Here is a 144179-nt window from a genome sequence, read left to right on the forward strand (position 1 = left end):
ATCACGTCGTAAACACGACATGTCTACTGCAATGCACAGGAGGAAGCCACACATTGCATGGTGCTTCACTCCTTATGCCTGTTTCAAACAGGCGTAAGGATTTGATTCAGCAATGCTATAAAGCTGACTCAGTGAAATCTTCTAAATTTCACTGTGTTAGTTTTACAGGGCTTTCATGCAAATGAATGCCCACTCTGCAACAAAACACCTATATGAAACCTGACGCAGGTTTCATGTGGCACAGGACTTTACAGCATAACACATCTGCCTAGATGCAGCAAGTTGTAAATATGTCGCCACATAGCAAATCTTTTGCACCGCCGCTGCGTCACAAAAGTGACGCACCGTGACGCAAAACAGGCATACACCTATCATAAATCTGTCCCTAACATTTTAAATGATTGATTCAAGATGACGATAAAGTGTGGCCTATCCAGAGGTTTGTTTGAGGTGAGGTCTACTCAGGGTTGCAGATGAAATTTACGCTTGTTGAAGAGTACAGAGGAGATAATACATGTGAAGGCCTACCAATGAAGTAAGTCATGTCCACTTCACTCTTGAACAAAGGCCAGACCTTTTCTGTATCCGTGGACAGACCTAAACCTCATCTGCACAATGTCATTCGTAAACTTAGGAAACACAGGGGATGTAATTGAAAAATGTGGAGTTTCTTTTCCTCATTTCACAATCACATCACCTGTGTTTCCTTTGCTTAGGTATCTCATAGTGCAGATGGACTCTAGCATATCAAAGAGTACACATAAGTTGAGCAGTGTATACAACAATTTTGACATTTACAGAAGATTCAGCTTCTTATCTTGTTGGAGATGAAATGAGGCCTGTCTTGCAACATGGTGCATCTTTTGCATCACTGCTGCATCGGTTTCATGTGGCACAGGACTTTACAGCATGACACATCTGCCTAGATGCATCAAGTTGTAAATATGTCGCCACATAGCAAATCTTTTGCACCGCCGCTGCGTCACAAAAGTGACGGACAGTGACGCAAAAGAGACATACACCTATCATAAATCTGTCCCTAACATTTTAAATGATTGATTCAGGATGACGATAAGGTGTGGCCTATCCAGAGGTTTGTTTAAGGTGAGGCCTACTCAGGGTTGCAGATGAAATTTACGCTTGTTGAAGAGTACAGAGGAGATAGTACATGTGAAAGCCTACCAATGAAGTAAGTCATGTCCACTTCACTCTTGAACAAAGGCCAGACCTCTTCTGTGTCCGTGGACAGATCTAAACCTCATCTGCACAATGTCATTCGTAAACTTAGGAAACACAGGTGATGTAATTGAAAAATGTGGAGTTTCTTTTCCTCATTTCACAATCACATCACCTATCTTTCCTTTGCTTAGGTATCTCATAGTGCAGATGGACTCTAGCATATCAAAGAGTACACATAAGTTGAGCAGTGTATACAACAATTTTGACATTTACAGAAGATTCAGCTTCTTATCTTGTTGGAGATGAAATGAGGCCTGTCTTGCAACATGGTGCATGTTTTGCATCACTGCTGCATCGGTTTCATGTGGCACAGGACTTTACAGCATGACACATCTGCCTAGGTGCATCAAGTTGTAAATATGTCGCCACATAGCAAATCTTTTGCACCGCCGCTGCATCACAAAAGTCACGCACAGTGACGCAAAAGAGGCATACACCTATCATAAATCTGTCCCTAACATTTTAAATGATTGATTCAGGATGACAATAAAGTGTGGCCTATCCAGAGGTTTGTTTGAGGTGAGGCCTACTCAGGGTTGCAGATGAAATTTACGCTTTTTGAAGAGTACAGAGGAGATAATACATGTGAAGGCCTACCAATGAAGTAAGTCATGTCCACTTCACTCTTGAACAAAGGCCAGACCTTTTCTGTGCCCGTGGACAGACCTAAACCTCATCTGCACAATGTCATTCGTAAACTTAGGAAACACATGTGATGTAATTGAAAAATGTGGAGTTTCTTTTCCTCATTTCACAATCACATCACCTGGGTTTCCTTTGCTTAGGTATCTCATAGTGCAGATGGACTCTAGCATATCAAAGAGTACACATAAGTTGAGCAGTGTATACAACAATTTTGACATTTACAGAAGATTCAGCTTCTTATCTTGTTGGAGATTAAAAGAGGCCTGTCTTGCAACATGGTGCATGTTTTGCATCACTGCTGCATCGGTTTCATGTGGCACGGGACTTTACAGCATGACACATCTGCCTAGATGCATCAAGTTGTAAATATGTCGCCACATAGCAAATCTTTTGCACCGCCGCTGCGTCACAAAAGTGACGCACAGTGACGCAAAAGAGGCATACACCTATCATAAATCTGTCCCTAACATTTTAAATGATTGATTCAGGATGACAATAAGGTGTGGCCTATCCAGAGGTTTGTTTAAGGTGAGGCCTACTCAGGGTTGCAGATCAAATTTACGCTTGTTGAAGAATACAGAGGAGATAATACATGTGAGGGCCTACCAATGAAGTAAGTTATGTCCACTTCACTCTTGAACAAAGGCCAGACCTCTTCTGTGTCCGTGGACAGACCTAAACCTCATCTGCACAATGTCATTCGTAAACTTAGAAAACACAGGTGATGTAATTGAAAAATATGGAGTTTCTTTTCCTCATTTCACAATCACATCACCTGTGTTTCCTTTGCTTAGGTATCTCATAGTGCAGATGGAGTCTAGCATATCAAAGACTACGCAGAAGGTTAGAACTGTATGGAACATGGCTATGTAAGTCAAATAATCAAAATCAAAATTTGCCAAGCACACATGGGGGCGTATTTACAAGGACCTTGCACCACAGGGAAAGGTCTTAAATTAAAATGGGAAAAATAACATCAGAGAGACTCAAAGGCCTTATAAATATGCCCCAAGCAACCTATGAAGCTCTAGAATTACATATCAAGAAACCTAATTGATTTCAAAAATCGTTTTTAAACACATCATCTAAATAAATTATATACCTACATTCAAGGGGAAGTGACTTAAAATGCCCTAAGACACATGAAAGCGTTTTTTTTAAGCCCTTGCTCCATTTTTAGATCACTTTTAACATGGCTATGTAAGTCAAATAATCAAGATCTAAATTTGCCAAGCACAGATGGGGGCATATTTACAAGGACCTTGCACCACAGGGAAAGGTCTTAAATTAAAATGGGAAAAATAACATCAGAGAGACACAAAGGCCTTATAAATATGCCCCAAGCAACCTATGAAGCTCTAGCAGTACATATCAAGAAACCTAATTGTTTTCATAAATCGTTTTTAAACACATCATCTAAATCAATTATATACCTACATTCAAGGGGAAATGACTTAAATGGCCTAAGACACATGAAAGCGTTTTTTTTAAGGCCCTTGCAACATTTTTGGGTCACTTTTAACATGGCTATGTTAGTCAAAGAATTAAAATCTAAATTTGCCAAGCACAGATGGGGGCATATTTACAAGGACCTTGCACCACAGGGAAAGGTCTTAAATTAAAATGGGAAAAATTACATCAAAGGAAGTCAAAAGCCTTGAAAATATGCCCCAAGCAACCTATGAAACTCTAGCAGTACATATCAAGAAACCTAATTGATTTCAAAAATGTTTTTAAACACATCTTCTAAAACAATTATATTCATACATTCATGGGGAAGTGAGTTAAAATACCATAAGACACATGAAAGCATTTTTGTAAGACCCTTGCACTATTTTTGCGTCATTTTTAACATGGCTATGTATCACAAAGAAACAAAATCTATTTTTAAAACACTTGACACAAAGCAACATTTTAAATACACAACTTTCTTCATAATTTTCTCCCTAAACCATACTATTCTCTATCTAAATTAAATGAATCTTTTCTCACCTTAGCAAATACTTTATGAGTTTCAAAACAGTCTCAGAAACACACCAAATTGTCTTTAGCAGAGCAAAAGGTATGCACTCCAGAGTCTGCAGCCATAAAAAGCACAGAAAAGCTGTAATTCATCACACATATCTCTCATGTCACCCAATCAAAACTCTTCCCTCACTTTTTTCAAATCAACACCCTTCCCCCCTCTGCCCTTTCTGCCTTTTTTGCATAGCAACCACCTCCTGAAAGACCTCTGATGTTTGCAAGTTCACACAACAATGTTTCAATTGAAGTCTGAACTCTCAGTACACCTGCGTATCCAGTGCAATCTTTCATAAAATGATTTTTTCTTGACCATTCAAATTACATCTTTCAAAGAACTCATCCATGCACCCTAACTTTCTGTTTTCAGCAATCAAAATCCACCAATCACTGCTACTGCTTCATTGACACAGAAACTCCACAGTTTTTTTCATTTTCAACTCTTATTTTTTCAACTGCCATTTCATTGCCACACTTCATCTGACTGCAGCAGAACCTTCTCTCACCATGTTTTCTGTCTGGATTGTTGGACATAGTTACATCTACTGGGCTCAGAGGTATGCTGATAACAGAAATGTACCTAACCTCAATTTACAAGATGTGGAAATTAAGTGGTTTGGCCACAGAGGATTAAAATGTCACCAATTGATACCATTGGTGAAAACCTTTATGCATTTGCCAAAACCTGACCTGTTAATTGTGCACTGTGGAGGAAATGACTTGGGCACTTTGACTGGGGTAGGTCTGGAAAGGCTTTTAAAGGACACCTTTGAGCAATTGATGGCACTTTTTCCTCAAACTGCCTTGGTATATTCAAATATATGCCAAAGACAGAAATGGAGGTGGTCGAACCAATTTTGTCCACAAATTGAGAAATCGAGGAAGCATGTAAACAAATCTGTTTCAGCTTACATGAGAGACCATGGAATGGGCTCCATCTACAACAATAACTTACGTTACTACATGCAAGATATCTACAGAGGAGATGGAGTTCACTTCTCAGATGAAGGGAACAGAGTTTTCATTCTGAATTTAAAACTGTGCATTGGTACCTACTTATAAGTACCTAAATGTACCATAAACCCAAAATCTCTTCTCAGAGCTACCCTACATCTGATCACTCACAATTATTATTTTACTCTAACTTTTTTCACTAATTTTCAACAAAGTACGCTCCCCGGAGCGCTACCCGGTACGCGAACCGGAAGCTAACCGCGCAAAAATTTTTTAATTTTTTTTTTTTCGCACATATGGGCCTCCTCAGCCACCCTCAGAAAACCTAGGGGGTCAAGATACGTCTACCGTGCCCCCTTCTACCCATTCTGAACATTATTTGCCCTCCATCTTGTATTTTAATTCGACCGAAACACAAAATGGTGGACTCCCGTAACGCTGCCGGTTCGCGTACCGGGGCGCTCACCGGGAAGCGCTCCATTAAAAAAGGTGGGAAAGTAATTTACAGAAAAAACCCTGGAGACAATGTCACCAAATATAGATTAACTCATACTACATACCAATCCCTACCATTTTCACAAATTTGGTTGGAATTCCATTTAGCCATTTAGCCTGTAGACCTCTCTAAATACCCTGAGGTAAATTACTTCACAAAACACATCTGAAGTGTTGGAATTGACAACCAATTAAAATGTTACTTTCATTTTCTACTTTTTTTACCTGACATTTGATTGGTTATGTACCTGAATATATATAAAAAAAGAGAGAGAAACACAGCCATTTTGACTACTACTTCCTGAACTACATTGCAAGATCATTTTCACTCACAACTTAAACTTGTTTTTAAAAGGTAAGATATTATTTTATAAATTTGAAAACATTTTCAGATAGTTATATACTATCCCTCTGTAAGAGTTAGACATTGAGAAAGGCTTGTTTATTATAATTATGGATTGATTTAGGTTTCTGTGGTATAATTATGAATTTACATAGGCTTTTTCACAGGCACTTTTTAATAGTACTACTTCATGCCTCAAAAGTACCTGTCTGAACTTAAACCCAACAGTGGCCTATCTCTACTGATATATTTATTTTTTATTCAAATTTCAGCACAAAAATTCAAGGAGAACAGAACGTTTCCTTTGAAATTGTCTTAGACATGAACAATGAGGAAATCATTGAACCCATTGACTTGGAATTCATGGATGAATCACGAGACCATGAACTTCTACAATGTGTAGAATCTGTGGATTTGTTACTTCATTATGATGACGGTCAAATGTGGGAAGTTATGTTCACTCAACAAGAGGACATATCGGACAGTCAAATGTTAGACGTTCTATTAAATTTTGAAAAATAATCAGAAAAATAAAATTATATTTAATATTAAAAAATTGTTTGAGTCTTTAATCATTTTTATATGTAATTCATAAACTAGTACCAAATTGATTATAATGTAAAGTCAGACTTATAGTATACTGTGCACAATTCCAAAAATAAATTTATATTTAATAATCATTAATACTGCTACTTAAATAAAAAAAAAAACAACAAAAAGAACAATCAATAAACATGCAATATTTCAAAATATCATAGTCTATCATTCTTTTTTCCTTATAGTACGCTCCCCGGACCGCTTCCCGGTGCGCGAACCGGGCGCTACCCACGCAAAAAAAACTATTTTTTATTTTTTTTTGCCCCGTGGGGCCCTTTTAAAGCCTCCACATCAAACCTAGGGGGTCAGGGAGGATCTACTATGCCCCCTTATGGTCATTTCCCCCTTTGTTTTGGCCTCCTCTTGTCTCTCGATCCTACCGAGAGACAAGATGGCGGCCGCTCCAGACTGTTTAGAATGTTGACAGACACCGGAGAGCCAATCAGCTTCGCTTCGCGAAGTTCCGTTACGCGTCAAGTACGCGAACCGGGGCGCTGCCCAGAGCGCGCTTACAGATATATATATTTTTTTGAACGTTAATTTCTCAAAATTTACTGGAGCACATATATTGAGACCTAGCAAAGGCACATCGGGCTAACAGTCCCTACAATTTTGCCAAGTTTCGTGCAAATCCATTCAGCTGTTCGGGCTAAAAGTGAGGCCAACCGCCCTATGGAAATTAACATGGGAAAAACGCGTTTTGGGACCCCCCTTTTTTTCTCGGCCCCCCCTTCACGAAACCCCCCCAAATTTTCAAAGGCTGCTCAGAAACAAAATATTCCATATTCCTGAAAATGTCAGCCAATTCCGTCCACAAACGCCAAAGTTATTAGACATAGAATTTTCAAAAATCCCATAGAGAAAAAATCCTAACTATATATACCTACTGGCGACCGCCAGTAGGTAATATATATATATATATATATATATATGTATATATATATATATTCACTGAAAAAACCATAGGTTTCACACCAGTTATAGTTAGCTGGAAATGTTACTGGCATAAAACCAATGAAATTCCCACGTTATAGTTAGTTGGACTCACTATAACTTGCGCGTGCAATGCACTGCTGATGACGTCACATATTACATCACTCATGACATGGTCAGTGACATCACTCATGACATCACTGATGACACCATCCAGTGAATGTGTGTCTTTCTGAAAAATAAATATTAGTGAGTAATGTTTAAATATTTAAATATATGTATTAATGTTTCACTTTGTGTATAAGTGGCTGCATGGGTTGGTGAGTAGCTACATGTGTAGGTATATGGGTTATTAGATGTTTTTCTTAGTATCAGTATAAGTGTTTGTATGGTTTGGTGGGGGTATTACTTAGGACATAGATGCATGAATGACTGACTCTCTGTTTGTATGTGTTTTGAATACAGCACATGTGCAGGACTGTATGGGTGGATGAGTGTGTATATGTGTTTGTTAGTGAGTGAATGACTGTCTCACTAGTGTCTTTATCAGTAACTACATATGTTTTAATGTAGTATATGTAAATTTTGATGTATATAAGTGAGTATATGTGAGAGTAAGGGATTGTAGGAGTTCCTGTTTAAATAAGTATGTGTTTCTATAAGTGATTGTTTAAGAGAGTAAGTATGTGTAAGGTTCCTTAGAAGTAAGGTGGTAGTGTGTGTATAGCTTTATATGTAAATAAATGGATGTTCAATAGTTTTTTCGCATGTGTGAGTATGTGTGAGAGTATCTTTTGGATGACTGTCGGTGTGTAACAGGATGTATAGGTGTATCACTACATATGATGAGTGAGTATATGTATGAGTAACTACATAGAACTGTTGGTGAATGAGTGGATGTGTATATAGATGGTGGACTTACTGAATTGGTTGTTGTAACTGGTATGGGTATCTCCATTTTTTTGAAAATGTTAGTTTCTATTTTTGAATATGTGTTTCAAGGGTTACATTACAGTGAAAGGAGGTCTGTCACTCTGTCACAAGGATGGTGTCATCAGTGATGTCATGAGTGATGTCACTGACCATGTCATGAGAGATGTAATATGTGACGTCATCAGCAGTGCATTGCACGCGCAAGTTATAGTGAGTCCAACTAACTATAACGTGGGAATTTCATTGGTTTTATGCCAGTAAAATTTCCAGCTAACTATAACTGAAGTGAATTTCATAGGTTTTTTAAATGCTAATTCCTAACTGTAACTGGTGTGAAACCTATGTTTTTTTCAGTGAATTTCATAGGTTTTTTAATAGCAAATCTCTATAGGTATGAAAAGTAATATTTTTTATAATGAATTTTATATTGTATAATTATGTACATTTTTTTTTTTTTGCCCGGGGCGCTCCCGGGGCGCGTACCGGGGAGCGCCCCGGTCAGCACAATGTTGCGAACGAAAACAACATCGTGACGTTTGGCGTAGACGCGTGATGCGTCATATGACGCACAGCGTAAGCGCACCCGGAAGCACGCAAGCGCATACGATCGTGCAATGCCTTACACTACGCGCCCGCGGGCGTGCCCCGGAGCGCGACTACGGGCGCGCCCCGGGGTGCGTAGCGTAAGCGCGTCGGGTCATGTGACCTGAAAATAACACTTTCTATTGGTGCAGAACAGTTTTGGTTTCCAAATGAGTAAAGCCCGGGTCATATGACTTGAATATAACACTTCTCATTGGTTCAGGACACTTTGTTTTTTGCAAATGATGAAAGACCCCACCTTCTTTCCTTATTCTGACTTTGTCCTTTGACTGAGGAAGACCTGTTTCAGCAATAGAGAGAGAACTATTTTGTACTTTCAAATGGCTACTGTAGCTGCAACAGCTGGAGCATCTGCACCACCACCACCACCACCTCCACCAAGAGGACCACCACAATAGTACATTGGTGGTCAAGAAGAGGAGGAGGAGGAAGAGGAAGAGGAGGAGGGGAGAACATGGCTGCCAAAACAAAATACCCCATACAAGCCCAGGTCACACATTGTATGGGGTTTTTTTTCAATCCCAGCGGGCAAGAAAAAAGTGAATGCGGCCAAGGTAACTTGCCTAATCTGTGGCGAACAACTCTCAAGGGGCAACCCAAACAAAAAATATTCCTTTGGTAATAATACCATGATTCGACATATGACCCGGTAGCATCCAAACAACTATTCTCGTGCAGAGCTCAGGGCACTGGCCAGTAACCTCCCCCAGTCTTCAATGACCACCTCCAAAAGAACACAACCCACTCCATCGGGACCAGAAACAACGGAGATGATGCCTTGTATACAACCACGATTTGCAGATTTTAGAATCACATTTATTGCATGTGGCAAGCTCATCGCCTATGGTGAAAAGAGCATGAAGCTCGTCGTCCTTGCTGGTGACAATCACAAATGCCCCAAAAAACAGTAAATTATTCCGTTTTTTGTTTTTTGCTCCTGTTGAGCCATTTACAATTCCCTGTTTTTTGTTTCTCCCCATAAAAAATACAAAGAAATATAAAACGGTTTTGAAAAGCCCAAAAAAGTACAAAATGTTCGAAAAAACATTAAAGAAAATATAAAACAACAAAAAGAATAAAAAAACAGTTCTTTTTAGAACTACCTTTCATTTATAAAAATAAACCTATATTTTTAATGAATCTCTGTCAATTTTTTTTTCTTAGGGTACGCGTACCGGGGTGCACCCCGCCAAAAAAATAGAAAAAAAAATTTAATGAAGGAGTTAGCATGGGGGAAGAACACAAAGAGAGTAATGTTAAGAGAAAGAGAGCTACAGGATGAACACAGAGGGATTATTTATTACATAGTAAAAACAGAGAAGGTGTAATAGGGTGAAAGTGAGAAAAGTAAAATGACTAAAGGAGCGAAAGAAGGGAAGAGAGAGGAAGAAGACTAAAGTAGAGATAGTGGGAGAATGTGAGTGGGTGTTGAAAGAAAAAGAAAGGACAGTAAAAAATTGAGAATGAAGTGTAGTGGCGTAACCGGGATAAAAGAAGAACGGTGAGTGAGGGTAAGAAAAGACCAGTTAGTGTAAGTAAATAGGGGTGAAAGAGGGTGAAAAATTGAATTAGGATAAGACATGGGGGGTGACAAAGAGAAAGGACAAAGAGAGTAAAGAAAACAGTACCTGAATGGGTTTGAGTGAAACAGCAAAGAAAGATAAGTAATGCAGTGTGTGTGACTTATAGGGAGTCAGTGGGTGTAGGTCGGGGTGTGGGTGTGTAAGGTGTGTCTGTGGGTGTGGCTGTGTGGGGTGTTTTGGTGTGGGTGGAGGTGAGGGTGTGTGAAGTATGTGTGAGGAGTGTATGGGTGTGGGGTGTATATGTGTGCGATGTATGTGTGTGTATGGAATGTGTGTGTGTATGTGAAGAGTGTGTGTGTGGGGATTTTTTGTGTGTATGAGGTGTGTGTGTGGTGTGTGTGTGGGGTGTATGTTAGAGGTGTGTGTATGTATTGAGAGGGGGATGAGGTGTGTGTGTAGGAGTAAGGTAAATAATTAAGAAAAACAGAATGAGTGAAGAAGCAAAGGAAGGGAACAGAGGGTAAGTGAAGTAAAGAATAGGGATTGAAAGAAGTTGAATATGAGAGGGGAAATAGGGAAATTGGAGTAAACATGGAGAATAAGAATAAGTGAGGGAAGCAGAATAAAGACACAGGAGTGAGGTTGGTTGAGAAAATATTAGTGAGCTTAAAGCAAAGGGTGATGACAAAATACATTTTTATAGTCATACTTACCACATAATAAATGTAACTTTAATGAATTTTTTTTACTACACTTTGTATCTGTGAAAGAGAGAAAAAAAATTAGTTATAATTTGTAAAATGTATATTTTAAATTAAAATATACAAATGAAGAGGTTAAAAATCATAACAGTGTATTTAGAAATAAAGTAAGAGTGAAGGACACAGAAAGGGAAATAAAGTAAGGTAGAAGGATAAAAAGAGAAAAAAAGAAATAGAATGAGAGCAAATTACTAAGAGTAAGGCATATAGATTCACTGACACAGAGGAAGAGAAGAACAGAGAAATGAACTGAAGGTAAGAATGATACTAAAACAATGTGAGTTACCAAAACTAAGTCAGGAAACAGTAGTAAGTAAAAAGATAATAACAGAGACGGAAAAGAGTCTAATTAAGGATGCATTTAGAAGATTGAGAAATAGAAGATAACTGAGAGTAAGTGAAGAACAGTCAAAGTGAAGGGATGAAGGGAGAGAGGATAATATACAACGATTGAATGAAATGGAGTCAGGAAGTTAGTAGACAGACACACTAAGAGAAAAACTGAGTGAGGTGGAGTACAATGAGTGACAAAAGGAAATGAGTAAGGAGCAAAAAAAGGAAAGAGAGGAGAAGACGACTAAAAGAGTGGTACTGAGAGAAAATAATTTGGTGATGAAAGTAAAGAGAAGGACATTGAAAGAAAGGAAATGAGGGATAGTAATGGAACCAGAGTAAAAGAAATGGGATGAAGAACGATGAGAGAGGAGCAGTGAAGTTGTTGTAAAAGAAATGATAGAAGGTAGATAAACACAAGTGAACATAACACAAGGAGAGTGAGGCACTGAGGACATAGAGGTAGTGAACGAAAAATAAAGAAAAGAGGTCAAAAGAAAGGAGCAAACAAAGATAAGCGAGGGAGAGTGGGTGAGTTATAGTGATAGAGTGCGACAATACTGCTCAGTGAGTAAAGAGGAATTAGTAAAAGAGCAAAGGAGGAAAAGACGGAAAAGGGAAGTAAAGCAGAGAGACTGAAAGCTAAAAAGTGGTGCAAGGGAGAGAGGGGATGCAGACAGTTGAAATGAGAATGAGAGGTGTTAAAAGAAGTGCATTAAACGAATGGGTGTGAAACAGAGTGAGAAAAAGGAAGTGTGAGTGAGTAAAGAGAGCTGAAAGAGAGAGGAAAAAGGAAAATGAGTGTCAGAGAACGGGAATACAATTTAATTTACACAATCCAAATTATAGAATAACGTGTACAACATGTTACATAGTTTATTTTTGCTGTTTTCAGAATATATTGAATTTCACTTAAAACAGTGAGTTCAAATTACTCATCATATGACAGCGGGAAAAAAAACACAATCTAAAAGATTGTGTTTTAAAAAAAACCTTAGATACTGACAAATGACAAATGTACACTAATCTTTGATTGACTTACTTTTCCTTGAGGCCAAATAGTATATCATGGAGGTCCTTTTCTCGTTGCAAAGTACTCTGCTGTTCACTAAAAAATCAATTTCATCGACTTTCTAGAAGAAAAGCTCCAAGAACATCTGAAATATTTTCATTATTTTCATATACTCCTTTTTTTCAGTCATGACTCTTTACTCATTCCTGTACCTTTCCTTTTGGCCAAATAGTGTCAGATGTATGAGTATATTTTCAAATTAAATATAAGAAACTCTGAAATTACCTTTTTTCCGACATTCTGAAAGAAAGGCTCATACAACATTTTCACAATATTTAAGTATTTGTAAAACCATCTCTGACTCACTCATGTTCATCATTTTGTATAATACTAATATCACATACTATGAGATCCACTTACAGTACCTATATGACAAGTCAATTTTTTATATTACCTGGATCACTTTTACTCAGAATATATTTTTAAACAGCAAAATAACCTTTATTAACTGCTCCCGTCTTCAAATGCCAATTACCTTTACTTAAATTTTGGTTGTAAAAACACTAGGTATGAATTTTTTAAGCCAAAAGGCAAACGTTGTTTGAAAGTCAAATGAATGTCGTTACAGTGGGTCCAACCTTTACAACTTTTTAAATAGCATGTGTAATGCCCTGATGTTGTAGAAGGACCGTCATGAAAAATAATAGCTACAGTTGCAAAGGTTCTTCCTGATATTGATAACTGAGAACCAACGAAATTTTTAATAGAAGTTGTCAATTTAGTTCCATCAAGTCTACATTGTTGGAACATTAAAATGACATACTGACCATAATTTTGTATAAATAATGTGGACAGCATAGTAGACTTACATTGGGTACACACCATATTGTGATCCGCTGCTTTAACTAGGTTATTAAAAGGCACTGATTTGCAGTCTGGTAAAGTCAAATATATAAATCTTTCAGTGTCTATTCTAGTAGTACTTGATAAAGTACAGTTGTCGCAGTCATGCTGCCATTGATAAGAAAGGCTAAACAGATTTTTATATCTACATCTTCATCTTCCAATACATCAAACATATACATTAAAAATTCCTGACAATCCTGCTGAATATTCTGTGAAAATTGATTTTGACCAGAACATATGTCTAGAAGATTTCGAATTTCTGAAACACTTTCTATTTTTGCTCTATCACTGCTACATTTCTCAAACACGGAATTCAACAAACAACAGAATCTTTGATCCCGATTTTCAACAATCTGTTCTTGTATATTTTGAAGAAAAAAAACAACATTAACCACTACATTAGCATAGCAGTTGACACCAGAACTGTTTTCAAACTGAAATCCAACAACATCTTCAACAGAATCCTTTTTCTTTCTACTTACAATTACAGTTTCATCTACTTTTTGTCTTTTTGCTACTACCTCACTGCAATTATTCTCATTTCTTCTTTTTCGGCCTGCCACACGTTTTTCAAACAGAGGATATTGAGGCAAATGGGGAGCATACTCTCTTCTTAACCTATTGTATTCTTTAACACAATGTAGATCTGCACAAATCTTTGTTTCATCACACTCAATCAAGTACAATCCTGATAAAGTTCTGACTCGTGATAATGCCACATATGCCATACCCTCTTTAAACACAGAACTTCCAATGTTCACCAAAGCGCTATCTACACTTAAACCTTGAGATTTATGAATTGTCACCGCATATGCCAAACAAATAGGAAACTGATTTCGGCGAACATATAAGTCTTTCACAAGCAAAAATCTAGCTGAACAACGACAAATTTGTTCTATATCCTCAATGCCATCAAATTTCATTTTTAAAATTTCAATTCCATCTCTATTTTTGTAATTCACAAAACCAACAACATGACCCATTGCTCCATTTACCAGACCTCTTTCAACATTTAAATTCCTTCTCAAAATGATACGACAATTTAAACACACATTCAGAGCCTTTTCAAAAGCAGCAGTTTTAGATATAGTCTTCTCTAATGAATCCAATTTTGATTTCAAATTTTCAGACAAAATAATTGTTGCTCCCATATGTTCAATTTTATCTATAGCTTCCAGTTTCACTATCTCTTCATTTTCTAACTTTAACATTTTGTTGTTGAACATGGAACATTCTTTCAGAGTTGGCATCAAACATATGCAAGATTTCTTCTCATGAATTTTCTTAAAAATATACTCCGTACAAATTTGAAATGAATCGTCCATGTAAAGCTTCTTTCCCTTGCTGACTTACTTTTCCGATTCTTACATCTTGTAGAATATTTTTATAATCTTCATCCTTTGCCTGCCGCATATTTTGAAGCAGTTCTGCATATTTGAAGTTTAACCATATATTAACGTTTCCAATGCTTCCTAGGCACTTCCTGGTATCTTCATGCGTGAGCATTTTGAACACAGGTTGTCCTTTCACTGGAGTCAACTGCAGTAGATCTCCAAAAACAATAATATGTTTTCCTCCAAATAAGACATCATAGTCTGTTCTAAGAATTTCTTGCATTCTCAAATGCACAAAAGCAAGCATTATATTTGACACCATGCTTACTTCATCAATGATAAGAAGTTTCAATTTCTTCAGGACTCTCGAAACTTCGGAACACGCATCTCCAGATAGCTTGTGATATTGCAATTTGTTATCATGCTTCACTGGCAGCATCAGTAAACGATGTAAAGTAATCCCTTTAACCCCTTGCACGCTGATGACGAGCTGGGCTCGTCATGAGGTAGCCTCCTGCTACGCTGATGACGAGCCCAGCTCGTCACGTAACATGCGGTTTCGCAAAAGTCAGCGTACGAGCGGAATTCCGCCCGCACGCATGCGGTTAATGTTATGTGCTGCCAGCCCAGTTGGAGCAGTAACAACACAAGACAGCGGTGATTCAGTCCTTTTCTGCAGATAAGATGCAATTGCTTTAATCAGAAAACCTTTTCCAGTTCCCGCTTCTCCACTTACGTGCAGTTGGACTGGTTAAATGATGTACATGAGCACTCTTTTTTCTCATGAGTGAATTCATGTTCAATCTGATCTGTGACTTCGTCATATATCTGTTTCTGCTCAAGGTTTAGTTGTTTCACCAAATCTTCTAAGTTTACTACATCATCTTGAGCTTGTCCCATAGCTCTTTCCACCTCATCCATGGCAGTGGCAGCTTCATTTTGAATAATTGGTACTCCAAGTGGATCCTGACTCAATGAAGCAGAACTCTGACTGTCTTGAGAACTGTCTCTAGCAATCTCTGCAGCAATTGTGGCTTCTTGCTCTATTTCTTCGTTCAACATTTGCAGATAATTTGGAAAAACAGGACATTCTTTGGTATCCTTGGTTGCATTAAAAGAATCTTCGTAACAGAGAAAATCTCCAAGTACTTCCTCTTTTGTACGCCATGGCTTAAAGAGTTGCAAAAGAGCTAAATAGTAAAATTCCCTTTTGTCTGGATTTTCACAACTCAATTTTCGATGATTAATCAAATGGCCTTTTTTCTGTTTCGCTAGACATCCTTCACATCCAATGACAGCACATATTCCACTATTGATATCTTCTCTGATGTTCCTCTTATAAATATAGCTTTGAAGAACTTCATAGAGACAAGCGTTCTCAAGGTGAGGACTTCTATTTGGATAGTATGTATCCAACATGTTTGTCTTCAAAATATCTGTACTTTCTAGTTCTTTTTCCGCCAAATACTCTATCTCTTGTACAGATTTCAAAACTCGATTTCGTGTTGCAGCAAGACCTAGACTCACCCAAATGATGGTTCTAGATTTGGCATAGAGACTTGCTGATGACAATCGATCAGAACATTCATATGCTCCAATTTCTCGATGCGACAACATCTTCAGACTGTAACTGTATAATTTCTTGCTTAGACTCTTTTCATGTGAAATGTCCTCCCACATTTCCTTCAGTTCTGTCTTTTCTTTTTTTGTGATGTAAGACGTCACATATCGAGCCACAGCAATAGAGTTGTCAGCAACAAATTGAATATCCATGTTAGCATTCCACATGGACAAAATCACTGGGTTGTAGTCGTTGATGTACTTGGATTCTTCGTTTCTTTTTAAATTGTATGTATTTTTTGGTGACTTCCTCGTCACAGTATGTCGTAGAGAAGACATCAAATTATTTACTCTTCCTTTAGAAATCACTGGTCGTGGAAAGCTGAAACGACATTTTGTGTAGAACTTGTCCTTGTTTCTGAATTTTCGACGACAGTACTTTCCACAACGATGGGATTGAAAGCGTAAAACTTGTTGCCTTAAACTGTTTTCTTCGGTAGTTTTCGGAACAGCACATGCTGAATACTCTTCAATGAAGCTCATCACTGTCTCATCTGAATCTGTTCCAAATTTGGGTGCATCTTTAATCCACAACAACATATGTATGTGAGGAGCACATCTCGCTTGATACTCCTTTCTCCAAAAGAAATCCAAAACCTCTCCAAGGGGAGGATTTTTTTTTGTTGATAATGAAAGACATCATAGCTTCAAATCTATGATTGAAATATCTGCATACATTCACTGGATCCAAAGAACACAGTTCTCCAGGTGTTTTGAATTCTATATTTTGTATATTTGCATTTGCCTCGCGTAGAAATTCAAGTAAGTCGTCCCATGCATACTCTGCAAGGCTAAGAGTGAGGAACAATGTAGGAGTTCCTAAGTTTCTTAGCATACATTTCAATTCCCCATGACGACTGTACCAATACTCGTTTGTACCACGCTGACTTGCCATGAGATTGATTAAATTAGATTCCAAAATATTATCTTGCAGATTCACTTTCTCCATAAAGTCCCTCGCCGAAACATTTTGCAGATGTGCTCCACTTTTCAGTATATGGTTTACTGCATAAGAAAGCCCAGACAAGTCACTTTCATACAGTAAATGAAACAAATAGGGAATGCATTGACGAAACCTTGGATCTTCAGCATATAATCTTACAGTTCGATATTCAGATGCAGGAATTTGAAGTGGTTGATCATCATATTGTCCACCTCGACCTGTTGGAAATAGCTGTGGAAAACAACGAGCTTCCAAACTTTCTCCCCATACACTAATCGGACTTCCTTTTGCTGCTTTCATTTGAAACAATTCAATTGCATTCCCCATTACTTCTTTGGAATGCAAAGGATGAACAGTATAATGTTCATATATTTCTTCACTTCTAGACACATCAACTTTTTCAATTTGGCCGCCTGAACAATCACTGTCTTCATCTGCAGCTGTTTCCTCTGCTGCAACACATACATCTTTGTAATACTCATTGTTTTTGACTAAATACAACTTTGCCTTTTTGACTTTCCTAACACTCACTAAATCTTGCCAGATTTTCTTACTCTTTGTCGGAACCCCATTAACTAGAATAACTAAAGGTTCCTCTTCTACTTTTTCTATACCAATTGTATCAATATTTTTTTGAAATCTAGAGGCAAATAAACAACTCTTCCCTTTAATCCTCTCTGCAAATCTGTAGGAGGCAATTTCCCTATCTTAGGCTCCATGCGAACAATTGCCTGAAAAGGATGGACACATTGAATCAAAATAGACTCATATGTATTTAAACCCATCAATTCACGGAGAATGTCTACCAACTCCAGATTATTATGAACAGCTCTGGCAGGCATTCTGTTTTGATTTAATTTATCATAACAATATTTACAAATACGCTGATCACAACTCAAATCAAAACAATTCTCCACCCACAAATAAGTTGCAAAATCCTTCCACTCATAATTATTAATCTTTTCACTTTTTACGTATAAATCAACTAATCTAGTTTGATGTTTATAATGACTTCGTCGACAACACACAGTAAAATTCGGCCTTTCACTTGATTTCACCTTAAACCTGGTAATTTCCTGCTCAAACTTTTCTGTACTTGAAATCTGTACATTCTCTTCCACATTACCTTGAATTGCTGTGTCATTTTCTACACTGTCCTCTTTTTCACCAAAATAACAAATCTCAATTTCTTCACAAATCTTCTTCACATCTAATTCAGTTCCATGCAAAAGAGCACTGTTTAATTGTTTAAGCTTAAGTGCTGGACTTTTTGCATAATACAACATTCTCACTAATTTCCTCATTTTGGTATGATGCACTGCTAACATCCTAAAATGATGAAAAACACTCTGACAAACTTTTCTAGAAAGACAAGCCAGTGAATGCCCTTGCAAACCTGTGTTTTCTCTCACTCTGCAAGGATCTAAGCAACAACTTCACTTTCTGCTTTAGACTTTTCTTACTATATGTACGTAAGAAATTACAAAACAAATCAATTGATTCCTGTCGCACACTACAAATACTACTACACTTCCAAGTGTACACTGGACCCTTAGTACGTCTCCCTAAAACTTCATCAGTTAACACCTCTTCTGGTTCTCTAGGCACAAGTTTCTCTTTTTCAATCGGACAACCGTCTTTCACTTCATACGCTCGACCACTGGTGTCAACTGCATGCACTAAATCATTCTCCTGGAAGTAAGTCTCCTCATTAAAAAATGGCTCACAACTTGAACTGTGCATCCATTCCCCTGAAAAAACTTTACAAAAATTAGTCCGATTAATTACTCTTTTCCATCTACTGTTTGATTTGAAAACATCAATTGTCTTGTTAAGTGTCCTAATTCTATTGATTATTAAAATAAATAATTTTTTCTTAACTTCAAAAGCCTGATCAACAATCTTCTCTACACTTTTCTTTTTCTTATAAAAAGCAGCTCTCTGTTTACCTTTCCTAATGTTTTTTAACAAATTTAAAACCACCCTATTGCGAAACATTCATTTACGAATGTCTCTAAACTGATTCTGCCTTCTATTCCTATACATATTATTCTCTCCTGCTCCAGTTGTAGGATTCTTTGAGGTTCTCTCCTTCCTTTTCAAATTTACTCTCTCATTCTCTTTTTCTACATGCTGTCCAACATTTTTACTTGATCTACATATGTTCCGTAAGAAAGATTTAGTGGTCTTACCAGGAGGTTTGTTCCTGTTTTTTGAAGTATTTGTTGTTGAAGAGTGCTGTAATTCCGTTGCTGTGTTTGTTTGGAACCGTATTTCATTCTTCCTTCTTCTTTGCCTTGAAGGCATCTTTCCTTACTCTTGAAATCTTGATTTCAATCTGTGTTAAAAAAAAATAGCACATTATAGACCACTATTATAAAACAACAAACAATGACAAAAAGCAAACGGTCTATTCAGGGTTACAGATCAAGTGAGGATTCTCCAAGGGTGCAGAAGAGGGGAGACCTGTATTGAAGAGTGTAGTGGAAGAGAGGTATGTCCACAGGTACAAAGAAAGTGAGACCTGTGTCTAAGAGTGCAGTAGGAGATAAGCTTCATGAAGTCTAGTCCACTGCACTCTTACACACAGGCTTCACCACCTATGTTCTCCAGGAAAGGCCTCTCTCCCACTACAGTCTTGAACTCAGGCCTCACCTCGTCTGTCCCTCTGGACATGCCTCACCTCATCTACACAATCTACTTCCTAATCTAAGGTAACACACGTGACATTATTGTGAAAAGATGAAATATATGTATTTAATCATGCAGACACTATTTATTCCTTCTCAAAAAACTAAAAGTCATTTTTTTTCACCAAAATCATTTTTTAAATAACATTTTAGACACACAGTGCAGGTCCTATGTACAAGCAATCAGTGTCCATGACTACAATGGAGAGGACTAAACTCCTCTTACCCTTGGACAAGCCTTACCTCATCTCTGTCCTCTGAACAGGCCTCAATGTATTGAGTATAATTGATAGTAAGTAGGTGCATATGAGGTAACGCATGTCCAAGGGTGTAAATAAGCTGAGGCCTGTCTAAGCATGCCAATTAGTTGAAGTCTATTCAGGGTTCCAGATGAGGTAAGGATTGTCTAGGGGTGCACAAGAAGTATGGCCTCTATTGAAGAGTGTAGTAGAAGAGAGATCTGTCCACGGGTGCAAAGAACTTGAGACCTGTGTCTAAGAGTGCAGTGGGGGATAGGCTTCATGAAGCCTAGTCCACTGCACTCTTAGACACAGGTCTCACCACTTATGCTCTCCAAGAAAAGCCTCTCTCTCCCACTACAGTTTTGAACACAGGCCTCACCTCTTCTGTCCCTCTGGACATGCCTCACCTCATCTGTACAATCTACTTCCTAATCTGAGGTAACACAGGTGACATGATTGTGAAAAGGTAAAAAAAAAATCTGTAATCATGCACACACTATTTATTCTTTCTCAAAAATGTAAAACACATTATTTTGCCCCAAAAATGTTTCAGTAGTGCAATGAAAAGCTTATACATATGACCTTTTCTCTGTTTTTCAAATGTTATTCTAAAAAAAGATTATGAGGCCTAAGCAGGAGTGCAGATGTGATGAAACCTGTCCAGGGGAGCACAAAAGGTGAGGCTTGTGTCCAAGAATGCAATGGACAGGACTAAACTGGAGTAGTGTGCAAAAAAAAGATGAGCCTCATTTATAAAGCCCTGCGTCAGTTTTGCGCTACTGATGCGTCACTTTTTGTGATGCCTCGGCGGCATAAAACATGTGCCTTGTTGCGCCATATTTAAAAAGTGACGCATGTAGGTAGATGCGTCACTTTTTAAACCTCTGCGCCACATTATACCTCTTTCAGGTGTAATGTACACAGAAGGGTCATTTCTCCGCAAAAAGCCTGGTAATAGTGACACAGTGAAATCTATGAGATTTCACTGCGTCACTTTTAGGACACTTTTACATCAAAATCTTGCGCCTGCCTTACAGCAGATATAAGACTGAGGCAAACGCTTACAAATGCAGCTTTCCCCATGTGAAAGGATGCATTGCTGGAGTACAAGCATTCCATTTCAGTACTGAAAACTCACTATTTTACAAAATAAATTTCCTCTCTCTTGCAAACAATCCTACCATGCATTACCAAAAAAATAACACAAACCAACAGCAAAGAAGCTCAGTGTGCTTCCTAATCTGAGGTAACACAGGTGACATGGTTGTGAAAAGTTCAAATTTTTTTATGTAATCATGCACACACTATTTATTCTTTCTCAAGAATGTAGAATTCATTGATTTGTCCCAAACTCGATTTTTCAATAACATTTTAGAAACACAGTGCAGGTCCTACTATTTATTCTTTCTTAAAAATGTAAAACTCATTATTTGCACCAAAAATATTTTAGTAGTGTAATGAAAAGCTTATACATATGACCTTTTCTCTGTTTTTCAAATGTTATTCTAAAAAAAGATTATAAGGCCTAAGCAGGAGTGCTCATGTGATGAAGCCTGTCCAGGGGAGCACAAAACGTGAGGCTTGTGTCCAAGAGTGCAGTGGACAAGACTAAACTGGAGTAGTGTGCAAAAAAAAGATGAGCCTCATTTATAATGCCCTGCGTCAGTTTTGCGCTACTGATGCGTCACTTTTTGTGACGCATTGGCGCATAACACATGTGCCTTGTTGCGCCATATTTAAAAAGTGACGCATGTAGGTAGATGCGTCATTTTTTAAACCTCTGCGCCACATTATACCTCTGTCAGGTGTAATGTACACAGTGGGGTCATTTCTCCGCGAAAAGCCTCATAATAGTGACACAGTGAAATCTATGAGATTTCACTGCGTCACTTTTAGGACACTGTTACATCAAAATCTTGCACCTGCCTCACAGCAGGCATAAGACTGAGGCAAACGAATTCACATGGGGCTTTCCCCATGTGAAAGGATTCTGACACCTAAGCAGGAGTGCAGATGAGATGAAGCCTGTCCAGGGGAGCACAAAAGGTGATGCTTGTGTCCAAGAGTGCAGTGAACAGGACTAAACTGGAGTAGTGTGCAAAGAAAAGATGAGCCTCATTTATAAAACCCTGCGTCAGTTTTGCGCTACTGATGCGTCAGTTTTTGTGACGCATCGGAGCATAAAACATGTGCCTTGTTGCACCATATTTAAAAAGTGACGCATGTAGGTAGATGTGTCAATTTTAAACCTCTGCGCCACATTATACCTCTGTCAGGTGTAATGTACACAGAGGGGTCATTTCTCCGCAAAAAGCCTCGTAATACTGACGCAGTGAAATCTATGAGATTTCACTGCATCACTTTTAGGACACTGTTACGTCAAAATCTTGCACCTGCCTCACAGCAGGCATAAGACTGAGGCAAATGATTCTGACACCTAAGCAGGAGTGCAGATGAGATGAAGCCTGTCCAGGGGAGCACAAAAGCTGAGGCTTGTGTCCAAGAGTGCAGTGGACAAGAATAAACTGGAGTAGTGTGCAAAGAAAAGATGAGCCTCATTTATAAAACCCTGCGTCAGTTTTGCGCTACTGATGCGTCAGTTTTTGTGACGCATCGGCGCATAAAACATGTGCCTTGTTGCGCCATATTTAAAAAGTGACGCATGTAGGTAGATGCGTCACTTTTTAAACCTCTGCGCCACATTATACCTCTGTCAGGTGTAATGTACACAGAGGGGTCATTTCTCCGCAGACAACCTCGTAATAGTGACGCAGTGAAATCTATGAGATTTCACTGCGTCACTTTTAAGACACTGTTACGTCAAAATCTTGTGCCTGCCTCACAGCAGACATAAGACTGAGGCAAACGCTTTCACATGGAACTTTCCCCATGTGAAAGGATGCATTGCTGGAGTACAAGCATTCCATTTCAGTACTGAAAACTCACTATTTTACTAACTACATTTCCTATCTCTTGCAAACATTCCTACCAAGCATTACCCAAAAAATGAAACAAACCAACAGCAAAGAAACTCAGTCTGCTTCCCAATCTGATGTAAAACAGGTAACATGTTTGTAAAAGATTCAAATATTTTTATATAATTATGCACACACTATTGATTCCTTTTTAAGAATGTTAAAGCCATGGATTTGCACTAAAATCGTTTTTCAATTACAATTTTAGGAACAGAACACAGGTCCTATGTACAAGCATTCATTTTCACTACTCAAACCCATTGATTTTCACTAAAATCGTTTTTCAATTACCATTTTAGGAACAGAACACAGGTCCTATGTACAAGCATTCATTTTCACCACTGAAAGCCATTAATTTGCCCTAAAATCGTTCTTTATTTAATATTTTATGAACAGAGGACAGATCCTATTTACAAGCATTCATTTTCACTACTAAAACCCATTGTTTTGCACTAAAATCGTTTTTCAATTAACATTTTAGAAACACTGCACTGATCCTATATACAAGCATTCATTTTCACTACTCAAACCCATTGATTTGCACTAAAATCGTTTTTCAATTACCATTTTAGGAACAGAACACAGATCCTATGTACAAGCATTCATTTTCACTACTGAAAGCCATTAATTTGCCCTAAAATCATTTTTTATTTAATATTTTATGAACAGAGGACAGATCCTATTTATAAGCATTCATTTTCACTACTAAAACCCATTGTTTTGCACTAAAATCATTTTTCAATTAACATTTTAGAAACACTGCACAGATCCTATATGCAAGCATTCATTTTCACTACTCAAACCCATTGATTTGCACTAAAATCGTTTTTCAATTACCATTTTAGGAACAGAACACAGGTCCTATGTACAAGCATTCATTTTCACTACTGAAAGCCATTAATTTGCCCTAAAATCGTTTTTTATTTAATATTTTATGAACAGATTACAGATCCTATTTATAAGCATTCATTTTCACTACTAAAACCCATTGATTTGCACTAAAATTGATTTTTAAAATAACATTTTAGATACAGAGTGCAAATCCTATGTACAACCATTCAACTTCACTACTGAAACAACACTATTTCACAAAATATAAATCTTCTATTTTACAAATATAGAAACCATGCATTTTCAAAAAGCATCACCCAAACCTACAGCAAAGAAAATCAATGTGCTTCTTAATCTGAACTCTCTATCTAAATGAATCATAACTCACCTTTACAAATGCTTTGGGAGATTCAGAACAGTGTCAGATACACACACCAATATTTCTTTAGCAGAGCAACAGGTATGTTCTCCAGGCACTGCACCCATTAATGGCACAGAAAACCTCTAATTCTACACACATATTCCTCATGGTAACCAATCAAAACTCTTCCCTCTCTATTTTCAAATCAACACCCTTCCCCCCCTCAGCCCTTTCTACCTGTTACCATAGCAGCTCCCTCCTCACTGACCTCCCAGGGTTAAAAGTTTATTCTACAATGTTGCAAATGAACTCAGCAAGGATGTTTGACCTCTCAATACACCAGCTTATCCTGTGCTATGTTTCTTTATATTACTTTTTCTTAACCATTCAAATTACTTCTTTCACAGAACAGAAGCATGCACCCTAACTTTCAGTTTTCAACTATCTGAATCCACCAATCATTGCTTGTGATTCAAGAGCACTGAAACTCCACAGTTTTTTTTTGCAAACTCCTACTGTTCCAACTGCCATTTCATTCCTACACTTCATCTGACTGCACCAGAACCTCTTCTCACCATGTACTCTATCTGGATTATTGGACATAGCTACATTCACTGGGCTCAAAGGTATGCAGCTACCAGAAATTTTCACAACCTTGATTTACCAAATGTGCACATAAAATGGATTGGCCAAAGAGGATTGAGATGTCATCAATTGATACCATTGGTGAAAACCTTTTACCATCTGCCGCACCCTGACCTCATAATTTTGCACTGTGGTGGAAATGACCTAGGCACTTTGACTGGGGTAGGTCTGGAGATGGTTTTAAAGGACACCTTTGGGCAATTGATGACACTTTTTCCACAAACTGCCATGGTATATTCCAATATATGCCAAAGACAGAAATGGAACTGGTCCAACCAATGTTGTCCACAATTTGAGAAAGCACGGAAACATGTGAATAAATCTGTTTCTGCTTACATGAGAGACTATGGAATGGGTTCAATATACAACAACAACTTGCGTTACAACATGCAAGATATCTACAGAGGAGATGGTGTGCACTTTTCAGATGAGGGGAATAGAATATTCCTCCTGAATTTAAGACTGTGCATTGGTACCTACTTGTAGATACCTAAATCAGCCACAGAACCCAAAAGCCCTTTTCAGGGCTACCCTATCTCTGATCACTCCAAAAGATTATATTTTTCTAACTTTTTTCACAATTTTTCACCAAAGTACGCTCCCCGGTACGCTCCCCGGTGCGTGCACCGGGCGCTCCCCCCGACAAAAATAATTTCTTTTTTTTTCCCGCCTATATGGGCCTTCTAAGACCCCCTCAGAAAACCTAGAGGGTCAGGGAGTGCCTACGATGCCCCCTTATACCCATTCCCAACGTTGTTTGTCCTCCATGTTCTGTCTCAAATCTACCGAAACACAAAATGGAGGACTCCCGTTGCGCTGCCGGTACGCGTACCGGGGCGCGCACCGGGAAGCGCTCCCAAAAATTTTTAAAAGTTAATTTACATAAAAACCACCGGAGACACTTTCACCAAATATAGAATAGGCCATACTACATACCAGTCCCTACCATTTTCCCAAATTTGGTGGAATTCCATTGAGCCATTTGGCCTGTAGCCCTCTCTAAATATCCTGAGGTGAATTACTTGACAAAAACACATCTGAAGTGTTAGAATTTACAACCAATTAAAATGTTACTTTCATTTTCTACTATTATTCCATGACATTTGATTGGTTATGTACATTAATATATATAAAGAAAGAGAGGGAAACACAGCCATTTTGACTACTACTTCCTGAAGTACATTTCAAAAGGATTTTCACTGAGAACTTAAACTTCTTTTTCAAAGGTAAGATGTTATTTTGAAAACTGAAGTATGTTGTGCACTTTAAGTTAATTTGGAAAACATTTTCTGATAGTTATATACTATCCCTCTGTAATAGTTATAGATTGAGATAGGCTTCTCTGTTATAGATATGGATGGAGTTAGGCTTGTCTTGTATAATTATCAATTTACTTAGTCTTTATGATATACACTTTTTTATATTTCTACTTCCAGCCTGATACCATACACTGCCCAAAGATAACTTCACTGTTAAAAAATCAAAACTACCTGTCTGAACTTAAACCCAACAGTGCCCTATCTCTACTGATATATTTATTTTTTATGCAATTTACAGCAACATAATGGGAGGAGATCAAAATAAATGTAATATTTCATTCGAACTTGATCTTCAGGACAACCCAGAGGAAGAGAATAATGATTCAAATTTTGGGGATCAGTCTCTTGATGAAGAGTTTCTGAAATATGTGGAAGAAATGGAATCATGTAATCCAAATGAGGACATTCCCGACGACATAATGTTGGAAGTCTTATTAAATTTTGAAAAATCAGAGCAATAAATGTATATTTAATAATTCAAAATTGTTTCAGACATTATTCTTTTTTATATGTAATCAATGACATAATACCAAAATGAATATGATATAATGTGAGACTTATAGTATACTGTGCAATTTTTTTTGTGTTACATAGTAATTTTGCTCATAGTTACTTCCTTTCTCCCACTTTATTATCTCCAATGTGTATTTGACATCTCTTTTTCATCTCCTGCCTCCATGTTGTTTCTGCTTTCCTGACAGACTATAGTATAGATTCCATATACCACAATAACTTCTGTAACAACATGCAAATTATCTACAGATGAGACAGTCTACATTGAATTTAAGACTCTGCATTGGTACCTACATGTTGGTACTTAAATCCCCCACACAACACAACAACTCTATTCAGAGCTACCCTACCTCTAAGCACTTTAAATTATTATTTTAGTGTTTCACTGAGTTTTCCCCATGTGTGGGGGGAGGTGTGTGTGGGGGATGTGTGGGGTGTGTCTGTGAGGTGTGTGTGTGTGTGTGTCTGGGGAGGATGAGGTGTATAGGTGTGTGTAGGTGTGTGGGGTATGTGGGTGTGGGTGGGGATGTGGGTGTGTAAGGTGTGTGTGTGGGTGTGTGGGGTGTTTGGGTGTAGGTGGGGGTGTGGGTGTGTGAGGTGTGTGTGGGGTGTGTGTGGGTGTGGGGTGTATGTGTGTAGGTTGTGTGTGTATGTGTGCGATGTGTGGGTGTGTCTGTGACGTGTGTGTGTGTGGGGGGGAGGTATGTGTGTGGGATGTGTGGGGTGTGTCTGTGAGGTATCTGTGTGTGCGTGTGTGTGTGTTGGGGGTGAGGTGTGTGAGTGAGTGTGGGTGTGTGGGATGTGTGGGTGTGGGTGGGGATGTGTAAGGTGTCTGTGTGGGGGTGTGGGGTGTTTGGGTGTGGGTGGAGGTATGCGTGTGTGAGGTGTGTGTGGGGAGTGTGTGGGTGTGGGGGTGTGGGGTTGTGTGCGTGTGGGTGTGTGTGAGACGTACTTGTAGGTACCTAAAACAGCCACAGAACCCAAAAGCTCTTTTCAGAGCTACCCTACCTGTAATCACTCAAAATGATTATTTTACACTATTATTTTCACTATTTTTCACCAAAGTACGCTCCCCGGTACGCTCCCTGGTGCGCGTACCGGGCGCTCCCCCGCGAAAATCGGAAATAAAAAATTGTTTTTTTTGTACCGCGGGACCCTTTTATGGCCCCCACATCAAACCTAAGGGGTCAGGGGGGGTGTACCCCGCCCCCTTTTGGTCACTTCCCCCTTTGTTTTTTGCCACCTCTTGTGTCTCGATCCTACCGAGACACAAGATGGTGGCCACTGCGGACTGTTTGGAATGTTTACAGACACCCGAGAGCCAATCAGCTTTACGTGCGCACATCGCATGGCGCGCCCAGAGCGCTCCCTGGTGCGCGTATCGGGGCGCGGCTATAGATATATAAAAAATTTTGAACCTAAATTACTCAAAATCCACTGGAGCACATATCTTGAGACATAGCAAAGGCACATCGGGCTACCAGTCCCTACAATTTTGCCAAGTTTGGTGAAAATCCATTCAGCCGTTCGAGCTGAAAGTGAGTTCGACTGCCCTATGGAAATTAACATGGGGAAAACACGTTTTGAGACCCCCTTTTATCTCGGCCCCCGCTTCGCTTGACAAATGCCCCCCAAACTTTCAGGGAAGGAGCGGAGCACCGCGAGGCAAAGTTGAGGAAAATTTCAGGCAGATTCCTCCACCGGCGCCAAAGTTATTCTCAATAGAATGTTACGATTTCCCAATGGAAATCAATCCTAACTATAACTACCTACTGGCGACCGCCAGTAGGTAATATATATACGTACGTATGTATGAAATTATATTTATATATTCTTTGAAAAAACCATAGGTTTCACATGTTATAGTTAGCTGGACATTTCACTCATACAAAACCATTGAAATTCCCCTGCTATAGTTAGTTCAGCTAACAATATCTCGCGCACCCAAATTCCACTGCTGATGATGTCACATATTACATCACTCATGACATGGTCAGTGACATCACTCATGACATCACTGATGACATCTCAAATGACATTACTGATGACATCACTGATGACATAATCCAGTGAATGTGTGTCTTTCTGAAAAATAAATATTTTTTATATATGTATATCTAAAGGTCGATGGAAGAATTAATGGATAAATAAGTGTCTAAATGGATGTTTTTTTTTGTAAAATTGATTGTATAACCTACTTATTAAGTGTATCTTAGTGACTACATGTATTAGCGAGTAATGTTTAAATATTTAAATATCTGTATCAGTGTCTCACTTTGTGTATAAGTGGCTGCATGGGTTGGTGAGTAGCTACATGAGTGTGTATATGGGTTATTAGTTGGTTTTTTGAGTACCAGTATGAGTGTCTGTATGGTTCGATGGGGGATATTACTTAGCGCATAGATGCATGAATGAATGACTCACTGTTTGCATGTGTTTTGAAGACTTCCTGTGTGTAAGACTGTCTGGGTATATGAGTGTGTGTATGGGTGTGTTAGTGAGTGAATGACTGTCTCAATAGTATATTTATGAGTAAGTGCATATGTTTTAAACTAGTACATGTGAGTATTGATGTATATAAGTGAGTATATATGAGAGTGAGAGATTGTAAGAGTTCCTATATAAATAAGTACGTCTTTCTATAAGTGATTGTTTAAGAGAGTTAGTATGTGAACATTTCTGTAGAAGTGTAGTGGTGTGTGTATAGCTGTATATGCAAGTACATGGATGTTTGATAGTTTATTTGCATATGTAAGTATGTGTGTGAGTAACTCTATGTATAAGTGTAGGTGTGTAATAGGATGTATAGGTGTATGAGTATATATGATGATTGAGTACATATACGAGTGACTATATAGAACTGTTGGTGAATGAGTGGAAGTGTATGTAGATTTTGGAATTACTGAATAGGTTATTCTAACTGGTATTGGTATCTCCATTGTTTTGGAAATTTTAGTTTCTATTTTTCAATGTGTGTATCTAAGGTTATATTAGGGTAAGAGGAGGTCTGCCACTCTTTCACAAGGATGATGTCATCACTGATGTCATCAGTGATGTCATTTGAGATGTCATCAGTGATGTCATGAGTGATGTCACTGACCATGTCAAGAGTGATGTAATATGTGACGTCCCTTTCCAGTAAATTGCGGGTGCGCAAGTTATAGTTAGCTGAACTAACTATAACGGGGGAATTTCAATGGTTTTGTATGAGTGAAATGTCCAGCTAACTATAATAAACCTATGTTTTTTTCAGTGAATTTCCAAGGTTTTTTAAATGCTAATTCCTAACTATAACGTGGCTGAAACCTATGGTTTTTTCTGTGAATTTGCAAGGTTTTTTAATACTAATTGCTAACTGTAACGTGCCTAAAACGTATGTTTTTTCAGTGAATATCATAAGTTTTGTGAATGCCAATTTTTAAATGTATTAATTGTTATATTTATTTTTTTGATACTGATTTACTACATTTTTTTAATAATAATGTTTAGCTATTTTATTTTTTTAATTGCATTACACATTTTTAATATAAAATAATAAAAAAATGATTTTTTCTTTTTGATATATTTTTTCAATTTGTTAAAATTAATTTCTATATTTTTTTGCATTTTTTTGTGGTAAACGTAGGGTACGCGTACCGCCCTCGCACACTCCTGCGCATCTGTAATCGTACTGTATGCGTACCCGCGCATACTTCACAAATACATTTTGATGTTATGCGTCGCATTGGCGCTTCCGCGTGGGTCATATACGTTTGTGTGGAGAACGGTACGCATACCCTGTGAATTTTTTTAATGTTTAAAAAGATATATCTATGTATTTAATGTAAATATTAAGGCAAGAATTTATCTGAGGTAATCATGAAAATAGTATTCAATTAGTTTTAATAAGCGTATATTACTTTTAAAAGCAATTACGTGAATCGCGGGGTACGTCGTACGTACGCGCACCATAAGAGCATGTTACGCGTACCCCATGTGACTTCAAAACAACAGATTTGATTAGTTCATATTACTTCCTATTCTAACTGTTTAAGGACCCCACCCATTTTAATCATGCTTCTTTGACCTTTATTGAAGAATCATCTTTTTGTGAAGCTGCTATTTTTCCAGGAGATCTTCAATATGGCTGCACAGCAAGATGAAGATTTCTCAGAACACTCTTCTGAAGTCCCCAAAAGGAAAGAAGCACTTATATGGAAGTTTTCTTTGTTTCCTGACGGAGAAAAAAAAGTAAATGCAGCAAAGGTGACCTGTAAGGTGTGTTTGACAGTGCTGTCCAGAGGCAGTCCTAATAAGCACTATTCTTTTGGAATTGCCAGCATAGAGAAGCATGTCAAAACACAACATCCCCGCAATTATGCTAGAGCTGCATGCTACAGGTTTTGAGGCTTCGAGAAGTCCCTCCACCAGCTGTACCGAGCACATCTGCAGGACCATCTGTCCAGATTTTGCTGATTTAATTATTTTATGCAAATTTTGCAAGGAGACTGTTTGTTATAAGGAACAATCCATAGATATAATTTGCAGGAGCAAACAAGAGCACCGTTGCTCCTACCCTCTTTTTTTTTGGTTTATTTGTTCCAGACTATTTTGTTTGTGCAGTTTCCTTTTTTCCTATTAAAAAAACAAACAAAAAAATGTTCAGAAAATCCCCAAAAAATACAAAACAACAAAATAGACAAAAAAATGTTCTTTTAAAAACTAACTTCACTGGTCAAAAAAAGAGTTTTATTAGTATGATAGTGTGTAAAAGTTTTTTTAATGAATGTGTAGTGCATAATTGAATGAAAGAATACATTGGTAGTGTATGGTGAATTTGAAACTGCAGAACTATAAGGAGGTGCTAAAGCATAACTCTATAAGGTGTTTATTTGCAGTGTACTGTAGTACTTCGGAAGCACATGAATGTAACATATGTACATAAATATGTTACAAGCCTATGCTTCCCTCTGCACTGCTGGTGAAACTGCCTGGGTGTTTGTGTTTTAACGCAGTGAATGGATTAGTACATACTGATGAATGGGTCACTACAACAGTGCAACAGCAGAGACAGAGTGCTCGGTGAAAGTGTGAGGATACAGACTGGGGAATTGAAGGTGTGAAAGACAAGTGACCAGGTGGATACAAGACTGCATGCATAGTGCATAGGGGTTTGAAGCAGTCCATGACCTAAGGCCTACTTTGCTGCATGAGTACTTGGGTACTGATTGAATGATTACAGTTCTGCAAGGAGAGTGCCTGACTGAATTTATAACTGCTTCAGTTCTGGCAAAGTGAATGGATTAGTACATACTGCTGAATGGGTCACTACAACAGTGCAACAGCTGTGACAGAGTGTTTGGTGGGAGTGTAAGGATACAGAATGGGGAATTGAAGATGTGAAAGACAAGTGTGCAGGTGAATAGAAGACTATGCATAGGGCATAGGGGTTTGAAGCAGTCCATGTCCAAAGGCCTACTTCGCTGTATGAGTACTTGGGTACTGACTGAATCCTTACAGTTCTGCAAGGAGACTGCCTGACTGAATTTATAAGTGCTTGAGTTTTAACGCAGTGAATGGATTAGTACACAATGCTGAATGGATCACTACAACAGTGCAAGGGCAGTGATACAGTGTTTGGTGGAAGTGTAAGGATAGAGCCTGGGGAATTGAAGGTGTAAAAGACAAGTGTGTGGTTGAATAGAAGACTGTATGCATAGTGCATAGGGGTTTGAAGCAGTCCATTTCCTAAGGCCTACTTCGGTGCATGAGTACTAGCTACTGACTGAATAAATAGAATACTGTAAAGAGAGTGTCTGAGTGAATCTATAAGTGCTTGAGTTTTAGCACAGTCAGACGTACTTGTAGGTACCTAAAACAGCCACAGAACCCAAAAGCTCTTTTCAGAGCTACCCTACCTGTAATCACTCAAAATGATTATTTTACACTATTATTTTCACTATTTTTCACCAAAGTACGCTCCCCGGTACGCTCCCTGGTGCGCGTACCGGGCGCTCCCCCGCGAAAATCGGAAATAAAAAATTGTTTTTTTTGTACCGCGGGACCCTTTTATGGCCCCCACATCAAACCTAAGGGGTCAGGGGGGGTGTACCCCGCCCCCTTTTGGTCACTTCCCCCTTTGTTTTTTGCCACCTCTTGTGTCTCGATCCTACCGAGACACAAGATGGTGGCCACTGCGGACTGTTTGGAATGTTTACAGACACCCGAGAGCCAATCAGCTTTCCGTGCGCACATCGCATGGCGCGCCCAGAGCGCTCCCTGGTGCGCGTATCGGGGCGCGGCTATAGATATATAAAAAATTTTGAACCTAAATTACTCAAAATCCACTGGAGCACATATCTTGAGACATAGCAAAGGCACATCGGGCTACCAGTCCCTACAATTTTGCCAAGTTTGGTGAAAATCCATTCAGCCGTTCGAGCTGAAAGTGAGTTCGACTGCCCTATGGAAATTAACATGGGGAAAACACGTTTTGAGACCCCCTTTTATCTCGGCCCCCGCTTCGCTTGACAAATGCCCCCCAAACTTTCAGGGAAGGAGCGGAGCACCGCGAGGCAAAGTTGAGGAAAATTTCAGGCAGATTCCTCCACCGGCGCCAAAGTTATTCTCAATAGAATGTTACGATTTCCCAATGGAAATCAATCCTAACTATAACTACCTACTGGCGACCGCCAGTAGGTAATATATATACGTACGTATGTATGAAATTATATTTATATATTCTTTGAAAAAACCATAGGTTTCACACGTTATAGTTAGCTGGACATTTCACTCATACAAAACCATTGAAATTCCCCTGCTATAGTTAGTTCAGCTAACAATATCTCGCGCACCCAAATTCCACTGCTGATGATGTCACATATTACATCACTCATGACATGGTCAGTGACATCACTCATGACATCACTGATGACATCTCAAATGACATTACTGATGACATCACTGATGACATAATCCAGTGAATGTGTGTCTTTCTGAAAAATAAATATTTTTTATATATGTATATCTAAAGGTCGATGGAAGAATTAATGGATAAATAAGTGTCTAAATGGATGTTTTTTTTTGTAAAATTGATTGTATAACCTACTTATTAAGTGTATCTTAGTGACTACATGTATTAGCGAGTAATGTTTAAATATTTAAATATCTGTATCAGTGTCTCACTTTGTGTATAAGTGGCTGCATGGGTTGGTGAGTAGCTACATGAGTGTGTATATGGGTTATTAGTTGGTTTTTTGAGTACCAGTATGAGTGTCTGTATGGTTCGATGGGGGATATTACTTAGCGCATAGATGCATGAATGAATGACTCACTGTTTGCATGTGTTTTGAAGACTTCCTGTGTGTAAGACTGTCTGGGTATATGAGTGTGTGTATGGGTGTGTTAGTGAGTGAATGACTGTCTCAATAGTATATTTATGAGTAAGTGCATATGTTTTAAACTAGTACATGTGAGTATTGATGTATATAAGTGAGTATATATGAGAGTGAGAGATTGTAAGAGTTCCTATATAAATAAGTACGTCTTTCTATAAGTGATTGTTTAAGAGAGTTAGTATGTGAACATTTCTGTAGAAGTGTAGTGGTGTGTGTATAGCTGTATATGCAAGTACATGGATGTTTGATAGTTTATTTGCATATGTAAGTATGTGTGTGAGTAACTCTATGTATAAGTGTAGGTGTGTAATAGGATGTATAGGTGTATGAGTATATATGATGATTGAGTACATATACGAGTGACTATATAGAACTGTTGGTGAATGAGTGGAAGTGTATGTAGATTTTGGAATTACTGAATAGGTTATTCTAACTGGTATTGGTATCTCCATTGTTTTGGAAATTTTAGTTTCTATTTTTCAATGTGTGTATCTAAGGTTATATTAGGGTAAGAGGAGGTCTGCCACTCTTTCACAAGGATGATGTCATCACTGATGTCATCAGTGATGTCATTTGAGATGTCATCAGTGATGTCATGAGTGATGTCACTGACCATGTCAAGAGTGATGTAATATGTGACGTCCCTTTCCAGTAAATTGCGGGTGCGCAAGTTATAGTTAGCTGAACTAACTATAACGGGGGAATTTCAATGGTTTTGTATGAGTGAAATGTCCAGCTAACTATAATAAACCTATGTTTTTTTCAGTGAATTTCCAAGGTTTTTTAAATGCTAATTCCTAACTATAACGTGGCTGAACCTATGGTTTTTTCTGTGAATTTGCAAGGTTTTTTAATACTAATTGCTAACTGTAACGTGCCTAAAACGTATGTTTTTTCAGTGAATATCATAAGTTTTGTGAATGCCAATTTTTAAATGTATTAATTGTTATATTTATTTTTTTGATACTGATTTACTACATTTTTTTAATAATAATGTTTAGCTATTTTATTTTTTTAATTGCATTACACATTTTTAATATAAAATAATAAAAAAATGATTTTTTCTTTTTGATATATTTTTTCAATTTGTTAAAATTAATTTCTATATTTTTTTGCATTTTTTTGTGGTAAACGTAGGGTACGCGTACCGCCCTCGCACACTCCTGCGCATCTGTAATCGTACTGTATGCGTACCCGCGCATACTTCACAAATACATTTTGATGTTATGCGTCGCATTGGCGCTTCCGCGTGGGTCATATACGTTTGTGTGGAGAACGGTACGCATACCCTGTGAATTTTTTTAATGTTTAAAAAGATATATCTATGTATTTAATGTAAATATTAAGGCAAGAATTTATCTGAGGTAATCATGAAAATAGTATTCAATTAGTTTTAATAAGCGTATATTACTTTTAAAAGCAATTACGTGAATCGCGGGGTACGTCGTACGTACGCGCACCATAAGAGCATGTTACGCGTACCCCATGTGACTTCAAAACAACAGATTTGATTAGTTCATATTACTTCCTATTCTAACTGTTTAAGGACCCCACCCATTTTAATCATGCTTCTTTGACCTTTATTGAAGAATCATCTTTTTGTGAAGCTGCTATTTTTCCAGGAGATCTTCAATATGGCTGCACAGCAAGATGAAGATTTCTCAGAACACTCTTCTGAAGTCCCCAAAAGGAAAGAAGCACTTATATGGAAGTTTTCTTTGTTTCCTGACGGAGAAAAAAAAGTAAATGCAGCAAAGGTGACCTGTAAGGTGTGTTTGACAGTGCTGTCCAGAGGCAGTCCTAATAAGCACTATTCTTTTGGAATTGCCAGCATAGAGAAGCATGTCAAAACACAACATCCCCGCAATTATGCTAGAGCTGCATGCTACAGGTTTTGAGGCTTCGAGAAGTCCCTCCACCAGCTGTACCGAGCACATCTGCAGGACCATCTGTCCAGATTTTGCTGATTTAATTATTTTATGCAAATTTTGCAAGGAGACTGTTTGTTATAAGGAACAATCCATAGATATAATTTGCAGGAGCAAACAAGAGCACCGTTGCTCCTACCCTCTTTTTTTTTGGTTTATTTGTTCCAGACTATTTTGTTTGTGCAGTTTCCTTTTTTCCTATTAAAAAAACAAACAAAAAAATGTTCAGAAAATCCCAAAAAAATACAAAACAACAAAATAGACAAAAAAATGTTCTTTTAAAAACTAACTTCACTGGTCAAAAAAAGAGTTTTATTAGTATGATAGTGTGTAAAAGTTTTTTTAATGAATGTGTAGTGCATAATTGAATGAAAGAATACATTGGTAGTGTATGGTGAATTTGAAACTGCAGAACTATAAGGAGGTGCTAAAGCATAACTCTATAAGGTGTTTATTTGCAGTGTACTGTAGTACTTCGGAAGCACATGAATGTAACATATGTACATAAATATGTTACAAGCCTATGCTTCCCTCTGCACTGCTGGTGAAACTGCCTGGGTGTTTGTGTTTTAACGCAGTGAATGGATTAGTACATACTGATGAATGGGTCACTACAACAGTGCAACAGCAGAGACAGAGTGCTCGGTGAAAGTGTGAGGATACAGACTGGGGAATTGAAGGTGTGAAAGACAAGTGACCAGGTGGATACAAGACTGCATGCATAGTGCATAGGGGTTTGAAGCAGTCCATGACCTAAGGCCTACTTTGCTGCATGAGTACTTGGGTACTGATTGAATGATTACAGTTCTGCAAGGAGAGTGCCTGACTGAATTTATAACTGCTTCAGTTCTGGCAAAGTGAATGGATTAGTACATACTGCTGAATGGGTCACTACAACAGTGCAACAGCTGTGACAGAGTGTTTGGTGGGAGTGTAAGGATACAGAATGGGGAATTGAAGATGTGAAAGACAAGTGTGCAGGTGAATAGAAGACTATGCATAGGGCATAGGGGTTTGAAGCAGTCCATGTCCAAAGGCCTACTTCGCTGTATGAGTACTTGGGTACTGACTGAATCCTTACAGTTCTGCAAGGAGACTGCCTGACTGAATTTATAAGTGCTTGAGTTTTAACGCAGTGAATGGATTAGTACACAATGCTGAATGGATCACTACAACAGTGCAAGGGCAGTGATACAGTGTTTGGTGGAAGTGTAAGGATAGAGCCTGGGGAATTGAAGGTGTAAAAGACAAGTGTGTGGTTGAATAGAAGACTGTATGCATAGTGCATAGGGGTTTGAAGCAGTCCATTTCCTAAGGCCTACTTCGGTGCATGAGTACTAGCTACTGACTGAATAAATAGAATACTGTAAAGAGAGTGTCTGAGTGAATCTATAAGTGCTTGAGTTTTAGCACAGTCAATGGATTAGTACATACTGCTGAATGGGTGACTACAACAGTGCAAGGGCAGTGACAGAGTGTTTCATGGAAGTGTGAGGATACAGACTGGGAAATTGAAGGTGTGAAACACAAGTGTGTAGATGGTTGCAGAACTGCATACATACTGCATAGGCGTGGGAAGCAGTGCATGTACTAAAGCCTTGCTCACTCTTCTACCTTGCTACACCAACTGCAGAATGGTGCAGCATTCACACACATCTTCAGATGTATTATTTCTGATGTATCTTGTTGTATAAGTGTTTTGTGCAAACACACACAACAACACATATAGAACGCCCCTTCAATGCATAGTGGTGTGTATGATGATCTATTTACATAGAGAAGAAAACATATACAGAGTATCTTTTCCTGTCATTGCAACTATAAAACACAATCTTGTGCTATAACTCTGTTTCAAAAAGTGATATATTGTTGCCACAGCATGATTTTAAATTTACATTTTACATTTAAATTTTAATTCCACATAAAAAAGATACACAGCATCTCTTTATATAGTCCAGAATTTATTATTATTAAAAAGTGAAATTATTCTTCAGACATCTCACATTTTAGCACAGCTTCTAAAAGGAGTTCATCTGGTACTTCTTCCAGTTCATACTGCTGGTTTGCCATTTCAGAGTTTGTAGCTTCCAGTAACTCTACGTCATCCAGTGCTTCCAAAAAATCAGCATCATTGCTGTCATTTTCAAATTCACAGGTGACATCTGCAGTACTGATGTCCTCTGAATCAGTCTCGCTGTCTGTTATAGATTGATTTTGTAGTTCAATTAAACCGTTACTCATTTTTAATGTCTCTTCTGTAATATTCCCCTCTTTATCCATAACAAATCTGTTATGTTCTAGGTCCTAGCACTAAAACATAAACACATCACTTTAACAGTTTACTTAGTACATAATGCAAAAGTAGGTTTACCAACTTTTTTGGCCCCAAAAAAATATTATGCAAATACAGTTGTTTAATAACATTCCAACAGTAGAGTTTTAGTAGTTCATAAGTTTATATGAATATAATTGCTTATAAAGATATCCTGTTCTTACGTTTTGGTAGAATTTGAAACCAGTCACTCATTATGACTATGGAAAATGAATCCGGAAATTTTATCAAGTTATTTCTTGGTTTTTATGGGCGGGGCAGCGCCCAAGACAGGCCATACGATATATGACTCTGCCGAGAGACCGAGGGGGATGGTCCATCCCTAATTTTCAGATTTATCACTGGCCACCATTCTCAAGTATTCTGTTGAATTGATTAATGGGGCTATTTCAGATGATTTTGGTTGCTCGATTTTTCAACTTCTTTGTGGGGTAGAGGCCAGGGGTTTGCTATTACGACAGATTGATTTTGCTTGTTTTAACAGGGTTAAGTTTAAGGTGCTGTTAAGTGTTTAAAAAGTTTGGACAGGAGTTAGGAAAAAGACTGGAATTCAACGGGTGCATAGATATTCTCCTCTTGGCAGTAATGCCACTCTTTGTTCGGATATTTTTAATGATGGCTACTTTCGCAGGTGGCGGGAGAAAGGGATTTATTGTATTGGGGATCTTTTGTCCGGGTATTATATACTTTCTTTTGATGTTCTTAAAGAACGTTTTGGGATTGGAAACATGGATTTTTTTTAAATTTCTACAAGTTAGGGACTTTGCAGATAAGAAATGTCACAACCGGGGACAAATCCCCTTGCTAGAAGTATTTAGAAAAAATATGGCATCATAAACTGCGGCTATCCATAAAATCATTACAGAAAGAATGGGGAATGGTTTAGTTAAAAATTTTGAACAATGGCAAGTGCAGGTACAGGCCGGGCAGGGGGACTGTGAGGATTCTCTGTACTATAGTGAACTGACATGTATATCTGCCAATCTACAAGTACAGTGTTTCAAAACTTGGTGTAATTTGTATGTTACCCCGGCTCGAATACATAGGTGGGGGGTACTACTGGTATTAACTGTCCGCGTTGTGGAGAGGTGGCCGCGGATAGCACCCATATGTTCGCGACCTGCTCGAAACTTTTTCAATTACTTTCTAAAATTGAACTCAGGTGGAGGGCAATTTTGGGCTTTTTCTTAACGCTTACCCCGATGACTGTTATGCTGGGTATTTCTGATCAAGTGATGGATGAAAATCATAAAAAATGTGTATTTGTTGCTATGGCTGTCTATCGTTTATGCATAGCCACAGTATGTCTAGATGTAACCCCCCCTGACTGAATATGTTTGGCTGAACAAATTAATGTCTGTATATAATTGGGAAATGGCGGTGGTGAAGAGGAGAGAAAGGTGGGCTAGAGAGAAAGGAGAGAAGCTTTGGCTGCCTATGTCTAACTGGCTCAATCGTTAGGCAAAGCCATATTTATTTATACCTTCTTCTGTTCCATGTACATGTTTTTTGCATTATTGTGTTATTGTATCATGCTATTATCTTATTTTTTGTGGGTTTCTTTTTTTTTCTTTCTTCCTTGTTTTCTCCTCGTTTTTCTATATTCGGTTTGCTGGGGGAAGGATGGATCCGCCACGGTGTGGAGGAGAAAAATCATGAAAAATGTTTGGGGAATTAACCACAGTTTTTGATTTTTCTGTTGATTGTTATTGTAGATGTTTGTTTTCTGTGCTTGGTACCCCAATACAAACTTATTAAAAAAATAAAAATAAAGGAAAATGACTCTGGCTCTTATACTAAAATGCAGTACTAAAAAATGTAGAATATGTCTATTCACCTTACCTCTTCCAAACTAGTAAATGTGTTTTAGTTAAATGCAAGGGATACTGTTGCTTGTATAGAATAACACTGTGAATCTGTGTGTATTTAGGTACCATTCTGCCACTAGTTTTTGAATACTTCATGTGTTTTCATACACATCAATCCTTAAAGACCTATCCAGGACTCAACTTTTAACACAATTAGAAACTAGTCATTGCTTATATATGTCCAAAATACTCACAGCAACACCTATAGAACGCCTCTTCAACACAAAGTATTCTGTATGATGAGGACATATTTGCATAGAGAAGAAAAGCTACACACAGTAACTTATCCTCTCCTTGTAAATATGAAAGAGTATTTGGAAACACATTGTGACGTATTTTATGTTGAGCAATTTGGTCTCTTTTAATCCTGAAAGTCCCTGGTCTCTACTAGCCAATCATGTCTTTCTATTCAATACCATACAGGTGCATTGCAGAGAGCTGTATTGAAGCCATGTTCCATTTTATACATCTCTGTAATAAAACTCTCTGGCATTTTTTTGAATATATCTTCTGAGATAGTGGGTCCCCAGGGACACTCAGTATGCATATTAACTTTATCATACATCTTTAAAACATACAAACCATCTTTGCACGCATATGTACTCCGTCCATCTCCTGTTTCTACAGCTGTATAGAAGCTCAGCCCATTGACCATTTTTTATAGTTACTTATACTTACCTTAAAAGAAATAAATAATAAAAAAACAATATATTATGAAATTAGCATCTGTGGAAGACAAGAAAAAATACAGTTACAATATATATTTTACAGTACAGAATAATTTGTATGTGAATTCAATTTTACTCATCACATTACAGCGGGCAAAAAAAAGACGATCAATAAGATTATCTTAAAAAAAAAACATTCAACATTCTCAATAACAATCTAAAAAATAGAAATAAAACATATGTTAAATGTTTTTTTTAAGAGCAATTTCTTACCTAAATATGAAACAACTCAAACAATGATAAAATAACAAAACATTATTATAAATTTTCATACACTGTAAATAATGTTGTTTTGAAATATATGCTGACAAAATATACAACAAAAAGTTATTAATTGTTTTCGATACTTTTCCTCAAGGCCAAATAGAATTCGTGAAATCCTTTGTTTTGAAGTTGTCCAATAGTAATCCTGAAAGACAACATTTTGTTCCAAAAACTTTGGCATTAAGAATATTAGGTAAGAATTTGGTAATTCTTTAGGCAAACGTTGTTTAAAAAACAATTGACCATCATCGCAATGTGTCCAACCTTTGTCACATTTAAATAAGCAGTGTAATGTCCAGATGTTGTAGAAGGACCTTGTTGAATCTGTCAGCGCGCCACAGATTCAACGCCTGACACGAGAGGAACAAGCACCTCCGTCTCCCCAAAGAAATTGCTGAAAGTCACTTTGCGATGGACTTTATTTCTCAAAGTACTAGACCCGTATCAGAGATTTTGTTTGTTCTCATTTATTGAATGTTTCAAAAAGCAATTGGTCCGACCCAACAGAACCACTTTCTTCTAAACTGCCAACCCAGTTGGAGCAGTGACAACACAAGACAAATGCGACTCAGTTGTTTTCTGTAGATAAGTTTTAATTACTTTATTTAAAAAACTTTTTCCTTTTCCAGCTTGTCCACTCACGTACATTCGGATAGATTGAAATGACGTGCATGAGCATTCTTTCTTTTCATGAAGTAATCCATGGTCAGTCTGTTCTCTCACTTGCTCATATATTTGTTTTTGTTCAACATTTAGTTGTTCTTCCCAGTTTCTTAAGTTTGTTACATCTTATTGAGCTTGATACATTACTGTTTCCACCTTATCCATGGTAATTGCTGCTTCATTTTCAACAATTGGTTCTAGTGGATCCTGACTTAACGAAGCAGAAGTTTGACTGTCTTGAGAACTGTCTCTAGCAATCTCAGCAGCAATTGTAGCTTCTTGCTCAATTTCGTCGTTCAACATTTTCACATACTCAACAAAAACAGGACATTCTATAGTATCTTTAGTTGCATTGAACAAATCTTCGTAGCTCTGAAAATCTCCAAGTAATTCCAATTCTGAACGCCACGGCTTGAAGAGTTGCAAAAGAGCTAAATAGTAAATTTCCCTTTTGTCAGGACTATTGCAACTCAGTTTTCAGTGATTAATCAAATGTCCTTTTCTTTGTTTCACCAAACATTCTTCAGAACCAATCACAGCATATATTCCATTATTGATGTTTTCTGTAATATTCCGTTTAAAAGTATAGTTTTGCAGCACTTCATAGAGACAAATGTTCTCAAGATGATGACTTCTATTTGGATAATATGTATCCAACATATTTGTTTTCACAATATCTGTACTTTCTGTCTCTTTTTCAGCTAAATATTAAATTTCTTGTACAGATTTAAGAACTCGATTTCATGTTGCAGCAAGACCTAGACTCACCCAAATGATTCTTCTAAATTTGGAGTATAGATTTGCAGATGATAAGCGATCTGAGCATTCATAGGCTCCGATTTCTCGATGAGATAACAACTTCAAACTGTAACTGTATAATTTCTTACTTAGACTCTTCTTGTGGGAAATCTCTTCCCACATTTCCTTTAATTATGTCTTTTCTGATTTTGTTATGTAGGATGTTACATATCGAGCAACAGCAATGGAATTGTCTGCAAGGTATTGAATATCCATGTTAGCATTCCACATGGACAGAATAACTGAATTATAATCATTTATATATTTTGACTCTTCACTTCTTCTCAAATTATAGGTATTCTTTGGAGACTTTCTAGTTAAGGTATGTCGCATAGCTGACATAAAACTGTTTACTCTTCCTTTGGAAATTACAGGACATGGAAAACCAAAACAACATTTGGTATAAAACTTTTCATTTGACTTGTACTTTCGATGACAGTATTTCCCACACGATGTCTTTGGAATCGTAAGACTTGTTGTCTTAAGTTCATTTCTTCTGTGCTTTTGGGTATAGCACATGTAGCATGTTCTTCAATAAAAGACAACACAGTGTCATCCGAATCTGTTCCGAATTTGGGGGCATCTTTGATCCATATTAGCATTTGTCTGTGAGGAGCACCTCTTGCTTGATACTCCTTTCTCCAAAAGAAATCCACAACCTCTCCAAGAGGAAGATTTTTTATATTGGTGATAAAAGACATCATAGCTTCAAATCTATGATTGAAATATCTGCATACATTAACTGGATCCAAAGAGCACAATTCTCCATTCAATATTTACTATATTTGGATTTGCCTCTCGAAGAAATTGAAGTAAATCATCCCAAGCATATTCAGCACAGCTTAGAGTAAGGAACCATGTAGGAGTTCCTAAGTTCCTTAGCATACATTTAAGTTCTCCATGACGACGGTACAAGTACTCATTAGTACCACGCTGACATGCCATGAGATTAATCAGCTGAGATTCCAAAACATTATCTTTCTGGTGTACTTTATCCATAAATTCCTTTGCCAAAACATTTTGCAGATGTACACCTGTTTTCAATATATGGTTGACTGCATAAGAAAGTCCAGACAAATCACTCTCAAACAAAAGATGAAACAAATATGGAATACATTGTCGAAATCTTGCATCTTCTGCATAGAATCTAGATGTCCGGTATTCAGATTCAGGAATCTGCACAGGTCATTCATCATATCGTCCTCCTTTTCCTGTTTGAAACAACTGAGGGAAACAATGAGCTTCCAAGCTTTCTTCCCATACACTCATGGGACTTCCCTTTGCTTCTTTCATTTGGAATAACTCAATAGTATTCCCCATCACTTCTTTGGAATGAAGTGGACGAACACCGTAATGTTCATAGATATCATCAGTTCTGAACATATCCACTTTTTCAATGTGTCCAGTTGACGAGTCAGTATCTTCTTCTACAGTTATTTCTTCTTCTCTCACATACACATTTTTATAGTACGGATTATTTTTTTACCAGATACAAAGTTGCCTTTTTCACTTTCCACTAATTCTTGCCAGATTTTCTTACTCTTAGTAGGAACACCATTAACTAGAATATCTAGAGGTTCATCTTCTACATTTTCTACACCAATTGTTTCAATATTTGTCTTTAAATCTAGAGGCAAATATACAACTCTTCCCTTTAATCCTCTCTGCAAATCCGAAGGAGGCAATTTCCCTGTCTTAGGCTCCATACGAACAATAGCCTGAAATGGATGCACACATTGAATAAGAATAGACTCATAGGTATTTAAATCTATCAGTTCAGAAGGAATATTTACCAACTCAAGATTATTATGCACAGCTCTAGCAGGCATTTTGTTCTCGTCTAATTTGTTATAACAATATTTACAAATACGTTGATGAGAACCCAAATCAAAACAATTCTCTACCAACAAATAAGTTGCAAATTCCTTCCACTCATTATGATTTTCTCTTTTACCTTTTAAATACAGATCAACAGTCCTAGTCTTATTTTTATAATGAGTTCGTCAACAACAAATACAAGAATAATTTGGCCTTTCACCTGAAATCACCTTAAACTTAGTAATTTCTTGCTCAACATTTTTTGTTCTAGAATGTTGTACATTTTCATCCATATTTCCTTCTATTAATGTATCAGTTTCTGCACTGTCTTGCTCAGGACCAAAGTATCTAAACTCAATTTCTTCACAAACATTCATTACATCTGATACTCATCCACGCAAAAGAGCAGTGTTCAACTTTTTTAACATTAGTGCTGTACTTTTTGCATGATATAATGTTCTGACTAATTTCTTCATTTGAGTATGATGTACTGCTAACTCCTGAAATGGTGGAACACACTTTGACATACTTTTCTAGAAAGACAAGCCAGAGAATGACCTTGCAAACCAGTATTTTCTCTTACTCTGCAAGGGTCTAGTCCTTGCAACATCTTAATCTTTTGTTTAACACTTTTCTTAGTATGCTCACGTAAGAAATTGCGTTAAAAAACAATAGCTTCCTGTCGTACACTACAAATACTACTGCAATTCCAAGTGTACACTGGAGCTTTGGGACGTCTCCCTAAAACTTCATCAGCTAACATCTCTTCTGCATTTCGGGGAACGATTCTCTCTTTCTCAATAGGACAACCATTTCTAACCTCATAAGCTCGACCACTGGTGTCAACTGCATGCAACAAATCATTACTCAGAAGATAACTCTCTTCATTAAAAAAGGCTCAGAACTTGAACTGCATTTCCATTCACCCAAAAAAACATCAGAAAAATTTGTTCTGGTAATTAGTCTTCTCCACTTACTTTTCGCCTTCATTTAATGGATTTGTTTATCTAGTAATCATATTGTATTGATTATTAAAATAAATAATTTCTTTTTTAATTTAAAAGCCTTCTCAACAATACTTTCAATATATTTCTTCTTATAAAATGCTGATTTTCTTTTACATTTCTTCGTATCCTTTAATAAGTGTAAGACAACTCTATTTTAAAACATTCTTTTTCTATTTTCCTGAAATTGATTCCTCCTCCTTTTACTATACAGTCTATCTTTAGAAAATTATTTCCCATAATTTATGTTTTCTCTTGTGTTTGACAGGTTTTTTTAGAAAATTCTTTGTTCTCTTACCAGGAGTTTCTGTTATAAAAAAATATATATAATGTTATAAAAATAAATCTATAAAATATACTATAGTATTACTAAACAAATACAATCTACAATGACTAAGTATAAAAAATAAGCGTGTAACTGATAAAAGAAGTGCATACAGACTGCATAGGAGTTTGAAGAACAACATCTGCAAAAAGAGTACCTTAATGAATTTGTAAGTTGTTGGATTTTGCAGCAGTGTATGGATTAGTACATGGTACTGAATGCATCACTAGAGCAGTACAAGGGGTGACAGAGTATTTGCTGCAACATCAGGGATACTAACTGAGAAATTGAAGGTGTGAAAGACAAGTGTGCACGTGGATAGAAGACTGCATGCAAACAGCATACAGGTTTGAAGCAGTCCTTGTCCTTAAGCCTACTTCGCTACATGAGTACTCGGGTACTGAGTGCATGATTACAGTACTGTAAGGAGAGTGTCTGACTGAACCTATAAGTGCTTGAGTTTTACTGCTCTGAATGATTAGTACATACCGTTGAATGGGTCACTACAACAGTGCAAGGGCAATGACAGAGAGTTTGCTGGAAGTGTAAAGATACAGACTGGGGAATTGAAGATGTGAAAAGCAAGTGTGCAGGTGGATAGAAGACTGCATGCATAGTGTATAGGGTTTTTAAGCAGTCCATGTCCTAAGGCCTACTTTGCTGCATGAGTACTTGGGTACTGTCTGAATGATTAGAATACTATAAGGAGAGTGTCTAACTGAATATATAAGTGCTTGAGATTTAGTGCAGTAAATGGATTAGGACATACCACTGAAAGGGTCACTACAACAGTGCAAGGGCAATGACAGAGTATTTGGTGGAACTGTAAGGATACAAACTGTGGACTTGAAGATGTGAAAGACAAGTGTGCAGATGGATAGGAGACTGCATGCCAGGTCTATAGGGGTTTGAAGCAGTCCATGTTCTAAGGCCTACTACGCTGTATGAGTACTTGGGTACTGACTGAATGATTACAGTTCTGCAAAGACAGTGCCTCACTGAATTTAAAAGTGCTTGAGTTTTAGCACAGTGAATGGATTAGCACATACTGCTGAATGGGTCACTACAATAGTGCAAGAGCAGTGACAGAATGTTTGGTGGAAGTGGAAGGATACAGAGTGTAGTGACAAGTGTGCACGTGGATAGATGACTGCATGCATACAGCATACGGGTTTGAAGCAGTCCTTGTCCTAAGGCCTACTTCACTACATGAGTACTTGGATACTGAGTGAATGATTACAGTACTGTAAGGAGAGTGGCTGACTGAACCTATAAGTGCTTGAGTTTTAGCACACTGAATGATTAGTACATACCGCTGAATGAGGCACTACAACAGTGCAAGGGCAATGACAGGGAGTTAGGAAGAAGAATGGACGCCTTTCGCAAACTAGGTGCAACAGTGCAGATGGGCTTTCATGCATCCCTTAAGATAATGATGGATAATAAAATGCACAATATTCGCTCGGTACAGGCAGCTGATGAGCTTCTAATGTCTTTAGGTAGTAGGAAGGAGCGGTAAAGGTTTCCAGCTTGGGTCTGCGAAAGGGAAAGGAATAAAAAGGAAAATAATTCATAAATGCACATAAACTATAAGTAAGAAAAGGAAAAAGGGGAAAAAAAAAAGGGGAAAAAACAAAATATATAAATATCGTCACTTAATAATTAGACACTATAGCACCATGTAACTCATGCTTGATATATTTATAATAAGGCGAGCTACCACATTATAATAAATAGAGAGACACATGAGGTGGAGACGGGGGAGAGCTAGGAGCACTTACTTCCGGAATCCTCCGGGTAGTGGGTTCAGGGGTTTCCCATGGGAGGGGGGGTCACAGGGGGGAAGGGGGTGGTAGCAAAAAAAGAAAAATATCCATTATCGAAAGTGCTCCAGTCGGCACATTTTGTAGTTATTTTCTTCCAACCGTTCTTTTTTACCACAGGCAGGTATGCTTGATAATTAACTTTCATTCGAAGAAACATGAGCAGGCCTAGGATCTTGTCCTGGAATGTTAATGGTCTCCGCACCAAACCTCGAGCTAACAAAATCATACAGTACCTTCGGGATGTGGATGCCGAGATCATTATACTCCAGGAGACACATTTAACCGAAAGTGAGATATCTGAGTTAGTGAAGAAAAATAGGTGGATAAATTCCTCCATCTCAACATCTCAATTACTAAACATGCGGGGGGTCACAATTTTTAAAAAAAAATCTTCAAACTTAAGAGGGAGATGGGCCATCACAGCAGTAGAGATAGGAGGGGCGGCTATAACATTGGCTGGTTATTACGGGCCCAATTGTGATGATCCTTCCGCGCTAGAATCCTTATTCCAACACCTCTTGAATTTTCCCGAGCCGGTGATCATAACTGACGATTTCAACATCATCATCAACCCTCTACTGGATAAGTCTACAAATAGCAGACAACAAGTTCCCTCCAAATCTAGAAATTGTTTACTGGGTTTAATGAAACAATATGGATACGTTGATATTTGGAGGCTGAGAGAGGGCCAAAAACAGAGTTTTTCTTTTAAAAATCTAAAATACAGGCACAGCTCAAGAATAGACTTTATCCTAACAAGTAGATCTTTGGTTCACTCCATCATTTCAGTTGATTATATTCCATCTCATCTATCGGACCACTCAGCGATGAAGCTGGAAATTGAGTGGGGTACTAAGTCTTCTTCCCCGAAACTTTGGTCATTTGACAGGTCATTTCTTACATCAATAGAAGATATAGAATTCCTCCAATCGGAGACTCGCGAATTCTTCACCTTTAACACGGATTCAGCCCCAGCAGGCATAGTATGGACGCATTCAAATGTTCACTTAGAGGAACAGTCAAGAACAGGGTAGCTCACAGAAGAAGGCAGTATAGGGAAGACATTTCTTCTATTGAGAATAGTATGTCAGCTATCCAGTCTTGTATTGATACTGACAGATCTTTAGACAATCATAACTTGTCCCTGAAACTCGCAGAGCTAAACGAGCTTAAAAACAACTTGTCCTCGATAATGGAGAAGCGAGTTTTGCAGAAATGGGAGGCAAGCAAACTCTCTCATTTCCAGTATGGGGAGGGAGCGGGAAGGCTGTTGGCCTAGAAAATTAAATCAGACCGGGTTCGTAATAATATTGCCTCAATAACATCAGATAAGGGCACCTTACCAGTGACGCTGAAATTAGAGAGACCTTCAAAACATTCTATCAGTCAATATATCAGGAAGATCTCAATATCAATACTAACGATATTGGCAACTGGTTAGAGGGCATCTCCCTTCCCTCTCTGTCACCCGAACAGAGCAAACTTTTGGAAGAGGAAAAGGGTTGCCGAGGTAGAGCAGGCCATAAGAGGTTCTAAAGGGGGTAAGGCGGCAGGAACCGACGGTTTACCGAGCAAGGTATACAAACATTTGATCTCAGAGATATCTCCAATTTTAACAGCTTTGTTTAATCAAATATTGAGGGAAGGGGTAGCACCGCCTGCCTCTTGGGATAAAGCCTCTATAACGCTTATCTTAAAGCCAGGGAAGCCCCCCTCTGACTGTGGCTCATATCGGCCTATTTCAATCTTAAATGCTGACAATAAAATTTTTGCCACCATATTAGCCAAACGGCTTGGCCAGGTAGCCCCTGATATACTTCACTCGAATCAAAAAGGGTTTATAAGAGGGAGACAATTAAATGAGCTTACTTACGAGCTAATAGGATCTATTGATGTGGCTATAAAGGAGATTCTCCCGTTGTCTGTTCTGACGTTGGACGCTACCAAGGCCTTCAACAGGGTAAATTGGTTATACCTGTCGGAGGCCTTGAGAAAGTTTAACGTTGGAGATAGATTTCGTAGGGCAATAGACCTGTTATATCGAAGCCCTTCTGTTTCAATTTTGATTAACGGGGGCCTTACAGCGTCATTTAATGTAACCAGAGGAACCCGGCAGGGTTGTCCCTTATCTCCTCTCCTCTTCGATTTGTACATAGAACCCTTTGCACAAATGTTAAGAGATAGCGCACTTATTAAACCCTTTATTTTTGGTGATTGGGAAAAAAAGATGGCACTTTATGCCGACGATATAATGATTTTCATGTCAGACATCAATGCGGCTTATCCAGAAGCGATAGATCTTGCTCTTAAATTTGGAAAAGTTTCTGGATACGAAGTAAATGCTTCCAAAACAGAGTCAATGACCTGGAACACAGTCTTAACTACTTTTAACGAGTCATCTAGACCTCAACTACGATACTTGGGGGTAAACATAGTTAAAGACATTGACCGGATCGCTTCCTTAAACTTCTCTATAATAGCCGCACAGTGTCGTAAAAATATGAGGGATTGGGCACATCTCCCACTCATTATCCTAGGCAGGGTTAATTTGGTAAAAATGTGTATTCTGCCTAAGATTTCCTTTTTATTTAATTCAATCCCACTCTTTTTTGATCCCAAATTAATTTCTAAACTACAAAGCGCGATTTCAACTTTCATTTGGAATAGTAAAAATCCAAGAATTTCTTGGAAGAAAATACGACGCCGCAGAGAGAAGGGAGGGTTAGCGGGACCGGATCTTCAGATTTATGCATGGGCTTTTCAGCTCTCACACACTCGCATGTTGCTAAAAATACCAGCAGCAACAGGGGTAGGTCAAATGTTCTCTATGTTATTGAACTGCGAGGGAGTCGGACAGAGCAGTTTTTTGTTCAAATTCGGAGACCCAAAATTTAAAAAAAAAATAAAACTAAAGACTTTAAAGGGGATAGCTTCCACATGGTATAGAATGAGGCAGGCAATTAAATTAGGATATTATCCAGAGAGAGCTCCAATATGAGACCTACCATCTCCCCCAGCTTGGGCAGAAGATACATTAACCCAACCATTAAGAGCGGCTGGCATCAACACCTGGGGTGATTTGTTTATGGACGGTACACCACTCCCTTGGGACTACTTAATAAACAAGGTGGGGCCAAGTTTGTCTAGATTCAAATTTATACAAATTTCAAGCTGGTCCCATGTATACAACACACAGACATCCCGAAGTAGCAGTTTACCTATAGGAGCCATTAGCGATTTAGTAACGTGTCTGCTAGATTACCCCCCTGCAAAAAAGAAAATATCTTTGTGGTACAAGAAGATCATGGAGGAAATAGACGGCAAATTTTGCCTCCCAGCAACATTATGGGCCGACGCATTGCCAGACATAGATTTGGAGGAGCTTTGGTTAGCTTCATGTGAGGTACTATGGGATCTGGTGAAGCCCGCTTGGCTACAGCGGAATCATATCTTCACAATTCACAGGGCCTATTACTCCCCTTTGAGACTGTCAAAATTTTCATCGACAGGTCCGGTCTCGTGCCCAAGATGCCGAATGGTTGCCACATCTGATATCCATATGTTTTATGAATGCCCAGAAATATCAACATATTGGGAGTCAATAGGAAATGACTTATCTTTGGCATTGGGCTCTCACCTTTCCATAGATCTGCCTCTTGTCATTTTTGGCCTAAAGAACAAAGTACGTAATGCAGCTTCCAACCTCGTATTTTATTCCATTCTGGCAGCTCGCAGAGAGATCTGTAGACATTGGAAGGACGCCCAGCCTCCCACAATTCATGAATGGCGAACCTCGGTACTCCAGATCTCCAAACTTGACCTAGCTAGAGGTGGAAATCCAAGTAGGAGAGCTTTTTGGACACAGCTGGCACAATCACACTGAGCCTGGGTTTTTTTTATTTTTTTTTATTTTTCCCAGGTGTCCTATGATTAATGCGAGCATTGCCAACCATTGTTTTTTAACATGGAACAAATGGGGCTACGGTGTAACGGGCACTATCCTCCAACGAGCCCTAAGTGGGAACTTCCAGGCCTGTGTGAATGTACTGATGGGATTTGGCTTCCACTCCCTCTAACTAAGATCTCCCTCCCAGCTAACGCTGAGATGGTACTGAAGCACAGCCGGTTTTCCTATCTCTGTGGCACATTCCGGATTGGATAGATTGGAGCTATGCACGCAAATGAGGATATAAAAAAAAACAAAAAAGAAAAAAAACAGTGCAAGGGCAATGACAGAGTGTTTGCTGGTAGTGTAAGGATACAGACTGGGGAATTGAAGATGTGAAAGACAAGTGTGCAGGTGGATAGAAGACTTTATGTATAGTGCATAGGGGTTTGAAGCAGTCCATGTCTTAATGCCTACTTCGCTGCATGAGTACTTGGATACTGACTGAATGATTAGAACACTGTAAGGAGAGTCTCTAAGTGAATATATAGGTGCTAGAGTTTTACTGCAGTAAATGGATTAGTACATATCGCTGAAGGGGTCACTACAACAGTACAAGGGCAATAACAGTGCATTTGGTGGAACTGTAAGGATACAGACTGCGGAAATTAAGATGTAAAAGACAATTGTGCAGGTGGATAGAACACTATATGCATAGTGTATAGGGGTTTGAAGCAGTCCATGTTCTAAGGCCTACTTTGTTGTATGAGTACTTGGGTACTGACTGAATGATTACAGTTCTGCATGGACACTGCCTGACTGAATTTATAAGTGCTTGAGTTTTAGCGCAGTGAATGGATTAGCACATACTGCTGAATGGGTCACAACAATAGTGCAACATCAGTAACAGAGTGTTGGTGGAAGTATAAGGATACAGAGTGGTAAACTGAAGATGTGAAAGACAAGTGTGCAGGTGGATAGAAGACTGCATGCATAGTATACAGGGGTTTAAAGCAGTCCATGTTCTAAGGCCTAATTCGCTCTATGAGTACTTGGGTACTGACTGAATGATTACAGTTCTGCAAGAACAGTGCCGGACTTAATTTATAAGTGCTTGAGTTTAATAGCAGTGAATGGATTAGCACACGCTGCTGAATGGGTCACTACTATAGTGCAACAGCAGTGACAGAGTGTTTGGTGGAAGTGGAAGCATACAGACTGGGGAATTGAAAATGTGAAACACAAGTGTACAGGTGGATAGAACACTGCATGCATAGTGCATAGGGGTTTGAAGCAGTCCATGCCCTAAGGCCTACTTTACTGCATGAGTACTTGGGTATTGACTGAATGATTACAGTTCTGCACAGAGAGTGCCTGACTGAATTTATAAGTGCTTCAGTTTTACCACAATGAATGGATTAGTACATACTGCTGAATGGGTCACCACAACAGTGCAAATGTGACACAATAGAACCACAAAGAGGCGCAAGGGGCTTATAAATCTTCCCCAGAGTGTTTGCAGCAGTCTATGTATACTGACTGGGAATTGACAATTTGAAGCACAAGTCTGATTCTACAGAAGCAACACTATTAAGTACTGTGGAAGGGCTGAAATGACTGCACACATTCCAGAAATGTAAATACTGCATTTTAGTGTACAACCGTAACTCATTTTCCAAATACAAAAGCAATAACTGATTTCTAATTCTATCAAAACTTTAATAAATGATACATTTTTAAGCAGTTATGTGTCTGAAAAACAAAACGTATAAAAATGTTTCTCTCAGAATGATTCCTAAATGCACAGACTCACAGTATGATTGTAGACAAAAAATATTAAACCTTTCATTTTGTAAAAACACATTTACTAGTCTAGAAATGGTAAGGTGACTAAACACATTCTATACATATGACTGCTGCATTTTACTATACAATCCTGACTCATTTTGCAAATACATAAGCAATTTGCTGCATTATTGGCTCCAACATTACATCAAAAATATGACGCAATAGAACAACAAAGAGGCACAAGGGGCTTGTAAATCTGCCGCAAATTGTTTGCAGCAGAGTATGTATACTGACTGGGGAATTGTAGATTTGAAACACAAGTCTGATTCTAGACAATCAACACTATTAATTGAAGGGCTAAAATGACTGCACACATTCCAGAAACGTGCATACTGCATTTTAGTGCACAACCATGACTCATTTTGCATATACAAAACAAATAACTGGTTTCTAATTCAATCAAAACTTTAAAAAAGGATAGGTTTTTAAGCAGTTATGTGTCTGCAAACACAAAACATACAAAAATACTTCTCTCAGAATGATTCCTAAATGCACACAGACTCACAGTGTGATTCTAGACAAAAAATATTAGACCTTGCATTTTACCAAAACACATTTACTAGTATAGACACAGTAAAGTGACTGCACATATTCCATGTATATAACTACTACATTTCAGTGCACAACCCTGACTAATTTTGCAAATACATAAGCAATTTGCTGCATTATTTACACCAACATTGCGTCAAAAAAAGTGACGCAATGGCAGCACAAAGAGGCGCAAGGGGGCTGTAAATCTGCCCCAGAAAGTTTGCAGTAGTGTATGTATACTGAGTGGAAAATTGTAGGTTTGAAACACAAGTCTAATTCTAAACAAGCAACAGTATTAACTACTCTAGAACTGGAAAAGTGATTGCACACATTCCACATTTTTAGTACTGCACTTTACTGTACAAAGCTGACTCATCAAAATTACTTTATTCGGTTTTCTTGTAATTACAAAAACAATAAAAGTACATATTTAAAACATTTGATTAAAAAGAGGAGTTCTTACAAAATTTAGTTAAAAACTATTTAAGAAATTTACAAAGGCAATATCAGAAATAGGCAAAATCAGAAATACATGAGTACGTGCAAAAATACAATGGTAGGGGTAAGAAGCAATGAAAAAAAACTAGTTATACTTCGGATGGAATAAAGATGGATAAAGACAGGGATGAGCACATCCAATGTGATACAACAGCGCTACTCTATATTTTTTCTGTGGCTGATACAGAGCTTCAAAAAATGTGCACTATTTTTAGTAAAACACTATGCATCTAGAAATTGTAAGGCAAGAAACGCCGGTCGACATTTTCTCATGCCTAAAATCTTTAGAATGGGTATTAACCAGCTCCTCCTAAATTCCTTGTAAAATTTACAAAACAACACTGCACGCAATGATGACTGCGCAGATACATCATCGCAGGGGCAGAATGACAGATTTCTAGACCAATCGTTAATTTTTGGGAAGGATATCAAATGATGGAAAATGTTCAGTCTAAACCGAGTCAAGACAAACCTATTGTAATTACTTATGTTATACGTCAAGTAAGGTTGAATGGTTAGGGTTGTCTGAATCGTTAAGATATGTTGTACAGAGCATTTATTAACTTCCATCAGGAGCCTAAGGCCTTCCAGGTGGCTTAAACACTGTTTTTTAAACAATCTCCTTGGAATTTGTGATATCAAAGTTGGATTATGATAGGTCTTTATAAGTCCCAAGTCACAAACGTAAGCTACTCGATCTTATGAGCATTATCTAGGCTAAGACAGTCTTTCAGTAACTCTTGATTGAGTAATGTTTTGGGGGAAGACCAAATGCGGTGCCATAACAGAACCGGTTGTAGTTTTATTAGATCGGTGATGTACGATATACCCAGTTCTGCGTGGCAATTGTATGTTGAAATAGCACGTGGAACTGCCAACAGGTACCTTAAAAAGGCATTTTCCACTTTTTTTAAAGCGTCAACCCCTCTGTGGCCCCAGATACCCGCCCCGTATATTTCTATACTGATACATTTGGCTTTGTATATCTGTAGCATCTCAACTGGTGACCTCTTTCCTAGCCTCTGCGAAAAGTTAACCAATGATGTTTTGGACCTCATGAAGAGAATTTTTCTAGCATTTATTGCTTGTCTCCATGATCCTTTATCGTCAATTACAATCCCTAAATACGGGTACGTGTTGGTGGAATCCAGCTTTACTTTATCTATAAACATGGCCTTTAGTTTCTTTGGCCCAGAACCAGAGCTCATTATAAATGTCTTTTTGATATTAATTTTTAGATCTAAGTTGGCCATGAAAATGTGGTATCTATTGGGAGCTTGTTGTAATTCAAGGGAGGTTCAGGCTAAAATCACGGAAGCGTCTGCATAAAGTAGGGCAGGTATGGAATGCTTCTGCAATAGCGGACGGTCCTGGCTGCCCTCCAACATGGCATGTTCTAGGCCATTGGTATAGAGCATAAAAAGGAAGGGGGCCAGGACACAACCCTGCCTGACTCCCCTCTCCACTTTAAAAGGTGCCGTAAGCTCCCCTGCCGACCCGTACATGACCCTTGCCGTGGCATTCACATACAGTTCACGTAAAAAATTTAGGATGGGAATTTCGACGCCTATCTTTTCCAGAATGCCCCATAAGTTTAGCGTGGTTTACGCAGTCGAAGGCAGCAGTTAAATTGACGTATGCCATAAATAACTTCCCTCCCTTAGCTTAAATATATTTCCCCATTAAGAGTGCTAGGTTGAAGCCTTGTTCCACGGTGCCCAGTCCCTCCCTGAACCCGAATTGGAGATCAGACAGGACTTTAGTGTCATCCGCCCACTGCTGTAACCGGTTTAGGATGATGCGGCCTGCCACTTTCCCCAAAGAGTCTAACAGAGAAATGGGGCGGTAGCAGGTTGGGTTCTGTCGATCTCCTTTTTAAAAAATCGGGACGAGGATTGATTCCGACCATGTTTAAATAGGTCCGACTATGCACGGGGCTGCCAGAACTCTCGTCACTAAAGGGGTTCATAGGTCCATTTTATGTTTGAAGAGGTCTACAGGGACACCATCAGGGCCTGGGGCCTTACCCCCTTTGCTCGCCTTTAAGGCCTGCTCAACATCATTTAATGTAATCTCAAGGGGGATGGGAGAGTTTTGGGGATTTAAATAGTCTGTTATCATAATATTGATAAAGCTGACTCACCAAACACATTAACTTACAAAATGCTTTTATCACAATGGTTATCCAAATGCAGACAAACTCAGATGTGATTCTACACAACTAAACTACTCCTTGCACTTTAGCAGGATAAACACATTACTCTTATTGAAAACAGAATGCACCACATACATCCCCTTACATATGAACAACTCACCTTTCAAATTAATTTGTAGATTAAGAAAAATGTCAGTCACACACCAGATTTTCTTAAACAGAATCTCTGTACTTCCCTGTTCTTAGCAAAACCAAAAATGGCAAACTTTCCCTCTCATTCTACACATATATACATGTAAATAACAAATCAAATTGCTTCCCACATTAATTCAAAAACAAACACACATTTCTATTGGTTGAACATTTGAACCCTTTCCAACTGACATAAATTTGAACCCTACCCCAATTTGCTTTCTGCTGTTACCATAGTAAAAGATCATGCAAAACTCAACTGACCACAGAGGTCAAAAGTTCAGCACACTGTAAAACACTCCTCCTCAAGAACTTTAGACTCTGCATAGGTACTTACTTATAGGTACCAATAAACACAAAGCCTCTTTTTACAACCAACCAACATCTAAACACATAAGCTTGATAGATATCTGAAAAATATATATATATTTTAAAAAAAATTCTTGCTTGGATACGCGTACCGGACGCCTTAGAAAATTGGCAGCATACGTGGTATGATACGCGTACCCAATGCGTGCACACCAGAGGTCGCGCTGAGCGCCGCGCTGGGTTCGCGCACCCTAATTTTACCGTAAAAAAAGCCCCGGGTAGGTGGTGATCACCGGGTCTGGGGGGCCGTCACACACCCCCCAATTTAAAAATTTAGTGCCCCGGGGAGGTGGTGGTCCCTGGAGCATGTGGCCGAGGCTCACAACCCCTCACACAGGTTTTTTATTTTATAAAAAAAAGAAGCCCCGGGTGGTGGAGGTCCCCCAGGGCTGGGGGCCCTCTGGCCCCCCACTACAATAAACACTTGGCCCCCAGGACTTGGCCCCACCCAGGAGCTAATTACAACTAAAGCGAGCAAACTTTTCCTCTCAAACTACACACTCAATCTACACACATATACATGTAAATAACAAATCACATTTCTTCCCACATTAATTCAAAAGAAAACATACATCAATCAATCAATCAATCATGACATTTGTATAGCGCACTACTCACCGGGAGGGTCTCAAGGCGCTTGGGGGAGGGGTATGCTACTGCTCGAACAGCCAGGTCTTGAGTTGTTTCCTGAAGGCGAGATGGTCCTGGGTCAGCCGAAGGTGGATGGGGAGGGAGTTCCAAGTCTAGGCAGCCAGGTAAGAGAAGGATCTTCCTCCGGCGGTGGCTCTTCGGATGCGTGGTATGGCTGCGAGGGCGAGGCTGGTGGACCGTAGCTGGCGGGTGGGCGTGTAGAAGGTCAGGCGGTCGTTGAGGTACTTGGGGCCCAGGTCGTGGAGAGACTTGTGTGCGTGGGTGAGGAGCCGGAACGTGATCCTCTTGTCGACGGGGAGCCAGTGCAGGTTCCTCAGGTGGCTGGAGATGTGGCTGCGTCGGGGGACATCCAGGATGAGTCGGGCGGAGGCGTTCTGATGCGCTGAAGTCTTTTCTGTAGCTTGGCTGTGGTTCCGGCGTAGAGGGCGTTTCTGTAGTCCAGTCGGCTGGTGACGAGTGCCTGGGTGACAGTCTTCCTGGTCTCGGTCGGGATCCAGCGGAAGATCTTGCGAAGCATACGCAGGGTGTTGAAGCACGATGAGGAGACGGCGTTGACTTGTCTGGTCATCGAGAGGGAGGGGTCCAGGATGAAGCCCAGGTTGCGTGCGTGGTCGGTTGGCTTGGGAGCGGTGCCCAGGGCTGGGGGCCACCAGGAGCCGTCCCAGGCAGAGGGCGAAGATCCCAGGATGAGGACTTCCGTCTTGTCCGAGTTCAGTTTCAGGCGGCTGTCCTTCATCCACTCGGCGACGTCTTTCATCCCTTCGTGTAGTCAGGTTCTGGCGGTGTCGGGGTCTCTGGTGAGGGAGAGGATCAGCTGGGTATCGTTGGCGTAAGAGATGATGTTGAGGTTGTGCTGGCGTGCGATGGCTGCGAGAGGTTTCATGTAGATGTTGAAGAGGGTGGGGCTGAGTGAAGATCCTTGCGGGACGCCACAGATGACTTCGGTGGCCTCGGAGCGAAACGGGGGGAGGCGGACTCTTTGTGTTCTTCTGGCGAGGAACGAGATGATCCACTCCAGTGCCTTCTCTTGGATACCGATGTTGCTGAGGCGCTGGACTAGGGTGCGGTGGCAGACCGTGTCGAACGCAGCGGAGAGGTCCAGGAGGATGAGGGCCACTGTTTCCCCCTTGTCGAGCAGGGTCCGGATGTCGTCGGTGGCTGCGATGAGGGCGGTCTCGGTGCTGTGGTTGGCTCTGAAGCCGGACTGCGAGGGGTCGAGGGATCCGTTCGTCTCAAGGAAGGCGGTCAGCTGTCTGTTGACGATCTTCTCGATGACTTTAGCAGGAAAAGGGAGGAGCGAGATGGGGCGGAAGTTTTTGAGATCGGTGGGGTCCGCTGTAGGTTTCTTCAGGAGGGCGCTGATCTCGGCGTGCTTCCAGCTCTCCGGGAAGGTGGCGGTGTTGAAGGAGGCGTTGATGGTGTTCCGGAGTTGGGGTGCGATGGTGGAGTCGGCCTTGTTAAAGACGTGGTGTGGGCAGGTGTCGGTCGGTGATCTGGAGTGGATGATGTTCATCGTGCGGGCTGTGTCTTCGGTGGTCACCGTGGTCCAGGTGCGAAGGGTGGCAGTGGGGGGCGTTGGTTCGACGGTTGGGTGCGTGGGTGGGGCGCCGAAGCTGTTGTGGATGTCAGCGATCTTGCGGTGGAAGAACGAGGCGAGGGAGTCGCAGAGGTCTTGTGACGGAGTGATGTCGTTGGTGCCGGTGCTGGTGTTGGAGAACTCTTTGGCGATAGTGAAGAGCTCTTTGCTGTCGTGGGCGTTGTTGTCCAGTCGTTCCTTCAGGGATTTCTTCTTGGTGGTGCGGATGAGCTGGTGGTGCTTGCGGGTAGCGTGTTTGAGGGCGGTCATGTTGTCGGTGGTCCGGTCGAGGAGCCAGGCTTTCTCGAGGGTGCGGCAGGTCTTCTTGGAGTCCTTGAGGTCATCGGTGAACCAGGATGCCTTCTTGCTTCTGGGTCTGCTGAGAGGGTTCTTTAGTGGCGCGAGGTCGTCGGCGCAGGCGGTCAGCCACTGTGTGAAGTTGCGGGCTGCTTCATTGGGGTCCGTTGTGTTGGCAGGTGGGACCTGGCTGAGGGAGGTGGTGAGCTGGTCTGCGGTGGTCTTGCTCCAATTCCTGTGAGGTACCTGTTGCGGGTGGTGGTGGGTCGTGGATCTTTTGAAGCTGAAGTGGACGCAGCTGTGGTCGGTCCAGTGGAGTCCGGTGGCGTGGCTGAAGGTGATGTACTTGCTGGAAGAGAAGATGGGATCAAGCGTGTGGCCGGCGTAGTGGGTGGGGGTGTTGACTAGTTGCTTGAGTCCGAGGTTGGCGAGGTTTTCCAGCAGGGCGGTGGTGTTGCGGTCCTTGTTGTTCTCCAGGTGGAAGTTGAGGTCCCCGAGGAGGATGTAGTCAGTGGAGGGGAGGGCGTGCGGGCTGATGAAGTCTGTGATGTCTTCGCTGAATTGTGTGCGTGGTCCCGGGGGTCTGTAGACAAGGGTGCCTCTGAGGGTGGTCTTAGGGTCGGTGTGAATCTGGAAGTGGAGATGTTCGGCTGCGGCGAAGGAGTCGTTGGCGTCGGTCGTGATGCGGATGGTGTTCCTGTGGACGATGGCGATGCCACCTCCGGTCTGGTTGATGCGGTCCCTCCTGATGATCTTGTACCCGTCCGGGATGGCGATGGCGATGTCGGGTGCAGAGGAGGCGTTCATCCAGGTTTCCGTGAGGAAGGCGACGTCCGGTGATGTAGCGTCGAGGAGGTTCCAGAGTTCCACGGTGTGTCTGTGGACGGAGCGGGTGTTGATCAGGATGCACTTGAGGTGGTTGCTGCTGGTGTTTGTCTTGGCGGGTGCGGGGCAGGTTCGGAGGCAGGTGAACTTGCAGGTGCAGCAGGTGAAGGGTCCGTGGGTGCGTCTCGGGGTGGCTCGGCAGCAGGCGTGGGTCCGGCCGGCATTGAGTGCGTTGAGAGTGGCGGCGTCGTAGGTCAGTCGGGTCGTCTTGCCTCGGCGGGGAGGGCAAGGGGTCCTGGAGCTGGGCGCGGGCCAGGCGCGGACGGGCGCAGACGGGCTTACCTTTGGTGCACCTTCGGCGCTCAATCGGCGCTCCCGCTGCGCGCGTCCGCTGCGCGGTCGCTCTGGGGGCATCATAAGTAAGGAGCCGGGAGGGAGGAGCAGCTGGGTGGCAGGAGCGGGGCGGCGAATGGAATCACAGGGGGGCGGGGCCACAGGGAGGCAGCGGCGGGAATTTCCAAGAAGCAGCGGGCAGCGGGAAATTCCCAGGAGCAGCGGGAAATTCCCAGGAGCAGCGGGCAGCGAGCGAAGGAATCTGCAGGCAGGAGGCGGCAAAGGCAGGCAGGAGCGGCAGCAGTGAGTGGGGCGACCAAGCCCTGTGGAGGGCTGAGCGGTCACCTCACCTCTATTGCTTGAACATTTGAAACCTTTCCAACTGAATTTGAACCCTACACCCAATCTGCCTTCTGCCTGTTACCATAGAAACAGTTCATGGAACACTTAATTGAGCACAAAAGTCAAAAGTTCATCACACAATGTTTCTAATCAAAACAGCAAGTGTGCTTGACTTTTCAACGTATCAGCTTATCGTATGGAACGTTCCTTTCTATCAGTTTTTTCTTAACCAATAAGAATCATGCTTTTAAAAAACAGATACATACACCCTAGTTTTCAGTGTAGAATGTTGTCAAACAACCAATCATTCCTTTTCTTTTTTCAAAACTGCATCTTATCCACCATTTAAAAAAAATCTTAGTTCTCAAACTGCCATTTAATTTACAGAGACCATCTGAGTGTATCCAGACCTTTCTTCAAGATGCTTAGAGTGTGGATTGTGGGACACAGCTATATTTTCTGGAGTCAAAGTTACGCAGAACAGAAAGGAATAAACAAAGACCTAGGTCTACCAAATGTAGACATTAAATGGATTGGACAGAGAGGGTTAAAGTTGCACCAATTGATGCCATTGGTTTAATCCTGTTTACATCTCCAACATCCTGATGTCATAATTGTGCACTGTGGGAGCAACGACCTAGGCACTTTAACTGGGGTAGGTCTGGAAATACTTATGAAGGACACCTTTGGAGAATTGATGGCACTTTTCCCCCAAACTGCCTTTGTCTATTCTAACATATGCCAAAGGCAGAAATGGAACTGGTCCAACCAATATTGTCCACAGATTGAGAAAGCTAGGAAACATGTGAATAAATCTGTTTCTGCTTTTCTCCGAGACTATAGAATAGGGTCCATTTACCACAACAATCTGCGTTTCAATATGCATGGCATCTATAGGAAAGATGGTGTACATTTTACAAATGAGGGGAACAGAGTCTTCCTCTTGAACTTTAGACTCTGCATCGGTACTTACTTGTAGTTACTAAAATCTCTCAATAAACACAAGGGCTCTTTTTAGAGCCACCCAACATCTAAACACATAAACTTGATAAATATCTGAAAAAAAAATTCTTGCTTGGAGACGCGTACCCGGACGCCTTAGAAATTGGGCAGCATGCGTGGTACGATACGCGTACCCAAAGCTTGCACACCAGAGGTCGCACTGAGCACCTCGCTGGGTACGCATATCCTAATTTTACCGTAAAAAAAACAAATCTGCCCTTAATTTAAATATTTAGTGCCCCGGGGAGGTGGCGGACCCCGGGGCTTGGGGGGATGTTTCACCCCTCCTGCGGGAGCCAGCATTGCTTTTCTACATGGGGAGCAGCTAACATGCTGCTCCCCATGTAGAAAAGCAATAGTTTTTGGTTTTTGGAAAAGAGAGCATGTTTCCTGAACTTGCTTCCAAAAACCAAAGCAGTTTGCTCTGGCCCTACCATAGCAAACTACAGTGTCCCGGGGTAGGCACCCTGGTACACTGCAGGAGCCGGCCCTGGGGGGGGTGGTCCCCAGGACTGCCACAACACTCCAGGAGGGGGGCCGCATATCCCCCCTTTCACATTTAAAAGCCCCCGGGGGTGGTGATCCCCGGGTCTGGTGTGTCCGTCAATGACCCCAAATTAAAAAATGTAGAGCCCCGGGGAGGTGGTGGTCCCCGGGGCCGCGGGGGGCAGTGAGCCACCTGCATACACAATGTTAAATCCCCGGGGGTGGCGGTCCCCAGGGCTCCGGAGCCCCTCTGGGCCCCCATAATTATAAAAAGAAAGAAGCCTCGGGGGTGGCAGTCCCCAGGGCTGTGGGGGGCCATGAGCCCCCCGCATACATAATGGTGAATCCCCGGGGGTGGCAGTCCCCGGGGCTGGGGAGCTGCGGAGGGGCCGTGAGCCACCCCACATACATAACATTAAAGCCCCGGGGGTGGCGGTCCCCAGGGCTGGGGCTGGGCCCCCATTATAATTAAATAACTTCAAATAACTAAAATAAAACAGGCTTCGTTTTTTTGTTTTCACGGAATACGCGTATCCTACATGCATCCTGCGATTTAAAAATAATTGGGGCCTTGGGGGTCCTTGTGGCACCCCCTGAGCAGGCCTAGGGGGTCAGGGTGTTTCTACCCTGCCCCCTTTGCGTCTTTTGAGCACTTGTTTTTCAGTTTTCTTGTACCTCCGTTCTACCGAGACACAAGATGGCTGCCAACACTTCCTGGTTTGGAGTGTTGACAGACAGTTGACAGCCAATTAGCATGCAGCTCGTGCTTGTAAGGCTACGGGCATGATCCTCGGAGGGCACGTGTACCCTACTTTACTTTTGATTTTCTCAGGAACTACTGCACGGATTTACACCATTTCATGAAAAGCGTGATCTGTGAACCAAACTCTACCTTTTTGCCAAATTAGGTGTAATTCGGTTCAGCAGTTCGGGCTGTAGCTGCGCCTAAAGGTCCCTATGGAAAATTGCATGGGGAAAACAGGTTTTGGGACTCCCCTTTTTTCTTGGCCCCCGCTTCACGAATCACCCTAAAACTTTCAGGATAGGAGTAGACCAAAGTGCCCCATCTTCTTTGAGAATTTTGCGAACATTTGTCAACCGGTGCCAAAGTTATTCCAATAGAATGTTGCGGATTTCCTATGGAAACTAGGTCCTAACTATAACTACCTAATGGCGACCGCCAGTAGGTAATAATTGCATAATTGTAATATATATATGTATATATTCAATGAAAAAAAACAAAGGTTATGGGGACATTGTATTTAGGAAATAGCATAAAAAAGGGACGCTATAGTTAGCCTCAGATTTCACTCATAGACAACCATAGAAATTCAGCAATTATAATTAGCTAAGCTAACTATAACTTACGCTCCCGCAATGCACTGCTTATGACCACACATACTACATCACTCATGACATGGTCAGTGTCATGACTGCTGACGTCTCACATGACATCACTCATGACATCATCCCATGACTGTAAGTGTTTTGTAAACATTTCTGAGACATATACTAAGCTACAGCATAAGTTAAGCTAGTTTTCCTTCTGTACTAGTAAATAGCCATACTATTTCTAACATACCTCATCTGTGTGGCTGTCTTACTGGCTATTAGAGTGTGAGTGGATGTCTGAGTGTCTTTATGGGTGTCAGAGTGAGTATGTGAGTGGCTGTATTGACATGTTAGGGGGTATGTGAGTAGATGTATGGGCAAGTGAGTGGCCGTGTGAGTATCTGTATGGACGTGAAAGTGATTGCCACTTCCAGATAAGAAAAGTTCAAACCGGTGACACCATGTTAGCATTTTTATGGTGGTGCGGCCATCTTGGCTAGACTGCCTGAGTCTATTCACCCTTTAATTGCCCTCAAAATGCATATGCACTCACTTGCATGTCTGCTTAACAAAATCTCTTTAATATTGGTAGCAGGAAACCAGCATTAACACAAGGATTCTTGACATGCCTGATACATTTCAGACCCCCCTGCTCCTTGTTCACCAGCTCCAGTCAAACTTACACTGACACTTAAAGAACCTTCCTTTTATTGCATTCTCAATTAACCCCCTGCAATAGGTCTCTCAGGTGAGTACTTTTAAACTGCATGCTGGTAATTGTAGTGCCTCAATTTATCCTCCCTATAGATGTGCATAGTTTTGCTGAATATGTATTCAATTTTGGTTTGAGATACACACACATTTACACACACACACACACACACACACACACACACACACACACACACAGGTTTGCATCGATAAAGAGGGTAGGTACACTATGGTTGTGGGGCAACTCATGGGGTGCCAGATGGCGTTAGTTTGCCTTTACTCGCTCAATGTTGATGACCCACATTTTTTCCACTCACTACATTCTCAAATCCTACAACTAGATACAGATTATATTTGAAAGGGGGGCGATTTCACCCTTCTTTTAAATCCCTCACGTGATAGCACTTCAGAATTTTAAGATATGAAGCCCCGTGCCCATCGCGCCTTATTTGAATTGTGCGAGATGTTTGGTCTTGTTGATGTGTGGCGTAGCTGTAGACCCAGGCAATCGGCGTACACAAATTCTTCCACCCCACATGATACCTGGACGAGGTTAGACTATTGGTTGGTGACCCCCAATCTGGCTGCATGGCACAATGAATACCTCCACTTACCCACAACCTTCTCTGATGACTCTCCTGTGTCACACCCACTTAAAGTACCCAGACCGGAAGGCTGCGAAAGGCAATGGAGATTCCGCAGTCAGGCATTACAAGAAAAACTATTTCACTCTGAACTCCATAAATATTTTGACATACATAATGGTTCGGTACTGTCCTGGGCTACCCTCTGGGAGGCTTTTAAAGCATACATGCTGGGGATTTGTATCTCCAAACACGCTGGGGTTCCGCGTGACTTAAGGCGTACACTGTCAAGAATCGAGAAGAAAATTACTGATTTGGATCGGAAACAGCAGGCACGACCTAAGCTGGCCCTTCAAGGTCGCCGATTGGAGCTATTGTGTGAATTCAAGGAAGCAGCGGAGCGCGAGGCACGCTTCCTCAGCAAATATGCCATGGCACGCAGATACGGGGAGGGAGATAGAATGGGCCGGACATTGGCATGGCTATTGAGACCCCCTGTGGGTAATTTGTGCATAGTAAATCTTAGATCTTCGCAAGGGTGAATTCTGACCGGCACTCCCGATATACAGAAAGAGCTTCTTGAATTTTACACTCAATTATATGAAACGTGTATTAACCATAGTGACGCTGATCACGATACTTACCTGGCTGATGTGGAGCTTGTCTGGTTGGAAAAAGCCATACAGCAATTCTTGGTGGTACCAATTGTTTTCAGAAGAGATCATTAGCATTATAGAAGCGGTGAATAACTCAACCGCTCTGGGTATAGACAGGTTTACGGGCTGCTTCTAAAAGGCCTATAAAGATATATTAGCTCTGTAATTACTAGTGGTGCATAATGAGGCCCTCGAGAGGCGAGAGGTACCCCCCACACTGCAAGAGGCGTTGATCGTTCTACTCCTGAAGCCAGGCAAGGACCCTCTCGTAAGTGGGTCATTTAGTCCACTGATGTTGTTAAACCTGGATAATAAAATCCTTGCAAAAATTATAGCTATGCGACTTGCACTGTTGCCAGACAGCATTATTTCATCTGAGCAGTCGGGGGTTGTAACTCATAGATCTACAGCCCTCAATCCCTGAACTCTCTTTAAATTATTTTGTGGCACCAGACAAGGTTGTAAGCTCTTGCTGCTGCTGTTTATTATCACTATGGACCCCTTGTTTCGCACATTTTAGGAACGGCACTTGCACTGAGGACTTCAGTTTACGACTGGACCTCTGTTCATTTCCCTATATGCGGATGATAAAATATTATATGTTCGTAGTCCCCAAGAGAACTTGGAACCATTAGTTTGTGAGTTCATCCCATTAGGTAGATACTCGGGCCTAGGCATAAATTGGGGTAAATCTGAAATCTTCCTCCTCACAACCAACACGTCCAGGTAGGAATGTGAATACCCGCTGAAGTGTTGGGGATTCAAATTCATATTGAAGCTGTGCAGGTGGTATTGCTTAGTTATGGCCTGGCTATACACACCTTGGAACAGCAGGTGGAACGCTGGACAAGCTCCCCCTTTCCTTAGCGGGGAGGGTGGCCATTCTAAAAATGGTGGTTCTCCCTAAGAGCCAGGGTCAGTTAGGCTACCTTGACACTACCATACGATAGGGGTGGATTTTGGGTTCCAAATTTTCAAATCTATTATTTGGGGTTACAATGCAGCTGTGCACTCTCATGGTATAATCCAGATGCATGTATACCATATTTTAAGTTGGAAGCAGACCTGGTGTCCGCCGGCTTAACTTAAAATAAACCACCCAAAGGGGTTCCCAAGAGATCCCACAGACATCCAAACAGTATTTACCACTAATTGGGCTTGTAGGAAAATAGCACGAATCACTGGCAGTCACAAGTTATATTCTTTGGCGCTTCCATTACTCAACAACCCTTGGTTACCTATCACCATAGAGACGTTAGTACAACACACCTTGGTTAAGTACTCCCTAGACACTTGTGGTAAGTTATTTCCAAACTGACATATTTCCCACAGCTACGAGGACATCAGATTAAGCGAAACATCTTTTATGGGCACTTTCATTCTCAGCAGGCTTCGCAGTTCACTGAGGTTGTTGATATCTGAATTCCCACTGTAACCGGTATCATATGCACCTCTGACTTTGTCAATCACAGACACTTGGGGGGGAACATTTAATCTCCAAGTTCTATAATGCCTGCATGTTACTAGTTTCCACTGGAGAGATGCTAAATCCGCAATACCTTGGAACAAGATCTTGGTCACCCTATAGAAGATTCCCACTAGTCCTTCTGCTGCACTCAAATGAAGGAAGTCTCCCTGAACAATCACCATAAACTACTTCATTTTAAGTTTCTATGGAGAACCTTCATGTCCCCCTCCAAACTTTACTCGATTGACCCCTCGAGATCACACAATTGCCCCAAATGCGGGACGCATCATGCTGATTTTGTCCACATGACTTAGAACTGTGAGAAAATTGGGGGCTTCTGGAGAGCAGTCTACAGAATGCTTTCTCAGATGATGTACCTGTACCTTCTACATACTCCAGAAGTAGCCCTGCTGGCCTACTTTCACAACATCCCCAAACAACTATGCCGCTACACCTCTATTGCACTCCTTCTCACAAAACGAGAGATAGCTCTACATTGGGGCGATACATGTGTTCCCAATACCAAATCATGATTACACAGCCTCATCTATTCTAATACTAATGGGGAATTGTTTGCAACAACACTCCCCCTAACATCGAGGCCGAGGGATATTTGGAGCCCCTTAAAAACCTACTAGCGTGAAATTGGGTCTGATACACCACCTCAACCACCACCAGGGGTTGTCCCGACCGGGGTGGGCTCATCACACCTCGGGTTTACCTACACTCCATTTGTGTACTCGCCTGTTGCCGTAATTCTCAAATATTGGTGTGATTTGAATAATCCTTTGTGCCCAAAGTTATTGTTGCTTAGCTCCCAAAAGCCATCACTAGGGAACCGGGACTGCCTACAGTAGTTTTAAAGCACAACATATAATATGTATCCTTCCTAGAACCCACCCATCATTATAAATCATCTCCCTCCAAATCCCTACCCATGGCATTTTCCCAGTGACAGGCCTGGGTGACCTATCGGCTGCATGGTTACATTGACGACACTGCATTGTTGGCTGTGCAATGTGCACTTACATTTAAAGAGACAAAGGTCCTAAGCATATCTAGGATAATAAAACGATGTAATATAGACCACAATAGGCTCTATATATTTCTTTTCCTTGTCCAGCCGGACAGGTAATTTTAATAGTTAGATAAATAGGAATCTTATTTTCAATACAGACACACAACATCAAATCATTACAGTAAAGCACACTCCTGTGCCGTACCGTGGAAAACAAGAAAGAAGAATAAGATGATAGAAAAGGGTGTATCAGGCAAAGGGAAGAGCAAACAGGACACTGTTTTGAGTCAAGGAATTTAACAGTATATCCTGAAGTGGTACATACAAATACAGGTACACATTGAATACACTGTATGCGCACTCAGAGGAGTCGACATTTCGATCCCGTGCTCTAATTATCAAGGGATCATCATCAGGACTTAATTAAATGTTTGCCTGGTTTAATCATTATAGTTAGCTTTTAGAATTAAAGGCACCGAGGGATGGGAGGTACCGCAGGGCGAGGGACAGTCAGCGAGTTTCAGTGCACGCGAGTTTCAGTGTACGTGGTACTCTGTGAGTTTGACTTGGGCTCAGCTATGGAGCATTCAAGGCGCATCAATTGGGGTTGGAATGGCCCTTCCCTCCGTCGTTGTAAACACGGTTAGTGGCTCCATAGCTGAGCCCAAGTCAAACTCACTGAGTACCACGTACACTGAAACTCGCGTGCACTGAAAGATCTCCCGCCCATTCTGGATAATCTGAACCTTTGTACACAGAAATTGGCTGCAGTTTGGGATCTAAGATGACGGGTTGGTACATAGGGATGCACTAGTGCTTGCAGATATTTGGGAGCGGTACCAGCTTTTATCTTGAACATGTAGTTTAGGGCTTTGAATCTAATACGATTCTCTACCCTGAGCCAATGCAGGTCTCGTAGATGGCCAGAAATGCTAGATGATTTGGGTACCTTACAAAGAAGTCTGGCTGCAGAATTTTGTATCAACTGCAGTCTACGTACCACGGCCTTGTTTGACCCAAGATATAGAATGTTTCCGTAGTCAAGTCTAACGCATTGACTACGGTCTTTTGGGTATCAGCCGGTAGCATCCACTGGATTTTTTTCAGGCATTTCAGTATAGTAAAACACAAGGATGCTACTTTACTGGATTGTTGACTCATGGATAAAGTGTTATCCACAATCACACCCAGGTTACGGACATGGCTAACTGGAACTGAAAAAAGTACCCATTTGAGTGGGCCAATGTGAAGAGTTCCAAAGATCATTTTGCTGCCCTGAAACAAGCACCTCCGTCTTGTCTCCATTCAATTTCAACTGGTTTTCAGTCATCCAGTCAAAAATATCCGTGAGACCCAATTTAGGATTTGAAGAGAAAGTGAACTGAAATCCGAGAGGGGGAAGATGATTTGAGAATCACCTGCATAGGTCATAAGTGTAAGGCCTGCTATGTCCACTATGTCTGCTAAGGGTTTAACATAAAGATTAAAAAGCAAAGGACTAAGGAACGAGCCCTGTGGTACTCCCATGTGGTGAGAAAATCTTTTGGGAAACGACCGATCCTGACATGATTTGAAAAGTGCTACTTTCCAAAAAGGAACTTATCCATTTTAGAGCTGCGCCACCTACACCCGTATTTTTCAAGGAGTTCATCAGCCTTTTGTGCGAGATGGTATCAAAGGCCGCACTTAGGTCCAAAAGAGTAAGGGCGACTGTTTGGCCATCGTCCAGGAGCATACGGATCTTTTCTGTAACTCCTAGGAGTGCTATTTTGGTGGAATATCCAGCTCTAAAACCGGATTGGGAAGAGTGTAAGTAATTATTAGTTTCTACAAATTTAGAAAGAAGGGAATGAACATGTCTTTCTAATATCTCAGGGTCGGCTGTAGGTTTTTTTAATAGGGGATTCACCATTGTGTGCTTCCATGAAGCGAGTACCAAAGATTGCAGAAGGAAAGAGTTAAGGATATTAAGGATCACTTCTAAATGGGAAGAATCCAATTTCTTTAAAATATTAATTGCCACTGGATCCAAAGGTGAACCTGATTTTATACCATTTAGAGAAATCTTAAACTCTTCCATATTGATGGGAGGCCAATGATCTATAGTATTAATAATACCAGGGACACTTTCCGTTTCATCTATGTCACAAATTTCGGGATCTGGGATATTCAATTCCTTAACTAACCTGTCAATCTTACCAGTAAAAAATTGTGCCAGATTATTGCACTGTTGTTCGGTAAGCAATTGGGGAGTAGCGACTGATTGTGAGCCTGCTAATTCCTTAACCATATTGAATAGTGTCTTAGGTTTATTTGTTGCTTCTTGTATGGTTTTGGAAACATACAGAGCTTTAGTTTTTATACAGGACGTTTGGTACAAATTTCGTGCTTTTGTGTATGTGATCTTTTTATCTGGTGCATAGTTTTTTCGCCATTGTCTTTCCAATGCTTTACATTTGGATTTTTCAGTTTTTAATACATAATTGTACCATGGAGCAGGGGGAAGATGGTTCTTTGATTTTATATGCGGTGTAGGCAGACATACATTAGCAGCGTCAGATAACCAAGTATGCCTGGTCTTAGCTGCCCTTTCCACATTTAACCCATTTAAGGGAGGGTTAACACAAAGTGCTTTATTTAGATCTGAGAGATCCAGCTTTTTCCAGTTTTTTCTTGGTATAGTTTGTGCAATGAGAAATGGCGTTAATGGGGCAGGCAGTTCAAGAGTAAACGGACATAAAAAATGATCTGACCAGCATAGAGGAATTTTTGGATGACATATTAGTCCTGTAAGGCTGGAAAAAATAGGGTCTAATAGGTGTCCTGCTGTATGAGTAGGACCAGAATTTAGTATCTTGATATTCATAACAGACAAATCCTCAATCAAATTTCTGCAAGTAGTATTTAGTGAATCATCTAAATGTAGATTAAAATCTCCTATAAGAGAGAAGTTTCTGGAGCCCATGTAAAGTGGGTGTAAACATCTACCTATCTGGCCTGTTCCCTCCAATGTACCTGTATTTAAATAAGTTAATAAATATTTTCCTTACTACCAAGCAAATCCCTTTTGTAATGTCAAATGTGGTGAAGGAGGGTAAGGCCAGAGAGAAATGTTGGACTAAAGAGTAGGTAACTTTGTATTTTGTGGATGGGATAGTCCGCGATGAACATGTCAAATTCAAGTTCATGTACCTTAATCCTTTCCCTGTACGGTAGTGCATTGTTTTTCCCATGGTCAGACAGGAGGATGTCTGTCTGCATAATTGTCTTCTTTATAATTAGTTAGTAGTACCTCACGTGACATTTATCATTCATTGTAAATATTCATTTGCCTTGTTGTGGACAGGGTGAAAATGAGGTATTTAACAGAGCATGGCCATAATAGGGAAATAGATAATTGTCTTGTACAGCGGCCCCACCTGCAGATAAGTAGCAAAGTAATGTGACACAAGTATGTCTGTCTAGGACGTAAGCTGAGCTGACATGTCTACATTAATTTAGCTCAATAAGAAAGAGAAGAATACTTATATACTCCATAGTGCATAAAGCCCGAAACTCTAATCACATCAAAATCAAATGTCCAGAGGATACCAGCAAATGCACTGCTAGTGCTGCCGGGAAACTATATATTTTATGTGTTTTGCTAAGAGTATTGGTTACAATTGGTCATTTTTCTTTCTTGACATAGTTACTCTTGCCAATCCAACACAACCCTATAAGGCAGGAGGTATTAGCCAGGACCCAGTAAAAGAAGCTGGAAGCCGAGAAGGTGGAGTTGGCAGAGTTGTAGCTGCAAACGCCATGGGCCCCAACCAGGCCCCAGTGCCTCTGGAAGTCCAACACTGCACTCACAAGGCATGCGCTCAGCACCATTCCAACACTGCTGCTCTCCACTATATAAGAGCCTTTCAGCATAGCATTCTGCAGAGGCTGGCATGCATTGAAACCAGGCATGAGGAGCACCAGGACAATTGGGAAAGGAAGCTCCTATCCCACTGCCAGGACTCGTTTACCCCTTTTTTCATCATTTTTTGAAGGGTAGAACTTGATGAGAGAGGGTGGTAGTTGGGCCATATAGGGTTTTCTTATTTATTCTATATGGACAGTTTCGTTTTTGGACTTTTACTTTTAACATTGGTTGGGGTTTGAGAGAGGGATGGGCCAGTTGTTGTGGGTTTACTATTTTATTTATATTTGTTAGGGAAATACATTCTTTATAGGGGGTTCCTGTTTTACTGCATTCTGCTGCCTTTTCTGCAGGCCCACTTCTGGTTTTTAAAATCTGCTGATAGTGTGTCAACAACAAAATAAATATGTGTTATCCTCACTTGCCTACTACTCCGTCCTCCTAGTCTCTGCAGTCTGCAACTACATAAAACCCCAAGGAATCGAAGGGTGTGGGTGTATGAATTTCCATTGAATAAAGATTATTGTAGTACAACAATAAATCTCCCAGATTTTTTCTCTTACCTGATTCGATGAAACAATGGCTGCATGGTTTCTTAATGTGCCATGGTGTTGGTAGTAGTAGCAGCATGCTAGCACACTAGTCAAAATATGAAAGCACCAAATCCAGAAGCGAGGTTCCACTCCCTCCTTGCAGAACTCAAACTGTAGGATAAGGAATATTCATTGCAGGGAACTAATTGAAATAAAAATTTAGTTAAATCTGTAATTATATGCAAGCTTTACAAAAACATGAGACAGTTTCCAGAGACTAGACTACTAATACACAAGAATAAGAGAAACAATAGAGAAAATATAAGAAATGCTAAACTAAATCAATCAGAATGGTGAGCTAGTGAAAGTTACAAAATGAAGTTGACTCAGCTACGAAGTGGACACGCATAACCTTTGACACAATACAGTGCCTGAAGGATGATGCTGGCAAATATTTTCCTCCCCAAAAAATGTAAATATTGAATATTGTGCATGGGTGGCTAAAGTAAATATAATATTGCCGTTGTGGGCTATACTTAGAGCTCATGAAGATTCTCGCCCTGCAATGAGTTGTTGTTGCTTTCACCACATCGGCCCCACCAAGTGTGGGATCAAAAAATGGTGTCAATTTAATTTAGTCACACCTCAATAAATCACACAGCCCGGGGAAAGAGGGTTAGAGGTTTGATGAATGGATGAGAAGGCGGATTTGAGGGAAAGGTTTGACAAAGACAAACACTGTCCAAGGACAATATTCATCTTGGCAGCCGACCATCATAAATCTGTTATGGGAGGAAAAGGAAATAGGGGAATGATGATTAGTATTACAGGTAAACCAAATTAAGTTGTCCATCTGACCCCAGAGAGACCTAAGTTATCGAGCTTTAAAAGATAGCAGATAAAATTAAATATCTGTAGGAGTCAAGTAAACATAAACAACACACACAGTTCTGATGATTAAAGAGGCAAAATGATACTGTATTGCCAAATTGGGAGTTGCATCTGCACCCCTCTTGGACTGTCCATCAATCCAGGGTGCCTTGTGGATGCGGTTTGGTAAGGTAAGTGTGTGTATGGTATATTGTTTATCCAGTATGGCGCAGAGTAAGAGGGCCTGTGGAATGAAAAACAAAATAGATATTGGAGAATCAACGAGAAAACATTTAAACTGAATAAGGAGCATGTCACTCCAGCAGCCTTACCGGGACGAGAGGGGGCCAGGATTCAGTGCCCCAGGGTGCCGCGCGCATCCTCACCAGCGCCAGCATCAGCACCTGCACCAGGAGGTGCCATCTTAAATTCCATAGTGGTCTCCCACAGCGCGGGATGCCCGTCACTGCAGCAGCCTTACCGGGACTAGAGGGGGCCAGGACTCAGTGCCCCAGGGTGCTTTGTGCGTCTTCTCCAGCACCAGCGTCAGCACCTGTGCCAGGAGGGGCCACCTTAAATTCCAGAGTGGGCTCTGCCAACGTGGGACGCCCGTCACTGCAGCAGCCTTACTCTGGATGGGAGGGGGCCAGGACTCAGTGCCCCAGAGTGCCTTGTGCATCTTCACCAGCGCCAGCGTCAGCACCTGTGCGAGGAGGCGCCACCTTAAATTCCAGAGCGGGCTCCCATAGAGCGGGACGCCCGTCACTGCAGCAGCCTTACCGGGACGAGAGGGGGCCTGGACTCAGTGCCCCAGAGTGCCTCGTACATCTTCACAAGCGCCAGCGTCAGCACCTGCACCAGGAGGCGCCACATTAAATTCCAGAGCAGGCTCCCGCAGCACAGGACTCCCGTCACTGCAGCAGCCTTACCGGGACGAGAGGGGGCCAGGACTCAGTGCCCCAGGGTGCCTTGCGCGTCTTCACCAGTGCCAGCGTCAGCACCTGCGTCAGGAGGAGCCACCTGGAATTCCAGAGCGGGCTCCTGTCCTGCAGCGAGGGACGCCCGTCACTGCAGCAGCCTTACCGGGACGAAAGGGGGCCAGGACTCAGTGCCCCCGGGTGCCTTGCGCGTCTTCACCAGCGCCAGCGTCAGCACCTGCGCCAGGAGGCGCCACCTTAAATTCCAGTGCGGGCTCCCACAGCGCGGGACGCCCTTCACTGCAGCAGTCTTACCGGGATGAGAGGGGGCCAGGACTCAGTGCCCGAGGGTGCCTTGTGCGTCTTCACCAACGCCAGCTTCAGCACCTGCGTCAGGAGGAGCCACTTTAAAATCCAGAGTGGGCTCCTGCAGCGTGGGACGCCCGTCACTGCAGCTGCCTTACCGGAACGAAAGGGGGCCAGGACTCAGTGCCCCCGGATGCCTCACGCGTCTTCACCAGCGCCAGCATCAGCACCTGCGCTAGGAGGCGTCACCTTAAATTCCAGATCGGGCTCCCGCAGCGCGAGACGCATGCGGGCTGCGCTCAGGTGAAGCCCAGGCCAAGGGCGGGCCCATCCTTGCCCGTCAAAGCCCGAAGAAGGCTGGGCTGAGCCATCCCCCTTTCATTCACTAGAGGACTGTGTTGTTTCCACTGGATGAACTAAAGATACTGTGCAGTGTGACTTTGACTCCCTCCTGTGCTCATTGTGTTCTTCTTTGTGGGAAATTTGAGACAAACAACCACTTAACCCTCCATCTGGCTGGCTGTACAACCTAGGAGCATATTGCAATATTTTGCCTTAGTGACCCGCAGTAATTCCAACTTGGCTATAGCATGGGCAAAAGGAAGTCAATGGAGGGGCTGGGTGTAAATAGTGGCTGGCAGTTGTGGGTAGGGACTGGGAATAAAGCTAAAAGTTTAAACAAACGTGCTGCAAACAATTGTGTGATGGACAGGATAGATACCCTCATTCATGAGTGTGAAAACATCCTAGGTACTGAAACATCTGCACCAAATAGAAATGTCCAATCACCATCCCATAGTCCCAGCCTACCTGCTACACCCACCATTCCCTCGATGGTTGGTAAACAGCCTATGAGCAAAACAATGAAGCACAATAATGAAATACCACATGAACCCACGGGGCACAAATAATAGAATTTCAGACTGAAGATACATCTTCCCTTCACATAAAATCACCACCTAGAATCGGTCCAACAGAACCTTTAATTCACTGCAAAAACAGGTTTGCAATCTTGGCAGACATTTCTGATACCCCGGAGCCCAGGATCACTGCAACACCGTCCGGACCTCAAATAGCAAGTAGCGAGGAGGCGAACACTTCACCTCAGGGGTTATGCCAGCTCGTCGCCTTGCTTAGACAAGACATAGGGGCTTTGAGAGCTAAGAACTAGTCGATACAATTTAAACCTTGACCCCCAGTAACATTTCCTTCAAGCAGCCTCCATGCTCTACGATAGAAGAGTGTTCACGCCTACAGCGACCTCTTCTTTCTGCTCAGGCTGATAGAAACCAAACAGGTGGCCAACCAATTGCATCTCTATCTACAAAGAATGACATAGCTCCTTCTCCTCCATGTAGCAGACAGTATAGGCCCTTAAATCCGTGCTTCCGGAAACCAGTTCCACAGCAAACCTTTGCTTCTCGCACTGTAACTAAAAACATACCAGCATTAACGCATCTAAAGGTCACCAACACACCAAAAGGGAATCATCCACCGCCAACTTCCATTTAGAAGGGAACAAAGTTTACATGGTTAATGTCCCCAAACTAGATATTGCGGCTGGTCATGAAAGTGACAAGGCATTAATAAATATGTTAATACACTGGATTTGTTATGTCAGGGGATGTCGTTCATTCATTCAGGAGGATATTGTCAGGGCACGGAGATACACGGCATGCACACAAACACAAGACCACATTGAGCTCACTCTGACAAGTACCATCTTGTTTCGCTTGCGTTTCGCACTTGCTCCCCTGATTCATCATCAATACAGCTTAGGTGATTCCCACTAGCCTCATCTTTAGAAAGATCTAGCGACAAACATCATACAGGGATGATAACAGGATCCGGGCAGTGCAGCAACCACAGGCCCTCCCATTACTTTCAGACCTAGTTCATCCAAATGAACCAACCCCTCAGCAGATACCAATCACAGCTTTAACCCATGACTTGTCTAATAATCGTCAGCTAAAAATCATATCATGGAATGTTGCTGGCCTTAGTAACAAGTTATCACTAACCCATTGGAATGACTTGGTAGAGGGCTACGATATCTGTGTTTTCCAAGAAACATGGAGAGTGGCTCCTCTATACAAACTGGGCTACAGCTGTTATTATACCCCTGCTACTACCAAAGGGAGGGGTCATCCTTCGGGAGGGCAGATTATATGGGTCAACATTGCCCTCAACTGTAGTGCTTTCATCTGTCAATCCTTGAGCCCAGAAATCATGAGGCTCACCATCAAGAGCCCGGGGGGGATTATGCTGGACCTATTTATTGTTTACATAAGGGGGACAAGAGGGGGTAATACCTCACCTGTTCTCATGATACTCGAGCAAGGTCTATCAGATTGTTTTTCCCACTCTAGAGTTATAGTCGCTAGTGATTTTAACAGCACCTTTGACCCCTTCAGTGCAGAAGATATAGTGGGGATGGAGAAGGAAGACAATAATTGGGGCATCCCCCCATTAACCATACCCCCAGTAAAACAATGGACACAGGTGGCAATCCAACTACATGCACTCCCCCTGGAATACGGTTGAAGGGCAGTGAATGGCAGGACTAGATCTGATGCTCAAGGTCATTCACCTATAACAGAGTAACTAGTCCATCCCGCATCGACTACATCTTAGTGGACGTCAGATTATGTTGCTTTGTTTTAGATATGGAGGTGAGCAACACGACTGACAGCGATCATAACCCCCTTTGCATGTCACTGAGGTTCCCTTGGACACTACCTTGTTCTACACCACCCAATTACATCTACTCTGTGACCAAAGAGGTGACACCCTGAAACTCTAGAAGAGCCTTGAAATGGCATAAGGTTGCTATAGATGAAACAAAAATGGAGGCCATTAGGCAAGTTCTTTATAAAATTATAAATGAGTTAAGATAAGGAATATCAGTAGGGCCAACTCACGCTCTCAGCATACATTTACGTACCATCGACCAAATCTGTATTCATTTTCAAGCACCAAAAAGGCCCATTAAATTTGTTGCAAACAACTAGAAGCTGCCAAACATGGTACACAAAAGAGTAAAGACTTAAACTGAAGGCATTGGTAATTGCGAGTAGAGCCAAGAATAGTCCAGCTATTAAAGTTGCAAGACAGGAATATAGAGAGGCGCAGCACCAAGAAAAGTTAGACTAGGACGAAAGCCGATGGGATGACTCTAAAAACGCCAGCCTACCAAGGGACACTAATCTTTACTGGTCATTGGTCAGACAGGCGAACAAATCCCTAATCACATAACATCCCAGGTCTGGCATGACCATTTTCGTAACTTATATTCTGAGACTAATAGCCCAATTGCGGAAGCTCAACCCGCTCAACTCTCATTAACTCTTGAAGAGGGCGACCACAACCTATTTACATTAAAAGAAGTCTAGTCAGCCATAAGAAAGATAGTGCGCGCCAAAGCCCCAGGTCCTGATGGCCTTCCCAGGGACCTGTTCCTCTCTGACCGTGACAATTGGGCCGAGGATGTCGAGTAATGTTCTCCTTCCTATTAATTCCATCTCTGGAGGATGCGCAGTTGCAGACTCATGGAAGGGAGCTGAGGTAGTCCCAATTTATAAAACGGGGGCTAGAGAGGACCCTTTCAACTACAGGCCAATCAGCCTTATAGATGCAATGCAGAAGTTAGTTTGCAGGGTCATATTGCGGAGGATCCAATTGTGGCATGAGGAGGACATTCTTTCTCAATACCAGGCGGGCTTCAGGATCAATACAGGAATGGTGGACCAGGTCTTTAGGCTTCTCATGATCCATTGGAAGGTGGTGGCACTTGGTAAGGGCAGTCTCTATGTCGCTTTTATCGATCTGTAGACTGCCTTCGACCTGGTCCCCAGAGATAAGCTATGGCAAACATTGAAAGGCATAGGTATCCCTCCAATGATCCTTAACCTCCTTGTAAGGCTACACTAGGACAATTACGCGCAGATAAGATTGGGTCCCAGGGACAGCTTACTGACAAGATCCCAGTAAACAGGGGAGTACGTCAGGGTTGTGTGATGGCACCCATCTTGTTTTCGTTATATGTGAACTGGGAGATTTCTGCAAGAAGTACCAGCAGATACCACAACCCTGGCAGGTAATAAGGTACCAACTCTCCTGTTTGCTGACAACACACTGCTGATCTCAAAGACCCCGGTAGGCCTCCAGAAGCTCCTGAATAAGTTCCAACTTTTCTGTAATACTTGAAGACTAGTCATAAATACATCTAAAACAAAATTCATGACTCTTAACCCTCATAAATCCTTCAAGAATAACATCACTTTAGATGGAATCTGTCTTGAGAAAGTCACGACCTTCAACTACCTTGGGATACACCTTTCAGATAAAGTGCAATGGAAATTCCACCTGGATAAAATGCTCTTGAACCACGAACGTGTGGCTGGGGCATTGAGCAAGACCTATTGCCCCAGCACTCAGTGTGTATGGAGCCAAGGCAGTCAGTTCGGCCCTCTATGGTGCCGAACTATGGGGTTTTGATAATCTCGATGAGATTGGCAAATAAGAAAACAAGTTCTTTAGGGACCTCATTATTTACCACAGGGTACACCCTTAACCCCCTTATTATACGATCTGGGTAGGCGCCACATCAAAGATCTGGCCAAACTTCACCCCCTGCTGTATTGGGCACGCCTCAGGCATACTCCCGAACTTACCAACTATGCCGAAGCCTTAACGAAGTAATGGGATTGGACACTGGCAAGAAGATAAAATGTATTTCAAATGTCAAGTCTTTGCTGATAACCCTGGGTCTCAAAGAGTTATGGGATTCCCAAAGCCTGCCCAGCAAAGTAGAGCTGAAACACCTTTACTGGCATTGGATAGACGCCTTGAGATATTAGTAACCCAAATTTAGAAAGGCTTACGGAAGAGTTCCTTCAACATAAAACATCTAGAGCCCTTGAACCATATCTGAATGTGATCCAGACCCCATGAGTAAGAGGGCCCTATACACCCAATTTAGATTTGGCTTGATTTCAGTCTCCGAATTCAGTGTGTTGTTGCGCCCCTTCAATCTGACCCCCGCAGAATGTCCATCCTGTGGGAACTCTAAAGAGAGTCTTGCACATTTCATGTTTGCTTGCCCTGCTTACGCTAGTGCTAGGTCTTGCTGGCTTGTACCAATCTGTAAGCAACTAGGCTCTCCCGACCATCGAGTTACCCTACGCATACTAAGAAGAGACCAGAGAACCTTATATGTTTGTGGTTTTGCCAAGTTTTTGGGACGAACCTGGTTAATCAGGCTTAGGGCTATACGAAGGGCTTCCCATAACTGATATAGTGTTTAAGAGTATGAACATTGCACAATTGAAGTTCGTAATGCTATACCTTGATCTAGATAATGAATATTTTTATATTTCAAATGTAATTGCTTTTTATTGTTTTAAACCGTTTTTAATCAAAATGATTTTTTAAAACAAGCTGTAATTTTTATTGAACAAGGAGAATTGTATTGTAAGTTTTTATCCATTATGAACTTTATTCTACCTTGAAACCTTTTTGTAATGCTTTTATGATATTTATATCGAAATTAAGCTTGACTAACTGAATAAGAGTGCACCTAGAGGCCTCAGAGGCAGCATGGCTAAATGTCTGCTTCCAGTTACCTTCAACTACAAGCCCCCAAACCAACCACCACTTAGCTTTGCATTTTCCCAATCAAGTAAAATCAACGCACTTCTGTCACTCACCACACACTACCACTATACAGAGTTGTGTAGGTCTGCTTTTCACCTTTCGGCCACTTCAAAGTCATCACCAAATCAGTTGGTTTCAGTGAATTCAAAAATGTCCATCTTCTCCTGGTGACAGTTCTGGGAGTAGTCATACCCATGCCCTGGGTCATTCAATCATCTCTAATCCTCCTGAGTCTGACTCCGAAAAGGGTTTCCTACTCCGTACCAACTGTGTTCCGAGTCGAAACTCAAATGCAACTGATCGGCCTGTAGTACAATGTTGTTGTTGCATAACCATTATCGATTCTTGGTACATTGCATAATGCAGATCCATTTGTTCATGAAACAGAGAGTGGCCAGTGTAAATCGAATCATAATGTCGCATATGAGGCAGTCGTTCCAGGGTAGGAAAGGGGTAGCAGGTAGGCACAGCTATTTTATTATTCTCCATTCAATGCCATTGAGGGAAATGGGTGTGGGGGGAGGGACTTCTACACTGCACACTGTTGCAACTCAAATCCAGCAATAAAATATGTCAAAGTGTAAGACGGCGGGGATGAATTAGTCAACCAGACAGAAACAAATTATGAAGTAATGAATAAATGGCGCTTACAAAGAGGCGGCACGGATGGACAGTTATAAACTCATATAGGACATCAAAGCCACAAGCCTACTTGTCTGCCCATTTCAGTACTTAATTAAAGATGTGTTTTTTAAAGTTCAGGATGGGTGTGCACGACTCCAAGGACGTATCTCCCTCATGGATGCCAGATTTTAAATCAGAAGCTTGTCGATTATGTGGATTCAAAAAAGAAACCCTGATCCATTTGTTATGTGCTTGCCCAGCCATGTTAAACCAAAGGAGACAGTACCTAAAGGCAATTTTCATCAAATTGAACATTCGATCTAGTAGACAAGCAGTGATAAGCTGGCTGGAGGGTTCATCATGCATCCTGGCTTGTAGAGGAGTCAAATATATGAATCTTGTCAATAGTTACCTATTGCAAGCAGTCACAGACTAAATATAATCTCGTGAAATACTCCTCATACCCTAAATTGGGGGTACATATTTGTTATTTTTCTTATGTAACTGGATTTTAATACTGTATGGTATAATTTCTTCTTTTCGCTCACATAATAACAAACTTATCTGTATGTATTTTATTTATATTTTTGCTAGGGGGGGGGTTTAACGATTTTAAATAATCAAGCATTAAACTTAAACTGAAACTGAAACTGAATAATAAGGTCCCCTAATGGCAATATATATTTTTTGGGGGGGCGTCAAAGAAAGAAAGAAAGCAGAGCAGTGATAGACAAGAGACTGAGAGAGAAAGTTCTATGGTTGTTGTTGGCCCAGGCCTAGTAGTCAGGAAAGTGGAGCTTGTCCTCAAACTCTGGTAGTTCACCCAGAAGTAGGTCATCCAACACATTATCTCCATGACCTTAGTCTCCTTCTTCTTCCTCCTGTGGTTCTTTCGGTATGAAGTAATCCGGTGGTATAAAGTGCTGATTTTATTTTGATAATGGTTAATCTCTCCATGTTTTAGAGCAGCAGGCTGGCCCCTCTCTCTGTGACAACAGCACCAGCGGCACTGAAAACACTCAGAGGAGACACTGGTTACCAGGCACGCCAGATAGTTTATTGCCAGACTGCTGAGCACAAGCCATTGGCACCTCTTTCCATACTAATACACCAATGAGTTTTTATGAAGGTAGACCTCTATTGAGTCATCCAGATAGGTGTGGACCATTCGTTCAATGTTTATTGCTGGTGCTTCACCTTGCTCTGCCTCTTTTGCCTTCGCCTCTGCACTGAACTTAAGCCCTGCCAGTGGAAAGCACTCAGTTGCAGATTTTGGAGCTGATGTTCCTGGTCTTGTTGTTTATGGTATTCCTGTTGTTTTTTGCTGCTGTGAGCCAAGAGCACTGCCCTCAGGCTTTGAACTTGAAGTATGCCCTGCGGGACTTGTGCCCTAGAGGAGTGGGCCTTTAATTCCCTGCTATTCTTTTTCTAGCTCACAGCCTTTCACAGTGTTAGACCTGGCATCCTTTGAGTGGTTTCCCCCTATCTTTTTGCCTCTACCTCCTGTATTTTTGATGCTGTGCTGGATTTAGTTTTTGCTGGTTAGATGCTTTGGACACTCTGCCACTGCTGATCAGTGTCAGAGTGTAAGTGCTCCTTGTGTAAATTGGTATTGTAATTGGATATACCTGATTGGCATATTTGTATCACCCAGAAGTCCCTAGTAAAGTGCACTGAGTGTGCCATGGCAGGTGATGTCAAATGCTACTAGTGGGCATGCAGCACTGATTGTGCCACCCACATGAGTATCCCTAAAATTGTGTCTCGGGCCTTACACCACAGTGCCTGTGTGCAGTCTGTGAATTGCCATGTCCTCCTGGTAAGTATCCCCACTGACCGGGCCTAACCCTTCCCTTTCTGTGCACATTGGTCACCCCTATGCAAGGCCCAAGGTACCCCCTTGGGCAGGGTGCAGTGAATGTGAAAGTTAGGGCATGAACTTGTGCAGGTGACATGCTCTGGTAGTGAATTATAGCCATTTTTGTTTTTCACTGTTGTAAGGCTATCTTGCTCCATAGGCTATCATGAGGGATGCTGGCTACAGTGGCTACCAGCATATATTCCCATAGGAACAAGATAGGACATACAAGTCTGGTATCCCTGAACCCAGAATTTAATAACACATCTGTTAGGAAAGGTTGTTTTTAAATCCTGTGTTTGAGAGCAGCACTTTTAGAAAGCAGATTTTCTCTTGTCTGACCTTTCTATGTGCCTTGGCCTGCTTGTAATTTTACTGCCTGGTTTGAGAGTGACACTGTCTGGGGAGCCCCCAGGAGGCTGACTGGGTCAGCCCTAGGCTGAATGACTGCATTTGCAACTTGAGTGGTGGGAGGAGATAGCACCTAGGCCTGAATAGGGCTGTGCCTGACTGCCACAATGCTGGCTCCACATCCTGCTGGGTGGCTGACGACCCTGCCCCTCACTCTGTAAGGAAAGGAGAAGCCAGGAAAACAAAGTGCTCTAGGAACACCCAAAACTGGTTCAGACTGGGCTCAGGGCCCACTTGAACAAAGAGAACAAAGACTTTTAGGGGTATAAGTACAGGACCCCTGACAACAGAAAATTAGATCACCCTGGAATCAAGAAGGAACATCTGCCAAGGAGAAAGCTGAAACTGAAAAAGGAAGACAGTCCTGCTGTTGCTCTGCTGAACTGACCTGCTGTTGCTTTGCTGCCAAGGAGAGGGGAAGGACTTTGCTTGGTGCTGTGTCCCCTTGCTTGAAGGAATCTCCAAGGGCCTTAGAGAGAGCTGGCTCCCTGTTATGAAGTCCCAGGAACAAAAGGACTTCATCCCCAGATTCCCTGAACTCTACTTAGAGAGTTCTGTCCTTCTTGGAGTGTGTGGCCCATGAGTGGTGCCTCTGGAAGTTGTACCTGTGTTGGGGAGCTGGAAACAAAGCTTTTAAAGACTTTGCTACAGAAAATTTATCGCAATCCCGACAGAGTGAGAATATTCCCGCCGCTACGAAGACCGAGATCGTCACAGCGCCTGTCGCCGCTGCCTGAAGGTGTCGCACCCTTTGTTAGCGGGAAGATTTCCGCCGCTGCGAACATCGTCGCAGAGACTGTCTTTGCTGGGTGAGATCACCGCATCACGTCGCTGCGAGAATCATCGCAGAGCCATCGCATCGAGGAGCTGCGCATCGTCGGCCCGGAGATCGTCGCAAGCCCTGAAAATCATCGCATCGTGCCTTTGCGGGAGAAAACTTTCTACGGAACCTACGCACCGGAATCCATACAAGTCATTGCCTTCCTCCCCATACAGATCAGATTCGTCGCTTGACGTCGCTACATCCAGCGGAATTGTCGCTAACGCCTCCCCAGGGTCTCAGGAGTAACTCATCACTTGTTTTCCACCGCTACAGCTTCTGTGCTTGGAACTTTTTGTCGCTAACAAAGGTACTGTGGCTCAAACGTGACGTAACTGTGGATTATTTTATCGCTAAACCTAAGAACTCTTTTGCAACCATATTCTTGAACTGTGTATGTTGTATTTTTGGCGTTTTGGTCTTGTGTAGTTTAAATTAAATACCTTTATTTTTCTAAACTGTTGTGGAGTCATTTTGTGGTGCTTTCACCGTGTTACTGTGAGTTTTGGTACAAATACTTTACACATTGCTTTTGATAAGCCTTGACTGCTCATGCCAAGGTACCAAGGGGGTTAGCAGGGGTTATCTCAGAGTGTTTCCTTCTTACCCTGACTAGAAGCAAAGGTCCCTATTTGGACAGTGGTACTTAGCTCTGCTAACTAGAGACCCCCAGTTCTAACACTCCGCTATCCATGTTTGTATTTTGTAACATCCCCATCGGAAAAAGGAGTAAACATGGACAGTAATGGTTTGTACAGTGAATTGAGAATTGCGGCACAGATGTAATGTTTGGAGGACACAATGTCTCTTTGCACCCTTGTATTAGCAGACAGGCGAAGGATTAAGCTATCCACCAAGCATGCGCATCTTTGTTTTCCTCCACACCTGTGTTGATTGCAGACACATCCTGTAGCTGTTCCTGTAGCATCTGCAACAGTGGGACACCTTGGCCACTGGTACTGTCCTCTTTGCATGCTTTCACAGTTGCATCCCCTCTTTGCATGACATATTCATGGATAGGTCTGTACTGTTCAAACAGGAGTTCAAGCATGTAATACGTTGAGTTCCAAAGTTTTGGCACCTCCAGTATGAGTGTTTTAACTGGTATTCTATTATCACACTGAATGACCCTCAGCTGTTTCCAAGCTTTAAATGAATGGCTGATATGAGATTAGTTTCTTCTGCAGGTGGACAGTAAGTTGCTTCATTGATCTTCTTTTTGAGAAAGTACTGTACAAAGATGTTGCATCAGCTATGGCATTAACTAGTAGTAGGAGGAGTCGTTTTATCGAGCTGTGTGGGGAGTTATGAAGAGGCAGTAGTTCAGATCAGGTGACCTACGAGAGCACGCACGAATGGGGGAGGGATTTTGAACAACAAGCACAGTTTGAATACTGAGGATTGCAATGAAGGAATATTGGGCCGTTAAACCATCCTGGCAGGTATGTGTGATAACAAGCGCTGCGCAGTGAATGTTGCTATCTGCAATTAACAAATATGTGTAAAAAGCGAAGGTAGAAAAACGGAGCACAATGGGGGCGCCGGAGGCTCAAGGTTATATTGACGAATGGATAGATTCTCTGAAGGGTAAAAGAACAGCAGGTTATTTAATGGTGCGTCAGAGGTAAAGAGGGTGACATATCCTTTGAACATTTGTCATGATTGAGTGCCCCAATCATGGTTTGCACCCTAACATTGAAAGTGGCTCAAAATTGACTTATAGGGTTCATCATCGCGATCCACACCGATGGCAGAAAGCATCAGATTCTTTGAATATGTATGGGGACAAGCGGAACACAGAATTTGCAAAAACATGTTTTCATTGAATTTGTAACATTGCACTAATGTAATTTTGTTTATCGAAGATAACACAATGTTTTAATAGGAATCGGGTTGATATTGAATGATGCACTGTGGGAGGAGTAGTTTTATCAAGCTGTGTGGAGAGTTATGAAGCGGCAGCAGTGCAGATCAGGTGACCTACGAGAGCACGCACAAAGGAGGGAGGGATTTTGACCAACAAGCACAGTTTAAATACCGAGGATTGCAATGGAGGAGGTAACTTTCTTGCTCACGAGATGTGAATATTGAGCCATTAAACCTTCCTGGCAGGTATGTGTGATGACAAGTGCTGCGCGGTGAATGTTGCTATCTGCAATTAACAAATATGTGTAAAAAGCGAAAGTAGAAAAATGGAGCACAGAGGCTCAAGGTTATATTGACGAATGGATAGATTCTCTAAGGGTAAAAGAACAGCACGTTATTTAATGGTGCATCAGAGGTAAAGAGGGCGGCATACCACAAGGAAGATTTGCAGAAGTGTTTGGGGTATGGCGAATTAGGTATGAGTAAGGCGGCTGCTTGTTTAAAATACATGAGTCACGCAGCTTTGAAAGACATAAGAGTTAGATAGTTTTGGGAGAGAACGAGGGTGATTATTGCTTACAATTAATCATTGTTTATGAGAGCACATGAGTGCTTACATTTTATTTCACTGGTGTTTTGGAGAACTTGTTAAATAACAAAAATGCACAACAATATGCATAAGCTAATACTAATGGTGAAATGTTTCACTTGTAGTTACCCCTGAGGAAGGATTCTTGCAGTCCGAAATGCATTGGGTGAAATAAAGAACATGCCATGGATGAATTATGTGTTTGTCGTGTTTTTGATAGAGGTCCGGATGGTCACATCATCAATACTTGAAACTTGGAAAATTGCATGATACTTCACGTGTGGATGAAGTGGCGTTGAGCTTCAAAAGAGGCACTTAAATATAAGCATCAATGAATGGACTGAAAAATTGATTAACCTAAAATATTGTGCATTTGCTTATCTAGCTCTGTGACTGGTTTAGTGGTGTAAATGTTGCCCCCTTCATTTTGATGTATTGACTATACCATTGCCATTGTCCGTGGCAACAAATCCAATCTTAAGCCCTCTTGGCCACAGCCATTCAAAGACCTTGTTCTTAAAGTCTTCCAAAATGTTTGCAGTTGTATGGGATTTCTCCAAGGCGAACATGGCTACTCGAGCATGCTTCTGAGCAGCATTAAAAATCACAGCTGTGTTAACACCTGCAGATATTTTTTTACGACCCCCCACAAATGAGATTCAGTGTGCAGTGGTGCACATGTAATCAGTGACTTGGCAACTGGTACATATGTCTGTTGTTAGTTGGATACTGTAAACAGTACTCTGCTAAAAAAGGTACTGTGCTCAGTACACCATTGGATTCAAGCTAGCATGCTGGATGCCACAAAACTGGTCCCAAGATACTTATTTCTGGTCCAGAGAGGACCTGGCTTTGCAGTTCGGGCTGTACTGTTCCCATCAGGAACAGGGTCAAGACTGATTTGCATATGGCTGGGTCCAAACTAAGGTGGCGTGGTGAGCAAAAGAATGATGGATTAAACCCAGATCCTTGTGACTGGGGGTGAATGTTTGCATTGTTCAGCATTCCGTTCATCAATTGTTTAGTTTGCAAATGTCAGGATATGTTGGGCGGGTATTCCCAGACATGGGTCTCGTGCTCACTGTGCCACTGAATTCAAGCTAGCCTGGCTAATGAGGTGGTGATGCAGTAAATCCAGTTCCAGGATGCTTGTTTCCGGTCTAGAGTGTCGCGTGGCCCATAGGGACATTGTCGTTTTTCACTAACTTAGCACGAGCGCTCTGCAGCTTGTCTGCTACTTTGCACATGATCCTACGCGTCTTTATTTTTTGCAAAGACTGCTTTCAACTGAGAACTCATCACTGTGTTTGCTCTCTGCATGCTCCTGGGATTTTGACTGAACATTATGTGCAAGTTCGAACAACTATGCCCCCTTGTTATTTTGTTCTGGCCAGACCTTAGTCCTTAGTCAAAACATACCAATGCAGCTGCTGTTTGGACAGCGTACTTGGGTTTTTAGTAGGGTGCATGAATATCGGACACACACTTGGAGAAGGACCTTTCCAGGGAGGTAAGCACCCATGATGTAGATCCTCCATTTATAGGCTAAGGTGTGGGGTCTGCTGACAAAGCCGAGAGTTATTCTATTATATAATAATACTTCTTCTTAGCAAGGGAAGGGAGGTTAGGCACTATAGTCCTTTCTCCATTGTCTTTCTATGATGACATCTCCCTTCATGATTTATGGACTGGCTGCTATACTGACAATATTTGTACTTTGCATTTTCATGCTTGTTGTGGCATATATGCTGCATGTTAGGGCACATAAGTTAAAATAAATATTTTAAACTGTTTAGTCTCTCCGTCAGATCTTATTGTCAAGAACAAGAGTGTGAGCAAAAGTGTGTGTCTTGTTACTGCGATTCCTAATGAGATCTGGGAGTGTTGTGTTCGGGGGTTCCTAATTATTTGTTTCTCTGTGAGTGAGTAGAAGAGCAAGTGAGGCACTATAGCTAGTCGGTACTGGGTTCGTGGGAACTAATGTGATAGGAAGACTCAGTCCCTATACACCAAGGTCCCATATTCCTGCGTATAGTTCTGTATTTGCGCAGAATCCCTGCAACATGGCGCCACCAACGATTAATCTGGTACTTATTCACGAGATCCGTGAGTAGTGCTTGTGCTTGTCCACAATCCCCTCACACCGGTTTCCAGAGACGTTTGTGGTTTGTAGGCATAGCCGCCTATATTTATGTTTTTGAGGTTTTTTAAGCTTGAAATTTAAAAGGTTAATCTTCTCCATTGACCCACTTTTGGGCTACAGTTCTATTGGTTTGCTATTTTGCATTTATTATTGCAGTTGCTATTGCAGCACCTTACTGCGCTGCCGTCACAGCCCATTTCACTCAACATGGAGTCCATAATGCAGGGGCAGATATTATCTTTGTTGTAGAAGCGGATGCAGCTTTCCACTTCAAGGTTTTCTATTTTTGCATTACATTTCCATCAATGGATGCGAATGATAATTTGTTTCATGAATATTCAGAGTTTCCTGTTCCTCTGAATTATCGCCCTTATCGATTACTTGAAGTTCCATTGACAGCCTGGGAGCATACCATATGGTTTAATGGTGCCCTTCCTCACCCTGTTTCTGTGGTAAGTTTAGGCCCCTTATCAGTCGATGGGGCCACGTTGCCCGTTTTGGCTGGTTTTACACCACATCCAAATTATCTGAAAGTTCCTCTCGCAGAGCTGCCTGATTAACATACAACGTTGATTCATATATATCGAACTGTCATAAGTTTATGTCATGTAATATTCAAGTGGCTCCAGCTGGAGCCATTCCTCAACCACCTGGACACAGTGGTGGTTTTGTTGTCTGTTGCATCATGATAAATTCAGTGATGGGCAAGCATCCTCACATTAGGGATGATTTCCCTTACTGTCTGGCAGAGAAATTTGAGCAACTCGTGGCTGTTTTCCCTCATACTACACCTGTTGAAAAACACAGGATCATTACAATGAGTTTACTGAGTGGTATTGTTCCCACATTAGCTGAATGCACCACCTGGTGGACAGTGTTTGCTGCGGTGTAAACCCTATGCTTCAGCATCCCCTGCAAGGGTGTTCTACCAAGCGTTCTGAAGAAGCTTCAAGTTGAACACGGGGCTGATTCAGCCCTGGAATTGAGGATGAGATTAGTAGGCATGTTCCCTTTTGTTTCTGATATTATTCTGGCCAATGTTAAAGGTGAAGCAGTTAGCTTACAAGTGCGTCAATGCCTCTTGGTGGTGGCGGACGTTGATTGGCAGTGGCAGTTACCGATCATTATTACAGATGTTTATACATCATTGGGTCGCAATAGTTAAGGAGTAAAACCTTATACTCAGGTACAAAGTAAACCCCTACCGGACAAGGAGGGTCATCCAGACTTTCATAAAAACACATTGAATAAAAATCAGCAGCAGCAACAGCAGAAAGAACCGTTGGATCAACAGTTCAACGTGACCCGTAGTGACAGTTTGATATAAAAGCTAAACTGGAGGGACCACCTCAATATTGTACCCCTTTTCAGAAGCAAACAATTGCTGACCTGACTGCTAAGTATGCCTCAGACAGTGAGAACCCTTCTCATCGATTGGAGATGGGCGGTAACACTCCTCGACAGCGCAGCGGAAGTTACCATAGTGTGGGAGGCACTCCACCAGTGTCTGGAGGCAAAAGCAACTGACACGTTTATTACAGTGAAAATAGCTGACACACAAGTTTCACCACAATACGCTTTACGAGATAGACCTCCAATTTAAAGGTGATATTAAACGCACAATCAAGGCAGTCTTTTGGGACAAACTTACTTCTTATGATATTTTGTTGGCAGAGGTTGATTGGCCTCCCCCATTTGTTCTGGCCTCTTCTAGAGAGGAGGATATTATTCTGCTGAATTTTTCGCGTTAAGTCTTGGAGGAGGCTGAACAGGCTTACGCGTCGGAGGGAGCACCAGCACTTGTCCCAGCTGTGTATCGTAATCAGGTGAATTGGAATCTGGAGTCCCAGGCACATGAAATTCCTTTGTGATCAATGTCACAACTCCAACCACAATATCCAATCAAAAGTCAAGCAAAAGCTTCCGTCAGTGAAATCGTGACTCAATTGGAATATCAGGGTGTAATTAAACCCTGTGTGTCAGCCATGAATAATCCTCTTTTTCCGATATTGAAACCGGAGGCTCATATCATATCCTTTGCGGTACAGAACGGCTATAGCTTTGCGTTAGTCAATACCATTGTTCGGAAAAAACATAAAACAACTCTAGATATCTCTAATGGTTTTTATAGTCACAATTTGGCTCAAGAAAGCCGTGACTTGACAGCCTGGAGCGCCCTTGGCAATCACAAAATATATACTTGCATTTGGGATATAAAAATAGTTCAGGTGCTTTTGCAGCACACATAGTGTCTGTTTTGCATGAAATTGACCCTGGTGCTTCTACTTACGTCAATATTTATTTGACGGATGACAAACTGATACTGCATCTTGTGCGTGTGGACCGCATCATAATGTCTTTTGCTGACTTGGGGTACAAATTAAACTTTGCCAAGTCACATATTGCCTGGTTGGCAGTACTTTTTCTGGGTTACGAACTCACCAATGAAGGTAGGTGATTGGCTCCCCATTTTCTGGAGAAATGTGTTTAACTGCAACCTCCTTCGGCTGTTAAAAAATTACAATCTTTGCTGGGTTTTTTGAATTTCAGGAGGATTTACATTCCTGATAAAGCCTAGAATATCAAACCACTATACTCTTTGATACTACCTTTTTCTCTGCTTCCATTTGGTCATAAGGATTGTATCAGGTGTGTTGGGTGTCACTTACGTGATGTTCAATGAGGGGGACATGGTCCCCATTTCTTATAAATAAAAAATGTACACTTTAACTGAGATGCGTTTCTCTCCTACAGAAAAAACGTTGACAGCTGTCCAGATGGCAATTCTGAAAGTACGCTCTGGGTAAATGCATTTTCACGATCTCTCCAGTACCTGCTTTAGAAGCAGTTACAAAGGCTAGTGTTCCGAATTCGAAAGCCTTACATCCGCGTTGGATACAGTAGGCTAGTTCTTTGATATTGGCTTATGTCAATGTTATCTTTGACCCGTTTATGCAGACACAGGAGTTTTTGCAGTATGAACAGGTTCATCCACTTCCTTTATTGTTATGCCGTGGGTACTAAACATGCTTATTCTGCAGCCTGCACAATTGTGGCACAGCTCAATTGGCAGAGCTACTTGCTTTTATTTTAGCTCTTGAATTTGCTGATCCTGATGTTCCTTCTCTTGTAGTGTGTGATTTGTTTTACTGCGTACAATCCTTCAATGACAACTTTTTTTGGGGGGGGGAAACAAAATGATTTCCGTGATTGTAAATGTAGTACAATTAAGCATAAGACGCTTTGGGTCCCGGTGGCTGCTCTTAAGGAGTGCTTGCCACTAACACATGTTATCCATACTTTGGGCCATCGACATGTGGGAGCACACACTTTTGGTAACACATTGACTGATGAGGCAGCCAAATCTGCAGTTGCCACTTGTTCTGTAGCAGCAGTCACAAAGTCCATGTCTAACATTGATGATGTTATTCTAGCGGCTATTGCTGCTGCAACAGAAGGAACAGAACTTCCCCAAGGTTTTACTTCACGTACTTCTTATCAAATGTCTTCTGATCAAGTCCCATTTGCAACTATTCTGTCCGTTGGGGATGGGACGATTACTAACGAGGACCGTAGACTTCCTTTAATCATTGACACTCATGAAGGCGTAGCTTCTGCACAGTGTCTCTTTTGCTGCAATGTTTTTGGTGGTGTTGTTTATATCAACGACCACGTAAATATGTTCTTTCTTGTGACATTTGTCAACAAATTAAGCCGTCTACTGTTGCACGGCCACCACATACTCAGCTTTTCATCTCTAATCAGCCATTTGGCTGAATTTATCTTGATCACTTTGGTCCTTTGACATCAGATACTGCATTTAAACACATCTTGGTTGCAGTGCACTAGATTCCTTTGGGTTTGGCCTCAATGTAGTGCTGACACTCAAACTGTCATTAAAGATTTGCGTGTCTTTATCGGGACATTTGCCTTTGGCAGCTTCCATTCTGACCAAGGTCCTGCGTTTGCCTCTAAGGCTCAGTGGGATGCGATGAAGTCTCTGGGGGTGCAGGTACAATATTCGTCTCCATGAACTGTGACCTAAATCAATCTTTGACAGCTAGCGTCTTAGGTACTGGCAGTGGTTGGCTGGGGTTGACTGACTCATTTGTATGGAGTGCAACGTGCACTGAATAATCTCCCTTGAAATCTCTGGGTGGGCAGACCCCATACAAAATGCTCTTTGGCATTGAAATGTTTGTCAGACCTAGATGGTCTAGACATTTTAGCGGCTGCTGCCACCTTTGACATAGATACTCATTGTGCTATGTTACAGGATCTACAAAAAGCTTGTGCTTCACAAGCAAGAGCCCAGTTGCCCTCTTCTACAGATCCGGTGGTGCTGATTCCTGTTTCTGGCTGGTTTACTAAAGTTGGAGATTTGGTCTGAGAAAAGGTGGGGAACAAAAAATAATTGGGTCAATCCTACTGTTCACCGGTCAGAGTCTTTGGTTTGAAAGGCACCCGCACTGTGATCCTGCCTCCTTTACCTGGTCATAAGGGAAAAAGTTACATTTCGATCAAACATATCAAACTACGCCACATGACCGATACTGAATAGTTTGCCTCCAAGCATTCCACAATGCAATCTTTTGCTGAATCCGATGGCTTCTGTTTCTTCAACAACTCCCCGGCACACCGAAGGATAGATGGAAACCTCAATTGATTTATTGCCTGTTTCTCCTTCTATATCCACATATACGGATATTGAGTATGCTTTTTCTCCAGTTGAAGTCATAATTGCCATTCCTGAGAGTACCATACTAAAACATCTGATGCAGCACATCCCCTGTTGTTTCAGTTGAGTCCAGTGGTTATTATATGGATTGTAATAGCTTTTCTTCAAACACATCTTCCTCATCATCTTCTGTGCAGGAGACCCCTTCCCGTACCAGTGTCTTCATCTCCTGGTTCAAAAAGACTTACTTGCTCCCATCCTGGTCATATATCTGGTTGGTGCTTACGTTAATGTTCCTCTTCATGTTGATCGGATTTGTAACTGTGTTTTTCCTACTCAATAATGGCCACTATTTAACTGAATACTGCTGTGAACTTTGTTGATGGAGTTTTGGCCCCTCACACATCGTCCCACATGGGCGAATTGTGCGAATTCGCGGTTCGCGAATTTGCGGATTTGCGAACTCACGATTCGCAAAATTCGCGAATTTGCTGTTTTTGCCAGTTTGCGAGGGTTTTGTACAAGTTCGGGAACGCGAACTTACTTGTGTGGTCCCAACGGTCGCGATCATGTTGTTTATACGTGTCCAGCCTGTTAGCGACCCTGTGGTTCCTCCCTGCCACCCTCCGGTTCATCACTGCCACCCTCTGGTTCTCCAATGCCACCCTCTGGATCATCACTGTCCCCCTCTGGTTTATCATAGCACCCTCTGGTTCATCACTGCCACCCTCTGGTTGATCACCGCCATCCTCTGGTTTATCCCTGCCAGCCTCTGGTTCATCACTGCCACCCTCTCGTTTGCCACGGCCACCCTCTGGATCATCACTGTCCCCCTCTGGTTTATCACAGCACCCTCTGGTTCATCCCTGCCACCCTCTGGTTCATCACTGCCACCCTCTGGTTTGCCACTGCCACCCTCTGGATCATCACTGTCCCCCTCTGGTTCAAGGCTGCCACCCTCTGGTTCATCACTGCCATCCTCTGGTTCATCCCTGCCACCCTCTGGTTCATCCCTGCCACCCTCTGGTTCATCACTGCCACCCTCTCGTTTGCCACTGCCACCCTCTGGATCATCACTGTCCCCCTCTGGTTTATCACAGCACCCTCTGGTTCATCCCTGCCACCCTCTGGTTCATCACTGCCACCCTCTGGATCATCACTGTCCTCCTCTGGTTTATCACAGCACCCTCTCGTTCATCACTGCCACCCTCTGGTTCATCACTGCCACCCTCTGGATCATCACTGTCCCCCTCTGGTTTATCACAGCACCCTCTCGTTCATCACTGCCACCCTCTGGTTGATCACTGCCACCCTCTGGTTCATCACTGCCACCCTCTGGTTTGCCACTGCCATCCTCTGGTTCATCCCTGCCACCCTCTGGTTCAAGGCTGCCACCCTCTAGTTTATCACAGTACCCTCTGGTTCATCACTGCCACCCTCTGGTTCATCACTGCCACCCTCTCATTTGCCACTGACACCCTCTGGATCATCACTGTCCCCGTCTGGTTTATCACAGCACCCTCTGGTTCATCACTGCCACCCTCTTGTTGATCACTGCCACCCTCTGGTTCATCAATGCCACCCTCTGGTTGATCGCTGCCATCCTCTGGTTCCTCCCTGCCACTCTTTGGTTCATCACTGCCACCCTTTGGTTTGCACTGCCACCCTCTGGATCATCACTGTCCCCCTCTGGTTTATCACAGCACCCTCTGGTTCACCACTACCACCCTCTTGTTCACCACTGTAGATTATGGGGGGAAAGCAAAGCACACCTTCCCAGCCTCAACTGAGATGAATTAATTTGGGGCTGGTTAATGTGTCACTGAATTTGTGCTTCAAGTCTGGCACCTGCTTCCTTAGCTGTAAGACCTTCCTGTTGCAGTTATTTTTTTTACAGGAGCAATGTGCCATACTTGTAACTATTCTCTGACCCTGCTTTGAGGGTCAGAGCAGGGTCAGAGAATAGTTGAAAGTAGGCAACTGAACTCTGGAGGGGCCCCTCAGGAAGCACTACAGGGAATGGTTACAAATTAGTTTGAACTTTTGCACCTGCTAAGTGCTTTCAGTTTTCCAAAATTTGTTTTTCTTCCATTTCGCGAGATTTGCGGGATGCGAAATCGAACTTGCAATCCGCAAATTCGTGCGAATTTGCTGATTGCTCTTTTTTTTACATGTTCGGGCGGTTTTTCTTTTTTTTTGCGAGTTTGCCCATGAGGTCATGTACAGGCGCGGCCATCTTGTTTGCGTGACGTGTTTCCGTTTCCGGCCGCTCGTTGCAAGTTCGCGTCGTATGCGGCACGCGATTACGTATTCGTGGGCGTTTTTGCGTGCTCGCGGGGGAAATATCGCGCAAACTTACCCACGCGGTCCTCTATGGGCGCGGCTATCTTGTTTTTCATTCACTGCTATGGTTTTGGGCATGCTACCTTTCTATCCACCTTACATCTTTACAATCCTATGATTTTCTGAACTTTTTTTTGGTTTTTTTTTGCTTATTATCTCTCTCTTCAATTTCCTACATCTATATTTTGTGTTTTTTTTTACTTTTTGTTACTTTATTACCTACTTTATTTCTTTTGCTCTCTCTCTTATTTTTTTTCACACCTATTCTTCTTTCCTTCTTCTTGTGCCCAGGACCATGGCTAAGGGAGGCAACAAGGGCAAGGGGAAGGGCCCAGCCCCACGTACCCGGCTCCCTTGCGGGCGTTGGAGGGGGGAGGAAGTGCAGCCCAGGGAGATCTTTTCTGCGGTGGAGGTGGCCGCCTTGCTGGTTTTTGTCCAGGTCCACTTCCCTAAGACCGTAGCAGCAGGTGGGCGGATTGCTTTCGGTTACGGCCTCCGGGAGCATCGCCAGCTGTGGGACACGGTGTGCCGGCGCATGCATAAGGAGTCTGGGGTCCGGCGCACCTACCACCAAGTGATGCACCGGTGGAGTGACATCTTGGACCGGGAGCATGACCTGGTCGACCTGCTTGGTGTGGAGATTCCTGGGCTTGGTAAGTAGCTATTTAATAACTACTTTTTTTCCTTCTGCTCTGTTATATTTCTAATCTATTTTTTTCCTGAAGAGTTCGAATGCTGCTGATTAGATTACATTGCAGGTAAATTAATGTTTAAATAGCTTCTGTTATTGCAGGTGCTCGCCTGGTTATTGGCGTTGCTACTATGCTTACTTGTTTGCAACTTTTTAGTCATTTGAGAGCATTACTACGTACTGCTAGAGACAGTAGACTCAACTCTAGTCCTTCTTTGTACTCCTGCTGCTGCCACTTTGAAGAGATAGTGGTGGATTGATACGTTGAGTATACTATTTATTACTTGTTCTAGGACATTTGTTAGTGGTCTGCAATCATGATGACGGACTGTGTCTGTCACGAGACGTCTCGTGCTGCTGAGTGATGGCAGTCGTAGTAGAACCTTTTTGTTGTTGATGTAGTTAGTGAATTACATAACTGTCCTATTAGACGGTCTGCGAATCCTGCAATACTGTACTACTATCCTCTTAGTTGACCAGATCAGATGCAATTGATGTTAATTTGTTTCCCCGACATAATTTTAGATTGAGTACAAAGAAATCAAATATTTCCCAAAAAACAATCATCCATGTTGTGTTGCTTTATTTCATGATCACCAGAAGCAGCTCCCAGGGGCAAGGCGACGGCAGCGACAGAGACTCCGGTGGCAGAAGTTGGACAGGAGCAGTCCCTTCCAGGCTCTTCTGCTGGCCCCAGTAAGTTGTCTTATTGTAATCTTAATACTTATACTTCCCTAACTTTTACAGTCCCTATTTATTATAAACTGGTTCCTAATAATTCTATGTTTTACAAAATAGTCTTGGATCTTCTTCTAATGTAGACTACTTTCTACATTCTTGTCCTGCCTCTACCATCACTCTCTGTGCTACTACTATTTACAATTATGAGTCGGTCTGTGTAGGTAGCTAAGCTTGCCCATTCGGCAAACGGTGTGAAACAAAACTCTGATACAGCAATAGCTCTAGGCACTGAGTGTAGTCCTCTGGGTTGCCCTTGCTGTCTATTCCAGTCTTCTTAATGTAAGTGCTTTGACAATTTGCAACAACAAAATGTAATTGTTTACACCAAGTAAAAGGTAGCAGTGTCCTTTTTGATTTCAGAGGAGCACATCCCATACCGCTAGTGTTTCAGGGACTATTCTGCACACAAAGAAGTATGGACAAGATGATAGGTGCAGTTCGTCTTTCGACATACCTCAGTCCGAACAGAAGTTGAACCCCCAATCCCCTGACCGACTATCTAGAATGTCTGACCAATTATTTTTACGACCCATAAGAACAGAAGAAGACTACCTCCGAGTCCCGGCCTATCTGAGTCACTGAAACATGACTGCCAAGTGCAGTAGTTCAAACCTTTCCGCTCACGCACTCGTAAACAAAAACCACACAGTGTTTGTTAGTTTTAAAGTTATATTTTCAATTAAGAAATGAAAACACAGTACTGCTGGTGATGACTTACTAGTAGTTGGAGAATTGTCTGGCAGAAGGGCAATGGAATCTTCTTTCTGTAATGAGAAAAATAGTGCCTGTTAAGCAAGCATTCATCAGTTGTCATAAGAACAAGTGTAGCATTTAATGGGATAAGCATATAAAAGGTTAACACCCTCCCCAAAACCGTTACTTTTTTTCAATCCCAGTAATAAAAAAAATGTGTTATGTAACATTTTCTTCCGTTACGAGACAAAATAGGGGGTTGTGTATGGCATCTGAAAATATGACATGTTTTTCCTAGACGTCACAACATCTGACGCGGCACAGATGACAACCAGTGCCGGGGCCAGCAGTGCGGAGGGGTCCACTCAGGATGGGGCGGCGCCAACAGGAGGAGCTGGGGGAAGACTCAGCGGCGGCGGACGGTGGTAAGTTATTATACTCCTTACTTATTGAAATTTTATTCGGTAGCCTCGTAAAGGAGTGTATGATGTACTGTACAGTAGTACACAGTACACTACTATAAGTACACTGTACTGTCAAGAACATTTACTAATTTAGAACTACTTTTTGGACTATCACGTAGAAGACAGTCAACCTTGACTTTTAATAGCATTAGCTGCGGTACTTCTCTGGTAACCAATGGCCCCCTCTATTTCACTTCAACTCAGCTGGCCAATTTTTATTGTGATTTGTGAAGCCAAGTCATATCAGATGAAGTTTAGGGATGTGAAGAACGAAAAGTTAAAGAAGGGTGAAACGAAGGACGAGCGAGTCTTAATATTTATGACTGTAAAGAATAATAATAATCCACATTTGTAAAGCGCACAATCACCCGTAAGGGTCTCTAGGCGCTGGGGGCCGTCGGGAAGATTAAGCAAGCTATTGCCCAGAGTCGCATGGTGCTGGGCTAACCTGCCGCCGGAGCCGGGGATCGAACCCTGATCCCCAGATTACAGCGGCAGTCGCCCTGGCCGCGGCGCCACACCTCTCCACAAGAATGGTTTTGTTGAATGCAATTCAACATAAGAAGACAGCGCTTTCCAAAATATAATGAAAAGGGTGTTAGTTGGTTTTTGACAAAAATAAATTTTGGTACATTTGATATATCAAGAAGAATCATAGACATACTTTCGAAGCCTGGATGTTATCTTCTTAATCCTCCTCGTCGATAGCAGAGGTGTACGATGTAGTAGAGCAGACGCTGAGTGGAAGAAGTATGGCCAGTGGCAGTGCCACCCCTATAGAAAAGTAAGACATTCAGATCCCCACTTGCATGTACTGCTTATGGTACTGCGAGTCTGCATCATCATGGCCTGTGTCTGTATTTCTTGGGTGAAAGCAGAGTGAGCTGCCATTATGGCGGCGAGCACAAGTTCACGTACCAGTGATTTCTTTTGCAACCCAAGAGAAAAAAAGTAAAAAAAGGCCTTTTTTTAGTACTCTCTGACTATGTATGTAGTAGTGAGTCCAACCATAGTGCTGCTAGTGGAAATCCTGAAACTCCCAGTAATGTAACAGGCTTACAAAGACGGCGGAAAGATAAATGCAAAATGTTATACTGTTACAACAGGTATCTGTGCACACGTCGCCTTTTACAGAGTAAATGCTGTAGGTAATCAAACAACACAACCAATAGACAAACAATGTGGAAGTAGTCTTGATAGAAGTGTTTCTTCAATTCAGATTTTATCCCCCACGCCCAGCCAACACGTGTTTCATCAGGGCTAGTAGCCCGCGACTTCATCAGGGCTCCCGCGGGCAGCGGTTCCAAAGCTTTGCCACAATGGCTAGGTGCTCTCAACCGCTTCCAATTCCGACCCGGCTACCGGGTACTGTGGAGGTTCTCGCTGATTTGTCTCAGCCGTCTCAGCTTGACAGCGTCTCCCCATGTAAACTGTAAATGACTTTCGCATTTACACGCGGAGACGCTGGAAAGCAGTACATCTTAACCTGCCGCTCACACGGATACTCCTATGGTGTGTCGCTTCTTTGGTATTAACCATCACACAGATGGCTGAGACAAATCAGCTAGAACCTCGACAGTACCCGGTAGCCGGGTCGGAATTATGGTCAAAACCCCCCTTTCCCTCCATGGATTATGTTCAAATGACTTGCAATCAAAATTAGACATTACAACAAGTTTTCCAAGACCCCACCCAGTCGTAAAAATCTTTAACCCCCGCCCAAACACATGCAATACAATACTGCTAACCCTAACGAGCCCTAAGTTAAGAATAGTGGCAAACGCTTTCTTTCACTAGGCAAAATCCACCCTTTCCCACCATGGATTTTCTTCAAACCACTAGTTGCAACCAAGATTACACATTCCCACGAGTGCTGTAAGATCCAGAACCCAGTTGCAAAAATCTAGAACACCCCAAACACATGGAATACTGCTGCTAGTGCTAACCCTAACGAACCCTAAGTTACAAACAATGCCACCTTGGATTTTCTTCAAACAACTTGCAACCAAGATTACACATTCCCACGAGTGCTGTAAGACCCCAGAACCCAGTTGAAAAAATCTAGAACACCCCAAAACACGTGGAATACTGCTGCTAGTGCTAACCCTAACGAACCCTAAGTTACAAAAAATGCCAAAAGGCTTTTCAGCATGGATTTTGTCCAAACCACTTTTATCCGGTATTAGACCTTCCCAGCAATGCCCCAAGACCCGCCAACCCACCCGCAAAAAAGCACAACACCCTCAAACAGGCAGGAAGCAAAAAAGGAAAATGTCATACTTACAATATTTTTCGGCCTTTTTTCAATTCTGTCCAAACGCGCTGTGCAGCTAGGCCATAACTCCCGTTTGCCATCATGGATTTCCTGAAAAACAAATGCAATCAAAATTAGACTGTGCCAGCAGTGCTCCCAGACCCCAAAACCCACCCACAAACACCCGGAACCCCCCCAAAGAGCACCTCAAAGACACGCAAGTCATCAAAAACGCAAAAAAGTTTTCGCCTCCGATTTGGTCCAAACCAGTTTTATCCGGTATTAGACCTTCCCAGCAATGGCCCCAGAGCCGTCAACCCAGGCGAAAACAAGTAGAAGACCCCCAAACAGCCAAAAAGCAAATGTACAAAAATGGGCACAGTCATTTTCTGGGCAATTTCCAAAATCACTCCGCGCGCACTCTGCAGCTAGGCCCTAACTCCCCTCTGCCACCATGGATTTTCTTCAAACCTCTTGCTATCAAAACTATCCATACCCAGCAGTGCTCCCAGACCCCGAAACCCACCCATAAACACCAGGAAGCCCCCCAAACCGGCCCCCGAAAATACTACATTGACCGAAATGTCAGAAAAAGCAAAAACTTTTTCCTCATGGATTTGGTCCAAACCAGTTTTATCCGGTATTAGACCTTCACAGCAATGGCCCCAGAGCCGTCAACCCAGGCGAAAACAAGTAGAAGACCCCCAAACAGCCAAAAAGCAAAAGTACAAAAATGGGCACAGTCATTTTCTGGGCAATTTCCAAAATCACTCCGCGCGCGCTCTGCAGCTAGGCCCTAACTCCCCTCTGCCACCATGGATTTTCTTCAAACCTCTTGCTATCAAAACTATCCATACCCAGCAGTGCTCCCAGACCCCGAAACCCACCCACAAACACCAGGAAGCCCCCCAAACCGGCCCCCGAAAACGCTACATTGACCGAAATGTCAGAAAAAGCAAAATCTTTTTCCTCATGGATGTGGTCCAAACCAGTTTTATCTGGTATTAGACCTTCCCAGCAATGCCCCAAGACCCGCCAACCCACCCGCAAAAAAAAAAGCACAACACCCCCAAACAGCCAAAAACCAAAAATGGAAAATCTCATACTTACAATATTTTTCGGCCTTCTGTTCAAACGCGCTGTGCAGCTAGGTCATAACTCGCATTTTCCACCATGGATTTACTGAAAAACAAATGCAATCAAAATTAGACTGTGCCAGCAGTGCTCCCAGACCACAAAACCCACCCACAAACACCCAGAACCCCCCCAAACAGCACCTCAAAGACAAGCAAGTCAGCAAAAACGCAAAGAAAATTTCGCCTCCGATTTTGTCCAAACCACTTTTATCCTGTATTAGACCTTCCCAGCAATGGCCCCAGAGCCGTCAACTCACCCGCAAAGAAGTAGCACACCCCCATAAGTGCAGAGTCTTTCTTCATTGGGCGTAATCCAGCCCTCTGCTTTGAGGGAAATAGGAGTCTGGAGGAGGAGTATAGAGGAGCATGTTCTTGTGAACTTGTGAACCTGAGGAATGCAGACTGCGGCACCTTCAAATCAATAAGCAAATAAGTGAAGACAGTTCTGCTGATGGGCTTGTTTTTGTGATTAGGTGATTATATTTTTTATTTAGATTGACTTTGCAAAACAAAGAAAGACATACACACAGGAATAAAAGTGAATAAGGACAAAAAAGAAAGTTATTGATTCATTGGCTCATTTTCAGGGCTCGGTGTCAGGGAAGCAGAGTTTGTCCTCATACTCTGCGAATTCAGGCGGGAGTAGGTCACCTAACAGAGAAGAAATTGCCTCATCTAAGTTAGTGTCCTCCTCGTCTTCTTCCGGCGTGTATTCTCGTACTTTGTAATCTGGTGGTATGAGGTGCTGATTCATCTTGATCATTGTTAACCTCTCCATATTTTTGGGCGTGAGGCGGGTCCTTTTGCAAGTTACAATGCCACCAGCAGCACTGAAAACACGTTCAGAAGACACACTTGCGAGTGGGCAAGACAAGTAATTTATAGCCAGGTTGGTGATCTCTGGCCACAATTCTCTTTTCCCATGCCAATACGCCAATGGGTCATCATGAATATAGACCTCTGTTGGGTCATTCAGATAGTCCTGCACCATCGACTCAAGGTTCTGCAGGGTTCCTCCACTTTGCTTACTTTTTGCTGGGACCTTTTCAGAAGCAAACCCAAGCTGAGTTAGCCAATCGTCTTCTTCACACAATGGTACTGTTGTGTCTGGTGCAGATGATCCGGTTGCTGGTGTCTTTAAAGGCTGAGAGGTCACTTCTGCCACAGCCACAGGTGCAGGAGTGGATTCTTTGGACTCCGGATGGCCTGCTGATGCTAATGTACTGCCTTTTCCTTCAATTTCTTGCCGTTCTCTTTCAAACCTCATGGCTGACAGAGCTAGCCAACGTTTGTACTTTGAAACTTCTGCGTCACCAAAAGCAAACAATGCTCTGCCTGCCAGTGCCTTTTTGTAGCGTGGATACAGAATAGTAGCACAATTGTAATGCTGTTCTGTGTGGATCTTTTGAAGACGTTCATCGCAAAGTAGGCGCTGTAATAATTTCTCCGCCAAATCAAAAGCTTCTTGCTTTTCTTCATCTTTTTGAAACGTAGAAGACACCGCCTTCAGTTGGTGCTCTAGCATGCGCAACAATGGGATAGCTTTTCCCAAACTACATTCCTCCCTGCTGACTGCACGCATGAAGACCTCAAAAGGACGAAGCATGTCTGCCAGGCTTTTAACTAGCTCCCATTGCTCCGCATGTAACCTCAGGTCCTTCACAGCTGTACCCAGTGTAAGGAAATACTGATCGAGTACCGTAAACTGCTCATACAGACGCTCAAGCATGTAGAAGGTTGAGTTCCAACGTTTTGCCACCTCCTGGATGAGTGCTTTCACTGGCAGTCGACATTCATGTAGCAGGCCCCTCAGATGCTTCCGGGCCTTAAAAGAATGGTTGAAATGTGTGCACATTCTTCGGCAGGTGGTCAGTAACTCGCACGCTGGACTTTCTTCACTCAAGAATTTTTTAACAACCAGGTTTATACAGTGCGCCAAACACGGTACTCTGAAATAGTTACCCTTATCCATGGCCTTAACTACATTGGCGCCATTATCCGTGGAAACATAACCAATCATGCGTTTTTTGGGGGACAGCCATTGAAAGACCTTTGTGTTAAACTCCTGCAAAATGGTGTCTGCTGTATGACTTGACTCCATGCCAAACATGGCTAGTGTTGCATGTTTCCGAGCAGCTTTAAAAACGTTGTCCGTGTCAACACCTGCCCTTAGCTTTGCTGTAACTCCTGAAAAAGAGACCCAGTGTGCAGTGATGCACATGTAATCAGTGCCTGCGCCACTGGTCCACATGTCTGTTGTCAGATGTATAGTGTGAACAGCACTCTTCTTCAAAGCTGCCCCAATCGCCTCCAGCACATCTGCATGTAGTGCTGGAACCTCAACTCTGGCAAAATAGAACCGGCAAGGAACCTTCCATTTAGGGCAGAGCGTTGCCACTAATTCAAGAAAACCAACCCTTTCCACAAAAGAAAAAGGGAGATGGTCCAGCACTAGCATTTTAGCCAGCTTAGTGTTATACAGATGCACCATTGGGTGGTTGCGTTCAAATGGCGCATCTGAAAACAACATGCTTCTAATGGTGGGCTGGACCATTTTTTTACAGGAAGATGATGACTTCTTTGACCCAGTTACGCTCGGTGATGAAGTTTTTCGCATTGGTGTCTCACTCTCTCCCACACTCTTAGTGTGGCGCACAGGTTGTGTGCTGCTGACAGGGGTACTGGGTGTAGGTGAAGAAATGTTGGACACGTCCTCCTCGTCATCATCAGATGAAACATCAACAGATACAGTTTGTTGACTTCCAATTCGGGATTCCTTGATCTCCTTTAGATGCGCAAGCCATTGGACAGTGTGCTGTCTCTTAAGATGACCTCTCTGGCCTCCGGTACCATAGTTGGTACCAAGCTTACCACGACTAACTGCAAGCTTACAAATGCTACAAATGGCTATGTTTTCCCTTTTTGGGCAAACACTAAAGAGGTCCCAAACTGCGGACTTCAAATGTCTGTGGGGGGACGGAGGAGGTGATACTGCTGGTCATGCTGCTAATGGCAGATGAAGTGGAGGATGTGTGTTGCCGAACTTTACTACGTTGTGCACTTGCATCACCACTAATTGAGGTGGAGGTGGATGGAGGTCCCTTCTGGCGAGAAAATATGGAAGCGGTAGGTGGTGGTGTACTAGTTAACTGCATTTGTGGTGGTCCCGTTGTCACGTCGCCATCATCACGCTCAGCAGCATTTCAGGATAGGGTAAAAATGTCTGTTTGCTGCATGCCCGCTGGGGCTGGAGTGACGCCTATGATGACTGCGTCGTCGTCATGAGAGTCTTCATCAGCAGGAGTATACGCCACTTCTTCTTCAGCATCATCATCACACTCCATAACTCTGAGGCTTTCGGGGACCTTCCTTTTACGCTTAGCTACCTTTGTCAGATCATGGTGTGCCTCACTCTCAGACGGCAGTGGTGGTTCCCAAGTTGGATCCATATCATCAGAAGGAAGGGGGCTTGAAGAAGATGTAGACACCATCCTTGATCTTTTCCTTGCTAGGGATGTGGAAGACAATGAATGATCAGGAGGAGTGGCTTCCTCAAATGATACCTCGGCTTGAATGTCGATTTCCTGATGTGCCCCTACTTCGGGAGGAACAACTATTGTGGGCACTTGTGCCGCTCCATGCACCTCTGCTTGCGCATCTCCTTGCGCTGCCTCTCCTTCCACATGTACTTGGGCTTGTACTACTTGCACAGGTGGTTGTTGTTGCGGCTGTGTTTGTTGAACACTCGTCAGATGAGTTACAACAACCTGTGTTGATTGAGGGACATTGCTGCTACATTCTTGCGATGAGCCAACATCACTGGTCGATGGTGATTGAACAACTATACTGGCGGCATCTAAAGCACTCAAGGGCTTGGACCTAAGTTGGCGTGGTGGTGGTGGCACTGAGCCCAATGGAGCGGGGGTGCTGCTCCCGGCAGCTTGGTCCCCAGCAGACCCCGCTGCTGCTGCAGGCGTACTTATTTTTTTCCCAAAAAATGTGGCGGTCGACACACCAGTCTCCTTGGTAAGTGGCGCCACTTGCTTCTTCTGCTCCTTACTGGCAACTTTCTTGCTAGAGGAGCTACGGGGAACTTTTTTTGGGGCCATCTTCTTCAGAGGTCAGAACAGCAGGTCGCAGTTGCATGAGTTGCAGAGTTGTCTTGTCCGTGGCCACACGTGACATCGCGTGACGTTATGCTGCACACACACCGCTGCAGGACTTCTTCCTGGCACTGGTGGTTCTCTTGTGCACCTAAAAGCAATGGAAGACAGAGGAACATCAGTTATACACCCCAAAAAGTCGAAAAACACATAAAAATCAGCACAATCCCATGCCATCCATGCCCTCAATGATGTTTAAATTCAAGACACCCCACAGAAAGACTAGGCCCATGCACCACTCACTACCCCTGGGCATAATGGATGGAAGCTAGGCAAAATGGGTGCAGGCCTGACAACACTGCCTGCATTCAAAATTGCCCCTTGCACCCCAAGCACATGGCAAGGGCCTGCCTGTACCAGCACTCAAAATGGCCCCCACCCACATGGCCAGTCCCCATCAACAGTACACCCCCAAAACACGAAAAACACACAAAAATCACCACCATCCAATGCCATCCTGCTCTCCATGATGTTTACATTAAAGAGACCCCACAGACAGACTCAGTCCATGCACCACTCACTACCCCTGGGCAAAAGGCCTCAACAGCAGCCCCACAAATCGAAAACACACAAAAATCAGCACAATCCCATGCCATCCATGCCCTCAATGATGTTTACATTCAAGAAGACACCCCACAGAAAGACTAGGCCCATGCACCACTCACTAGCCCTGGGCATAATGGATGGAAGCTAGGCAAAATGGGTGCAGGCCTGACAACACTGCCTGCATTCACAATGGCCCCTTGCACCCCAAGCACATGGCCAGGGCCTGCCTGTACCAGCACTCAAAATGGCCCCCACCCACATGGCCAGTCCCCATCAACAGTACACCCCAAAAAAACGAAAAACACACAAAAATCACCACAATCCAATGCCATCCATGCTCTCCATGATGTTTACATTAAAGAGACCCCACAGACAGACTCAGTCCATGCACCACTCACTACCCCTGGGCAAAAGGCCTCAACAGCAGCCCTAAAAATCGAAAAACACACAAAAATCAGCACAATCCCATGCCATCCATGCCCTCAATGATGTTTAAATTCAAGAAGACACCCCACAGAAAGACTAGGCCCATGCACCACTCACTAGCCCTGGGCATAATGGATGGAAGCTAGGCAAAATGGGTGCAGGCCTGACAACACTGCCTGCATTCAAAATGGCCCCTTGCACCCCAAGCACATGGCCAGGGCCTGCCTGTACCAGCACTCAAAATGGCCCCCACCCACATGGCCAGTCCCCATCAACAGTACACCCCAAAAAAACGAAAAACACACAAAAATCACCACAATCCAATGCCATCCATGCTCTCCATGATGTTTACATAAAAGAGACCCCACAGAAAGACTCAGTGCATGCACCACTCACTACCCCTGGGCAAAAGGCCTCAACAGCAGCCCTAAAAATCGAAAAACACACAAAAATCAGCACAATCCCATGCCATCCATGCCCTCAATGATGTTTAAATTCAAGAAGACACCCCACAGAAAGACTAGGCCCATGCACCACTCACTAGCCCTGGGCATAATGGATGGAAGCTAGGCAAAATGAGTGCAGGCCTGACAACACTGCCTGCATTCAAAATGGCCCCTTGCACCCCAAGCACATGGCCAGGGCCTGCCTGTACCAGCACTCAAAATGGCCCCCATCCACATGGCCAGTCCCCATCAACAGTACACCCCAAAAAATGAAAAACACACAAAAATCACCACAATCCAATGCCATCCATGCCCTCCATGTAATGTAATGTAAAAACAATTTATAAAGCGCAACATACACCGGTCGGTTTCTTGGCGCTGTTCATTAAATCAGAAGGAGACATAGAAAGAAGGGCAAGGGAGCAAGGGAGCTTATGTGTAAGCACCGCGGAAGAGGTGAGTCTTTAGGAGAGACCTGAAGTGAGGGTAAGAGGGGGAAAGTCTAAGTTCCAGGGGAAGAGAGTTCCAGAATGAGGGGGCCAGAAAAGAAAATCTGAGGCCTCCGTGCTTTTTGCGTCTGAACCTGGGCGTCTGAAGGAGAGCATGGTGGGAGGATCGAAGGAGTCTGGAAGGGACGTACGGGTGCAGAAGCGACGAGATGAAAGAGGGGCCGATGCCGGCCAGGGATTTGTGAGTCAAGCAGCCTAGTTTGAATTGACAACGCTCTGATACAGGAAGCCAGTGCAGGGCACTAAGTAAAGGACGGACGTGGTGATGTTTGGGTTGGTGGTAGATGAGGCGTGCTGCCTGATTCTGTATCATCTGAAGTCTTTTGATTTGGTATTGCGGGATACCTGCGTACAAGGCATTGGCATAGTCAACCCGAGAGATGACTAATGCCAGCAACGTCAGGGTAAGGGCTTCGGTGGTCAGAAAATGGGCAATTTTGCGAATTTTTCTGAGCTGGTGGAAGCAGGAAGACACTGTAGCACTGACCTGATGTTGCATGGAGAGATCATGAGAAATGTAGACCCCCAAGCTTTTGACCTTGTCAGCAGGGCGGGGGGAGGGGCCAAGGGCAGGGGGCCAGAAAGTGGAGTTCCAGGGGTTGGATGGGCCTCCGACAAGAACAAGTCCGTCTTGTCGGGATTAAGTTTGAGATGGTGAGTGCCCATCCAATTGCTGATATGACAGAGGGTAGACTGGAAGTCCTGAGCCGCATCCTGCGAGGAGTCAAGATTGAAGATGAGCTGAATGTCATCTGCATAGTTAAATGCAGTGACATTCCTTCCCCTGAGGGAGCGGATCAGGGGGGTAAGGTACAAATTAAAAAGAAGTGGGGACAGAGACGAACCCTGTGGCACACCGCAGGTGAGTTTCATCCTGTCAGCCGAAAAATGGGAGAGTCGGACAGATTGGTGGCGGTTCGTCAGGAATGAGCGGACCCAGTCAAGGGCCGTCCCTCCGATACCAGCCTCTTTGACACGGTCGACCAAGATGGTGTGGTCGACCGTGTCAAAGGCCGCCGACAGGTCCAGAAGAATCAGGGCTTGGTGGGTGTTAGAGTCAGCGCCTCTGCGGAGTTCCTCCATTACAGAGAGAATGACCGCCTCTGTCGAATGGGCGGGTCTGAACCCGGCCTGCTGGGGGTCCAAGAAGTTGGAGTCCTCAATAAAAGAACTGAGGATACTAGTTACGTACGTCTCGAGTGCCTTGCTTAGGTAGGGTAGAAGGGAGATGGGGCGGAAGTTGCCCATGACCGTAGGGTCGGCAGTGGGTTTCTTTAGAATGGGAACTACCTCTGCGTTCTTAAATTGGCAGGGGACCTCTCCGCGCAGGAGAGAACTGTTCAGGAGGGCCAGAGGAGAAGTGGGGCAGGCTGAGAAAGCGGCCTGGAGAATTGCGGGGGGGCAGCAGTCTGTGGGGGAGCCAGAGGAAACTTTGTTAAGCAGGGCAATGAAAACGTCTTCTGATAGGGGGGGGAACTGAGTCAGAGAGTGAGAGTTGGTGGAGGGAGAAGCCTCAGTGAGGGGTATAGTCAGAGGTATGGAAGAGATACTATTTTTGATTTTGCTAATTTTTTCTATGAAGAAGCAGTTGAGGGAATCGCAGAGTGCCTGAGATGGAAGGGGTTTGATGGTCACCCTATCTGGATGTGAGAGTTCTTCTACAATGGCGAAGATGTCTTTTGATTTTTGCGCAGAGTTGAGGATTTTGGTGGAAAAATAGGTGGTTTTGGTGGCAGAGATTGCTCGTTTATATTCTCCCAGTAATTTTAGAAAAGGTGGTTTTTCTAAGGGATCATAACTTCTACGCCAGCGACGCTCGGCTTGGCGGAGACCGAGTTTTAAAGATTTAAGGTTGTCAGAGAACCAGCGAACTTTTGATGATGTTTACATTAAAGAGACCCCACAGACAGACTCAGTCCATGCACCACTCACTACCCCTGGGCAAAAGGCCTCAACAGCAGCCCCAATAATCGAAAAACACACAAAAATCAGCACAATCCCATGCCATCCATGCCCTCAATGATGTTTAAATTCAACAAAACAGTTGTATCATGCACCCATAACTAACCCTGGTCCTACTGGATACTGTGGCTACCCACAATATATTTTATTTAATGTTCTGAAAAAGTTCAAAAATTGTAGTTGCAGCAACTGTAATGCCCCAAACAAACTTACTTGTGAAAGTTGATTTCTAATCCAAAAGTGATCCAAAGAAAGTCAAAAAGGCCTCATCCAAATATCCAGCAGCATTCACAAAAAGTAATCCTTCCAGGTCAAGATCCAAATGAAAGTGACCAGCACATGAAGAAAGCACTGGGAGGAGCCTGCTGGACAGGAACAGGAAATTGGAGACTGTGGGGCACTTGCTTCCTCCCCCCCCCAAAATGGACTCCTTGGAAAAAAAAGTGCATGCAAATGTCAACCTTAGGAGTTATTCTGATAAAAATCATCATTTTCAGAAGGTTTATGCGGCTTGCTGGTGAATTTCTTGTGCAGAATTGCAAATTTTGCAATTTCCCGAGTGCGAGATTGTTGCTGCACGCAGCATCTACGTGTTCGCAATTGTTTACTCCTGCGATGCGTGATCACGAGCCTTTATGACGTACTCGCGTTGACAAACTCTCGCTGTGCAAGGTGGTGGGCGCGATGAAGTAATCGCGGTCGACAAACTCCCGCGGGATCACCCAGCAAGATCCAAAATGGCGCAGCACACGCAAACATGGAGAAAAACAACTCTTCAAATGCTGAATGACGGCAAGTGAACGCCGCGCGCCACAATATTGTATTTGTCATGCGCGACCAAGCAAAAAAAATCCGCTGCATGCGAATTTGCTAATTTTCGGTAAATTCGCGAGAGTTTGCGGATCGCGAATTCGCCGAAAATCCGCAAATTCCGCGAGCGGAACGGATTTTACGCCCATGCTTAAAAGAGACCAAGCCTGTGTCATTATATCAGCATTCTCTGGTGCTGATGGTATTGTCTAGGATAAAGTTCGATCTGATATCCATGGCTCAACCAAACTTTTGAACATTCCATACGTATTCCCCGTTTCTTTGGGCGATGTGGTATTGCCCGACATCCATACAGATGACTGGTATGTTCAGGCCATTCATTCGTTGTACTCTGATTTAAAATATTATGCTGCATTTGACACGGAGGATTTCTATTTAAAGTTGGCAAATTACACAGATTTATTTTGTTATTAACATTATGGCCATCATTTCTTACACAAGACCCTTTTGTAATTACACCCAATGAGAGCATTGCCCAACACCCTTACAAGGAAGTTCAAAGACCCAACAAAGTAAATTTGTGTATTTCTCTGGTTACAATCTGTCTGATCCACAGTCCTATTTTTATAAATTGAAGATGCAGCTCCAAACTAAATTTATGTTAACACAGACTAAACTGGTTTATTCCATGTCCTTCAGGAATGATTTGTCATTGAAGGATTATGAGCACTGGAAGGGCACCATTGAGTTGAAGTCCATTTGGTGCAAGGCCTAGGTGCAGGGCACCTAGGCCTTGCATCATGCATGTCTGATACCGTTTCAAATCTTATTTTTAAATGTCACGGTACAACAGACTACTTGTTTTGGTTTAACCACTTGAAAAATCTAAATTTTATACATTGCAGACACACCAACTACACAATTTAAGACATGGCTGTCTTGTTTCAGAATGGCACTCTTAACTCCTCCAATATTGACCCCTTGGGATGCTTAGTGTGGCCAACAACTTCAAAGGCATTTCAATTACCATTTTTGAATAATACAAGGTACACAAATTAAACCTGATCCATGTATCCCACAATCGCATATGGTTACCACATATTCGGTGGGTAAATTGTGTCAGCAATGGTTGGATCATTCCACACTGTTGGGTATGAAACAACACCTCTTTCTTTTGTCAGGTGACATTGTGTTGGCTGTTTTTCTTTTAGGTCCAAAATCCCCTCGAACAAAAAGTTTCATTTATTTCACATATAATGAATTCTGGAAACTGTCGCAGATGGAAGCTGCAAGATGACTCCGACAAATTAACCAGGGTAATTTACAAAAATCCTTGCAGTGGTAGGTAACAGCATTAATACACTGTCTTCCTGTATACTGGTCAAAATCTGTTACGTTCTGTAATGCAGTTTTCTTGGATGTTGCAAACACTCAAAATGGAAAAAGTGCCATGGGATTATTTGAATGCTTCTTCACTGTTTTGCTGTTTAATTTGAGTGATAAACAGAAGTTGATATCAATGAAGGAGGCCACCTACTCATTGTTACACGCTGAACAATTTTCAGTAGCTGAGACTGATTCAGCTGTGTGGTTAATACATTTGGTTATTTCTTTACCTATCTCACTTTTTCAGTTCACAGCATGAATGAAACATCATGCTATTGGGAGATATGAGCCCCTCTGCAATAATTTTATTCACAAATTATGGTCATTGCCTTTTGCGCACAAATGTCAACGCTCAGACAAGGACGTTTTCCTTACAGGAGAGGACTGTGATTCCACAGTAGGACATTCCCTAGTCTGTAAACAAGTTAGGCTTCATGGATCCCTTAATGTTTTGGCCCGTAATCTAGCTTGATTTTTTTAAAGGTACCCCTGTCCCGGCTTTTATTTCCGTATTAACTTGCTTTCTAATGGTGGTTATCTTATTTTGAATGACCATGATTGCTGTGGCTTAAGGGGTTACATAGTAACAGTTTCTCAACGAGTTACATGTTGCAGCAAAGTCCTATTTCCATTCCGTGGGATTGTGGATAGTTCACTTTGGCCATCCATTCAGACTTTGAAAGCAGATTGCAATAAACTAAGCAGACCAAAGAGCTATTGTTTCAACAAAAAGTGGCTCTCACATCGGCTCGAGAGACCGCAAACGAGATACACTTGTTGCTAAAATACAAATCTCGCTCTCCATTTTGGAGAATTAATACACCAAGGGGCAGATTTATGAGGCCCTTGCGCCACGTTTACGCCGCTGTTGCGTCACGCAAGGCGGCGTAAACGTGGCGCATCCCTACGAACGATTTACAACGTGACGCATCTAGGCAGATGCGTCACGTTGTAAAGCCCTGCGCCGCTTGTGGGCGTTCCGGCGCAGGGTGGGCGTTCCGGGGCAGATGCGCCTCGCAAAAGTGGCTGAGTGAAATCTATAAGATTTCACTCAGTCACTTTCAGGCCAATGCTGCGTCAAAAGCCTGCGCCTGCTTGAAGCAGGCGTAGGTCTTGATGCAGCATTGGTCGGATAGGGCACCCCCCGAGCCTTGCTGGAGCTGCGTCGCGCTTGCGACGCAAGTCCAGCAATGCGCCGCCGCCTTTACGGCGCATCCCTGGGGATGCGCCAGTCATCATAAATCTGCCCCCAATATTTAATGCATCTGATATGGAGGGCTTTGCTCACTTTTTTAAACTTGTGGGTTCCGGCCTTGTTAGTTCCTTCTGACAATTTTTGAAGTAATTCCAGCCTTTATTCATTCTATTTTTTTCCGGCGCCTTCGGAGAGTTACCTCTGGTGCTCCTGTTGGTTTGTGGCCTGCTTGTTCTCCTATTGTTGTTTCGCAATGGATGCTCAACCTGTGGAGCTGACAGACCCAGTCCAGTTGCAGCCGTACCGTCATCAAATGCGGCAGCTTTTTGGTTCTATGGCAGTGGAGTCTTTTGCCATCAATTACTGGCTGACCTTCTGTTATGCTTACGTCACCTGTGTGTACCCTGTGTTCACTGCCTCAGGTGTGCTTTTCAATGGGCCATGGATGTCTGCTTGTCCAATATCACACACACTGCCCTGGATTAAAATCTGTTAATGAGTCCGTTAAAGGTCCATGACCGGATGTGTGCCAGGGGTCCGTTAAAGGTCCATGACCGGATGTGTGCCAGGGGTAGGCGTTTGATGTGTGATCCTCTACTCGGCCCAACGGCAGACTTGAGTACCAATGTTCTTGCACAGCGGCTCATTGACCACAGTTTACTCAAGGTTAATGTAGGTGTCCCTGAGATGCTCCTGACGGCCTCTGGATCTGAGGAGCATGTGTGATTTTTCGATCTTCTCAACTGGATGGCATTCCTTTTCACAATGGAAGGTACAGGCAACATTCTGCACTTCATGGAATTGCGCTTTTCCCAGAAAGTTTTTATCTCTGACGCCTAACCATGGATGAATAGCATTTTTTTGGAGTGCCCAATTGCCAAAATTGTTGAACTTCGTGACCTGCCGGTGCACCCCAACATTTTTGGGGGCTTCTAAATTACACGAATTGGCCTTTCTTTCAAAGATGCTTTGCCTCTGCTTACCTCTGATTTTTGTTTTTTGCATAAGGCTAACGCCCTGGCCAAGGGGAGGGCGTCGCGTGGCCCATAGGGACTTTTTCATTTTTCACTAACTTAGTATGAGCGTGCTGCAGCTTGTCTGCTTATTTGCACACGCTACTACGCGTCTTTATTTTTTACAATATTTTCAAACACTGCATTCACATGAGAACTCATCGCTGTGTTTGCTCTCTGCATGTTCCTGGGATTTCGACTGAACATTATGTGCAAGGTCAAACAACAATGCACCTTGTCATTTTGTTTTGGCCAGACTATAGCCCTTAGACAATACATACCAATGCAGCTGTTGTTTGGACAGCTTACTTGAGTTTTTAGTAAGGTGCATAAATATCAGACACACACTTGCAAAGGGACCTTTCCAGGGAGAAGAGCACCAATGATGTAGATCTACCATCTGTAGGCTAAGGTATGGGGTCTTCTGACAACATCCAGAGATATTCTATTATATAATAATACATCTTCTTAGCAAGGGGATGGAGGTTAGACACCAAAGTCCTTTCTCCATTGTCTTTCTAGGATGATATCTCCCTTCATGATTTATGGACTGACTGCTGTGCTGACAATATTTGTACTTTGCATGTTCATGCTTGTTGAGGCATGTATACTGCATGTTAGGGCACGTTAGTTAAAATAAATATTTTTAACTGTTTTGTGTCTCGGTCAGATCTTATGGTGGACAAGAACAAGAGCGTGAGAAAAATGGTGTGTCTTGTTACCGCGATTCCTGAGAGATCTGAGAGTGTTGTGTTCTGGGGTCTCTAATCATTTGTTTCTCTGTGAGTGAGTAGGAGAGCAAGTGAGGCACTATAACTAGTCCGTCCTGGGTTCATGGGTACTAAGATGGTAGGAAGACTCAGTCCCTATACACCAAGGTCCCATATTCCTGCCCACAGTTCTGCACTTGTGCAGAGTCCCTGCAACAAAAGAGGACCTGGCTTTGCAGTTTGGGCTGGACTGATCCCATAGGAACAGAGTCAAGACAGATTTGCATATTTTGGGCACATGGCTGCCACAAATACAAAAAAACACAACCCTTCAACAAAAGAAAAAGGGAATCGTCCAGCGCTAACATTTTAACCAGCTTCGCATTGTACAAATGTGCCATTGGTTGGTTGCGTTCATACTGCCCCTCCGGCCCAAACATGGCAGTAACAGTGCCACTGATGCAGGTGACTTCTTGAGAGCAGGTGGTGGTAGGCTCACTATGCTTTTCAGTGGGGCAGTCACTGTCCTCTGTTGCCTAGGTGTCTCAACCTGAGTCTTGAACCAATGTGATGTTGCTGATGTGGGTGATACTATTGCTCTACTGGGGACAGAGCTGCTTGGTGTAACGAAGATGTCTTCCTCTTCTTCACTTCCCAATGTGATCTAACTCAGTTTTCCGGCTCAGCCAGCTTTCACCTCTTTCACCAACAAAACTTGCAGTATTTGGGCGCTAAAGTGCACCTCCCAATGGATCATATGATGCTTTCTCAAATGGGATGTTTGGCCCCTGGAGCCATAGTTTGTACTGAGCTTACCCTGACTGACATTTGCTCTGCAAATGGAGCATATGGCAATGTTGACCTCCTTCTGGCTAACCGAAAACTAGGCCCAAACTGGGGAGCCCAACTTTCTGACACTGGTGCCACTGTAAATGTCGGATGAATTGGCGGTGGGTGGCTGTTTTGACTTTTTTTTTTTTTTTTTAAATTTTTTTTTTTCGTTGCTATCACATGGTACACAGTAACGAACAATCGGCCTTCAGCGCAGCGTCAACATTCAGCTGCCTATAATCAGTAGAGCAACTTTTATGTTTTACCCCCCCAACTTCAACTTGCTACTTTTAAGGGTTGAAAGCTATGATTCATAACATGAGTTTATATCAACATAGATGTGGCCAGATGCAACTAACAGTCTTTGAATCAGATACACATTTCAGAAGTTTCACCTATATGTAGGTTCCTATGGCCTCGTGACATGCACAGCCTCCGTATTCTACTCCTCCCCCCCTCCTATTACTCCAGATCTTCGTCATCCCCTGAGCTGTCCCCACCCTCCTCTTCAGGCAGAGGCTCACAAATGTCTCCTCTATAGCTGTTCCAGGGTGTCCAAATCCCATTCCATTTTCGAGGGTTGTGTCTCTGTTAATATACTGCCCGCTCAGTCACCATGAGCACATCCATATTTCTGCACCATTGCGCCAGTGTCGGTGTCTCCTGTGCCCCCCAGTTTTTCGCGATATCTCGCTTTGCCAGCATTACACCAATGACCACCCATCTTTTCGCATGTAGTGATAAGTCTGTTGGGCCCCACACATTCAGGAGACAAACCCTAGGGTCAGGTGCGAACGGGTTCTGGAGGGTCTGGCCGATCGTGCGTGTGACACGCCTCCAGTAGTCCTGTATATGTGGGCATGTCCATATAGTGTGGTACAGTGTACCCTCCTCCCCGCAATTCCTCAGGCAGTGTGGGTGTTCTGCTCTATGTATTTTATACAGTGTCGTGCGGGTGTAGTAGACCCTATGTAGTACTTTGAATTGGACCAGCCTGAATCGAGTGGAAATACCTGCCTCCCTGGGCGATGCCAGGGCTGCGTTCCAGTCTGCTACATCTAGGTCCCCCAACTCGTCCTCCCAGAACTCCTTTAGCTTCCCCAGGGGATCTGGCAGATTATTCATGAGTTTGCGGTAAGTGAGGGAGGTAGCACTGGACTCCATGTAGTCCGTAAGCAATCGGTCCTCTAACGGAGCCGACTCCGGAAGCGTCACACCAGTCTCCAGCACCGACAGGAGTGCGTGTCTGATTTGTATGTATCTATATATTTCGGTCTCCTCAAGGCTGTAATGCTCCCTAAAGGTCGCAAAGGAGAGCACGCCCCCACTGGACCATAGGTCGCCCACCGTGGAGATCCCAATGTTATCCCATTGATCGAACCCTTTGGAACTGCGCAGGTTACCGAGGGCCTTGGTGTCCCATAGAGGCGTGAGTCCGGTGATCACACCCTCCCACGCCAACCGTCGCTGAGCTTTGTGCCATATGGCTACAGTGTGTTTGGTAGGCCCCTCCAACTTTCTCACCATCCCTTTGTTATAGAGTGGGGCTAGCAGGGTGGATGTGCCCAGTTGGTGTCTATCTGCCCTGTAGGCCGGGTCGTCCTGTGCTGCGTGGATCCACTGGTTAATCACCTTAAGGTGAGCGGCCCAGTAGTATAGTTCAAGGTTGGGGAGGGCTATCCCGCCACTATACCAGTCTCTAGTTAGTTTCAACTGTGCAACCCGGGCCGGTTTGTCTCCCCACAGAAGGCTGGACAGTTGCGCCGATACGTGGCGGAAGAATGAGACGGGGACCATCGCCGGCGCGCTCTCCAGAACATAAAGGAAGCGAGGGAGCGCCAGCATCTTAAAGAGCGCCGCCCTACCTAGCAGTGTTAAGGGGAGATTTTTCCAAAGGCGCACGTCATTCTTCAATTTGTCCAGCTGGGGCCTAAGATTCAGGTCAAGGAAGGTCGAGTGGTCCCTCGTGATCCATATCCCTAGGTATTTAAAGGCAACGCGTTCTACGAGTAATTGGCAATCCTCAGGCAAGGCTGGAAGGTCGCCCTTCACTATATAGATAACTGACTTGGACCAATTGAGTTTATAGCCCGAAGCCGTACCGTGGCTTTCACATAGTGCCAGTAAGACCGGGACACTGTTCGAGAGGTCCATGAGGTAGACGAGCATGTCGTCGGCATAAAGGGATACCCTATCTTCCCATCCACCACCCCATTGTATACCTTTCAGCAGCTGGGTGGTTCTGATAATCGTGGCCAGGGGTTCTAGCACTAAGGCGAACAGTAGTGGCGAGAGTGGGCATCCTTGTCTCGTGCCCCTTGCCAACGGAAACTCCCTTGATATGTGTCCGTTTGCGGTCACTCTTGCCACGGGTTCGGTGTACAGTAGTCTGACCCACGATATGAACGTTGGGCCAATACCAAAGTGCTCCAGGACCGCAAAGAGATAGCGCCACTCCACCATGTCAAATGCCATTTTGGCATCAAGTGACAATACCGCTGCCGGTTCCTCCAACTGCGGGGCTCGGGCCAATACCCCGTGTAGCCGTCGCAAGTTCAGCGCCGTACTCCGGTGTGGCATAAAGCCCGATTGATCCGGGTGTATGAGGTGCGCCAGATGGGGCAGTAGCCTGGTGGCCAACAGTTTTGCCAAAATTTTACTCTCAGCGTTAAGGAGGGAAATCGGGCGGTAAGATCCGCACTCCTCAGGGGGTTTGCCGGGCTTAGGTATCGCGACGATTGTGGCCGTGCGCTGATCAGGAGGCAGTCGCCCCTGTTCCCGACACTCCTGAAACATATCGAGCAATGGCGCGGACAATGTCTCGGACATGAGTTTGTACCATTCTATTGGTACACCATTGGGGCCCAGCGCTTTCCCAGGGTGTAGTGCCGCTATGGCTATCTGTATTTCTTCCACCGTCAGAACGGAGTCGAGCTCGTCCCGTTGGTCTGGGGAGAGAGCGCGGGTCGGCACTCCTACAAGAGATCCTTCTGCCATTTCCCGTGTGACCTCATATTCAGGGGAGTATACGGAGTGGAAATGGTCTGCCAGGAGTTCCACTATGTGTGCCGGACTGGTCTGTATCTCACCCTTAGGGTCCTTCAGTTGCAATATAGCCCTCTGGCCTCCCCGCGCCCTCTCCAACCATGCCAGGAGCTTCCCTGCCTTATCGCCTAGGTCGTACACCCTGCTCGCCGTTGCGGACATATTGTCCCGCACTCTGCGGCGCAGAAAGTCGGTGTGACGCTGCTGGGCCAGTCGGAGGGCTGTTTTGACTTTTGACTCTCTGCAGTACCTACTTGCAATGAGGTGGTTGTGGATGTAGGTTGTTGCCTGGACTGTGCAAATATGGCAGCTGGTGGTGTTTGGCTCGATGGTGCCACAGCCACATCCCCCTAGGGAAGTTGGGATGGGGTAATATTGGTCTCCACTGGGGCTGAGCCAACATCCGTGATGCCTCCATAACTTTAAGGCTTTCTGGAACCTTCATTTCCCTAGCCTCATCTTGTCTCGTGGAGTATCTCACTTTCAGACTGAGGCAGATCCAAGTGGTGTCTAGATCATCAGAAGGGGGGCTTGAAGAAGAAGATGATGAACCATTAACCCTTCTTTTTCTAGCTGGAGATCTGTAAGACAATGGATCTTCTGAAAGAGCAGATTGCTCCATTTCCTCAGAATGAAGCTCAATCTCTTGAATTGCTCCTACATTGGGAGTAACTACAAGTTGAAGAGATGTCTGTGTTGTGTGTGTCACTCACGCGTCACACTATGCACATGCCTTCTTTCTGGTAGTACTGTGGGTGATGTTGTTTCTTTTGCACCTAAAAGAAAAGAAGCAAGAAGGACATCATTGAAATGTGGCATTGTTGCAGTTTGATTAGTAGTACAAACAAATACAATATCATTTAGTGTGGTCACTGGTTACTCCCTATTACAAATATTTACCAATACATTGTATCTATTCGTAAACCGGAAAAACACTCAGGAAGGATAACAGGGAACAAAAACAACAACAACATACAGATGAAACTGTTGGCCTGATGTGCATCTTATGACATCATTCACGTGTGATGTGGCACTCAAGGAGGTGCAGCTGGCAAATGACAATGGAAGCAGAAATCCCTAGACAATGAATGCTGTTTTGCACATATAGCAGACATGGGGTTGATTGATGCTAGATGTAGTGGAAAACGGTAGGAACTAAAACAAATGAAAACATATATAATTTACTAATTAATAAAAAATAAAAAAAATCCAATTACTGCCAGCCAGTGCCACATTGTCATCAACAACAACACTGATCAGGAAGGCATTAGGAACAAAGAGAAGAAATGCAGGTGTATAGGGAAAGTACAATGGCTGCCCACACGAAATGGCCACCAACCATATGGTCACTAGAGAACACATGCAGGTCTATGGAAAAAGAACACTGGCTGGCTAGTGGTAACACAAAATGGCCACTATTCACATGGCCACAAAAACAAGCAACAGGAGGGTGAGGCCTGGAAAACAAAGAACACGTGCAGGCCCATGGACACTGACTGTATGAAAAAATGGCCCTTGGCAACATGGCATGTGGAACAAAGGCAAATGGTGGCCTACGGCAAACACACGCACACACTGGACAGACAAAGGAGGCTTGAGAAAACATCATTAATCCAGCAATTCCAAAAACGAGATTTGAAAGAGCTGGAAACAAATGTTTACAACAACACCTCTCCTTCAAAGGCATTACCCCACCTAATCCTATACACTGTTTGCAGGAAAATAAAACAAGAAATACCACCAAAAAAACATTTTGTATTTCAATCCAAATCCATCCAAGGCCTAAATACTGTTTCAGATTCAACCGACACCACATAAACAGCTGTGTCATGCACCCATGACTAGCACTGGGCCTACTGGCTGGAAGTCCGATTGGCAGTCTAGGACACATAGTGAATTAAATCATTATTGCAAATATGTATTTTTTTAAATCTGGAGAAAATAGTAAACTGTGCAACATTGTTCCTTTAAAAAAGTAAAAAACCTAAATCCACGCACCACAATACATTTTGAAACCCCTTTAAAAGTGAAAATAAATGCAGGTGTGTGGTCCCAATCAAACAAACAACACCAGTTTTTCAATGTACTTGTAAAATCTCAAATACAAAGTCATTAAATCCAATAGGATTTAAAGCAGACACGAAGAGTGATCCTTCCAGTTCCAAATCCAAATGAAAAGGGACCTGGAGATGGACAGAGCACTGGTAGGAGGCTGCTGGACAGGAACAGGACGTTGGAGTCTCTGGGGCACTTCCTTCCAGTTGGAAAACAACTCCAGATTGCAGCTGTGGTAGATCATGTGGTATAGCAGAAAGCATCCGCCGGAAGTCGCTGGCGAGCCCGAATGAAGTGTTGCCGACTGCAAAATGTCGCAGGAGAATGCATCCGGCTAGCAAATCTCGTGGCACATGTAAACGGCCCTGAAAATCAGGTGGGCGATCGCGGGTGCCTGGCAAGTCACTCCCATGCATGCAAAAGGATATTTTGAGCCTGCTAACCCAAAAAATACTCAACATTTTTGTGGAGTTGCCGATTTCCTCAAACTCTGCGAACAGAGCAGAGTTTTATGCCTGGGCTTAATTTGTACCTGATTCCTTTCTCTTGTAATAAGTGTGTCAAGGCCAGATTGCCCTTTGATGCTGAGTTACAGTCACACTTTTAATCCTTCAAATCCAAACGCAGATATATCACGCACTGCAATCATGATGATCTCTTTTTGCCTAGATTAGTGAAGGCACATGAGGATGTCATGTACTTGGCTGGAAGTACTGGCAGGATGGCCTGCTCTGGGAGTGCAGCGAAGGATGATTTCTTGGTCCACAAGTTCTGGAGACACGTGGTGGAAAAGAAGGTCTTGATAATGAAGCTCTACGTTCTTGTATTGTAAGTCTAGGAGTTCCCAATGGTCCTCTTCACGGGAGTCATAGGTTTGTTTCAAAGAATTCCCTCTTGGACCCAGATCACCTAAATCACATCAGAGATCGTTCACTCCCATTTCTATGCCCTGCTTCAATTGTAGGCCAAATATTGTGTCCTTTATTAGTTATAGTTTTTGTGATATTTCTGCAAAAAATGTGTTGCATGTTACACAAGAGAAAAAAGTATCTTAGGGAAAAGAAGAGGATTTATAAGCTTAGAAAAGAACAGGAAAAAGAGATAGAATTAGAAGAGTTTCGTAGGTCACAATACGAGAGTTACAAACAGCTGAATCGAAGGTTTAGAAATACTAATACTGTGATTGTCCAAAACATGTTCAAGGGTTAAAATTTTGCTAAAATTTTGGGTGTAGTTTAGTGATTTTGAAATCACCAGATGAGGGAGTTGATGGAGCGAGATTCAGAATGATATTTTGTTCTGACTCGCAAAGTTAAATTCCATAAAACAAGTAACCGTATTAACTAGTTTGTGATGAAAAATATTAACCAACATAGTTTTAAAAATGCATTTACATAACACAAGGGACTAATTCATGTGCTCTTTGTTGCAAAAGCAAGTGTGTATAAAATAATTAACTAACCTTGTCTATTGTCTTTGTCAGTATTAAATGCGGCTGTTTAACTAATGGCATGTGCTTATTTTGAGTGCTTAAGTTATGTCTTTATGTCTTTTATGTGGCATAAGTTCGTGGAGAATCCTGCGGTCTATAAGAAGAAGGTTAATATGAAATGCAGCTTTGTGTGCACAGCTAGGTAACATAAATTCATGGGTTAATAATTAGGGGGTGGGTAACAGAATGGGTCTCAATTCTCTAATTAATTGATGTCTTGTGTTTGTTTAAATAATAGTTTTCGAGTGAGGCCTTAAAAGGTACATTGAAAGATGGCGTTTCCAAGTCCTGTCCAGAAAGAGCAAGAGCCCTGCATGGAAGTGGAAACTTTTACCACGTTGAAAAATATTTGCAAACTCAAATGAAAAATTGTGTTATACGTGCTCTTGGAGAGACAGACCCAAGGACAGGAAGTGGCAAAGTTTGCCAAGCTAAGGAAGTCACAAACTATTACTCGTGAAATGTTTCATTTTCGAGGAAGCCAAAAGTCACGGAGAATAGTGGACAATAGAGTCAAAGAAAAGGCTCGATTTTGGTATGGAGACGTGATGACACGTAATGGACTGACATCAGTCAGCCAATGAGGACACTGGATGGCAAAGAAAATTGTACAATTTAGTGAGATTAGCTAGACAGAAAAGGTATAAAACTTGGCCCCATGGGCAGGAGTGCGCTTCTCGCTTTCCGATTCCTGAAGGGCGTGACGTGCTGTTGGACTCTTTGGCGCACGTAAGGATAATAAGCTTAAATGACTTTCTTTTTAGGTGAAGTGAGATTTAGACAGGGAAATAGAATTTAGGGAATGGAAACTGTTATTTTCTATTAATTCATGCTAATTGATTTGCCTTTGAAGTGTCGGTCTAAAATGTTTTCTCTGCTTTCATTATTGCTAATAAAATAAAGTTAATAAAATTTGATTTTTGAAACAACAAGCTGGTCTTGTTTATTCATGGTCTAGTTACCATCAGCTGATCCATTTACCTAAGTGACTTAATTAAAATGATATATGATTAAAACCATGGTAAGAAATGATAAACTGCAGTTGTATATAAAATTGTAAATAGTTTGTGAATAGTTCTGTTTAATTAGGTCACATGATTCAGTCGCCCAAAAATTGTCTCGTTGGTATATGGGCCTTGTGAGGGATTTATGATTAATGGTGAGTATTGTGGAGTTGGGTAGCGTTGGTGAGACAGTTTTTTCTTAGGGGCGCTGGATCACAAGCTCAGAGATGTCTACTTAACCTGATTGGGCTTCTTTGCCGGTGTCTTAGTAAACAGGTCCTTATGAGTGGTATCATTTTTCATACTGCATTGGGTGGTCATGGTGGCATGACTAACAAGCACCTGCACTACCAGTTATGGGGAGTCTGGAAGTGTGAGGCCCACTCACTGGCGCCAGAAGAAAGTACACACATGCAGATCTCAGGATCCCACCAATTCTTGCCCGGTGACTGGATACCACCTGTGATGTGGGCCAAGAGCTTCACCTGGAGTGAGAGAAGCTCCACTTCGCAGGCTGCACAGGCCAGAGTCCCTGTGTCCGGGCATAGGAGGCACACACCTGTCTTGCACTCTCTCTGCTCTGTCAGGCGTGAGTGAAGCCTGAGTTGCCCACCCCTCTTGGCCAGAGAGATGTGCAGGTCATTTGTATAGCAGGAGAGCCTAGAAGATTTAAGGGTGCATAAAGTGTCACAGTGGCGCATATCCCAATGGCAGTGGAGATTGCCCTTGTGGTGTATTCTTCCCTTGAGCAAGGTTAGGAGTATCAGGGCAGCCCTGCTCTCTTTCTCCTCAGAGGAGCCCTCAGACCAGTCACCAACACATTCGGCCTCCAATAAGGCTCCCCCCAAATGTAGGGGTTCAACTGATGGGCTCTGTAGACTTATAGGGGGAGGTAGGTCCAGTGGGGCCATCTGCTAAGAAACTGAAGTCTGTGGGGGTTTCAGACACGCAAAGGTTTTCCCTGACATACACCAGGCCCATCACGGATCTCTCACAATTGCTGGCAAAGACTTAAACACAATGTGCCACGCCCTCCTGAATTCTGTGCGTTCGAGACTGTTCTGAGGAGGGAGGAATCAAGGGAGGTAGGATGGGTTGGCACGGTAGCTTAGAGGTCCTTAGAAGGTCCCCCAGAGACGGATCCTCATCCTATGTTGTGCTACCACTCACAGCAAGTTTCACCCGGCCCAGTCAGAGGGAGGGTATAAGCTGCAGTGAACGGGCCTGGCTTTCACAGAGTCGGAGAGTAGTGTAGTATGTCGTACCATTGGTCGTCTCACAGCTAGGTCGTCATACCCTCCGCCGTGTCACCAACCATCTTCCAAACACAGCTTTAGAGATGCTCACAGGCAGATATCCTCAATGGGAGTTTCTGCACCGATCAGAGCCCCCAGTGCACCCAATGATGTACAGTTAGCATTCCGGAGGCAGGTTCAGGTGGAAAGGGCCCCAAGAAAGATCGGTCTCAACGCCATGCAGTGAGTGGGAGGTGAGGCTCCGAGAGATCTCTCTCACTTGGGCGCCATCTTGGACAAGCCCCCCCTTCATTACCTACTTAAATAAGGATTTAAAAGCAACAATCTGAATCTAAACTATTTAGAACAAATAAACCAAAGATTATATAAATTACCCGTAGGGCTGATTATGTATCTGAAATTCAGTCCAGGTGACATCTGTACAATAAATGCGGAATGAGGTGCAGTCTGACCATTATTAATAGACTCAGAATACAGTTCTTAGTTCAAGCACCTGTGTAGTTCAACTGTAAAGTGTGTGTCACTGTGATTCTATTGAGAGGGTGAACGTTGATAGGGTCCCCCCCCTGCAGTTTAAACCTTATTGTATGCCGTTAAGCATGCCTATCCAGGGATAGTGACTTGTGTTTTCAAACACTGGAACACAGAAGCCGCTCACTGCTATTACTGCAAAATAATACCTGTGACACCTGCCACTTCTCATTTATGAGATCCTGTTTCTGTCAATTATACTGATTATGTATGTTGTATGGACCAACACAATAAATCTCCGAAAATAACTAAGTCAACATTAGGGCCCCTGTGGCCTAATGATTCTGACCCGACCCCTTGCTCTCTTTATAATAAAACATTAAACGTTGTTAGCTCCGAAAACTAGATAACCAGTTGCTTGTGAAGCCTTACAAGTACTGACAGGTTCTGAGCAGTACGGCGAATACCAATCATGCTGCAGTCTGCCCATGAGTTTATAATGGATCAAAATTAGAAATCCCTGGCAGCATGAGGGTTGCTGCTGTGGAAACTTCTGAGGCTTTGCCCATGGGTCACCAATTTTTGGTGTGCCAGGATAAATTTTCGCACAGCAGGTAAAAGGGATTCAGCAATAGTTGATTAACACTAGTCTACTAGCTGAACTTAGTAACGTAGTACACTCCCACATGCCCTATTAGAATGGATACCTACACCCAGCCTGCTAGTATCATATACTCGAGTTAAATTTGCCACTTGTATATATGTAATTAACCACTAGTACATATAGCAAAAGTACTATAATACATAATCTATAGTACGATAAGCTCACCCCCTTTATTACAAAACTCTGCCGCCATCATATTCGTTGAAACGTCACGCATTATCACACTGAAATCAGGAACATGTCACACATGGCTTTGTAAAACGTTGGCAGCTATGCAAGATTCTTGTAACTGCAACTCACAATACACTGGTTATCCTGCTATCATTGTGATGCTCATTGGTGTCTCCGGGACAATTTTGCGCTATCCAGAAGGCTGTAACTATGATGCCTACTCAAAGTAATAAAAGTGTGTATCGTTTCCTATTGCAATCAAGGTAATAATCTGACGCTAGATGAATGAAATAGTCGTCCTGTAATCACAATGTACTAGGTCGGTCACATGCTCTCCAGCCCTGCGATGTGGCTAAACAATAGCAACCACCTTATGAAACCGGAAAGGCGATGGCCACCTTGGGCTGAGGAGGAAAACAGACTCAATCCGGCTTACACTGCATACTGCGCATGTCACTTACTGAACCTCGGTGCCTGCAGCAAGCTAAATCACAAAGGCCCCCCCAAGCAGCATCTGCACCTAGGATTGAGCAAGTCTGTAGTCCCTGCCCAGGGTGCACTTCAGTTAGAGTGCAGGACCAGAAACCCCCGTAAATGCCACACAACCAATGTCTCCAAATCCCTCATTTTCCTCCCCATATATCTAGGGCAGTTAACCGAGCATCTACGTCCAGGAATATGTAAATATGTGTGCTTCGCTTTGGCAACAGCAGAGAAGGTTGAACCTGAGCACTTGCATTCATAAAGTAACCAGGGTGATCGCCATATGTGCCCTCAGTTAAGCTACTCAGCTTCTAACCCTTGGCAATAACGTTTCGTTTTTTTTTTGTAATGCGCATTCTAGTCGGGACTCCTTCACTTCACATTATCAAACTGCTCGAGAAGAGCCGTAGCTTTCTGAATGCAGCATGAAAGGACACTGAAAGGCGTTCCTCCGTGCCAACAATTCGAAGATGCTTCGACCAAGGAGTCGGTCATTCACCGCAAATCATAAGCAACAGCCGCCTCATAACAGGCTATAACATCATGCATTGTGCCCACATTAGCATGTTCAACAAGGTAAGTACAAACTTAAACGTGCAACATTCCTGTTAACTGCAGGATGGGACACATGCACTGCCTTTGTCCGTTGTGGATGGCAACCGACTGCTACAGAGAGTTGCATAACATCATTTACTGCGCGGACTGCCACTGCCTAAGATTCTTGTGATGTTTAATAATTTAAACCCAACATGAGTGTTTAGGATCGTAAGTCGTGCCCTGATTGCAGATTGCCACCGGAATCACTATTTTGACAGGTGTCGGAGTCCCCGCGCGGTATCAAGAAGCATGCAGCTGACCACTCTGCGCATGGAAGGTACCCAACCAGCAAAACTTGAGGCTGGGCCAATTGAGATTAGAAGGCACGCTAAACGAAAGGGGGGGGGCGCTCGGCCCCCACACACACATGGCTGGGCCCGGCCACCCCCGTCACCTGCTCTGATTGGTCAGCGCGTCCCGCCATTGACCCGGAAGCAGTTTTTCACTTCCGCCTCAAGGAGGCGGGACCGCTGGCATAGGGGGGTTTAAGAGCCTGCGGAGCGGGGGAAGCGGCCTCTTTGGCCCGCGCTTCCCAGGCTCGCTCCTCGCCCCGCTGTGGGGCTGTAAATTTTCTTTCATTTTTTATTTCAGGTTGCTTTGTGGAGAGCGGCAGGTTTGCGCGATCCGGAGCGGCAGTCGGCGTGCCCAATCGATCGCGATGAGCAGGATTGGCGCTCGTGGACTGCAGCCGGAGTTTTCAATCGGAGCGGTACGGTGGGAACGGCGGGCACAGAGAGCGGGCTACATCTGGTGATTCTGTTACGACCAAAGGTTTACCCTTGCTAAGGTACGTTGCGGGCAGTGCGGTACGTCCGCGAGAGGACTGGCCCGACAGAGCGGCTGGGGAATCTGCGAGGCATACTCCCGAGGGACATGGCTGTAAGAGCGGTGCGAAGCAGGGTCGGCCCGGGCAGCAAGTGTATGGGAGACCGGTGCTGGGTCCGTTAGAAACAAGGATCGTTTTTGCTGTGTATTTAGGCAAGGGCAGCCCACTACATGTTTTAAAAAAAAAAGCGTTAAAGGCAATTTTGAAACAAAGGAAGTTGTGGGGAAAGTGTGATTGTGGGCAAATTATTTAAACTCACTGTGCCTAATAAATTTAGGGTGTCATATATCATTGAACTCCAGATAATTGATGCAAGTTGAGTGTGCATTATACACTACGGTTTATAAGGTATGATCCTGGGCAAATCAGTTAACCCCACTGTAATTAACAAAGTGAACTGTGGTAGGGGCAAGGGTTAAGTGCCTGGATAGCTGATTAAGGGCAATTTGGCACTATATAAACGGCTTATAAGACAGCAGTGTTTTTCTTTCCACAACAGCTGGTTTTGCATGGACATACCTTCTGATTCAGGTCAAGTTTTGCGTTATATTGTTTGACAACAGCTTGTTTTGCATTAACATACTGTTTTGCTACATCCAAGTGGCAGCCTTTTGGATTAAGGGGTCGGTGGTGGCTGATTTAACGTTTAAAGCAACTTAGTAAGCATTTACACAGTTTGGGACGGAAAATTCCCAATTTTGTGAATAGCCTCAATTTGGTTTTAACAATTTTCTCAATTTTAGGTAAAGACAAAGGCCGGTGCGGGCCGGGTAGCTGGAGTGCTCACGGTGGACAGCGGATTCTGAGGACACGGGCAGGCCTGCATTTCACTGCTTCTGGCGGGCCGCTGGGCTAGAGTTCGCTCGCCCAAACACTCCAGGCTAGCTGGTGTGCGCGGTCACAGTTGCGTGGTGCTTACGGCCAGCCTGTGAGCCTCCGACTTGGACAGGTACAGGGCACATTGTGCCAATAAATAACGCATTGTGCAGTGTAGGTTTAAGAGCAGTATGTCTGCCAGACGGGGTGCAGGGGGTTCGAACGTGGAGTTAATGTTTCAAACAATGATGCGCAGAATGTCAGCAATGGACAAGCGATTGGGGAAAGTGGACAAATTGGGTAAGACTGTGGCTGAATTGGGAGCAAGGATTGATGCCGAGGCAGGCCCGACGGTGAGGCCTAAGCGGAACATAGTGCCCCCCAAACCAAGGGGGGATGTTGAAACACCACCCAAACGTACCAGAACTAGGAAAGTTGGTGGTCGCCCCCCCAGGTCCGGTGAGGGTGGGGGGTCCCCGAGTCCAGCACCGAATGTAGCGCCTGTTGCACCTAGCTTACCAACTCCTGCCCCCCAGCCTCCAGCGAGCGTCCCAGCCCCCGCCCGCAACCTCCAGTAAGCGTGCCAATAGCGCCAATTATGCCACCCATTAACCTGGTCCCAGTTGGTATCCCACCGCCAGTAGCCGGAAGATTTCAAAGGCAGAGTACTGTGGGGTGCCTCCACGCTGACCTCAACAGAGTTAGGACTATGGACTGACGCTACAGGCAGTGTGGGGTTTGGCGCCATACTTGGCAAGAAGTGGGTGGCACAAAGATGGCCCGGATGGTGGGAAGAGAGTGGGCTGACTGCAAACATTGGGTTCCTGGAACTGTTCCCAATCTGGGTGGCATTGAATGTCTGGCCCGAACAATTGGCCAATCGATCGGTTATTTTCTGGTCAGATAACATGACCATGGTGGAATGCATCAATCAACAGGCAGCACGTTGTCAGTTCATACTGCGCCTGTTAAAGGAGATTGTGCTGAGTTGCATGAAATTGAATATACATTTCAGGGCCAAACATGTTCCAGGGGTCTTGAATAACGCAGCTGACGCCTTTTCTCGCTTTAAGATGCAGGTATTCAGGGAACACCTACCAGCTGCAGAGGCATCCCCAGCTCACTTCCCATCGACTCTTTGGCAGATTGGTGCCCCCAACTACACGACCTCGTGGCAGCCAGCCTAGCTCCCAGGACCAGGACAGCTTACGAAGGGGCGTTCATGTCTTACTGTAACTTTCTGGGGCAGGATTGGCAGAGCAAGTGGGATCAGGAGGCTAGTTTTAACGGGTACATGAAAACATTACACAAGGAAGGGCGCACGGTGGCGACAGCTAGCAGGCATAAGACAGCGGTTTCCTTTTTCGCACGCGCAAAGGGAGCCAGGGAGCCTACGAACAGTTTCTTAATACAAAAAGCGTTGAAAGGATGGTGGCGTTTACAGGCACCCTCCGCCGATGGCAGAAGGCCGATAGGTTTAGAGCGGTTGGCAGTGGTGCTTCTCGCCCTGCCAGACATGTGCAGCTCTTCGGTTGAAGTAAGATTATTCAAAGCTGCTTTTTCCCTGGCCTTCCACGGGGCTTTCCGGGTAGGCGAATTAGTGGCAGTCAACAAACTAGATAGGGATGGTGGCCTTCAGCTGCGGGATGTCAGTATGGGGGACGACACAATGTGGGTTACCATCTGGAAATCCAAGACTGATCAGGAGGCTAAGGGACAAAGTTTAGTACTACATCGGGCACCAAATACCCCGTGCTGCCCGGTGTTACATGTGGAAGCATTAATCAAACACCGGACAGGTGAACCAAGTGGATCATTACTAATGCATGCTGATGGCACCCCTTTGACCAGGTTTCAGTTCCAAAGTGTCTTAGCCATGAGTATTGCCAAAGCAGGTCTAAACCCCAAAGAATTTGGGACACATTCTTTCCGGATAGGGGCAGCCACTGAGGCCACTGCAAGGGGTTTGAATGTCAAGAGTGTGAAGAGGATTGGGAGATGGTATTCCAATTCCTATAAGCGTTATGTGCGGTTGCACATGTTGTCAGGGTCAGTCGCCGCCCCTCTGACGCCTGCTTTTGTCTTGTTTATTTCTAGTTTCTCGGGCCTGTGACGCAGGACAGGAAATACTAAAGGACCATCGAAGACAACCATCAACACCTCGGCAACGGCAGGAAGACAAACGGAGGACATATGTAGTATGGGTAGTCGGTCATACTTATGTGAAACGTGCTATACCAATTTTCCTTGCAGGAGCGGGTAGACGGAGGGTGGAGTGCGGGGGTTTCAATGTCTCCTTCCATGGCAGAGGGGGGGTTCGCCTCAGTCAGATTAGGGGTTACATGTCAGATCTACTCGAAAGACACACCTCACCGTCCTCAGTGGTCATCTTGCACCTGGGGGGCAAAGATTTAGTAGACTTGGGCAGAAGGGTCCTGTTGGAAGAAATCATCTCAGCGGCAGGGTGGCTGGCAAAACTGTTACCGGATTGCACTATAGTGTGGTGACAGTTGATACCCAGGCTGCAGTGGCGGGGGGTGAATCAGTCAGGGCGTTGAATCACTCGGTAAAGAGGGTCAACAATAAACTAGACAAGCTATTTCGAACTCCTTACCTACAGAGCATACCTCATGGTTGTATCTGGGGGGAACAGTTCTATGTGCGGGATGGGGTCCATTTGACAGAGTCAGGGAATGCCCTATTCATAAGGAACATCTTAGCATGGGTAGAAGGTTTTACGAGGAGGATATGACCTTTCAGTGTAGGCTTGTTGGGGGGGGGGCAGATAGTCGGTCAACTATGCCGGCCTGTGGCGGTAAGGTCATAATCGGTGAGCAGCAATTTAAGGTCCTTAGGGGGGGCGGCCCCATTCACGAAAGGGGTCGCCCAGGGGGAGGGGCCACTGGTCTCTCCCAGAACTTCAGGGGCAGGATATCCGTCGCTTGGAAGGGTGCGGGGGAGGGAGTCACGCTTTCCTCAGTCTGGTAGCCAGCCCTCACATACACCATGACGTCATCAAAGGGCGCGAGTGTAAGGGCCCTCCTATTATGGTTAAATGGAGTTCACGAGCGTACCAGGGTAACCGGGCCCTTGTTGCGCATGCGCGTCTCGGATGTGAGAGCGTAGCTGGGTAAAAGGATCTGACACCGGTTAGCGACCTTGCCGTAGGACCAGAAATTATTAGAATGCAAAATTGATATGAGGATGTTAGATTCGGTTAGGAAACACGCTGTATTAGACATTTGTTAAGGTTAGCCCATCATACCTGTCTAAACTTGATGTAAATCTAATGTCTGAATTTTGCATTTAATAATTATGTAAATATTGTTAATTTTATTCAATTTTTATTTTGTTTCATATTTTAATAAATACGGCCGGGGGGTCACGAAACCCCCTGCCTTCCAAAGAATTCTGTTGTTGGTCTGATAAGTTTTGATAACTGTAGTGTGCATGATAAAGGGGTGGGTGGCCGGTAGTCCCAGACCATGAGGAAAGGGGGGGGCGCTCGGCCCCCACGCACACATGGCTGGGCCTGGCCCCCCGTCACCCGCTCTGATTGGTCAGCACGTCCCGCCATTGACCCGGAAGCAGTTTTTCGCTTTCGGGTCAAGGAGGCGGGACCGCTGGCATAGGGGGGGGTCTAAGAGCCTGGGGAGCGCGGGAAGCGGCCTCTTTGTGCCCACGCTTCCCAGGCTCGCTCCTCGCCCCGCTGTGGGGCTGTTAATTTTCCCCACCCTCCATCCCCTTGTTGCAGAATTCTGGTGAGAACATTGGTAGGTATCCTTTTTAACGCGATGCAACGTCGTAAGAATAGATGTTTTTCTTCCTTAGGCCTTTTTCCCCGTTTACAGGCAATGTTAATATTAATATGCTTTATTGGTTTTGTGATTGCACTGTCTTTCCTTAGGCCTTTTTTCCCGCTTAAGATTAAAAATGTCATATTTATTATATGGGTCAGGCAGTAAGGTCATAATCGGTGAGCAGCAATTTAAGGTCCTTGGGGGGGCGGCCCCATTCACGAAAGGGGTCGCCCAGGGGGAGGGGGCACTGGTCTCTCCCAGAACTTCAGGGGCAGGATATCCGTCGCTTGGATGGGTGCGGGGGAGGGAGTCACGCTTTCTTCAGGCTGGTAGCCACCCCTCACATACACTATGACGTCATCAAAGGGCGCGAGTGTAAGGGCCCTCCTGTTATGATTAAATGGAGTTCACGGAGCGTACGAGGGTAACCGGGCCCTTGTTGCTCATGCGCATCTCAGACGTGAGAGCGTAGCTTGGTAAAAGGATCTGACACCGGTTAGCGACCTTGCTGTAGGACCAGAAATTATTAGAATGCAAAATTGATATGAGGATGTTAGATTCGGTTAGGAAACACGCTGTATTAGACATTTGTTAAGGTTAGCCCATCATACCTGTCTAAACTTGTTGTAAATCTAATGTCTGAATTTTGCCTTTAATAATTATGTAAATATTGTTAATTGTATTCAATTTTAATTTTGTTTATATTTTAATAAATACGGCCGGGGGTCACGAGACCCCCTGCCTTCCAAAGAATTCTGTTGTTGATCTGATTAGTTTTGATAACTGTAGTGTGCATGATAAAGGGGGGAGTGGCCGGTAGTCCCAGACCATGTGCATATGGTGCCGCCCACTTGTATACGTGACCCGGCGATGACAGGAGGAACGGAGAAGAATTGAGGGCTGAAACTCCCTTTGCCGTACTGAGCCAGATGAGGATACTGGCGACATTCCTGGAGAGACGCCCCACGTCCTAGTCCCAGTACACCACGCAAAGGAGGGAGCTCTGAGCAGAGGCTGCCCCCCCCCCCGGCCCCTACACGACTGGAAACTCCGGGTCTAGGGCCCCTGTCCCACATGGCAGAGGCTAGATTCTCTTGAAAATATGGCCTAAGAAACAGCGATCTTTCAAATGGTAAACGTAAGGTGCAAGCTAGTCTATTAAAGGGGTCCAATTCGAATGAAAAGCTGTACATTTACATCCATAGATGTACTCCAACAAACAACAAACACTTTTATGGATATAACTTCTGGGAATTCACAAACCTTTCCTGAAGTCTGACTGAGCCTATTCCAAACTGTCATGTGTAAAACTGGGAATGTCATACGACATTCGACATATACTGTTTTGACAATGTGGATTTATGCCTATGGATGCATTCTGTATTGGTAAGATGAAGACTTATGTCCAAATCTGAATTTCTATCCACAGGGACACATTTAAATGCATGGAGAAACTGCTTACCATACACCCCATTAAGGTTTGGGGTTGTTCCGTTAGTCATCCCTCCGAGTCCCCTGAAATAGAGTTACTCCAACTATTTTTCACCGCATAATTGTACACAGTTGTAGCACGCAATTGCACATAATTGAAACAATTTGCACTAACTATGCAGTCTTCATTTACATTCAATGTCTATACATTTAACTGGTGTAGGCATCTTGAAAATCAGGAATGGGTCTACTCACCCTTTCCGTTCCCACCCTTTACAAAATAGGTGCATGAATCAGGCCTTATTGAAATCTTGTATTTATTTATAGAGTTTTGCCACTACATCATAAACCAGGCTCAAACATGCATCACCATTCAAGTATAGTTTATGTGGTGTATGGAGTGGTTATAGAGAAAGTTCCTAAAACGAAATACAATCGAATAGCAGTGCATGTTATTCGTCATTCTGCTGGGTGCTCTCTCAGGGGGCAAAGCTCTGCAAACATGTATGAATTAAATAAAAAGAACATAGTATGACGGAATGAACATTTGCTCAAATTCTACGCTTGATTCTACCACTTACTTGGTACGTCAAGCAGTTATGCTGAAAAATAGAAAACGGTGGAATGTCATGATGGAGGTGCTTTTGAAAGCTTAATTTGCCGAGTGCATGGCCAGAGTAAATGCCTTTGTACTGAAATATGTTAAAAATGAGCCGGTTTATAGGAGTTTGGTGTATGGTTTTTATTTCATTATTTGGAAGTGCCTTTTACTTTATCAGACAATCCATTAGTCACTCTCTTCAAGAAGTGATTGTTCATCCAATGGTGGTATTAAGCTTTCACTTCATACCAAAGACTTGACTGAAATTCATTTTAAAAAATCTAGCTAGAATGTGAAAGCAAGTTCGAAAATTTATTAGGATTATAGAAACTGCGCTACTATAACTTTTCATGTTATTGACCATTGCTTCCAATTAGCAGTTATCAAGATAATTAAGAAAATTAACTAATTCTAGAAGTAGAAATTAATACATTACTACATTTTATGAGACGTAGTTATATTTCTGCCGTTTGTATAACATCAAAACCATGTTATGGAAACTATTTGAAAATTAGTAAAAGTTTATTATGCTGCACTCGATATATATTTAGTCCCGTTTACATGATAAATATAAATATATGGATCAGATGTAGTCAAAGCAAGTAGCCAGGCACTCCATGGTTGTATTGCACAAAACTGCTGTTACATTCTTTAAAATAAGTTTTCCATCATTTCGTAAATGAATCTCAGTTTCTTTTTTATCATACCCGTCTACATAAAAAAAGTCACAGAAAATTATACTTCTACACACTAATCTTTCATATCAATATCTTCAGATTTCAAATGATTTTTATTAGAAGAATACCACAGGCAAGTATAGAAAGTCATGGAGGTTTTCATCCAAGCAAAATTCATAACTATTAGATAATTAAACGGTGCATCAACCAGTATAGATTTCCAGTAGTGCAGAGAAAAAGGTGAAAACGTCATTGTGACCTAAAGCCTATGAATATTGTCATCGGAAAGATATAAGCTGTAATTAAATCGTTCTTTGGGTACATTTCCCACCTTATCTCAGGTTATTTTCAACCCTTATGAAGAAGCAGCTTACATATATTGTGATTTTAACATATTTATTTCGATTATGTTGGGATTTAGGAGCTATGAATGAAGTTGTTGTTGGCTCAGAGTTTTTGAAGATGATGTTTTAAATAATAAAATCTTTAAGTAAACACTAAGGGCCTCAATTATGAAAATTGACGCATCGCTGCGTGAAAACATCGATGCGTAACTTTTCACTGCGCCCTCCTTGCGACACCAATGATGCGTCATATTTACAGTATGACACATCATGGCGCAAGGAGTTACAGATACGTCAGTATTTCTGACGTATCTGTATGGCGCAAAAGTGACGCATTGCTGGAGTGTGTCACAAAAGTCAAGCAACTCCAGCAATGTGCCCTTTCACATGGGGCAAGCCCCATGTGAAAGGGCCTGCGTCAGTCTTACGCCTGCTGTGAGGCAGGCATAAAAAATTGACGCATTTGTGTCCTAGAAGTGAAAGAGTCTTATAGATTTCACTGCATCACTTCTATGACCCTTTCTTGCGTCAGAACGCCCCCCCCTGCATACATTATACCTGGCGTAGGTATAATGTAGCACAGGGGTTTACAAAGTGACACATCTACTTAGATGCATCACTTTGTAAATATGGTGCAACAAGGCACATTTTTTACTCTGCTGGTGCGTCACAAAAAGTGACGCACCATCTGCGTAAAAGTGACGCACGGCCTCATAAATGAGGCCCTAAGAATGCAAAGAACAGTGGCGTGATAGTGCAATTTGACATTTCACTGGAGGCAGGTGAGCAAAGCTGAGTGGTTGGTGGGAAGCAGAGTGGTTAATCAAGTTAGTGCGTGGAGAAACCTGGCAGTGCAGTGGGGTCACAGCAGGATCAGTAGTCGACCATTAAATGTTCCTGCCACTGTCATTAAAATTCCTAGAAACAGTGGTGTAGTAAGAGAGGTGTGGGGGGGTCACCAGAGAACAACAGCAAGATTAGTCAATTGTTTTGTATGTAACTGCGTTACGCACTTTACCGTCTGAGTGTGATTTTGAGGACTTTACTTCACAGCTCATTCATAATCAAATTGTCATGCGTTGTTAGGACATAAAATTACAAGAAAAGTTATTAACACTTTAGAATCCCACACTCACGGAAACTATTGACGATGTCAAAGGCATTGAGATTTCATGAAAGTCGTGCAAGGAACTGACTCATAAGGAGCAGAGTGGAGTGTCTGTGGTTAAAGAAGGTGAACATCTTTCTCACAATGGTCAAAGTAAAATGGTTCATAAGAAGAGAGATGTAAAGGAAGGATTTTTTAGCCCCAAAAAAATGTGTACTTCAGATGTGGTATCCCAGACTCACGGGCAATGGTTAGCCTTGTCTGGCGAGGAAGGTAAAATGCAGAAACTGTGGTAAGCTGGGACATTTCACAAAGGTATGCCAATCTGGGAAAGACAAAAATCAGGTAAAGTATGGGGCCCGACAGAGAAGTTAGTGAAGATTTTGGGGATGAGTGTAATGAAGCGAAATATTTAGGATGTGTAGTACGGGTGGTGAAATGGATTGCATTGATCCTTATTAAAATATTGTGGTTGATGGAAAAGTTCTCAATCTGTAGCTGGGCTAGGGGCCAAGAATGACCATGGTCACCTCAGATTGTTTTAAAAAAGGGGGGTGAAAGAAGCTTATTGCCTCCTGATAGCAACCCAGTCACATATGATGGGAGGAAAATCAAACTCATGAGAAAAGTTTTTGGGCCATATGAAATGTCAGGCCAAAGTCATTTTTGAAAATGTGTACATAGCAAAGAAGGGATTAGATGTACTTGGGTGGTATCATCAGGGATTATTTGGGATGACACTTAGGCCATGGAAGAAAATACAAGTCAGTGACAGATGACACTATGAATGAGCATGAAGTTGGGGAGAAGGCTAGCAGTGTTTGGAGCAGTGTGTTAAACCCTTTCCATGCATCGGACGCACAGTATCCATCCGACGCATAAGTGCTCATGTGCTTCAGATGGCTCCCGCGCCTCTGAAAGAATGGCAGAGGGAATGCTTCTAGTGCGGGCAAAGAGGCATTCCTATTTGCCCACAACTGCCTGGTGAGCTGGGGAAGAGCTTCCCTAGTTCCCCAGGCTGTTTTAATGGTTTTCCTGAAATGACAACTCAGTGCGCATGTGATACTGATTTCATTTCAGTGAAACTGAAATGAGCTGATAGGCTCATTTCAGTTTCACTGTCTACATGCTCAGGGGGCTATCTCAGTACCATGATCATGTAGAAATTCAGGAGAGGGAATCAGAAAGCGGAGAATCTCCCCTTTCCAATAGTACCCCTCCCTAGTGGATCCCTGCTTGGAGATTGCCCCAGGAGGGCGATCCCCAAGCAGGGATCCACCCACCAGGCACCAGGGAAGGTGGAACAGCCCCTTGCGCAAGGGCCTTTGCACCCCCCAAAATCAATTGGGGAAAATCAATCTTTTTGCTCTACCCAGGGGGAATATGGGGTAGTAGCCCCCAATCTGCCCCCCCGGGGAGCAGAGAGCCTACTAGAAGCCAGTTTTTTTTTCTTATTTGATTTAGGTGTGGGGGCTGCCCAATATGGACACTCTAATGCCCTCACCCCCAGTAAAATGTAAGGCCTTTTGCCCCCCTGGGGGTCAGATGGGGCAGTAGCTCCCAATCTGCAACCCAGGGTGCAGAAACTGACTAGAATTCAGTTTTTTTTAAATTTGATTTAGCGGTGGGGGTTTGCCCAAGATGTGCATGCCAATTAAGTATGGGCAAATTTTGCATATTCGGGTACGCAAATTCGCACAAAAGCGTACTTGCGGTCTGCAAAATCCGCAAACTTTTGCGAGATTGCGGATTTTTTTATTTTTGCGTGTTTGCGGGATTTTTTCAGCGCGGCTACCGCGAAGTTACCCATGCAGTCGTACATGGTCGCGGCCATCTTGTTTTCAGTGTTCGCTTTGCGTATTTCCATTTCCAGGCGCTAGTTGCATGCTTGCGTTGTGCATTTTCTACTTGCGGGGCGCGAACTTACCCACTTGGTTACAATGGGCTCTGCCATCTAGTTTTTTATTCATTGCTATGGTTCTGGGAGGCTTTTTCTATCCAGCTTTAATCTTTATAATCCTTTGTTTGTTTGAACTTTTTTTAATCTTTTTTACTCATTATCTATCTATTTTTCTACATCTATATTTTGTGTTTTTTTCAACTTTTTGTTACTTTAATAACTACTTTTTTTAGCTCTCTCTTTTCTTTTATTTACTTTTTCCCCCCTATTCTTTCCTATTTTTCCTTTCTTTGACCCAGGACCATGGCAAAGGGAGCCGGTAAGTCGAAGGGGAAGAGTCCCGCAATCCATGGCCGGCTCTATTGCAGGCAGTTAAGGGGGGAGTCCTAGGGAGATCTTTAGAGTGGTGGAGGTGTCCACACTGGTCTTCTTTGTACAGCGCCACCTCCCCAAGACCGTCGCGGCAGGCGGCAGGCCTGGTACCGGGTATGGCCTCCGGGAGCGTCGCCAGCTATGGGGTAAGGTGTGCCGGGCCATGTATCGGGAGTCTGGGGTCCGGCGCACCTACAACCAGGTGACGCACCGGTGGTCTGACATCCTGGACCGGGAACAAGACCTGCTCGACCTGCTTGGCATCGAGATCCCTGTGCTTGGTGAGTACTAGTAGCTAAATAACTACTTTGTTTTCTTCTGCTCTGTGTCATATTGCAAATATAAGTTTTTTCCGAAGAGCAAGAATGCTGCCGATTACATTGCAGGTAAATTATGTTTCAAAAGCTTCTGTGATTGCAGGTGCTCACCTGCTCAGTCAGTGGCGGTGCTACTATGCTTACTTGTTTTCAATTTTGTGCTCATTTGGCTTAAGTGATTATGAATGAATGTACTTAACAGAATTGAGTAATGCCAGAGACTAGAGACTCAAGTCCAGTCCTTCCTTTGTACTCCTGCCACTAAGAAGAGATAGTGGTGGTGGATTGATAGGTTGAGTATATTATGACTTGTTATTTAGTAGGACATTTTTTAGTGGTCTGCAATCATGACAGACTGTGTCTGTCACTTCGCGTGCTGCTGAGTGCTGCCAGTCTTAGTAGAACCTTTTCGTATTTGGTTTAGTGAGTTACATAACTTTCCAAGTACACGGTCCAAGAATCCAGCAATACTAATATCCTAGTAGACCACATCAGATAGGTCAATACATTTAGTGCAATTGTTGTTTATTTCCCCGAAATATTTTGTTATTGTTTTTTTGAAATGTTTGATTTCGTTGACAACAATCATCCATGTTTGTGTCTTTCTTTCATGTACATCAACTCCTCCCAGAGGCAAGAGGACAGAGGTGGCAGTGGCGGCGCCGGTGCCGGCGGAGCAGGAAGGCCAGGATCGGTCCGCCGAGGGCTCTTTTGCTGGCCCCAGTAAGTTATCCTGTTAATATTAATAATTATACTTCCCTAACTTTTACAGCACCTATTTAATCCAAACATTCATCATGATTCTACTTTTTTCCTAAATCGTCTTTGATCTTCTTGTAGACTGTTTCTAAATTCTTATCCTGCCTCTACTATGACTCTCTGTGCTACTACTATTTTATTAATCTGCCTGTGTAGCTAGCTAAGCTTGCACATTTGGCAAAAGGTGTAAAATAAAACTCCTATTCAGCAATAGCTCTAGGCACTGAGTGCAGTCCTCTGGGTTGTCCATAATGTCTATTGAAGTCTTCTTAATGTTTATGCTTTGACAATTCCCAACAATAAAATGTCAATGGCCACCAAGAATAAGATACTAGTTTACTTTTTGATTGGATAGTAGGACATACTACTACTGTTGCAGGGACTCTTCTGCACATAAAGAACTATGGACAAGAAATAGGGCATTGGTGATAATAGGCACAGTTAGACTTTCCATATACCTCAGTCATAACAGAAGTTGAACCCCCAATCTCCTTACTGACTAGCTAGTGTGTCAGAGTCATTATTTAGCTCCCGAATATAGGGATGATCCCCAATGATTATACAACCCTGAACATAAGACTACGGAGTCAGAGTATCGACCTCTGAGAGTCACGGACTCATGCTTGCAAATTGCAAACCCTTTTGCTCACTTTCTCATGACCAAAAACCACAGACTATATGTAAGTTGTAAAGCTTTTTTTAAAAGTAAAACAACTAGCTCTGTATACTCTGTATATTAAATTTCAATTGTGCATTATATAAAAACATTTATTAAAATCAACTTCATATAAGATAAACGGTGAACTCTGGAAAACTGAACAGTGGCTGAGTTTACACATTAATTGTGGGAGAGCCCTCAACTGGTTGGAACTTAAAGTCTTGGTGGTGATTATGACGACTCAGAGTAACATATTGCTCTTGTTCGTAGAAGGGAAGCTTCTGTCTATTATGAGAAAAATGGTGCGTGTTAAAAAGCAAACATTGATCAGTTGTGCCAAAAAGTGTAGCATGTTATGGCTAAGCATAAATAAAAACACCCTCCCCTTACAAAATGGGAATTTTTAGTTTAGACTAGAGAGTCACAAATAATTAAATTTGTTTATGTAGTAACTTATTTTTTAATTCCTAGACAAAATAGGGAGTTGTGTATATGCATCTAAAAATATTAAAGTATTTTCTAGGCGTAACACCATCGGCACAGCCCACCTCCAGTGCCGGGGCCAGCGTGGAGGTGGTCACTCCAGGGGCGGATGCGGTGCCTGTAGGAACTGCTGTGGGGGATGCCACGGTAGTGGAGGGCAGTGGTAAGCTATTATATTCCTTACTTATTGAGATTGCAGAGTAGGCTCGCTGCAGCGGTGTATATGTTGTACAGTACAAGTACACTTTACTGTTAAGAAGACTTATACATTTAGAACTAAGGTTTTGTCAACTAGGTAGAAGACAGTCACCCTTGACTTCGCATTAGCAATAGCATTAGCGGCGGGAGTTGACGAGTAACCAATGGCCTCCTCTAAATTTGACTTCAACTCAGCTGTGAAAGTTTTATCGAGCAGCCAAATCAGATCAGAGATGAACTTGATGGATGGGATGAACGAAAAGGGAAAGAAGGGTCTAAGGTAGGAGGAAGGACGAGCGAGTTAAATTAATTACTGGGAAAGAATGATACGTGTTTTTGAATGCAGGCAGAGGTGGCTGGTAGGAATCTTATGCAAGGCCTGTTGAAGCATGGATGGGTGGAAGGAGAAAGATAAGAGGACTGCCTGGGTGGGTGAAACAGAAACTATATGTGTGCACAATATATCCTTTGGTTCAAATTCAAATGCAAGTCAAGCACGGATGCATGGCTGGTGGTTTTCAAAATAAAATAAAAAGGGTGTTTTTCGGTGAGAAAAAAGTAAGGTTTGTCCAGTTGAGACATTAAGAACAATGATTGACATTTACTTTGAATGGATGGATGCCTGGATAGTATCTTCCTCAAAGATAGCATAGGTGTATGTCGACAGAGTAGACAGTCACTGTATGAAGAGTGTTACTTTGAAGAGCATGAAACACCGCACATCCGTGCCAGAGTAGCGAAGCTGAGGAAAGTAAAAATTTTAATTTTTCAGAATACTCCCTTGACTAACAGTAGTTTGCAAGCACAGCATATATTGTGTATCTGTATTGTATAGTTCACATTATCAAGTCAAGTCCCAACTCACAAGTGCCTTCCTCCGGTGATTACGGGGACCACTCACTACCTCTGTTAATAATTTTTTTACAACTCTGTCATTCATGTGTGGCCTATCGGTGTTCACTCAATCAATAAAAACAAAGCACCTAAAGTCATCCCTTAAATAAGCAAATATCCTGTGAAGGGATAGATGATCATATTATTTATCTTCTTCATTTTCCTTTTGTAGTAGTCAGGGACAGGGCAGGGTGAAAGTTAAATTAATTGAGCAGTAGCCCTTGTAACAGAGTTTGGCCAGTGCCACCCGTAATAGAAAAGTAAGAGCTTCACCACCTGCATGTACTGGACTGGTAACAGTAATGAAAGTCTGCGTCATCATGGCTTGCGTCTGTTGTTCTTGGGTGCAAGCTGACTGCACTGGCATTATGCCGGCTTCCACAAGTTTACGTACTAATTTCCCTAAACAAGAGAGAAGAAGTCTAATGTAGTGAGTCCTTGTAGTGTTAGTAGAATTCCTGTAACTCTCATTAATGTTAGAGCAGAGGCCGACAAAGTGGGAGGTAAGATACATGCCACAAATGTTATGTACTGTGCTTGCAAGTTGCTAGTGCTACTGAGACACAACTTTTTGTTGAATTATTTTGTGTTAATCTGAAAGAGTATTGGTTACAGTATGTTTTTCTTTCTTCATATAGATACTCCTTCTAAACTAACAAGGAAGGAGTTGGCTATCGGGGCCCGCAAACGGAAGCTGGAGGCAATTGTCGCCGAATATCGGCGGCTGATGGCTCAGTAGGATGAGGACTCGCAGTCAACATCCACAACAGCTGCATCCTCTTCCGCTGCCTCTGGGTCATACAGCCAGCACAATACTCCAGTGGCACGGTGCCGTGGTCTGGCAGCCACCCGCCACCGCCGAGCAGCGAAAACAACAGCTACCCCCCACAGTACCTGCAAGGCTCGTATGCACCGATTGACCCTGCGAGTGGCCTACCTTGAGCAGGAGGTGGCGAGGCAGAAAGCCCTGCTCAAGGACCTCCAGAGAGATCTGTGTGACCACCTGGCCACTGGACACCGCCGGCGAAAGTAGAGAGAGAGACTGTCCCTTGCCCCTTTTTTAAAGACTTTTGGGGGGGGTGGGCATTGGGCGTTGGGGTTTTGGAACTTTTCTTCGTGACATTTCATGGACATTGGTTGGAGTTAGGGAGGGGGTGGGTCGGGTCTTGTGGGATAGTTTATTTTTGTTAGGGTCAAAATAATTATTTATTTTCAACTTATACATAGCATACGCGATTTTACTGTTTTGTGGGTGAGGCAGGGGGTTAGCGTTTGAAAATTGGATGGGAATGGGGGTTTTTGAGAAAGTTTTGTGGAGAGAGAAAAAACAGCATGGCAAACAACAAATGAAGAAAAACAAATCTTTGGATACGAAGATATCCATAAATCTTTTAAGGGACATAAAGGAAGTGCATGCATGAAGTTGTTTGCTAAATGGATGGTTAGGTTTCAGAAAAGTGGTACTTACTACAACTTACTCCCTATGAATAAACAATTTGACGGTTCCGGGCTACAGTAATTACGCAATTTCACTTGCCTATCTGCCCTCAGAGAGAATAAACACTTATTAGTACAATAAATTAGTTTTAAAAATAGCAAAGAAACTTATCAAAAGGCTGTAGGGATGAATTTGAAGCAGAGAGCAAAGTCACAGAGTCGCACTTATAGAAGTTCACAACAATAACATTATTTAAAAGATAAGGAGAAGTGAAGAGGATACTGTAACTGTATGTTGTAGTTGTACTGTTCAATTTGGGAAGTTGCATTCATCCAGCCATTCCTCCTATTCGCGGTACTCCTCCATTCCATCTGACCACACTGTCCAGTGCCTGCCTGCG

Source organism: Lissotriton helveticus, chromosome 8 (genome assembly GCF_964261635.1).
Source record: "Lissotriton helveticus chromosome 8, aLisHel1.1, whole genome shotgun sequence".
NCBI classification, from domain to species: Eukaryota; Metazoa; Chordata; class Amphibia; order Caudata; family Salamandridae; genus Lissotriton; species Lissotriton helveticus.